The 121,082-nt window shown below is 39.2% G+C and overlaps 1 protein-coding gene across 1 annotated transcript; it reads right to left on the reverse strand.

The window, feature by feature from the left end:
- Window positions 1-16,076: 16,076 nt before the first annotated feature.
- NEDD9 (neural precursor cell expressed, developmentally down-regulated 9) lies at window positions 16,077-85,795 on the reverse strand. Its single transcript, XM_001377260.5, has 7 exons — window positions 85,579-85,795; window positions 59,390-59,836; window positions 29,185-29,286; window positions 27,992-28,093; window positions 24,523-25,764; window positions 22,191-22,280; window positions 16,077-18,662 (listed from the first exon to the last, which is right to left on the reverse strand). Exons 1-7 carry the CDS (start codon window positions 85,588-85,590, stop codon window positions 18,153-18,155), a joined length of 2,505 nt encoding a protein of 834 aa, XP_001377297.4. The 5' UTR covers window positions 85,591-85,795; the 3' UTR covers window positions 16,077-18,152.
- Between the last annotated feature and the right edge of the window lie 35,287 nt (window positions 85,796-121,082).

Raw genomic sequence — 121,082 nt, forward strand, 5'->3', positions numbered from 1 at the left:
TGTCTATCTATCTATCTATCTATCTATCTATCTATCTATCTATCTATCCATCTATCTATCTGTTTATCTATCCATTCATCTATCCGTCCTTCCATCTGTCCATCTTCCCATCTGTGCATCCACCTGTTCATCTGTCTGTCTATTTATCCATCCTTCCATCTATCTATGTATCTATCTAATATGTCTATCTTTGTATCTATCTATCTATCTATCTATCTGTCTGTATCTATCTGTCTATCATCCAAACTTCTGGGAATGAGCTCCTCTCTCACATACATATGTATATAAGTATACACACATGCACACAGATGCTGTTCATCTTCTGTTTCAAAGCCATCTAGTTACATCAGGGGATAATGTCTTGACTTGCATGTGAATTGGATTTAAGTGAGGCAGAATTGCAGAGTCTTTCAAAAAATAAACAAACCCTCACTTTCCATCTTAGAATCAATGCTGTGTATTGGTTCCAAGGCAGAAGAGTGGTAAGGGCTAGGCAATGAGGGTCAAGTGACTTGCCCAGTGTCACACAGCTAGGAAGTATCAGAGGCCAGATTTTGTATTTTAATTTAAAATCCAAGATTTTTGATTTTTTGTTTGAGATTGGATTTTTATAAAAATCAAAGATTTTGATTTTGTTCGCGAAAAAGATCTTCAAGGAAGAAGTTTAACTCCTAAATCCAGAGAATGAACTGTTGCAGAAAGATGCCAGAAAACCCACACTATGTCAAGAAGATTAAGAATGAACTTTGGATCTGGTTGATTGAACTGAAGTTTGATTGAACATTTATTGTGAATGTACACATTTATGCCAAAAGGGACTGCCCCTAATTTGGCTTTCTGTCAATGTGCCTAGCAAAAGATTGGTTTTGCTTTCTTTCCTTTCTATTCCTCCCTCACTACTCTAATTTCCTCTTAAGAACAATTGAATATTGTATACATCTGTAGTTAGAAGTCTTTAGGACTACAAGATGATTATGTTAAATGATCAATGGGGAGACTAGTCTCCCAATGATCATCAGGGGGGATTGTGAATCTTAAAATTTCTCAGACTCTACCTTGGAACACTATCTTAAGGTTATGGTTAAGGTTATTCCCCATTTAAACAAGGTACTTAGTCAGGAATCTATTGGGAACTTTAAAATTACCCCACCCATACTTAGGCATACTTTAGGGGAAGATAAAGTTGTAAAACTCCTTAGTGAACAATGAAGGTACTTAACTCATACTTATAGTGAGGCCAAACCCTTAAGCTAGGTCTATTTTTAGATCTAATACAAAAGGGTGCTAAGAACCTATGAAGGTCAAATTAATCACTAAAAGGTCAGGCAACTTGCAAGGGGCAAGTTTAGCAAAGAGGTGTGAAGTACTCAGAAGATATAATCTATCCAGAGAATATGAGGACTAAAAATTAAGAATGGGCAGTCCTAGGAAAAGCGTCTACTGTGATTGGTAGACGTGAAAAATTAGGGGAGGTAACACAAGAGAAATTTCTCTTTAGAAGGAGCTGTCTGAACCAGTTCAAGGTAGTTTGATTTAGTTCAGCTTTGGTAGCTGAATTGGAGGTCAGGAGTCAGAGGAGGCTGCTGGGTCTCTGAACACTAGAGTTTTGCTTGGAAAGATCTTGTGGTGAGTGATTAAAGACTGACTTAGTTTCTCTCTTAAAGAGAAAGGCCTAGGCCATTGGCCTAGGCCCTAGCGTTTTTCTACTATTTCCTCTTACTCTGTCTCTTTCCCTTTCCTTAATTCCTTCATTTATATTAATTAAAATCTCCATAAAACCCAGCTGACTTGGGTATTTCACATTTGGGAATTTTTCCCATGGCGACCACTTATTTTTGATATAAAATCAGGAAGCTAAAAATCATCTTTACAGTTTGGGCAATTCACAGTCTTGAAACCCATATTTTCACGGTCACAATTTGAACCCAGGATCTCCTATCTCTAGGCCCAATTCAATCCATTTAGCAACCTATGTGCTTTCAGTTGCACAAAATCTTTAGCTTATCTTTCTCTTCCAGTCACTGATGGCAAGACGATAGTCAAGATGCCTCGTGATTGCCTGGGATGCAGCGGATGTCCTTGGCTTCTTTGCTGTCTGACCAAACTCTAGGTTTTCTGCGGTACTTGCTTCAGGCTCCTTCATGGCTGTTGGAACAGATAGTTCTCATCTGCCCATTCTGCGGGGGAAACATCTTCACGTATTTGGGGTAGACATTGACCTAACTCGCCAATGAGTTTGTGGCCCATTGGTCCCCTTCAACCTAGTGGAGCCCTTCTGCTGGGACAGTTTTACTGGGGTGCAACCTCTGCACACACGATAGCTTCTTGGAGCCATAGATGAGAGCTGGGTGAAAGGCGGGCACTGAGACGAGGATGAGTAGTCTTTTAAAATTTTAATTAAAGATATTTATTTATTTAGACTATTTTCCCATGGTTCCATGATTCATGATCCCTGCCTTCCTCTTCCCTCCCCCTTCCCGGCACTGACAAGCAGTTCCACTGTGTTATCCGTGTATCACTGTTCAAAACCCATTTCCATGTTATTCATATCTGCAGTAGAGCAATCCTTTAACATCAAAACCCCAATCATGTACCCTGGATAAGTAGACTTGAAGGGGATTTGGCAAGCCCTCCCACCAGGGGTGCTAGTCCTCTCTGCACACCCCATCCTCGTACACACACACATACATACATGCAGTAGTAGTAGTCTCTCAGTAAACGAGGGTGACTATTGTCTTTGTGCATTTTTGTGCACAAAGACACTTGTGCATGAAGATTTAAGTGGAAAAGTCGATGCACAGAGACAGTCCCACTCTCTCGGCGTTGGAAGCCTGGGTCCATTGGCACAAAAAGTCGTTACACCTGGAGACTTCCTCAGCTGCATTGGATGGCCGTGTTGTCTTTTGTGCTCCAACACGCCCTAAGCATTCCACAGTGCCTTGCTGCATCGCCATCTCAGCCGTTGAACCTTCTTATTGGTTTCTTCCGTCTGTTCAGCCGAAGCAATCTTCACATGTTAGGTGAGCAAAGCCCTGGTTCACCAGGGGTCTACAACCCGATGGCTACCCTCACAAGGTTTAGCAGGCCTGTCGAAGCCGTTGCCCGGGGTGTGGCCGCTGCCGCATGCTAGCAGTTACTGGGAGCCACAAGTGAGAGCTGGGTGTCAGGTGGGGGTCAGAGGCTGGAGAGCTGCCCTAGGAGGGCATGACAAGCCCTCCATACCAGAGATACTACCCCACATACATGCACACATGCACAAACACATGTACACACATACACAAACACATACACATGCATACAGGTGTACAACCATACATGTACACCCACACGCATGTATATATATATATGCACACACAAGCACACACGGGTTGCCTACAATACTTTATGAAACTACCTAAACCCTCCTTGACGTAGAAACCATTATTGGCTCCCTCTTGCCTCCAGGAAAAGATAAAGCCCTCCTTAGCCGGACATTTCTGGTCTTCTAAATTCTTCCTCCACTGGATCATTTGGCCTTATCTCCTCTCCCTTCCTGCCATTCAGTCTATGTTCCAGCCCAACTGCATTTACTCTCTGCTCCTTGAATTTAACAGAGTATCTGCCATCTCTGTGCATTCACATCATCTCCCCCTCACATGTCTGGAAGGTACCCTCTTCTCAGCTTCGCTCTCAGAATGGTTATCTTCCCTCCAAGCGGCTCTGTGATTGGCATTCCCCTAAGAAGCCTCCTTCAGGACCCTCTCAGGTCCACCAGAATTTATGAACAGTTTATCCTGTGCTTGATGGCACCGTGCTGCGTTACAGGAATGGAAATATAAGCAGAAAGAAAGGCAGTTCCTGATCTCAAGGGACTGAGATTCTCAGGAGGAAAGAACACGTAATAGGAAGCCGAAGAGGTGGGAAAGGAGTTGGGAGTGGAACCTGGAGAGAAATTAAGATGTGGTTGGCCTGGCACTCTCTTTAACAGGGAGATTCTGGAAGGGACTGACCATTCAGTGGAAGAGAATCCAGGAGCAGAGTGTACTTCCAGTGTGAGAAAGCCAGAGCTGAATGAATTCCACAGTGACGAGGCCACGGGGTAGAGTGAACCTCTAGGGTGAGAAGGCTACTGTGGCAGAGTGGAAAGTCCAGAGAGTCATAAAGACATTTTCTTTTTTACTTTTATTCCCATACATAAGTCTATACATGTATACTTCACCAACACAACACATATTCCTGTATGTGTGATACACACATGTATTGTATCCTCCATAGAAAACATTCTTGAGAGCAGAGACTGCCTTGATTACTTATATTTATTTCTCTAGTGCTTAGTATAGTGCCTCATCCATAGTAAGTGCCTAAGAGTTGCAGCAGGTGGAACCCTGGATAGAACAGTGAATTTGGAATCAGGAAAACTTGAGTACAAATCTTGCCTCCTATACTAGATGTATGAGCCTGGGCAAGACACTTATTAACCTCTATGCCTCAGTTCCTCATCTCTAAAATGGAGATTAACAATAGCATCTGCCTTCTGGATTATTGTGAAGATAAAATGAGATATTTTTGAAATGCATTGCAAACCTTAAAGTGTTATATTATTATTAAATTCTCTTTCTCTCATTCCCTCCCTTCCTCCTCCATTTCCCTGTTTCTCCCTCTGTCTTCCCTCCCCTGCTCACTCTCTCTCTTTCCCTTCCTTCCTTCCTTCCTTCTCTTCCTCTTTCCTTCTCTTTCCTTCCTCCTTTTTTTCTTTCCTCTTTCTTTCTTTCTTTCTTTCTTTCTTTCTTTCTTTCTTTCTTTCTTTCTTTCTTTCTTTCTTTCTTTCTTTCTTTCTTTCTTTCTTTCTTTCTTTCTTTCTTTCTTTCTTTCTTTCTTTCTTTCTTTCTTTCTTTCTTCCTTTCTTCCTTTCTTCCTTTCTTCCTTCCTTTCTTCCTTCCTTTCTTTCTTTCTTTCTTTCTTTCTTTCTTTCTTTCTTTCTTTCTTTCTTTCTTTCTTTCTTTCTTTCTTTCTTTCTTTCTTTCTTTCTTTCTTTCTTTCTTTCTTTCTTTCTTTCTTTCTTTCTTTCTTTCTTTCTTTCTTTCTTTCTTTCTTTCTTTCTTTCTTCCTTTCTTCCTTTCTTCCTTTCTTTCTTCCTTCCTTCCTTCCTTTCTTTCTTTCATCTCTCTCTCTCTTTAAACCCTTACCTTCTATCTTTGAATAAAAACTAAATATTGGTTTCAAGGCATAAGAGTAGGAAGAGCTAAGCAATAGGGATTAAATGACTTGCAATGGAGGTTTAGACTTAAGTCTTTGAGATAAAATTTGAATCCATAACTTTCCATCTCCAGGCCTGGCTCTCTATCTACTAAGTCACCTAGCTGCCCCTCTTCTCTTCTTTCTTCAGAATTTTATGAATATGTGATCACACAGCAAATAATTGGCAGATCTGAGATCTTAATTCAAGTTTCCTGACTCCTATTTCTTTCATTTTTCCACTAGGTTACAGTTCCAGGAGAAGAGAAAGTAGGTCAGGGATGATCATGAAGGCTTTCCTGTTCCCATTTTAAAGAACTATTTCACACCCACTGTCCACTGTCCCAAAGTTATAAATGAAAACCATCAAAACATTCTAGGTGAAATAGGCAGGGGTGTCCAGGAGCAGCTTTTTCTGCCCTACATTCATCTGCGTGGCAGGGAAATAAAATACCTTTTGGGGCCCCTCCTAAGTCTCACAAGGGCCTGGGAACTACAAATACTCAGCAGTCATTTCATTCACTTCCTTAGCAGAGAAGGACATGATTTCCTTTTCTAAATGTGCCCCCATGAGGTTTATTCTTACTGTTTCTCAGAGACAATAACAGGTCATGTGTTCTGCGTCCTTCCCTGTTGGTTTTCCCTTTGTAAACACAATTAGGGAGCTCCTGTAAAACCCTCCTTTGTCAAAGCGTAGACTTTTCTCTGCTGTGTCGATTAGCGTCTAGACAGACAGTAAGAATGTACTGCCAGAGGGCCAGCAAGACGTCCATTTCTATTTTTACCTCCTTACACATCCCCTGTGTCCATTTGCCTCAGCTTTTAGGATTGGGAACAGGGGGGTCAGCTTGGATGAGACTCTTAAAAACAGGGAAAACTGGTGGTGGTGTCGTCCTCAGTGTTGACAAGGCTCCATTTCTGATCATTGTTCAAGGAAGCATAAATTCCTTTCATGGGAGTTCGGGCCACAACAGGTGATGATTTCCTAAAGAAACCAGAGTAGGATCCCCTCTATCATGAAGGAAGATAATAAAATAATTTAGGATAGTGAGTTCTGTGGGAGAGGTCACTGATGTTTGATGCTTCACGGTCATACCAGAGACAGCTGGATGTAAATTTTTATCTAACCTCGTTGGCTCTCCTTTGAGAAACTGTCCACAAAGGGGCAAAATGAGGGATCCTTGCACAGTTCACTTAAAATACAGCTATTGGGAAGCGCCTTAAGTCATTTTGTACAGGCAAGTTTTTCATAGGCTCAATTTAGGAGTTTGTTTTAGAGGCGGGTCATGGGGAACGGCAAGATGAAAGATGAATTCACGAATCCATGGGGTGCAATTGTTTTCGTTGCTCTGTTATGGGCCCTCTCTCCCTGGCAGACTAGTCTCTAATTATTACAATTCTTTCTCTTTCATCCATCCACAAGGTAAAGCTTGTGCTCACATGTTAAGAGCCTGTGAGGACCTGAAGTGACCAGAAATCAGCCTTTTAGATAGCAGGCCCCCTCGTTCACTTGTCGATTCATCTCCCTCTTGGTCTCTATGTACATTTATATTCTGTATTCCATATACCTCAGTCCTGTCCCTTTGAAAGGCTGTTTGGCCCCTGAAGGGTTCAGGGACTGCTGTAGTGGGACGATATGGTGACCGGCTGAGAGGAGACCTAAAGGTGGACTTTGTCCTAGTTATCCTGCTCACCAGGTATAGGCTGTCTTTGAGAAGCTTCCCTTTCAGCCTAAAGTAACTGAGGATGGGGGCCAATGAGAATGAATGAAGAGCAGAAGAACCACAACAAAATTAGAATTTAAAATTCTCAGGAGCTAGGTTGCCTAACTGTGGTTATGGATAGATTTGAAATCACACACAAAAGTCTGAAGGTTTTCACTCCTACTTTTCTCTTTTCTTACTCACTTCTTGACCTCTTGCAACCAAAGTGCTTTTACACCCTTGTGGAGGCTCCTTGGTCAGAATTCCTGGACATGCTCCCAGATTGCAAATTTGGTGGCTTTTTCTCTGTCCTCTTTTCTGAGTTATCTATAGCATTTGACACTGGTGATTATTCCCTTTCACTGCATATTATTGGGGATGTTCATGAATCTCTTGGTTCTTTAACTTGTTTTTCTGTTCCTTTTCTTTGTGCCCTTTACTAGAGCACATTCATGTAATAATAACAACAATAATATATATTGTTATATATAATATATATAATACATATATAACATGTAATAATAACATTAGCTAGCATTTATGTAGTGTTTATTATATGCTAGGCATTGTGTTAAGTGCTTTACACTTATTATCTCATTTAATCCCACAACAACTCTGAGAGGTCATTCTACAAATGAGAAAACTGGGCTAAACAAAGGTGAAGCTACTTGAGCAGGGAATGCTATCCACCTCCAGAACTATTGGAATTGGATAGATGAGGATTGTAGGTTTTAAAATTAATATACAATAACTCAAGTATTATATTTATAAGATTTATTAAAATAAAAAAAAAAAACTAGAGTAAAACCTGCCTAACTCAACTGTGAGGAAGAAGAGAAAGAGGGAGGAGTCAGAGCAAACTTAAATACAATCAGGTAACCACACAAATGTGAGGATGCGGGAAAAGGGGAAAAAATTCTAGGTAATACAGAAAGGAATTTTGGGCAATGCAGTTTTTAGGGGTTTAAGAATTTCTAACTATACAGGGTCAAAGCAGTCTATGCTTCACATCAGTGATTTACAGTTTTATTTTGGAGTTTGGATTTTGTATGAGTGTGCTCTTACAACAGTGACCAATATGGAATGATAATAAAAATAAAATTAAAAAAAAAGTTACTTATCCAAGATCACACAGCTAGTAGGTAGCTTAAGCTAGATTTGAACTCAGGTCCTCCTAACTCTAAGCCTGGTGCCCCAACCACAATGCAACCTAGTTTTCCCACTATTTCCTATTTCCTAACATTATCTTGACTATTCCTAAATGGATGTCCCAATGAATGTCAAATGGATCTTCTCCCCCCTAGATGCTAGTGTTCGCTCCCCAACTATCTCCTACTTACTTTCCTTCATCTGTATTTTGTGTTTGTATGGGGGAGGGAGTATTTTCCTAACCCAATTGATAAAATGATAGGGTATAATGAGTAGGTAACAGAGGAAATATGGTTAAAGTTTTGTTCCTTTAAGCCTTCGAATAGTCACTTTCATAACTTGTAAAAGACATGAGAGTGTGAGTGACTCCAACCCTGAGCGATCTATTTAAAGATTATAAAGGGTAAGAAAACTCCTAGTGGCCCATTTGTCACCTTATAGAGGCTCTTCAGCCTCTGAAGAGCCAGGAGAGAGGAAGTGTAAAGGAGCATCTGTGACTTTAAGAGGTGGGAAGAAGTTCTTTAATAAAAGAGAGGACAGAGAGGACTTCTGAGGTGGCACAGTGGATAGAGAACTGGGTCTGGAGGCAGGAAGACTCATCTTCTTGAGTTCAAATCTGTCCTTGGATCTTAGTAGCTATGTGACCCTGGGTGAGTCACTTAGCTCTGTTTGCCTCAGTTTACTCATCTGTAAAATGATCTTGAGAAGGACATGGCAAACCACTCCAGTTTCTTTGCCAAGAAAATCCCAAATGGAGTCACAAAGAGTTAGATAAGACTAAACAACAACAGAGGGCTTTGGTCATTTGATGGAAGCAACTGATACCAGATAGGAAGCTAATTAACAATTAAACAAATTAACAACAGTTAAACAAATGAACAACAATTAAATCAAGCTAGCTGACTCTTCCATTGAGAGAGTCCATCATACAAATCAGGATTGAGCTGAGGAGAGAAGCAAGCCCAGGGAGCCCAGCTGAGTGACCTCCCCAGCAGAAATACTATACTTAGGGGAAGCAACATGGACAATGAGAAAAAAAAAGATTGGGGACCTGTGGGGCTTGGGGGGTGAATTGTCACGGTCACATGCAGTCTCTTTCTCTATGTACCCCTCTACTAGTAATTCCCTGTGGGTTGCCACCCTTCTTACTGGCCCTGTATTTGTGGAAGCATGTATCCCAAGGGAATGGAAAAAAGGGTTATTTTTTTTAAAGCCCTTACCTTCCATCTTAGAATCAATACTGTGTATTGGCTCCACGGCAGAAGAGTGGTAAGGGCTAGGCAATGGGAGTTAGGTGACTTGCCCAGGGTCACACAGCTAGGAAGTGTCTGGGGTCAAATTTGAACCCAGGACCTCCCATCTCTGGTCCCCGATGCTCAATCTACTGAGCTACCAGCTGCACTCCGCCCCCCCCCCCAAGAGGAAGGTTTTGTTCATGAGGTTTTTATTTAAAAGCCTTTGCTTTGATCTATTTGTGTCAATAGTTATTTATTAAAGATAAATATACCAGTTGGGATTTGTGAGTTATTGTGTTGGAAGTTGAGGGTAATTGCCCTTGGGGACCCCAGCTCTGAAGTTTAAATTGTGGGGAAAGCTGAGAGGGAACCTTCTTGTCTTCTCTTCACACTGGTAGTTTTCCACAATAGACTGGAAGAGCCTTGAAGGCAAAAGCTGTTCTGACTTTGTCTTTGTAGTGCCAGGTGCTTAGCATAGTACTCAAAGAGGACCAAAGCAGTAGTCACCATGTCAGGACCAATGTACAGGGTGTCTGACTGTGGCTGATTAGACCGACATGGGACTCGCAATGTATGCAAGGCAGCTAGGAGAGTCAGTGGACAGACATCAGGCTCACAGTTGGGAAATCTCCTTTGGCTGAGTTCAAATCAGGTCTTAGACACCAGCTGTGTGACCCTGGGCAAATGACTTCACCCTGTTTATCTCAAATTTCTTCCTCTATAAAATGAGCTGGAGAAGGAAAGGGCAAACTGCTCCAGTATCTTTGCCAAGAAAACCCTAATGGGGTCACAGAGTTGGACAAGGCACCAGTGAATGAACTAAGCAAACTGAGATCTAGAGAGGGTTAATTAATAGGCACTTGCTGAATGCTTGTTGAATTGAAAGATCTGCTGATTACCTCTATTCAACATGTCCAAGAACTCAGACTTGCTCTCTCTTTTGGTGTCATTATTTATCTATGGAACCTCCAACCACCCAGTCCCTAATATTCAATATATTATCTTCGGTTCTCTCTTCTTTTTCATCTTTCACCCAATAGGTAGCCAAGTCCTTTCAATTTTACCACTGGGATGCCTCTCACATCGGCCCTCTCCTCTTTTCCCACTGCTACCAAGCTAATACAGGTTCTCATTTCCACCCACCTGGACTATTGCAATAGCTTCCTAACCTTCTTGCTTCCATTTGTTTTCTCTATCTCCCAATTATCCTTTTAGTGGTGCTGATCTAGTCCTCCTCAAACACAAGTCTGATCAGGTCACCCATTTGTTCAATAGGGAAGGCCTCCCACTGCCTACCAAGTAAAGTTCATCCCTGAGCTTTGCTTCCACCATTCCCTTCCTCACGGCATTCTATGCTGGAATACCCTTGTCCCAGATCCTTCATGGTCACCTGATTCCTATCTATCTTTCCACTCCAAAGCCTCCTCCTCTATGAAGAGGAATCTATTGCTCAAGGACAGTGACTGGTGCATAAGAAGGTAGAACAAAGAAAGTCACGCAGCATGAAAAGAAATGGATAGGTTGCCATTTGAATTATATTATCTTTCTCCTCAAAACAATCCCATGAGAACTTCCCTGGTTCTACTAGTCTACAATAATATTTCTCTTTCCAGACCACACATAGCCTTTTGGGTACCCTTTTTTTATACATTAGCATTATTTATATGACATATTCTGTTACAAGACCACATATAGAACTATGGACAAAAAATATATCATATCACTATGGTTAGGGGTAAAATTAGGGTTGTTGACTGAATATATTATTTTAGTGGTCACCAGGAATTAAATTCACTCCCAATAAAATATTCAAGTCAGTTGGATTTTTATGGTGGTTTAATTACAATAGTAGGAAGAAATTAAGATAAAGAAGAGAGAGGAAGGGGTATAAGATATTTCCGGCCTAGCCTAAGCCAAGGGAAGTTCAGAGAACTCAGCCATGAGGCCTCCTCAGAAGATTAAATCTCACTTCGGCTCCAGCCACAAGGTCTACTCCAAGATGAGGGGCGTCCTAAGAGGATAGTGGTTTAGGAGGTCAAGGAAAGGAGGAATCAGCCTAACCACTCACCAAGACTCACTTGGGGAAGATGCCTCACCTAAACCACACTACAAAACTTCTCCCAGTAACCTCACCACCAAGCCGCAAACGTCAAACCGCTGCCAGGAGCTCCCAACTTTGCCGAGCCCCAAGAGTCCAACATCAATTGCACAAGTCCAATGTCTCTGAGAGAGCGTGGTGAGCGGAAGTGATGCAAAATATATAGGCAGTTCTTACATCACTTCCTGCGTCTCACATGTACCAATGGTAGCCTCAAGCTGGTTTAGGACAGCCCAGGAGTCTGTTTGTTGTTTCTGATTTGTCACTTGCTAGCACATGCCGGTCATAGGCCCTCCTCCTCACAGTTATTCTTTAAGTGGGGGTGTATGCATTCCTGGTCACTAGAATTCTAAAAGACTAAGCAGGATGGAGTAAATCTAAAATTCACACTACTTTGCTTCTCACTTAGCATCAAGAAGAGAACTCTGCACCCTCATCCTTCAAATGGTTTGTTGAATCAAATCAAAGATCTCATAGAATGTAGAAATGGAAAGGACTTCAGAGATGAATTAATGTAGCCCCTTCTTTTTACAGATAGATGCTGAAGCCAGAAAAGGAAAATAATTCGTTCAAGTTCACAAACCTAGTATCAGAGCCAAGATTTTTTCCACATTTTGAATTAATTTGATTTGACTTTTAAATTTTATTTTTCTTGGTATATATTCAGAAATAAAATAAACAGTGATGATTAGGGGAATATCATACAAATTGGAATTCACATGAATAGCAGCAATGTGCATAACTGTTGTAGTCTGGATTGCAAGTGATTTGGGATTCAGATTTAGTCATTATACCAGTGGTCTTCCAATTGGTGGGGGGGTGGGGGGGTCTTGAACCCTGGGATGCTTCATCATGATTTTAAAGGGTTCTTGATCAACCAAGAATAGAATGGGAAGACGGGTGGTATTCCATCCTTCCTACCATAACCAGTCATGTGTCATGACCAATACAACCACACCACTGGGGAGACTAGGCATGTTAATCTCCCAAAGACCTCAATTGAGGATATTTCAATATGCTTGTCTCCCAATAGAAACACAGGGGGGTTGCTGGAAGAGAATTTCTCTCTCCATTATGTCACTTTGTTTAATGTCATCTCTCAGTGACCTAGAGGTCAAAAACCACTGAGTAAATTCAGTTATAGATAAGTCCTCAGAGAAAGGAAGTTAAAGAACCAAGCCCTGGCAAATTAAAAAATTATGATTGGTTCCTGAGAGCTAGTGGGTGGAGAAAAGAGCTTATAAGTGGAGACCATGTGGTCTTTGGGGATCTTCTGACTGCATCATGGAGAACTGAGGAACCCTTGTCAGAGGTTAGCTTCAATCCATCATGATGGCCAATAGATTAGTAAGCTAAATACCTCTCTACCTCTTTCCTACCGTTCCCTCTCTTTACTACTACTACTTTGATTTAATAAAGTTATAAAGTCAGCCTCTTCATTTTAATTATTACACCTTTTATCACTCAACAACTTCCATCTATATCCCCTCCATGGTGGACAAACTTTTACCCTCTTCCTTTTTGCCTTGGTATGGCATCCTCAGGGAAGTTATAACCTAAAAATCAGTCTTGTGACTTGCAAAAGCAGTTGCCTAGATGCCATTGGGGAAAATTTCTCCCTCCCCAACTGTATCTCCATCCTGTCCCCAAGATCACCATGTGGCTACTGGTTTTGTGCTTCAGGGCAGTAATTGGTATATAAGAAGGTAGAACACAGCTAGGAGGCACAGTGATAGAGTACTGGGTATAGAGTCAGGAAAACTTGAATTCAAATCTGGCCTCAGATACTTCCTAGCTCTGTGGGACCCTGGGCAAGTCACTTAACCCTGTTATCTCAGTTTCCTCATCTGTAAAATGAGCTGGAGAAGGAAACGGCAAACCATTCCAGTACCTTTCTTTGCCAAGAAAACACCAAATGGGATTATGAAGAATTGGACACAACTGAAAGAAAACAAGGAAAAACAGAGTGTTACAAAGTAAGAACAGGCTTGAATTACATGATCTTTCCCCTCAAAATAAACAACCTTCCTAATTAAGGGCATCACTGTTCTCATCACCCAATTCACATTAGTATCCTTTTCAACTCTTCATTTTGTCTCATCCATTCAATTGCCAAATCTTGCTTTTTCCATCATAGCATTGCTTTCATTTATCTCCTTCAGTATACCTACACAACCACCACCCTAATTTAGGTCCCAATCACTATGGATTATAATATTGCTTCCTACTTGTCTTTCCCCCCTCCAATGAATCCTCCACATAGGTGCCAAAGTGATTTTCCTAATGCATAGGACTGTTCAAATCACTTCTTTACCCCAAAACCTTCAGGACATTAGCATTCACTCACTAATCAAATATTACTTTATCTTTATCTCATCCTCATTCATTTCTATTTTTCCATAAGCTTATTAAATATTTAATTGTTAGTGAAGTACTAATGCCTATACAAATAATATTTATTATGATTATTAATATAATTGATAATTTTAGAGGTAATGATTAAAAATCTTTTTCCTGTTAGGAGTTTGGGATCATGAAGCTGGCAGACTACCGGTTTGCACACCACAACTGGCTGTGCATACCTAGAGTTAGGAAGATTATATCTTGACAGTGTGGGTTTTAAAATATTGATTGTGGCCTGGGAACTACACCCCCCAGCACCCCCCCGGGGGTCCCTCCCCACTACTTCCTGGTGTGGGATTGGTCCTGAATGCTGGGGAAGGGACCACACCCTCTTCTTCCTGGTATGGGATTGGTCCTGAATGGACCAATCCTGTGCAAGGGACGGACCACGACCCCTACTTCCAGGTTGCAGGATTGGTCTATATAAGGACCAACCAAGGAGGGAATTTTGAATCTAAGAATATTCAGGGTTTAGCCTGATAGTTAATTTCAAGCAGGAGAAACTCTGGGGTTTTTGTTTTTTTAATTAAAGTCTGTCAGATCTAAAACCGAGGTTTTGTTTTTTTTTTCTTCATTCAGCAGGAAATGATTGGTTACTGATGTGGGTATCATTTTTGAACCAGGTGTCTGTACAGAGCCAAACTATCTACTTCTTAGAGGAGTAAAGATGAAAATTCACACCAAATTAGGAGAAAGGATGAGAGGAAAAATACTTCATTCAGTTACTGTAACTCCAACCTGGGCTATTCAGGCAAGATATTACTATTGTGAAATGGATAAAGGAAAAGTTTGCCAACATAATCTTTACTATTTTCTACTGAGGCTTAACTAATAGAAAGCAATCAACACAATGAAGAGGACAAATAGATCTGTAGTTGAAAGCTATGGACAATACCCACTTAGAATCTGGACATTTGCAAAAGTTCAGTGTAAGACCCAATCAAACCAACTTATCCCAGGAATATATGAACATCCCAGAAGAACAGATGGAAAATGGAAAACTATCAGCATTTATTTAAAAAAAAAAAGACTTTTTATGACCTTTTCCTTCTGTCTTAGTAACAATTCTAAGATAGAAGAGTGGTAAGGGCAAGTGATATGAGCAGTTCCTAAGCCTAGCACAATGCCTTACCCTTACCTTCTATCTTAGAATCAATACTGTGTATTGGTTCTAAGGCAGAAGAGCAGTAAGGATTAGGCAATGGGGATTAAGTGACTTGCCCAGGGTCACACAGCTGGGAAGTGTCTGAGGCCAGTTTTATATCTAGATCCTTCCAAACTCCAGACTTGGTACTCTATCCATTGTGCTCCCTCATTGCCCCATCAGTATTTCTAAAATAAACTTTTCCCTCTACATGATCTACCTTTTTCATCTTATTTCATTATTCTCTCTTCCAGTCCAAGTGTTCTGCTATCTTTTTCCAAATAAGACATTCCATCTCCCACACTGATGTCTTCCATGTTTGGATCTACTCTTCCTTCACTGCCACCCCTACCTGTTAATATTGTTCTTTTTTTTTAAAACATTATTTTATTTGGTCATTTCTGAGCATTATTCATTGGAGACAAAGATCATTTTCTCCCCCCCCCCCACCTCCCCATGTATCCCATATATTCTCTTGCTCTTGACATTATTTTATATATACCTTTTATTGTTGTTTAGTCATTTCAGTACTGTTTGACTCTACCTGATCCCATTTGGAGTTTTCTTGGCAAAGACATTGGAGTGACTCGCCATCTCCTTCTCCAGCTCATGTTACAGATGAGGAAACTGAGGCAAACAAGGTGAAGTGATTTGTCCAGGTTCCCAAGGCTAAGTGTCTGAGGCCAGATTTGAACTCAGGAAGATCAATCTTCCTAATTTCCAGCCTGGTACTCTATCTGCAGTGCCACCTATCTGAAAATGTAAGTTCCTTCAGGGTGAGAACTATTAAGTTTTCTTTTGTCTTTGTAGCCCCTAAGCCTAGCATAATATCTTACATACAGCAAAACTTAATAGATGTTTGTGGAATTAAATTCAAGAATTTTTTCCAAGAATTTTTTGCTATGTATCCCAACCAAGAGATATGGATTTTTTCAGATATAATTTTACTTTGAAGCAATGCAAAACAAGACAAAAACAACCCTTGATTTTTTTTCCCCCATTGAAAAATTGAGGTCTATAACATAGGCAGAAAAAAAAAAGTGCCTTAAGTTCTATTTCCCTCCTTAGAAACATTCATCTAAGTCAATAGCTACTTTTGTAGCAGAGAACAAATGCAAAGGAAAATCTAGTTGGTATAAAAAAGATGAAAAAAATTTAATGATTTAAAAGTCTCTACATAAAAGATAGCAAAAAACACAGATGAGGATTTAACAAATTGGTTTTCCTCTTGAAAAGTTGGAACATTACCACGTAGCTTAGTATAAATCTGTTACTTCCTAAAAAATATACATGTCAATAGCAACAAAGTCCCCAAGAATAAACTCGTGTTGTAATATTTTCAAGTTGTTGATGATGCCAGCCGCTCTGTCTCGTCTGTAGAACGGCCACGCAATGCCCCATCTCTTCTTTTGATGGAGCACAACTGTGAACATTACAATAGATGCTATTTTTTAAAGTACTTTTGTGATAAGCTCCATGATTCACCCATCTCCTTCTGATCATGAATGGTCTTTCTTAATTCCATTTGCTATCCCAACATTTTTGCTTGCTCACACAAGCAAATTTAATTCAATAAAGTGTATTATTGCCACGCAAGAGCATGTTTTGATGTAGCTAGAACAAAAAGAGTGAACAAGGCACTGGACGGAAATATCCTAGAAGATGAGCATTTTATAACTTATAAAAATCCTTGCCTGCCCCCATTTTCTTCACCTTGCTTCTCTGTGAATCTGTAAAGACTTGTGACATGTGTTCTATCCCCAAAAGATGTAACAGTAGTATTTAAACTTCATAGTCTATGGTATAAAAGCTGTGACTCAGTGTTTTGTCTCATTGGAGGAGTCAGATGGAGATTAGCCAGCACAGGAATAGTGAAGGAAGAGAGGGAGGCCCAAGGCTGAAACTGGTTCTAGCATTGAGTTGGTGGTGGTGTGTGAGCTCTGGGAGAGGTTAGGGAGGTCTTCTGCTATCATCGCCATCAAGCCCAGAAACCATCTAATGTCCCCAAATCGTTTTGCTCCAGAAAGGCAACGAGTGACTTTGCAGTTTGGGTATCAAATATTCCTCCCTTGCCATAAGGCACACAACAAGAATTTTATTGTCATCTTTCTTTACAGCTTGAAGTGTACATGCAGTGTGGGTTCCTTCTGCAAGGAGGAGATTTTTCAAATTATTATTTTATTAAAAACCCTTATCTTTGGTCTTAGAATCTATACTGTGTATTGTTCCAAGGCAGAAGAGTGATAAGGCATAGGCCATGGGGGTCAAGTGACTTGCCCAGGGTCACGCCACTGGGAAATGTCTAAGGCCAGTTTTGAACTCCCATCTCTAGGTCTGGCTCTCAATTTTCCATTTAAATGATACCTTTGGAAAGCCTTACAATTGACTCACAAATACAAGGGATCAAACAGCCAGGGGCAAACAGGTGCCTGTCTTTGTGGTGGCTTCCTCTCAGTATAGAAATACCCCCACTCCTGGCCAGAAATGGCTTCTCACTACACTTTTCTTACTCCTTCTATGATTAAAACACTTTTCCTCCCTAGCACCCTAAATCATTGCTCTTGGATGGACACACATTTTATAAAAATGTTGTTCACCAAATCTGCCTGCTCAGAGGACCCAGTGCATTTTGGGATAAGGATAGGGAAAGAGGAGCATTTTTGAAAGGGTTCCATGAAGAGAGAATTATCGTCCTCTTAATTAGAAGGAACCAGAGTCCGGTTCCCAGACACTAGAATGAAAATGTACATTATAGTCCCTATAGCACAGGGCACAGTCTCATCAGGACCACGTTAGGTCACGTGCAAAGACTTTGGCCCAAGGGAAGAAATCACTGGGACAAAAAGAGATACTTAGCACTTTGGGGAGGCATAATAAGGTGCTTCTTAATTCATGGTTTTTTCAATGGAATGTTACATACATATCTATACACACAGGCTGCCACAGGCACATGAGAACATGACCGAGTTTATGTACAGTTTATATATATATATATATCTTTGATACATAAATGTATATATAAGAACCAAACAATTTGACCTCTCCAGCTCCCTGAATTTCTGAAAGTTCTCTAATCCGTAAAACAGATTTAAAATATTTCGTATAAAATATCTACAAAAATAGATAATATCTACATCAACCAGACAGTATTTCCAGTTTGATTCTGTGGCTCCCGCAGGCCACATTCCCCCCCACCCCCCTTTCCCTCAGAACGTCGCCATCTCTAGCAAGGAACGCTTGAAGAGCTGCGCGTTTCTGGACAAGTCTGTTACTCGGTGCACCATTTCTTGCAGCGCCTGCGTGCTGGGGTAATGCAGGGCGGCCATCTTCGTGGCCATCACAATGTTCTTTAGCTGCTCGCACAGCTGGTTACTGGAATTCATCACCTTGTTCCGGATCTCCTGGGCGGCCACCTGCCTCGTTAGCGTGTCTCCGATGAACACCAGCTTGTGCGCGCTCAGGATGACAAACTTGCTGTGTGCCACGAAAATCCTCGGAGGCTGCGCCGAGCTGACACAACTGAAGAGGGCATCGATGGCGTTGAGGAGGGAGATGTAATGAGTGTCACATTGGTCATAGTAGAAGAAAAGCAGCTGTCGGTCCTGGGCGCCCACACTGCTGTTGGGAGCTGGGAGGTTCTGAGAGGGCTTCCATTTGGAGATGTCATTCTCCACTGGTCTGGTAATTTCTTGCTCCAGTTGCTGGAACTGGCTAATCTAGGGAGGAGGGAAAAAAAAAGGTTAATTTATTTAAAATATTTTTTTGGGAAAATTTTATTTAATTAGTCAATTTAGAACATTATTCCTTGGTTACAAGAATCATATTCTTTCCCTCTCCTCCCCCCACCCTTTCTGATAATCAAGGCGCAATTCCACAGGGTTTTATGTGTGTCCTTGGTTAAAACAAAAAAGATTAATTTAGAATAATAATGTAATGGTAGAACGTGTTGACTAGGAAAAAACATGGGACTATTAAATAGTCAGAAAAACCATTCTTTAATTAAGGAAAAGGTTTACAGTGCTAAATTAGGCCTCCATGCAGAGCTGCATGCCATACATCTATACAGAGGATTGAGCTCTGGTGGCTTTGGTCACTGACCCCTGGGAAAGCCAATCGTGCTGGATTGGACAATTCCAAGGAGCCATTAAAGTTTGGGAGCTTAAATAACTTTCATGGGGAACACGGAGGCCGAGGATGAGAGAGAGAGAGATAGTTGATTGACTTTACAATGGTAACAAAGGAAAATGAGGAATTCCAGAGAGGAATAACAGTGAGGGGCTGATGCTTTACAAAGAACACAAAAGAGAAAGATCCAGCCAAGGGCTGGGCCACCTTGGTAAAGGACTTTGGTCTAAGGGGAGAAGCCCCGGGGACAAAAAAAGAGATACTCAACTCCAGTTAGGATTAGCCCTCCCCACCTAAACTCCTTTAAGGTCTATAGTTAGTCTGAGACTAGTGAAGTTGGACTTTCCCTCAGGGAGGAACCCTCAAGTGACAAGATCAAAACTGGGGCTTTCACCTTTAAACTAAGCCAACTGGGGGTCACTAAATGTTTCTAGGCTACACGTTTGGGGGCTTCTAGATTCCATGCTGACAAATGGAAAGATTATGGCACTGGAGATCTGGGTTCCAGTCTTAGCTCTTGGGCAAGACACTTCAATTCTCTGGCTTTAGTTTATCTATCTGGAAATGGCTGGGTTTGGTTTTATTTGGGGGTTTTGGTTATGTATGAGTGTGCTCTTACAACAGGAATCAATATGGAAATGTGTTTGGCATGATAAGAAAAAAAAGAAAAAATGAATGGCTTGGGCTAGATGATCTCTAAGGTCCACCTGGATTTTGAAATTTTATGATTCTTCTCTTTAACTTTCAGGCTACCAGCATTCTCAGATGCTGTCCTTAAGAGAAAACACGCCTTGGCATGCAGAAGTTGCTTATCAAATGTTGGATTGAATTAGGAATTCATATTCTGGGGCAGCTAGTGGCTTAGTGGTTAGAGAGATTCCCTGGAGATGGAAGGTCCTGGGTTCTATTTAGTTAAGTAAAAGGCCTAAGAACTGATACCTATTATTGATTCTAAGAGAGAAGCTAAGGTTGGTTTGATTGTTTTTTTAAACACTTACTTTCTGTCTAAGAATCAAATCTGTGTATTGTTTCCAAGGCAGAAAAGCAGTAACGACTAGGCAATGGGGGTTAAGTGACTTGAACCCAAGATCTCCCAACTCTAGGTCTGGGCCTCAATGCAGGGGCCACCTAGCTGTCTTCAGACAGTACAGTTAAACAAACAAACAAACTCATATTCTGAATGTGAACTGTTAATGAAGCCAGTGAGAGTCTCAGTTGAGTGAATTGTTCTTCCACCTTTGGGAAATGCCTTTAGAATGGTCACTAACAATGCTTTCTGCAGGTCTTCTATCCAAACTATCTATAGGTCAGAAATCACCCACTCTCTTAGGGTGGAGAGCAAAGGCTTCTTGCTAACAAGAGGCACCAGGAAGCTGCTTCCCATGAGAGTTACTCTTGGACCTCTGGTTTTGCAGTCACTTGCAGTGATTCTATCAGATCTCCCTGTGACCCTTGGTGCAAGCCTATGTCCAAGCACTCCTTTGTTTGCAGGTAAGGACGCTGAAGTCATTGCTCATTAGCTCAATCTATGGGATGCCTTCAAGGTCCTCCAGGGTGGAAGTGGCAGCAGAGGAGAAGATCCCACAGCCTCTCCTTGGAGACACCGGGCCAACAGCCACAGGGAATGTTGCTTGGATTCACTAAGTTAGATTTGTTTCCTAAGGTCATGTGGCTAAAAAAGCCTGACCACTGTGAAGGTAAGAATTTACATGTAGTCGGTAGCTTTAAGTCTTTGGGGCATCTAGGAGGCACAGCAGATAGAGTCCTGGCTCTGGAGACAGGAGGACCTGAGTTCCACTCTGGATTCAGACATTTACTAGCTATGTGACCCTGGACAAGTCACTGAACTTTGTTTACCTCAGTTTCCTCATCTTTACAAAGAGTGGGAGAAGGAAATGGCAAATCATTCCAAGAAAACCTCAAATGGGGTCACAAAGAGTCAGACTTGACTGAAACAACTAAACAACAAAGCTTTAAGGCTTACAGGCATCTCATCTTGACTCAGAACAACTTAAATGAGATAGACAGGGTGAGTGTATTATAAAGCATCCTACCTTTACAGATCAGGAAACTAAGGCCCATTCAGAAGTTAAGTGACTTGTCTAAGTGACCACATCTAGTAACTGACTGAATAAGGATCAGAACATAGTTCTTTTTTTCCCTACATTTAAAAAAATTTTTATTTAATTGATGAAGAGAATTTTTCCACGGGTACATGATTCATGTTCTTTCCCTTCCCTCCTCCCACCCCCCTCTTGTAGCTAATGGGCAATTCCACTGGGTTTTACTTGTGTCATTGATCAAGACCCATTTCCATATTATTGGTATTTGCACTAGGGTGATCATTTAGAGTCTATATGCCCAATCATATCCCCATCAAACCATGTGATCAAGTTGTTTTCCTTCTGTTTCTACTCCCACAGTTCTTTCTCTGGATGTGGCACAGCAACTCTCAAACTTTTCCAGTGTCAGAACCCTTCAGGTTAAACAAAGCTTTGGCAGTGATAATAATTTTTTTAATGCTTGTTAATAAACATAAGATTCATTAAAAAAAAACCTTATGTGTAGACCCTAAATGATCACTCTATTGCAAATATTAATAATATGGAAATAGGTTTTGATCAATGATCCATGTAAAACCCAGTTGAATTGCTCACAGGAGGTGGGGAGAAGGATGGGGAGGGGAAGATCATGAATCATGTAACCATGGGAAAATATTCTTAATTAATTAAGTTAATTAAAAAAAACTAGGGTGTTTCAGGGTTCCTTGCAGTACAGTTTGAGAAACACTGACCTAGTCCATTTGCACTACTATCTAATACCATAAGACTCAGAAATCTTCTCAGGCCCTCCCTCGAGGCCCTGCTATCTTGTCCTAGCTGAGCTCCCAAATCAGGAACAAGAGGTTGGGCTCTCCCCGAGGACTTCAGTGTTGAGAATAGCACTTGGCTCGCCATGACTAGCATCTCTTATTTGTTCCTTGGCCCTGATGTGGGGGATGATTCTGCTGGGGTGCCCCTGGAAGGATGGAAACGTTCCATTGTCAAAGTCCCATTTGTGCTGTTCTAGTGGGAAGATTCTTGACCCCACACCACTCTTTTTAATCTGACTCCACTTACCTGGTGATGTTCCAGCTGCATCTTGTTCTGTTTGATGATGTTTTCCTTTTCCAAAAGCTCTTTCTGCTGTCTTTCAAACTCTTCTTTCCCCTGTTATTTTACAACAGAAAGGACCCATTACATCACTGCCATGATTCACTTGTGCTAACAGCTTCGTTGACAAATGGGTAAATATTGCCTTGTTTTCCATAGCCACGGAGGCTTGCCACCCACACCCACCTATGCACACAGGTACAGCATAATGTCAGCCCAGCCTTTCTGAGGCACGAATCCCTCTTAATGCAGAGGAGACAAACCCCTCTCTATACACCACTCTGCTCTCTGACCCTGAAGAGTTCTTTTTGATAGGCAAGTTGGACTCCCTTCAAACCTCTCCTAGAAGCACTATTTCCAATATTCTTTTCTAATGCATTCCACTTGGCCTCATAAACCTTGGTTCCACCATCTGCAACATGAGGGAGTTGGATGAGATGATCTCTAAGTTCCCTTCAAGTTCTGCAAACCTACGACTTGATGACCTCTGAAGTCAAGCTTAAATTGGGCCAATAAAACTTGCTTCTGGGCCCTTGAAGTTCCCCATCTGGCTCTGTTCTCGAGGTGGCCATCCGCCAGGGGTGAAAAGTGCCAAAATAACACAGTAAACCCAATTCACAAAGAGTGGAGTCAGGGTTCAGCAACCTCCGCAGAACAGAACAGAACAGGCCAGAAAACTAGGCAACCTTTCCAAGGTGGGGGGGATCCTGCTGCTTTTTCCTTTGTGGATGAACATAGAAGAGATGGTCCTGTGGGTCACTGGACAGGAGCCTGGATGCCTTTGGAGAAGGCTGAGGTGGGGAGACAGGCCAAAGGTGATGGCAGAATGCAAGCCGATTCACAAACAATACTGGAGTAGAAAAGGCCCCGAAAGAGCTAACTCTTAGTTAGCGAAGAGTGTAGGACGCAAGGATTTTGAGCTGGATATGGCAGAGCTGGGATTGAACCCAACGGCTGACTTCCACTCCAAGGCTCCTTCTGTGATATGATTAGATCCAAGCGACTTCGAGGAGCATGAGTTAGTTACTGTAGCTATTGTTCAGGCATGTCGAATTCTTTGTGACCATATTTGGGGTTTTCTTGGCAAAGACACTAGAGTGGTTGGCCATTTCTTTTTCTAGCTTATTTTACAGAAAATGAGGCAAAGAGGGTTAAATGACTTGCCCAGAATCCCAAATGTGAAAGAGTCTGAGGCCATATTTGACCCCAGCAAGAGGAGTCTTCCTGGCTCCAGGCATTCTATACCTGGTGCCACCTAGGTGTCCCTAATAGAAAGAATACCAGATTTAGATTCAAAGGAACTGGGTTCAAATCCTAGCTCTGCCATATACTAGTTGTGTAACCTTGGGCAGGCCGCATCATATACTGTGGCAAGGTAGGAAACAACTAGTAGGTACCAAACAAACGTTTATTCTCTTTGCTTCCATTTGTAAGGCATTGCTTTACAAATATTATTTAATCCTCACAACAACCCTATAAGGTAAGTGCTATTATGACTATTATTATTATTTACATAATTTATCATCACACAAATTATTATCAATAATATTTATTAATTATTATCAAAGCTAACATTATTATTAATATATTGTGGATTATTAATTAATTCTAATTATATATTATTTTTACTATTACTGTTGAAGAAACTAAGATAGACATAAGTTAAGAGACTTGCTCAGTGTCATACAGGTAGTAAGTGGAATGAATAATGAGGAAAATGAGGCAAAGAGCATGAAGTGACTTGCTCAGGATCCCACAGCTAGAAAATGTCTGAGGCCATATTTGAACCCAAGTCTCTAGGCCCAGAACACTATCTACTGAGCTATTATTCAGATTTTTTGAGATCCATTCCAACCTCTTCATTTTGTTGGGTGAAGAACCTGAAGTCCAGAGTTTAAATGACTTGGAGGTTGCTGAGCTAGGATTTGAATACACATCTATAGACTCCAGTTCATCTTTCCATGAGCTACAGTACATCCTTCCACGAGCTTTAGTATTTTTGTCTCTAATACGAGGAATTTGGACAAGAGTTTTCTCTAAAGTTTCCTCCAGTTCTGAAAGATATAGCTGAAGAAGTAGCTAGGTAGTACTGGGGATAGAGCACCAGGCCTAGAGTCAGGAGGTCCTGGGTTCAAATATGACCCCAGACACTTCCTAGTTGTATCACCATGGGCAACTCACTTCACCCCAATTGCCTAGCTCTTACTACTTTTCTTAGTATCAATTCCAAGACGGAATTAAATTAAATTAAAATTAAAGAAAAAAAGATATAGGTGCTTAATTGGTTTGGCGTCCTTACCTGCAGGTGAACATAATCATAGTCATCCATCCAGCTCCGTTCAGAGCCATCGTTGCTATTGTAGTCGGGATGCTGGTCCTTGCTTAGGCCCGGGGGCAGGGGCTTGCAGTGGGGCTGGGCCTTGTGGTCAGCAGGATGTAGTGGCTGGGTCTGTGGCCCGGAGTGCAGATAGTCCGCCACGCCGCTCACATTCTCAGACCCGTTCTTTAGACGCACCCCTCCCGGGGCTGACCTGAAGAGCGTTTCTGCGTTGGCGCCAATGGTGGTGGTGAGCTGCTTGGTGTCATCGGGCACCGTCTTTGCCACCATCACAAACCGATCAAGATCGTCGCACTTGCTCTGAGGCTTGTTGACAGCGAGGATGTTCAAGGACCAGTGGCAGCCGTTCAAGTCCTGGCTGGTCTGGGTCAGAATTTGGTGGGAGTCTTCCACCCGTTGGAGCTCTCGCTTCATTTTGTTGTGAAGGGTGGGCTCGGGGAGGCCCGAAGCGTTGGCCACGGCTCCCTTGGCAAAATGGAGGTAATCCCTCAAAGAGGGCTCCACCTTGTCCACCGCGGCGTGGATCTCATTGATGTTCCTCTCCATGTAGCCGTAGCACCGCCAGTCTGTGGTGACCAGAGCCATGAGGTTGGACACCACCGTCTCTAAGGCCTGCTGGAGCCGGTAAAGCCTCTCGATGGCTGTGTCCGGGTCCAGCAGTAACAACCTTTTGTCCTGAGACGGGGAGGCTGACAAGGAGGACTCCTTGGACGTCGTGGAAGAGGTGGACATGTTGCTCCTGGTGCTCCCCGTGCTGGAGAACGAGAGCCGGTTCATGCCGTCCGTCACATCCAGGCACCCTTTGGCCTCCTGCACGCTCTGTGGCGGGACGTCGTAGACGCCATCTTTTTCTTCGGCGTTCAGTCTTTCGTGGGTCGCCGCTGGCGGCTCCAGGAACTGAACTCCTCTGGGGATGTCATAGGCATCGTTCGGAGAGGCGGTGGGTTGTCTGAGGTGCGCGTGCTGGTGGTTTTGCAGAACGCTTTGGGGCTTCTGGGATGCCTGCTCAGCAGCTCCCGAAGCATCGCAGGCGTGTTTCAGGTGAAAGTCCTTCCCCACCGCCTTGGTACTTGTGGGGGGAATGTCGTAAACCCCTTCGGGTCTGACTTCTGGCCGTAGGTGTTGCCTCATGGGAGGGGGGAAATCATACTCCTTTTCTCGAAGTCCCACTTCATCTCGGGAAGCAGGCGGAATGGCATAAACCTGAAACACAGGAGGAAAAATCAGTCAGATGTGTACCAGCCTACATCGTATCACCAGGATTTACTCCTACAATCTGGAAAACCCAAGTAAAAATGTTTGTGGCCCTTGAGAGGCATTTAGGTGGCTCAGTGGATTGAGATCTAGGCATGGAGATGGGAGGTCCTGGGTTCAAATCTGATCTCAGATGCTTCCTAGCTATGAGACCCTGGGCAAGACATTGAAGTCACGTTGCCTAGTAGTCCCCAAACTCTTCTCCCTTGGAAACAATACCCAGTGTTGATTCTAAGATGGAAGGCAGTGGTTTTTTACAAAATAACTTTATTTTTTTGGTCTTCCTTTCAAACCAGCGAAGTCTGAATTTTTTCTTTTTCTCTTATGGGGTGTTTACAGTACCTCATATGAATTTTTAAGTTACTAACCTTTTAAAGATATCTCTATATTTTTAGCCTGTTTGTGCTGTTGGCTGGCTTTTGCATTCTTCTTTTTTTTTTTTGCAATCTTCAACTTTAAAAAAGAACTTGTGTATACTTCTGGCATTAAAAGATAAAATACATTGATATTCTATAATACTGTGCACATATCTGATTCATTTCTGAGTTCCAAACTTTTTCCATGTCTGGCATCTACAAAATTCCCCCCAAATTCCCATTTAATTTCTTATGCCAACCTACCCAGCTCTCCCCACTATACCATACTGTCTCTGCACATAGGCATCCATGGTTGTTCTATGAATGACGGATGGCAAGATAACCAGCATTTATTGAGCATTTACTGTATGCCACATACTGGTTTGTGTGGCCCTAAGGAAATCTTTTGCTATAATATTGTAGACTCGTTGCTGATCTCTATGGTTAGGAAGAGTTTCTTCATTTGTCTCCAGGCCCTTTATCCGGAAGCCCACTCTGGCTCTGGAATTCACCCCCTGGAAGTCTCCTTCATCCTGGCAGCTTCTCCCAGGACCTCTATTTAAGGAGTGTGCCCAGGCTACCCGGGTCTCATTCCTTTTCAGGCATTCCAAGTGTCATTTTCAACCCTATTAGAGTGAAAACTCCTAGAGGCCGAGGACTCTCTTTCTTTTTACTTGGTTTTGTATTTCTAGTGCTCCACACAATATGTGTAAATATTTAACAAATGCTTGTTGTGGACTTGCAGTGATAGCCTTACACCAATAAGATCCCAGCTGTGAGCCCTCCAAAAAGGGCAGATCATTGCATCAGGTGCTGGAGGTGATACAGAGGTTATGAAGAAATGGTCCTTGGACTGATGTTACCCACAATGGAGCAAAGATTCCTTCTTGCCCAATATTTCAAGTTCAGACTCCCATCCTTGGCACCCAAAGCAGATCTCAAGGTATTAGGAAAAAAGGTACATGAATTTCTGTGGCCAAAAGAATCTGTCAGCCATTGGGTAATCTCCTGGTGATGAGCCTCTTGGCACTTAGCTAAGTCAGTTCTTGGATGAGAGACGCAGGGTCCATTGCTAGGTCTATACTCAAAAAGCATGTTTTAGTTGGTAAGACCTGCCTGCCACTTGTACTCTTCTGGCCAAATAGCTCCGAGTGCCCAGGGTCGCCCTCCTAGTACAATGAGGCAATTGAAGAGGACTTTAATGGAGGAAAAATGAAAAACAGATCTTATTTATCCAATGGGTTTTCTCTTCTTCAAGATGGTCACCTTGGGAGGTTAGACACATTTCAAGGGTAAACAAATGGCTCACATTTCTGAAATGTCTTTTTTGGAACTAAGCCTGGGGCACATTCTTTTGAATCTCTTTAATGGAGGAAAATTTTTGTCCTCTAAAGGTAGATTTGACTTTTAAAAATAACCAAAAGTCATTGGGAGCCACGCATAGTGAAGAGAGTGAGTGATCAAGATGGGTGGCACCATTTGGGGGCCCAAAATAAGGCATACTAATGAAACAGATTGTTCGCTCCAGCTTCTAGATAGACTCATAATGAAGATTTCCTAAAAAAAAAAAAATCTTTTGAACAATGGCAATATGTTTGGAAGAAGTATTTTGCCTTCCAAGAGAGCTACTCTGGAGGATAATCTGGATGTTTAAATTATGGCACATTTGGGAGGAAATTAGTCATATTACTAAATCATAGCCTGGTGTGACTATTCCATTCATTCAAGTTTCCAAAACTTTTTGCTCTTTGAAGATTCCATATAATCTCTCAACAAGTAAAAAAAAAATCCCCCCAATAACCAGGATCATTTTTACTTACCCCTTTCACAGGGGGGATATCATATACTCCTGACGGTTTCATTTCTCCCATTGGAGCTGAGAAAGCTGGGCCTTTCAGTGATGTTGGGGGGATGTCATATACCTGGAAAAGAAAAATCTGAGTCATGCAAAGTGGAACTGTCTCTTACAAGTCACTTTTGAAATAGTTCTGAGTTTTTGGTTCCAAGTGTTTCTAATAATTTTTTGTTAGGTGTTCTGGTGATTAAGCTCCAATATATTTTTTTTCATTAACACCTATCTTCTGTCTTAAAATTCATCCTAAGTATCAGTTCCAAGGCAGAAGAGTGCAAAGGACTAGGCAATGGGGGTAAGTGATTTGCCCAGGGTCATATAACTGAGGCCAGATATGAACCCAGGACCTTCCATCTCCAAGTTTGGGACTCTATCCACTGAGCTACTTAGCTGGCCCCAAATTACTCAGCTCTTATGGGACTTGAACAAAAACTTTTCTTTTTAAATTTTGTTTTGTTTTGTTTTTTCATTTTGAAGGATTATAGAAACTAGTTTGCATTTAATTTTTGAGAGTATAACCACATATACAGATTGAAATATGATGCAATGATACAATGATAAATATTTTTTTCTCAGTTAAAGGACTTGAGATTTCCAGATAAGGAAAACCCCAAATTTATAGCATGGATTGCTTTATGTAAAAATGGCTATTGGTAATAATAATTTACCTTTGAGGCCGTTAGGTGGCTCAGTGGCTAGAGTGCTAGACCTGGAGTCATGGGGACCTGGATTCAAATCAATCGTCAGATACTTTCTAGCTGTGTGACCCTGGGAATGTCATTGAACCCCATTTGCCTAGCCCTTTCCCTTCTGTTTTAAGTTACTAGGACAGAAGGTAAGAGGTAGAAAAAAAATAATTTACCTTTACATAAAACCATATAAGAAGTTTATTAGGATTTATAAAGAGTTTCCTTAGGACAACCTTGTAAGGCAGACAGTACATGTATTATTGCTTCCATTTTGGCTCAGAAATACTCAGAAACTTTCCTGACTTGTCAATGTGAAGGCCAGAACTCAAAACCAGGTTTTCTGACCCCAAGATTCTTTCCACATTAAATGCAAATAATTTTGTTACAAAATACCTTTCCTTTAAACTTCAGTTGATTATTGAAGACATGCTACCCCTTAACATTGTATTTCTGTTACATTATTGTTACTCACCCCTTGGATAGGATGAGATGGAGGGATATCATAGGTATCCTTCTGGTACTTGGATGGGATCTCATAGACATAGCCATGGCCTGTTCTCACTGGAGTTATCACCTGAGGGACAGAAGAGAAGGAGGTGTCAAATGATGAGCCTGTATTCTTTTTTTTCCCCCCGCTTTCAATTTTATTCCATTTGTCCAACTGATAGTTTTCTATGATGAAACCGACTGCAATCTTAAGGATGAGCCTGTATTCTTATCAATGGATCAAGTTCTTTTTTAGCTCCTGGCTAAGTGAACACTTCCAAACCTTCTATTATTCTTTTAACAAATAGTAAATAAATCAATAAATAAGAATGGAAAGATAGAGACAAGGAGAGGATGGGAAGAAGGAAAGGCATTACAGATTTGTAGTCATATGAAATTCCTGTCCTTTTTGAGCAAATGAGTGATTTAAAAAAAGCCAAAACCATTTTTTCCAACTTCCTCTTGACCTAGGTAACACAAACATTGCTAAAAATTCTTCACCCTTAATAAAAGACTTTGTTCTGGCATTTTATCTGACAACTGTTAAGCATGAAAAGTCCTAGATTATACCTTTGGAGTTGTAAAGATTTTTCTCCCTCCTTGAATGAAAATCACAATGTACTGAATTGGTTTTAATGACTCTGAAACTATGTGCAAAGTGAATAATGGGAATAGAGTCCAACCACTTAAAATTCCCCTCATAGCTTCAACTAGATACAGCATTCCCCTGCCCCTCCTTGCCAAACTTTATTATTGTGAGTGGAGCTAAAAGGCCACAGCATTTGTACAAAGCCAGTGGTTCTAATGATGCCACCCCTGGAGACCCGAAGGAGCTTGTCGTTCAAGGTAAGGTATAAATCATAAGAGTTTGCCTCCATAATTGGGACAAGGCACAAATTCAGGTCTCCTGACCCCGGCTCATTGTGCTAATCATTTTCCCATTTCCACTAGGGTAACGACAGTCTAAGCAGGACATACTTCCAAGTAAGTCAAAGGCCAAATACCCCCATCGTGACTTCTGGCATCTGGAATTAATGGAAATGAAATGAATCTCACCTGACAAGCTCTTGTTTCTATAGAATTCTTTAGGGGCCCCAAACATGGGTTGAGAGACCTCTGAGAGGATTTTTTTTTTGAAGTCGACTCATTTTGAGGTATATTTACTCACTAATTCTCCAAGGGCTTCTAAGTGGCTGTTTTTTTGGCATCCGTAACAGCACCCTCAAGTATTGCAAACCATCCTTGAGGAGAGCAGAGCTCGCAAATTAGAAACAAGAGGTGGTTCCCTCAGCAACCATCATCTTTTATCCTTTTCTCTAATGTGAAAACTCTGGCGTCAGGCTGCTCACAAAACTATGTGAAAAATGTTCCACCGTCGTAGGGCTCAGATGGGGGGAACTTGGCCAAACGTACCAATCCTCCTCTCAGTGGGAATCCTGAACCATGAAGGACTGGACCTCGGTCAAGTCCCCCTCACACTCCAAGTCAACGACTTCTTGTGATTAAGGTGAAAAGAATGGAGTCACAAAACCTCAGCTGCTTGGGCTTTCCCTGAGGCTTCCATCTCGTTCCCTGGGCCATTGGCACGAGGGGTGAAGAAACAATTTATTATTGAGTGCCCACAACACAGGAGAGATCACATTTCCCCCTTTAAGAACATGCCTTTTGCAAAAACAAAGCCAAAAGCTACTCCCCTGCTTCATGCCTTCCTAAAAAACGCCTGTTGGGCACTATCATTCCTTGGGGTTCTAAGGTATCTTCCTGCTTTTCTTTCCGACTTGCACTATTTATAGTTTTCTGATCTTGACTTAAAAAAAAAGTAGGATCTGTTCACAAAGCAGCTTTTGTTCCATCTCTAAAAGTTTCTAAGAGTGGACTACACCCAAAGCTGCCAACTCAGTCATGCAACTAGAGATCCAAGGTTTATAGTCTCAAGTCTGGCTTTCCCTGTTTTGTGTTTGCCTTTAAGAAAAAAAAAAGATCTAAAATAGCATTTCATGAAATGTTAACCTACAGAAATGACTTCAGAAGGGAGGAGACACACACAAAAAAGGGGGACTGCTTTTCCTTGACTTTGTGGCCTTTCCCTGGCAGAGGGCATTTGTTGTTCCCGGTATTTAAAAATTCACTTCCTGACAAATGTCACAGAACTGCAAGCTCTCCCCTTCGCTTCCCCCATTTAAAGAATGCCTGTGGTCATCTGGTTTTGAAAACCCCTGCATTCCAAACCCATCATTTTCCTTGTTTGTGCATTAAAAGAAACAGATGGCAGAACCCAGGGGGAAAACACACACACACACACACACACACACACACCACAACCACAACATACTACACTGTGGTCCAGCTCCTTCTACCCGTCCCCCCATTATAGCATTCTCCAGTGTTGTGGCCATTTAATCTAGCTTGGTCCACAAATGACAATTTAAGTGGGAAAACCTTTTCTTTTTTCATTTGGATGGAGGCAAATAGGAGAGCTATTAATTTTGTGACATCTGAAAGAACTTGAGATAAAAGTGTGCTCCCGTCTGCTTAAAGACGTGCTCCTCCCTGACCTATTGCTTAGGCCACTTCCATGCCAATTAAGAGTTTTTTACCCAGAGGAAAATGCTGACTGGGCAGTACCTTGCAATGCATCCAGTTTTGTGGCTCGTTATTTCTTTTTCCCTTCCTCACTTAAGTACAAAAACATTTTTGCTTTCCTCTGGTCCCAAGAGAAGGGAAGAAGGGAAAAAAGCATTTATATCTCACTGACTATGTACCAGGCACTATGCTAAGTAATTTATAATTGTTCTTTTTCATATGATTCTCCTAATAACCTTGCAAGATAGGTACTGCTACTATCCCCATTTTAGAGTTGAGGAAACTGAGGCAGACTGAGGTGAAGTGACTTGCCCAGGGTCACCCAGCTAGTAAGTGTTTGAGGCTGGTCTCCCTGACGCCAGCCCCAGTGTTTTCTCCACTGTGCCATCTTATTGTCTCAGTAATCTGAAGAATTGAAGAGATGCCTATCATTGGGGAATGGCTAAATAAGTAGTGGCATATAACTGTGATGGAATACTACCACACTGTGAGAAACAATAAGCAGGTTGAATTTAGGAAGATATGGAAAGGCTGGTGTGAAATAATGAAGAACAAAACAGAACCAAGAGAACACAGTATATAACAATAGCAGTATTGTAGGAAAAATAACCATGAATGTCCAACTCCAGAGAAAGAACTGATAAAATAGAAATATGCCTCATATGGCTACATGTTTAAATAAAAATATATTAAGCAATAGAAACATAAATAGACATGTACATATATGTACACATTCATAAATTTTTGTCAAAGAGTGACTTCTCTATTGCAGGATAGAAATGGGAGGAAGGGAGATAGTTCAGAACATAAAATGTAACAAAAATTAATTTAATTAAGTTAAAACAATGAGAGTATTTTTAATGATAAAATGATACTTTTAAATGAAATCAATTTTTTTTAAAGAAACTATAAGACATTGATATCAGAGTCATTCTTGAATGTAAAATGCATCTTAAAGGCTGCTTTCTCAAGAAATGCTAGCCTGTTTAGTCCTTGTTTTTTCTAACCATTTTTCTTCCCTGGATTCCTTTTCTTTTGGGTATTTGCTAAATCAGCCATTAAAGAAGGATGCCTCTTCGTGGTATGAAGATGACCTTGAGATTGTGAAGGCTCCATCAACGGTGGAACACAAACTCTGCCAGGTCCTGTGTCTAAGCTGTGGTAGACCAAGTTAGCTAGAATTTAGTGTGGCTTCTCCCTATACATGATGAATATTTTTTTTATTCACAGTTACCCACTAAGTTACTAAGACATGAGGAGGAGAGATTACCTGCAATCTCTTTAATGGAAGGCATATTCACTTGGATAAAGTCATGGGTTCCTAAAGTATATGTAAGTACTTATTAATGACCAAGGTACCAAGAATAGCAAATTGATTCATTTCACTAACATCTCCACAAAAGAAACTTCTCTCTGTGTCTGTCTCTCTTTTTAAACCCTTACGTCCTGTCTTAGAATTGATACTTAGTACTGGTTCCAAAACAGAAGAATGGTAAGGGTCAGACAATTGGGATTAAGTGACTTGTCCAGGGTCACACAGCTACGAAGTGTCTGAGGCTAGATGCGAAACCAGGACCTCCAGACTCCAGTCCTGGGGATCTATCCATTGAACCACCTCGTTGCCCGCTCTGGAGTACTAGAGTTAATCTTGCTTCAAATACTTCTCTACATTCTGGGGATTTCTTTCCAGGTTTTGATCAGTTATTTCTTTGTAACTTGGGGTTTTCACAGCAAAGATATTGGAGTGGTTTGCCATTTCCTTCTCTAGCTCGTTTTACAGATGAGAAAACTGAGGCAAACAGGGCTAAGTGACTTGTCCAGGCTCACCCAGTTAGTGTCTGAGGCTAGATTTGAGCTCAGGAAGATGAGTCTTCCTGACTCCAGGTCCAACACTCTAGCCACTGTGTCACATAAATTGCCAAAGGAATTGGTCTTAATGACCTGAAAGGCTCTTTCTAAATCTATGGCCCTTTGACAAATATGTAGTCTCAGTGTGTTAGATATTTAACTTTTGCAAGGGAGGGTTTTACTAGTGGGGTGGGGAAGGGTCCTCACTGGGAAGTGACAATGATGTAAAAGAATATCAATAATAGATCCAATTAACTATTGAAACATAATTAATAATAACAGCCAGCATTTATATAACACTTTAAAGTTTTTTAAATATGTCATTTCATTTGATCTTCACAACAATCCTACAAATTAGATGCTACTATTATTCCCTAAAAGGTCAAGTAACTTCCTCAGGGTCATGCAGCTGATAACGGACTATCTAAGGCATGATTTGAACTCAAATCTTCCTAATTCCATCAAGTTCTAGAACTCTAACCACTGCACCCTATTTTTATGTCTTTCCAATCTAGTCTCTACGCTTATCTTTGTGAAGAGTCATAGGGAACACGTTCTTGTTCCTGGAGAGAGATGGAATCAATCCTTTCGTGACACTGAAACAAGTAATGCCCCATATGGGTAAAAACAGATTTTTCCTTCTTTGTTAATTTCCCAAAACAGCTAAAACAATATGTACATGGTGGGGTCCCCCAACAGGGGTCACTCTAACCTAATAATTAGTTTCTTTGCCCAAGGGGCACTTTAGGGGATGCCTTGTAGGGTGTCTACTTCTTAAAGAATTTCCATGGGGAGCAGGGACAAGGTTACAAGATTCAAAGATGAAGATGGACGATAGGAGAGCAGGTTCAGAGAAGGGAATTCTCAATGTGGTAAGCAGGGGTTATTGAGCTGACCACACATCCAGTGAGTTTAATGTTAGAGACTGAGAGAGAAAGAAAAAAAGGCCTCGACTCCCAAGAACTTTTCTATCTAGTTGAAGAATATATAAAGCAACTAAAGTGCTATTCAGAACAAGGCACATAGGGGAACCTTTGGGGCCAACGTGGGGAACCAGAGAAGTCCTTCTACCTACACTTTAGGTTCAGAAGTATAAGCTCTGAGGAAGCTTTCCTTCATTGCCTCATATGGACCCCAAATTCTAAACCAAGCCAGCTCTAGGTAGACAGTGTCTGTCAGAGGAGGATTCAGTGGAAGAACATGGCGCATGTATGTCAGAGAGGGGCTCATGATGGAGCCAAGAGAATGATTATTATTATTATTATTATCATTGAGTTTAACTCTCTAATTTTTCCAGATGAGGAAACTGAGATATACAGTCCTCCATCCCATCCATTGCCTCTCCAATCCTTCCTTCATGCAGTTCTCAAAGTGATATTTCTAAAGCACAGTTCTTATTCTGACTGTGTCACTCTCCTCAAGAAGCTCCTGGGTTTCCATTTTGCTTTTAGAATAAATGATCAGCAACTCTGTGTAGCATTTTAAAGCCCTTCACGTTCTGGCTCCCATCTTTGCAAACTTATTTCTACTCAACTTTAAAAATTTTTTAAATAACTTTTACTTTCTGTCTTAGTAATAACTGAGACAGAAGGACAAGGGCTAGGCAGTTGGGGTTAAATGGCTCATCCAAGGTTATACAGCTAAGGAAGTGTTGAAGACCAGATTTGAACCCATTTATTTTGTATTTACTTATCTTTCTACTTACTATTTATCCATTCCCCCAAAGGAATATAAACTCCTTGAAGGCAGAGGCTGTATAATATTTTTTGGGGGGAGGGTGGGATTTGTATCCCCAGCACCTAAGGTAACTTTGCATGTATGATTATTATATGAATGAATCCACACTGAGGACACTAAGAGAACCCAATTTAGAAACCATGGGAGAATTCCAGCTTTCTCTATCTGTGTGACAAGGCTTCATCCTTTGTTGGGGGTTATCAAGGCCAAGCTTGGAAGTAACACAGTTTCCTTTTTCCCCTCCATGGAGGTTTTGTCACAAACACCTGGGCTCTTTTAAGTTTCACAGCCTGAATATGTGGGAAAATTTCTTAAGAAAGGGAAATGGAAACCAAACCCTCCCTTCCTTTTAAAAACACTCATTCTTGACATCTGAAGGACAAAATATGTTTTAGCTCTGATAGCCAAGTGGTTTGATTCTCCCGTCACTTCTGTTCTGCCTGTTAACAGATAGGGACAGGTGCATCTCCAAGGGGAGCTCTCAGAAGTAGGGGCCACTTGCCCCACTAATGTCTTCAGCAGACTGAAAGTATCTGACAGGCAGGGTTTCCTAAGATGTTTGCTTGCAGTCATTCCTTCTGTTCCACTTTTTCTTTCTGAAGTCATAGTGGTGATCTCAAGCCTATATATCAGTATCTTCTAGAGATCTCAAAGCTGTTTGTTTCTAAAGGTTTAGGTTATTTGATGGAGACACAAAATGGAACTTGAACTTCATAATTAAAGGAGATTAGACTCTTCTTTCACAGATTTATTCCAAGGAGGCCTCCAAGGCAGTGGGAGTTACAAGGGAAAATAATGACTGAAGGCTGGGTGTGGTCTGACAGGCACTTGGGGGTTATTTTGCTTTAAGGCTAAATGCTAATATTCATATTTATAATCAGCATCACTATGACAACCAACCACACCAAAAGGGACAAGCCCAGTAGAAAATTTATTTTTTTTTTATAGGAGTTAGTGATGGATGTGTTTATCTAAGGGAGAATGCTGCTGCTACCCAGAATTTAGTACATTTAATAACTTAGGAACTTCGTTGTATGAGGACTTACAACATCCTTATGAGGTAAACTAATGGATTTTCAGGTCTTTAGCAAGATGTGTGTGTGTGTGTGTGTGTGTGTGTGTGTGTGTGTGTGTGTGCATGTATGTGTGTGGGGTTCTGAGATACCTAGATACAGGACTATTCATCTCAAGGCTTGTTCTCTGAGAACAATTCCCACTCACAGATAGGAAAATTGGAACAGAAAGATTAAGTCATTTGCTCCAAAATCATACAGCAAGCCAACTGTTATGCTTTCCCCAACCTCCTACATACTTACTAAGCCTCTTGAAGTTAGAGATTTGGTTGATATTCTCTCTCTCTCTCTCTCTCTCTCTCTCCCCCCCTTTCTCCCTCCCCCCCACTCCCTCTGTCTCTGTCTGTCTGTCTGTCTCATTTCTATTCTTTGTATTAAGAGGGGTATTTGAAAACAGATACTATAAACAAACATAAGATATCAATCAAAAAAACATTTTTAGTAGACAAACTCTTCATAATATCAAATTGTAAGTACACAAGTAAAATAACTAATTTATACTTTGGATCCAGCAATCCCAGTACTGGACATAAACTCTAATGAGGTCAAAGATGTAAGTTTAAACCCAATATCTACCAAAATATTCATAGTAGCATTTGTGTGGTAGCAAAGAAAAGGAAACAAAATAGTTGCCCCTTTCCTGGGGAATGGCTAAGCAAACGAGTACTTGAATATAATGGATTATTATCATGTTGTAAGAAATGGCCAATGAAACCTAAAGAAACAGGAACACATTTATATGAACTGATGCATGATAGGGTTTTGGAAAGGCCATGGAGTTCAGTTGCCTCATCTGTAAAAAGAAGGAGTTGAACTCATGGACTCATTTCATCTCTCGATCTGTTGACTACAATGTTCTCATACCTTTAACTTTTTTTTCATTGATCCCATGCCTGTATTCTGTATTTTGCCCATCCTTTTCCCCTTATCCTTCCTTCACATAGCACTTCCATATTGTTCCTCCTTTCATACTTTAAACAAACACTACAAAACTTGTACCAAAAATAAAATGTCAAAATATCTTTTTAAAATACATTTGGCAGACCTTCTGTATTTGAAGAAAATGCCTCCACTTCTATATTATCTGTTAATTCTCTGTATTTAGTTTTCTATAGTCATAAGCAAAACGGATTATGACATTATCTGAATTACTTGAAAATTAAAACCAAAGTAATGTTTTACTTATATTCTTCAGGCTACTTCCTCAAATGGTAACCCTTGTGGATATATATATATATATATATATATATATATATTCATTTCAGAGAATGTTACAAGGGAATCACTTTAAAAGACTGATATATATTAATTTAAGGTCGCCAAGGAATCAGCTATGTAATTCCTAAATGAAAAACTCAAGTCAGCCGTCAGCCTTTTGGAGTTTAATTACAATAGGAGCAAGAAAGGAATTAGAGATATATAGAGAGAGAGAAAGGGGAGAGAAGGGAATAGGGCTTAAATACCCCCTCTGTTTAGGCTGGGCCAAAAGGCCCAAGCCCTTAGATAGCTGGGGCAAAGAAAAGAGAGCAGTCCCTTTCACTCACGTGTCCAAAATGGAGAAACAGTCTCAGAGGCCCCCACTTTCAGCTTCCTTTAGAGCAAGCTTCCTCAGAGCCCAGGAACCACCGACCAAAAACTCAACCCCCTTTCAGTCTCCAGACCCTCCTATCTTTAAGGACACCATCCAAGTTGCCTCCCCTCAGTCCTCACATCTACCAATCACTCTTCATCAATTTCCCTGTCAATGGAGGCTCTCGCTTAACCCAGGACCGCCCAGAGGTTTCTGGCTTTTTGCACAAGTCTGTTGAAGGTCATATTTTCCAATGATTAAATCTATACTCCTTTGCTACAGCCCTTTCTAAATCCTGTTAACTTGAGTATGGTAGAGATTGGAATAATTAAATTTTGATCTAGGCTGCAGCCCTTACTCAATCCTATTAGGACTGAATAGGGTGGAGATTTATTCCAAGTATCTCCATTGTATCAATTCTAAATCAATCAAGACTCAAAGAAATTCCTGTTCTATGCTTAAGCATAGGTCAAAGTCCTTTCCATTGTTCAGCAAAGGGTTTCTGTCCTAAAGTAATCTTAAGAAGGGAAGAGAAGGAACCTCCCATGCCAATGGAGTTCCCATTCCAATAGACTATCAGTAAGAAATTTTCCAAGTATGAAATATCCCAATGGTGAAATTTCCAACATTTATAAGTCTAAGGAATTTTGAGGTTTACAATCCCCCCTGATGATCATTGGGAGACTAGTCTCCCCATTGATCATTTAACATAATCATTTTGTAGTTCTAAATTCACTTCTAACTAAAGATATACACAATATTCAATTTTCTAGGAGAAATTAGAATAGTGAGAGAGGAAATAGAAAAGAAAAGAAAGCAAAACCAATGTTTGCTAGGCGCATTGACAGAAAGCCAAATTAGGGGCAGTCCCTTTTGGCATAAATGTTACAATAAATGTTCAATCAAAAGTTCAGTCCAATCAATCACATCCAAAGTTCATTCTTGATCTTCTTGATGAAGTGTAGGTTTTTGGCATCTTTCTGTAACAGTTCATTCTCTGGATATAAAAGTTTCAAGCTTCTTTCTTGAAGATCTTTTCTTGAACAAAATCAAAATCTTTGAATTTTTTATAAAAGTAAAATCTTAAACAAAAGTCTTGGATTTTTATAAAAATAAAATCTCAAACAAAAAAAATTCAAAAATTCTTAGATTTTAAATTAAAATACAATCCCCCCTGAAGTAAGTATTAAAAAAAAAATATCAAGTTTAGCTCAGAATGCAATGTTCAGTTATGGGGTTGTATGTGTCAATTATCAAAAGAATAGAAAAAAATAATCAAAAACATAAGAAAAATTCAAAATAGGCCTTGTATAGGTCCAGTTTAAAGTAATTTCTATCCCACAAGTATGTAGGACAGAATACAGTAATATTTCACTTAGCCATTTGTAGCCAAGACTACAGGAAGTTGCCATAATATAAGAAGGAAAGAATTAGAATTTTATTTTGATGGGGAAATGTCATTCCCTTGTCTGATTTTTTTCCTCAGGGATATAGGGAGCCAGCATGATAGTCAAGCTTTGTACTTGTTTGAGTACTTCGAAAGGAGTGTAGATACAAGGAAGTCCTACGACTTAAACATAAGTTAAGCGTCGCAACCTTGAGTCTCACTTTAATATTTCATGTGTGCTCTATTGGCACTATTCAGGTTTAGTCTGTGCTCCTTGTTTTTATCCCTTTTCCTGGAATCAGACACAAACATTAATCACAGTCCTATAATATTTTATCAATAAATGGCAGGTTCCCATAGTTTAAAGCTTTTAGGCATATATTGATATTATAGCAAGAGTATATATATTAACTTGTATTACTGCAGGGAAAAAAATAATATTAATATTAATTATGTGTACCTTCAGTACAAAAAAATGAGAAAAAAATCAAATATTCTGATCAAAAAATAAAAAGAAATAAGAAAAAATAAGGAAAAAAATCAGTAATTCAATATATTCTTGAAAAAAAAACATCCATTTGTCTATGGATTATTATCTCCAATTCATATGATAAGATAGAGTCACAATTCATATGATAGGATAGAGTCAATCAGTCTCAGCAGAAGATGCTTTCTTCACATGTGAGCAGTGAATCCAAGAGTCTCTTTCTCCAATCTTTATAGATGTTGGAGTAGTTAATAATATTTGGAATGGTCCTTCCCATGAAGGTTGAGTTGCTCCAGTTCGCTTGAAATTCTTGATATAAACTTTATCTCCTGGGTTCAGGTCATGCAGAGAAAAGTCTAATGGTCCAGCTTGTACTGCAGCTCCAGATTCATGAAGTTCACGTAGTTTGTGCTGTAACTCCTGTATATAGGAAGCAATAGTAATATCTCCCCCTAATAGCGATGTATAAGCCGGGGAGAAAGGCTTAGCCTGTATAGGCGGATGTCCAAAAAGCATCTCAAATGGTGAAATATGTAAGTCTCCTCTAGGCCTGCTTCTAAGATAAAATAGGGCCAGAGGGAGAATTTCAGGCCATTTTAAATGGGTCTCAGTGCATAATTTGCCAATCATAGTCTTAAGTTCTTTATTCATCCTCTCCACTTGGCCTGAGCTCTGGGGGTGATATGGAACATGGAATTTTGGAGTTATCCCCAAGCAAGAATATATTTGATTTAAGACAGAATCGGTAAAATGACTCCCTCTATCGGAGTCAATACGTGCTGGTAGGCCAAAACGAGGAATAATTTCTTTTAAAAGTATCTTTGCAACAAAATCTGCTGTGGCTCGGGTCGTAGGAAATGCTTCCGGCCATCTGGTTAGTTGATCTACAATTACTAGACAAAATTTATAACGTCCAGCTTTTGGCATTGTAATGAAATCTATCTGTAGATGTTCAAAAGGTGTGTAAGCCAGAGGACGTCCCCCAAAGGCTTTTCCACGATATGCATGTTGGTTATATGCCTGGCAAATAGGGCAGGCTGAACATACTTTAGAGGCTACAGTAGTTATACCAGGGGCTATCCATACTCTCTTGACAGAGTCCACGATGCCCTGGGTGCCAAAATGACCATTTTTATGAATAGATTGGCAAATTTGGTTATAGAAACTTCTAGGGAGCAGGGGTTTTCCTTCAGGTGACACCCATACTCCATTAATTTGTTTTGCTTTAAATTTTTGTTTCCATTTTTCCACTTCCTTTTCATTATAGGAGAGTGATAAATTTAAATTATCAGTGGTTGTTAATGTTAAAATTAATCCAGGTCCTTCTATGGCTGCTAGTTTTGCAGCGGCATCTGCTCGGTCATTTCCTCTAGAGACAGGGTCAGAGCCACCTGTATGGGCAGAGCAATGAACTACAGCTAGGGCTTTAGGCAGTTTGAGAGCAGAAAGAACTTCATTAATAATTTCTGCATTAGCTATGGATTTTCCAGCTGAGGTTAAAAATCCTCTTTGGAGCCATAGCATCCCGACTGAGTGACAAATGCCGAAAGCATATCTAGAATCTGTATAAATTGTTGCCTTTTTATCCTTGGCAATTATACAAGCTTGTTTTAGAGCTATGAGTTCTGCTCCTTGAGCGCTAATGTTAGAAGGTAGTGAAGCTGACCATTCAGTGGCAAATTCTGAGACTACGGCAGCTCCAGTGTAACGTATGCCATCCCTCATAAAAGAGGAACCATCGGTAAATAAAATCAGATCTGCATTGTCTAAGGGAGTGTCCAAGAGATTATCTCGAGGCTTTTCTGCCATGGACACTAATGTTTCACAGTTATGTAGTGGTTCTCCTGAAGTGGGTAAATCTGGAAGCAAGGTGGCAGGGTTAAGAGTTGAACAGCGTTTCAAGGTAATATTTTCACTATTTAATAAGGTTATTTCATACCTTGTAATTCTCTGATCCGAGAATGCCTGTGTTCTATGTTTTACCAATAATGCTTCAATCTCATGTGGGCACATTATTGTTAATGGACATCCCAATACTAAATCAACGGTTTTTGTTACTAGTAAGGCTGTAGCAGCTACTCCTCTAAGGCATGGTGGTGCTCCTGCTGCTACTGGGTCTAGTTGGGCAGAATAATAAGCAATTGGGCGCTGAGAAGGTCCCAAAGTCTGAGTTAACACACCAGAGGCTACTCCTCTTCGCTCATGCACATATAAGGTAAATGGCTTGTTGTAATCTGGGATGCCTAGAGCAGGGGCAGACATGATAGCCTTTTTCAGATCTGTTAGAGCTGACAAGTGTTCAGGCTCTAATTTGAGGGGTTCAGGAACCGAATCCTTTGTTAATGCTATAAGGGGTTTAGTGATTTCCCCATAGCATGGAATCCATTGTCTACAAAACCCTGTTGCTCCTAAAATTGCTCTCAGCTGTTTCTTAGTGGTAGGAGCACTCAATTTTTGAATGTTCTCAATTCGTTTTGGAGAAATATAACGAGCACCCGCAGTCAAGATGAATCCCAAATATTCTACTTTTTGGAGACACCATTGAACTTTATCCTTAGAGATTTTATGTCCTCTTTTGTGCAATTCCAAAAGAAGGTGTTTGCTATCTTCTTGACATGTTTCTGCATCTGTTGAAGCCAAGAGTAGATCATCTACATATTTGATTAATTTGCTATTTTTAAATGTTATATTGTCTGTGTCTTGGCTCAAAATTTGCTCAAATAAGCTCGGACTTTCGACATAACCCTGTGGCAGCCGACACCAGGTATATTGTGAGCCCTTCCAGGTGAAAGCAAAAATATGCCTGGAGTTTTCATGTATTGGTATGGAAAAGAAAGCTGAACACAAGTCTACTACTGTAAAGTATGTAGCTGTGCTAGGAATAGATGAAATAATAGTATGTATGTTAGAAACTACGGAGTGTCTCTTTATAACGTGATTATTCACTGCCCTTAGATCCTGTACGAATCTATAGATGTGTTTGCCATCGGGTCCTTTTTTTGGTTTTTTAATTGGCAGGATGGGCGTGTTGTATTCAGATTTGCAAGGGATTATTATTCCCTGTTCTATTAATGAGTTAATAACTGGTGTAATACCCTCAATTGCCTCCTTTGAGAGGGGATACTGAGGGATAGAAGGAGGTGGGCTAGATTTAGTTTTTATCTGCACAGGAACAGCAGATTTGAGTAAGCCTACGTCAGAAGAAGATGTGGCCCAAAGAGACTCCGGTATATCTTTAGGTATTTCAAAAATGGAAGGTTCTTTTGCCTCCTGGTTTTCCGAGAGAAGTACAGGGAGTAAATTTAAAGATTCCTCTGGTACTTCTAATGATAATGAGCCATCTGGGGAGCAGGTTATTGTGGCTCTGAGTTTGCATAGAAGGTCCCTCCCCAGTAAATTTAAAGGGGAGTCAGGCATCAAAAGGAAGGAGTGTTGTACCTCTAGGGGTCCTACAGACACCATTCTAGGAGGAAGTCTTTTAACTCTTTGGGTTATTCCTGATACTCCCATTACATTCTCTGAGCCAATAGAATAACATTGTAAATCAGGTGTTCTCTTTAATACAGACCAGGAAGCTCCGGTGTCTAATAGACAATCATAATAAGTGTTACCCACTTTTAAGGTAACATGGGGTTCATTAGTATGGGGAGGGCAGTGGATAGGGACAACGGGTAGTAGGACATCAGGGTCTGGGAAATCAAAGGTTGTATCCTCTGATTCCTGTGCCCCAGCCCCCCCCGGGCACCATCATTGTGTTTGGGATATTCCTTGGGCACCCCCCTGAGGGGCACCTCTCTGAGGGTCATTAGTACCTCGAGTAATTTTTGGACGAGCGCCATTTCTCATATATTGTTGAGTATTATCATTAAAATTTTCTTCAATTTGAGCATTGTCATTAAATTCCCAATTCCTATTTCTATAATTCTGGTTTCTAAAGTTCTTATTTCTATATTCATTATAGTTATTTCCATAGTCATTATTATAATTTCTAGAATTCTGGTTTCTATAACCATTATCATAATTTCTATAGTTATTATTTCTAAAACCATTATTAAACTGTGTATTCCTTCCAAACATCTTAAGAAAGGTTCTACATTCCATCATTTTGTGGCCCTTCTTCTCACAGAAGTGGCAAGTAATGGATTGATAATTGGATTTCTGGAGAGGGGCAATTGTCGTTGGTTCATTATCATGCCCACTTTCTAATTTAGTTATCCTATCTATTACACATCTCATTTTTTTCTTCATTTCCTCCATGTCATCATTATTCTCTTTCTCCTTTTCTTCGTTTCCCTTAAAAACATATATAGCTGTTTTTCGCAATTCTTCAAGGTCCATATCTGACCATCTTGGGCATTGTGTTTTAAAATAATTTTTAATTACTTTGCATGAATTATTTACAAAGATTCTTCTAACTTGTCTTAAACTATTCTCTTTATTTAAGTCCCAATCTAAGTATCTGTCCCCAAACTCGATAATTCTGTCCATAAATCTGGAGGGTGTTTCGTTTTCCTTTTGCTTAATTTTTTCCAGTTCCATCCACTTATCTGTACTGTCCGCACATTCCTTCATGGCTGTGAGGATGGCCTCTCTACAACGGTATAGTTGTAGATAGTCCTCAGGATTATTATAGTCCCATTCGGGATCCTGAGATGGCCAATGTGCTGCATTACGCCCCCGGGTTTTGTTGACATGAGCAATTATTTTATTTTTTTCACGTTCACTTAAAAAAGCCTGTAGTAAGCTCTCAACGTCCTTGTAAGACGGATTATATTGAAAAAATATGTCTCCCATCTTTTTTGTTACTAGAAAAGGATCTTGTTCATATGTGGGGATATTTCGTGTAAATTCATTTATTTCTTGGGGAGTAAACGGTATCCTATGTCTTAAAGTCACCACATCCCCATTTCGTCCTATTTCAGGTACTTCTCTTAGAGGAAACAGGCCTCTAGTTGAATTTTGCACCTGTGGGTCAGTTTGACAAGGACAGGTTTCTCTAGGAGGACAAGATCTCCCTTGCATTGGAATTTGGTTTTCTGTAGGAGAAGGAACATGAGAAGCTGGGATTGCAGGGGAAGGGTTTTGGGGATTAAATTCAGACAAGATTTGCACTGCACGAGAGAAGCAGTCTGTTAACTGGGCTATAGGGAAGGTGTTTTCCATCTCTATTTCAGGGAAGGAAATTTCCTCATTCAAAGGTTCAGAAACAGGTCTGTTTCTGGTAGAGTGGGTGTTTGCCCATTGATCCTGTAAGAAACATTTTAGGTCTTCTAATTGGGCTTGCATTTTATCCTCAATTTTTCCTATTTTATCTTCCATATCTCCCATTTTATCCTCAATATTTCCTATTTTATTCTCAATATTTCCTATTTTATCCTCAAGTTTTTCTATTTTATTCTCAATATTTCCTATTTTATCCTCAATTTTTTCTATTGTATCCTCAATTTTTTCTATTGTATCCTCAATTTTTTCTATTTTATCCTCAATATTTTCTATTTTATCCTCAATATTTTCTATTTTATCCTCATTTTTTTCTATTTTATCCTCAACATTTTCTATTTTATCCTCAATATTTTCTATTTTATCCTCATTTTGTTTTATTTTATCCTCATTTTGTTTTATTTTATCCTCATTTTGTTTTATTTTATCCTCATTTTGTTTTATTTTATCCTCAATATTTTTTATTTTTTCATCTCTAAATATAGTATTGAGGAGTACAAAAATGACAGTACCTATTAATATAAAAATTTGGAGGTATCCTTCATTCCTCAATGCCCCTACTTCTTCAGCTGCCATATAATTGTCAAAGAATGTAGTACTCATTTTTATATGTATATTTTGTAATTTCACAAAACACGTGGGGAGCAGGGCAAAGCAACAAACTTTCCACAGGGTTTTTTTTTTTTTTTTTTAATCCAGGAAGTTGTTCCTTAAGGGAAAGGATATTTAGAAACAGTTCTTCCAGCCAGGACTTTAGAGTCCTGTTGCTGAGATTTAAAAACAGCTGTTTTCTGTCTATCAGAGTCACACAGCTGGGAAGTATCTGAGGTCCGATTTGAACCCAGGACCTTCTGCCTCTAGGGCTGGCTCTCAATCCGCTGAGCTACCCAGCTGTCCCTTAAGATTAAAGGGAAGAAAAAAGAAAAAACTGCTGATTCCAATTTAACTTAAGGAGAAAAGAGAAAAAGTTTTTTATACTCACGTGTTCTAGCAGCTGTGTCTTTAAGCCAAGTTTTTTTTTTTTTAAAAAAAAAGGACTAAGTGGTGAAACAGTATAGTAAAAAGGCAAGGAAAAAGTTTTATTGAGAGGATTCTTTAGACTCCCGTGTGGTCAGCCACAATGTTACAAGGGAATCACTTTAAAAGACTGATATATATTAATTTAAGGTCGCCAAGGAATCAGCTATGTAATTCCTAAATGAAAAACTCAAGTCAGCCGTCAGCCTTTTGGAGTTTAATTACAATAGGAGCAAGAAAGGAATTAGAGATATATAGAGAGAGAGAAAGGGGAGAGAAGGGAATAGGGCTTAAATACCCCCTCTGTTTAGGCTGGGCCAAAAGGCCCAAGCCCTTAGATAGCTGGGGCAAAGAAAAGAGAGCAGTCCCTTTCACTCACGTGTCCAAAATGGAGAAACAGTCTCAGAGGCCCCCACTTTCAGCTTCCTTTAGAGCAAGCTTCCTCAGAGCCCAGGAACCACCGACCAAAAACTCAACCCCCTTTCAGTCTCCAGACCCTCCTATCTTTAAGGACACCATCCAAGTTGCCTCCCCTCAGTCCTCACATCTACCAATCACTCTTCATCAATTTCCCTGTCAATGGAGGCTCTCGCTTAACCCAGGACCGCCCAGAGGTTTCTGGCTTTTTGCACAAGTCTGTTGAAGGTCATATTTTCCAATGATTAAATCTATACTCCTTTGCTACAGCCCTTTCTAAATCCTGTTAACTTGAGTATGGTAGAGATTGGAATAATTAAATTTTGATCTAGGCTGCAGCCCTTACTCAATCCTATTAGGACTGAATAGGGTGGAGATTTATTCCAAGTATCTCCATTGTATCAATTCTAAATCAATCAAGACTCAAAGAAATTCCTGTTCTATGCTTAAGCATAGGTCAAAGTCCTTTCCATTGTTCAGCAAAGGGTTTCTGTCCTAAAGTAATCTTAAGAAGGGAAGAGAAGGAACCTCCCATGCCAATGGAGTTCCCATTCCAATAGACTATCAGTAAGAAATTTTCCAAGTATGAAATATCCCAATGGTGAAATTTCCAACATTTATAAGTCTAAGGAATTTTGAGGTTTACAAGAACAAGAAAAGTGATAAACACATCTGGATATTCTGGTCAAGAGACTGATATACCTAAACTAGATAGATAAAATAGATACTCAAGTAGATACTCAGAAAACATATTTCATACAAATATATAGATCATACCAGGTGCTAAAAAACCACACATTTTTATGGTTGGGCGAGGATCCCAGCCAACTCTTGGTAAAGAAAAGAAACCCTCCAATGATGCAGATAAGCAACTCAATTGTGACTTAGCCTGAGAAAGCTGTCTAAGGCATTCAGAGGCTGAATGACTTGCCCACTGTCACAAAACTAGTATCAGAAGTGGAATTTGAATTTAGGTCTTCTTGACTCCAAGGTTAAATATCACAGTACAATCTCTTACTACAAGTAATACTTCAGATTATCCAAATCTCAAACTGTAATTTTCATTAATCACTACTGTTATGACTGTACATTTTTTAGCATGCATAGAAAGTAAAATTATATTGCTTCTTCTTAATCAACTTCTAATGTCAGAATTTTATGCATCCACAAAACTGTATTCAGATTGCCTGTATTGTTTATTTGAAGGCCTTTAGTTTGACTTTTAAGAAACTTCATTAAAGCCAAACTGACCACTCTGGCCATTTTTATTATGTCTTATAATCACATCTTTGTCTCCCTGGCCAGGAAATATCTGATGCTATCCTTTTAATGGAAATTCAGCAAACCATGCCATGACCTGCCCACTGGAACTTAAAAGTTACTCTCCTGAAATTGTAGAGTTTCAGAGGTTTTGATGTTGAAAGTCCAAGATTACTAGTTGCTTTTCTATGGCCAGAAGAGAAAGCCACATGTTGCCTCTACTGGATTTATTAATTCTCTATAAATTCTTCCTGCCCAGGCTGGGTGTAGCAGTGAGCTCATTTATTTACTCACTTAGCAACAATCTAATGAAAAGTGGGTCTGGCTTTAAAAACTACACCCCCATGCACCACAGTCAGGGTGAATTTCTCCCAAATGCTCTGCTTTGTGTGCTTGGGGTGACTTTTTTTTCCTTTTAGAAAGAGGAGGGGGACAAGGTTCCCTCCCTTTCAAAGACACTTTGAAGCTTGAATGAAAGCTACAACTCAGCCTTATGCTGACCACGTTGAAATCACTGTCTGTTTTCTAGTCCCAAATGAGGCACAAGTCACAACTGGGAGCTGGGAAGCAGAGTGTGTCATTCTTCCTCCTGACAGTGTTTGCAGTATTCCCATCCATAGTGGAGAATACTCCTCTGAAACAGTGGCCTGATTGTTGAGCCTCTACCATGGCTCCCCCTGTTGCTTTCAGCAAGCTCTTTATACAATCTGAGCTAAAGCAATATTTAGTTATGGGGTGACCAAACTCCAAAGAGTCTGAAACCCTTCAGAGAAAGAACAAGGAAGGACAGATTAAGCCCAGTTGTTTTTAGTCAAGCAAAAAAAAAGTTCTTTTGCTGTTTTCAGAGACAAAGAGGAGCATGGGTTTTTGTGGTCCCTCAGATAGAGGGTAGGCTGAGCCATTTCCCCCTCCCATTTCTCTGGGATGTACTATGAGGGAACAATAAAAGGCACAAATATTTGGGCTCCTTTGATGTCAGAATAAATTGAACATAGTAAGAGCTCCTTTTTAGCAGACATCTTAAAAACCATTTTTTAAAAATATTGGATTAAAAGTAACCCATATAATAAACTCCCATCTCAAACAGACAGACCAGTGGAAGAGGGAAGGAATGCAAAAGGATGTGACTTTCTGGAACTCAATGCTTTCTGATATTGTTTCCATCTAAATAGGAGAGCTTCTCACAGTTTAATTGGGAGCAATGACATGGGTTCATGTGGGGAATTGACTGACATCACCAATGGGTGTGCCAGACCCTGCAGGATGCTTCTGCAGTTGCCATGACCATCATGTAACTTCCCTTAGAGGAATGGGATCAGTGATGTGCAATAAGAAGGGTCAGAGATGCGCCAAGGGCAAGGGCAATGTTTATTTAGGGGTTTTGATTTTATATGATTATTCTCTTATAAAAATGAATATGGAAATGTTTTCAGTGATGATACATGTATAATCCAGATCAAATTACCATCTTCAGGAAGAGGGAGTGAGGGGAAGAAGACAATTTAAATTATATAACTTTGGGAAACTTATGTGTCAAATTGTTAATATATGTAATTGTTAAAATTTTAAAAATGATTCCATAAATATTATTGAATAATTATTGAAGTCCTTCCCTTAGCTCCAAAGGTGACAACTCTTCTTAGCTCTCAGTAGCAAAGCAGGAATGAGAACTCTCACTCTTCAGAAACTCTTTCTAAATTTCTCTGGGCATGGGGCTGACAAATTCCAATTTTCTACGCCCCTTGATACTTAGTCGTTTTCCTGAGATTGTTCTGCCTTTAGAAATAAGGGGAGAGACATCAGAAAAGGGAAAGAACCAATGCCAAAAAAAGTTGAGGAAAATTTTTTAGGATTGCCTTTTCAGTGAGTTATTTTTTATTTTTATGAAAACATCTGAGATTCTTATAATCTCACTTCTGTTGAAATGGTGTTCTGGTGAGCTCATGTTATTTCTGGAATGAGAAAGCATGCTAGAATTCTAGTGTTTTAAAGCTAGAAGAGAGATGACCAAGTAGGAGCCAAGAGCCTCTCAGCCCACTAAAACATGTCACCTTGATGCCCATAAAACCATCCTAACGATATGTACATTCTCTCAATTACCATTTTAAAAAACCTAAAAAGATTTTTTTTTGTCTTTGATTTCCCTATATGAGGAAGCAGAAAACACTGACTTTGGAGTGAAATGACCTGGTTCAAATTCATATGTCATTCATTACTCGTATGACCATGAACATGTCAACTAACCTGCCTGGGTCTCGGATTTCTCCTTGTAAAAAAGGTTGGATTACATGACCTCTGAGGTTCTAAGTCTGTAATTCTATGAATTCTGTCTGACCCAAAAGGAATCCCATAAAATTGAGGGGATGTTCATCAATTGGAGATGGCTGAACAAAATGTGGTATATGATGGTGTTGGAATACTATTATGCTGTAAGAAATGATGAACAGGATGATTTCAGAAAGAGCTAGAAAGACCAACGTGAATTGACACAGTGAAATAAGCAGAACCAGGAGAACACTGTATGCAGCAACAGCAATATTATCTGATGATCAATTGTGAAAATTTGGCTCCTCTCAGCAATACAGTGATCCAGGACAATTCTGAAAGACTTATGACACAGAATGCTACCCACCTCCAGGGAAAGAATTGTTGGAGTCAGAATGCAGATCAAACATACTATTTTTCACTTTAGTTTGTTTGTTTAGGGGTTTTGATTTTATATGATTATTCTCTTATAAAAACGAACAATATGGAAATGTTTTCAGTGATAATACATGTATAATCCAGATCAAATTACCATCTTCAGGAAGAGGGAGTGAGGGGAGTTAGACAATTTAAATTATATAACTTTAGGAAACTTATGTGTCAAATTGTTAATATTTTTATTTTTTTAACAATTTATTTTTATTTAAAAATTTTTTTTAACAATGTAATTGTTAAAATAAAATAAAATAAAAAATAAATAACAAGATAATTTCATGAGATCTCACTACAGGGCACTATGTAAAGTCATTTGTCATGATCTGGGGTAATTTAAAATACTTTTTAAAAATGTGATACTTCTATGTGATGGAAAAAGCCAATGTAGAAATGTTCTTGGAAGGCTGAGGTTTCCAAAACGAGCACAGTGTCATCATTTTGGGCTTCAGAGAGGCTTTCTGATTACTTTGATGAAAGAAATGAACTGCTTTATTCCTACTTCTAGTAACAGTGTCATATAAGAAGAAAAACCCTGTTCCTGGAGCCAGGGGACTTCGGTTCCAGTTTTGGTTCTGAAATTTACCATTAGTTTTCTGAGGGCAGAGGAGGCACTCAGACATCTTTCCATCAATATCCAGTACTTCTAGAGTTTTGCATTTTAAGGAGAAACTAGGTGGCACAGTGGATAAAGCACTGGGTTGGGAGTCAGAAAGAACTGAGTTCAGACTCAGACTCAGACTTTTGCTTGCTGCATAATCCTGGACAAGTCACAATTTCTGTTTGCTTCAGTTTCTGTATCTATAAAATGAGCATCATAAAAGCATTTATCAACCAGGGTTGCTATAAAGATCAAATGAAATTATATTTATAAAGCACTTAGCACAATGACTGGCACATAGTAAGTGCTATATAAATTTGAGCTATTATAATTATTATTACTTCTGAAAAAAGCAAGATGGCTCAAAAACATTTTTAGGTAATTCTCAAATGATTTCTAATCTTCGTTAAATTCAACAAATATTTACTGAGTGCTGGTTCTGTGTAAGGCAGATATGTATAAGGTTATAAAGGGAGAAAAGCAGGCACCTAGCAACTAAGAGGCATCCCAAGGATCACACAATCAGTTAGTGGAAGGTTTGAAAACAAACTAAGATTTCTAGCAAAACAACCTTATTCAGAGGTGCCTAGATCTGAAAAAACAGTTATACAAAAAACCTAAACAGATAAACTGGGCTCCTTACAAAAGGATTAATTTTTTAAAATTTTCATTTTTTTACAAATAGATTCACTACAGGAATCTTTTGATTACATTTAAGATCCAATTTGTTTTAAAAAGATTTGATTTACACATGTCTTTTCAGGTGCGTTTTCTGTGTGCATATCAATCAAGAGACAACTACCTCTGAAAGTGAGGTATAGCTAGCATGTCTTTTTTTTTTTTTAAACCCTTACCTTCCGCCTTAGATTCAATAATATGTATTGGTTCCAAGGCAGAATACTGGTAAGGGCTAGGCAATGGGGGTTAAGCTATATGCCCAAGATCATATAGCTAGGAAGAGCATGAAGCCAAATTTGAAACCAGGACCTCCTTTTCTCTAAGCCTGACTCTCAATCTACTACCCCCTAGCAAGCCTTTTTAGAAATGTATTTGATTACTGGATTCCTTTGCTGTTAGTTGGACTAATTTAATCACTGAATCCAGTGGAGTGCTAGTAAATAAGTGTTTAGTAACTAGTTCTGAAAAAGTATAAATGACACACTTTGAAGTTTAATTTGCATGATTAATATTGTCTTAAGTCTAAACAATCAATAAAACAATAAACCAAGCCCTGAGGTGTAATAGCCTTTTCAGATTTTAAGGTATAAATGAAATTTTAACATACCTCTGACTAAATGTATCTTTTACATTCAACCACTAAAAGTTATCAAAAAAAGAACCCAATATCTCTTGATTTATCTGAATCCCAATTGTTGGGATCTTGTCTATTTAGCTAGTTTTATACGTTTTTGGAAAGTTGGGCTCAGGCCCTAACTCTGCTGTATGGTTTTGGGCAAGTCACTTACTCTGAGTCACTTTCCCTATATGTAAAATGATGATAACATTCACACTACCTACCTGCAGGGGAGTTGTGAGAATCAAATGAGAAAATGCACATATAACACTGTGTGAATGGTCAGTATCGTGGTTATTATATCATAAACACTCTAGAAACATCATCATATATTACATAATCATATTAAAGGAGAAGGACCTTCCTTTGCTTTGGTGTAGGTTTATGAGATGTTAGTTATTCACATAGTCTTGAAAATATTCTTTATCTCTGTAGTCTAAGAGCTTAGTAACAAATTGCAACTGGGTTTGAAGTCTTTGGCACAGACTCTAGTCAAACAAAGAGCTTCTTTGTTAATGAGAGGAGGTGTTACAGTTCTCTTTGGCTGGGGTGGGTGACTCAAGGCTAAGAAAGGATACTTCTCATTTTTAATGCCAAAGAATAAAGTCTGGGAGCTTGAGGGGTCACAAATTCCATCTAGGGGTCATGTCCCAAATTTGTTTGAGATTAGGGGTTTGGATCAGGAATATTTACTCATATACTACCAGGACCTGTGAGTAGAAAAATGTCTCACTTAAGTTAGGATTAAGTTAAGTTTCCTGTTCTACTTGGACTTTTTATAAGCAAAGTTGTAGAAGATGTCTTAGAAGTATCTCTTAGGTACTAGTGGGAAGCAGTTTTTGTAAGTTGGTTTACCTGTTGCATTACGAACTCATTCTGATTCATTTAAAGAAAAGGTATTCTGGTTGGGTACCAGGAGAAGGAGTTAAATGGAGAACATGATTTCTCAATGGCCACAAGATCCAATCAAGGAAACCCTCCATCCATCAGCCAGACACTAGGTCTGGCAAGGTTGGTTGGGGATTCCTTTCTCTGAGTGTAACTTATAATGACTCAGGGTCCAAGAAGGTGCAGACATTCCTGCCTAATCTGCTTTTTTTTGGAACCAAAGATTACCTTTCAGGTAAGGAGTGGAGAAAGACATGATTACAGTCCGTGAATCACATCCTGCTAATCTCAGCCTCTTTCCTACTTTGGGCAACTGGAAGAAGGCCTTAGTGATGATGTAATGTGATCCTAATGAATGTAGCTGGACCCTTTCCAGAATGCCCACCCCAAAATAGAACCTTTTTAACCTTCATGCAAAGGATTTGAGATGGGAAAAGGGATATCTATATGGTTTTATGGCTCCAAATGCTTTACTGAAATGGCCTTCCTAAATATAAATGAAAAAATGCAGTGTATAAATACTTCCCATTGTGCCAGAATGAAAGAAGTATCATCCAGTATTTTAGCTCAGCCCAGGATTCCTCTCTTTTCCTGAAAAGATGTTGCTACTGGATTTGTGAGTCTTCAGAGGAAATACTTAAGACTCCTGTACTCTCATAATCACCCCACGTGTCTGAAAACCTGTCAGTTCTATCGAATAAATGGATCTGCAGGCAGATTTTATATTATACCTACCTCACCCTCTGAAATTCATATGTAGGCATACCCACAGGGTACAGAATGTAGGCAGGAATATTCTTAATGACACTGAGCTGTCAAAGCTGCTTTGTATAATTCTGAGTCAAAGAAGAATAGGTTATAAGAGTCAAGTCTATGATGGATGCTAGGTGACATTAACAGGATGGAGCCTGATGGGATCTTAGGACTTATCTAAAGTCATCTTATTTTCTCTAGAGGTATATTTCCTCCGTGTAGCTAGGTGGTACAAGTGGAAAGAGTGCCAGGCGTGGAATCAGAAAGATGAGTCTTCCTAAGGCCAATTCTGGTCTCAGACATTTGCTTGGACAAGTCACTTAACTGTCTGCCTCAGTTTCCTCATCTATAGAATGAGCTGGAGAAGGAAATGAAAAACTGCTCCAGTATCTTTGCCAAGAAAATTCCAAAAAGAGTCACAAAGTGTCAGGCATAACTGAAAAATGCCTGAACGACAACATACATATTCCATCTATTCTGTATTTACTTAGTATGTTCAACAAAGGATGCCCAGAGTGAAAAAGAGGAGGGAAAAAATCAATAAAATATAAAGCTTCCAGCACTCTTTACCAGCCTCATAGGATTCAGATAACTACAAAAGGGTCTTCACAGTAGTATGGTATAATAGTAAATAGTTTTAGACTGATAGTTAGGAGATATATCTTCTAGAACCAGCTCTGTTATGGCCCATTGGATGGGGAAAGTCACTTAAAACATTAGTTTTTATATTTATAATATATGAAATGAAGGTGTTGGAATAGGGGACTTCTGAGATCCTTTCTGACTATAATAGTCTATGATATTCCACATAAAATCACCATAGTACTTGCAGCAAAAACACGCACCTATTAGGCACACTATATAGATGTGGTGGTGATGACGTGTCTATTGATTATTGTGGAGTAAAGGAAGCAAGTTCAAAACTGACTTTAGAGAGGAAGGAAGAAAAATCATTGCTTTTCTTTGTGGTGGAAAGGGTATTTGTTTTTCTAACTGCTGATTTAATAAGCAATGAATGGGAGTTGATGTGTCTGTAGAGGGTGGGGTTCAGGGCTGGAGTTCCCCTATTAAAACTAAATAAAGGATTGATAATAAGCAGAGTGAAAACACTGTCTATTAAACAAGTGACTCATTAACAGAGAAAGCCAGGCTGGTTAAAGTTTCCAAAGCCCAGAGCCCTGCAGAAATACAGTAGAGCACTTTAGTTCTAGAAAATCCAAAGACAAACACTCTCAGATTAGCATATACAGACATAACCTGCTTCTTAACATTGAGATTTTTTGGTTTTCCTTTTCTAAGACAAAATCCCATTTTTTCCAGACCTTTGCCTCAAAAGAACTGTTACAGACCATTCTGTTCAGTAAGAGCATTAGAAACTTTTCCCTCATCCTCATTGTAAGGATGAGAAAACTAAAGTATAAAAGGTAAAACGTTTGCCCAAAACCGCTGGAAAAAAGACAGCGATCATAATGGGAAAATAACTTTGGATTCCCTATGCACTGGGTTTACCCCTGTAGCACTTCTTAAGTCATTTGTATGGCTCCCCACCCATTAGAAAGATACTGAGTCATAAGCCAGCACATAGGGAGATGATGACAAGAGTTTGAGAACAGCTGCAAGCCATGGAAAGCTAAAAAAGACTTAGTGAATGAACCATCATAATCCCAACTTCTCCCCAAAGGAAGGTAACTCCTCCTGTGTGGGGCTGGGGAGGATAGTCAGGGGAGGCCAAAGCATCACAGAACAGTGAAGCTAGAATCACAAAAGAAGATTCTTAGTGCCACAATGGCTAACACTATGGAAGAGGCAGCAGCCTTGGGTGCCTGTCACCCAAGGTCAGAGTCTAGAGTCTGACCTGGCTACTGGCTTTGCCATCCTACTAATCCAGAGTCTTTGCAAGCTGGAGTAATAGGAACTCAAGGATGGGGGGTGGGGGAATGTCCCTCTTTGGTGATGACAAAGCTAGTGGGACTGGAGAGCTGTCTTAGCCACCCAGCACAACACTTTGGAAAGGTGTCTATTTGTGTCTTGTGATGAACACGAGAAAACACCATGCTTTTAGAATCGAGGAATGAATGAATGAAAGAGTATTTATTAAGCACATAATATGTACCAAGCTCTGAGGATGCAAGGAGAAAAAGTGAGACAATCTCTGCTTTCAGGGAACTCAGAGTCCAAAAAGGAGAGGCAACACACTGAGAGAGGAAGAAAACTAATTGGATGAATTAAAAGGAAGATATATATTTTATTTTGTCCCAGTTCCCTCTACCCTACCCTTACATAATGAATGCAAAGTGAATGGGAAAGAAGTTCTTTAAAGTTTTACATTTTTTAAGTCTGGAAATTGCAAAGGTTGGGTCTAAAAAGGACCCTCTTGCCAACATAAACTGTGATGAAAGTTAAACACTCACACCTTCTAGCAAGCATTTCCGTTCCGACCTTCCTGTCTGCTCCATACCAACTCTGATCCCTGAAATCTATTTTTAAGGTGCGAATGAAATGGTACTAAGAAAGAGGAGATTTATCTATTTATAGGGACACCTTCCCACCATGCCATTCCCCATTAAAAGCAGAAGCCAGACTTGGCTTTAGCCATGTATGCTCTTGAGGCTGGAGCTTTTTTTACCTTTTTGGGGGGCTCTGGATCCCTTGGGCAGTCTGGTGAAGTCTACAGACCTCTTCTAAAGTCATGTTCTTCAATATGCATAATATATACAAGATTACAAAGGAAACCAATTGTGATACAATATTTTGGAAAAATACTAGATTAAAAACAAATTTTTTATTCATCCAGGTTCATGAACTACAAGTTAAGCACCATAATTTCTCAGGAGGGCTCTGAGTTCAGCCCTGTCACCTTCATTGAGGGCTGCATCTAACTGCCCTGGGCATTATTAAACTTGAAGATTACCACAATCCCTCTTGTACCCATTTCTACTGATGAGCTCTTGAAAAGTCATTCTTTTTACTTGGTTAACACAAGATCATAAATATACTTCCCTGCTCAAATCCTGCTCTGATGCACCAACCAGAGAAATGAGTGTGGTCTTCTCAAAGCTTCTACCAGCAGAGTATAAACTCTAAATGGTCTCAGTCAGAAAGGCCTTGATTATGGGCCCCATGGGAAACTCTGTGTGTCTGTTTGGGGTGGGGGGAGGCATAGGAGAACCAGCCCAAGCTCAAAAAGACTCAATGCCAGAAGATTGGCTATGAGCTAATGATTTTTTGGAGGCCACAGGAATTTATGAAAACCATGTTCTAAGTTACAGAAAAGTCAGAATGATATAATGCTGACTAGAGTCACTCTCAGAATCATGGAATATTTCTGTTCAACCCTACCTCTGATATGTGTAATGACAGTGTGATCCTAGACTAGTCCCTTACCCCCCAGCGCCTTCACCAATTCTCTAAAATTAAGCAGGTTCCAAGCAGGGTCTTTATTGGTAGGAGTTCTTCCAATTCCTCCACAAAAGGAATGGATTGATTGTGATCAGTTGGTGATAATGCAGGCACTCATGAAATAATAGTTCTTTTCAACTATTGAAATATTTAGTAGTTGAGATTGATATTTAAAGAAACCACACAGTAAACTTTCTTGCCACCCACCATGTTTAACAAAGCATTTTACTGTAATGTGAATGGTCATTTCTGAACTCATCAGTTTTTAAGTTCAGTGCTTTGTGCACTGACTTTTCTCAAAGCAGTCTGTTTGTAGTAAGTGTTAAGTCAGGAAACTCCTAATCTCTATGATGCATTCTCTACTGCTATTAGTATGTTTGGATATTTCTTCTTTTTCTGTTAAATTGTTCTGTCCCTAATTACTGTCCTCTAAGGCCATGATAATCTCATTTTTATAGTGTCATTTCCCATAAGTTAATTCATATTTTGATTCATTTAACTGAAACGTTTTATCGTGGATTATTTTTGTACTCATAGTTTTCCAAGTCTACAAAGTCCTTCTCCCCTCCACTGTCTGTTGAATTTTTTCCATTCTTTAAAACCCAGTTCATCTACATTTTTAAACCTTCTCTCATCCCCAGGCTCAGTAATAATTCCCAATAATTTTTGAGCACCCCTCTGATGAACTATCATTTGAATTTTTATATTGCTGTTATTATTTTGTATTTGGTCACCTTGTGAGACTGTAAGTACAGAGGTCTGTCCAGTGGCCTCTCTGAGGATCCAAGGTTATCTCTGTCTAGATGTGATTACCCGGTTGGATAAAGAAGATGAGAAACACTATGTATTCAATCCATCATATGCAGGCATCACATACAGTGATCTGCCATAGTACCATGGTTTGATTGTTATTTAGGTTTTTCAGGTACATACTTCTTTGACACACAATCAATTTTCTTAAGGGCAGGGATTATGACTTTGGTAAACTTTGGATCTTACCTAGCTCAACACAGTGCACTACATATAGAAGGCATTTAATAAATGTTAGTGGAATTAAAATAGATGAGACATTGAAAATTCCTCTTTTAGTTAAATATCTCATGAATCTATATTCCAAGGTTCTGTCATATTCACTTTAAGCATTTACAGGAATTATTGTTTCTTTTCAGAAGGGCTAAAGCAAAATCTCTTTCAAAATGTAATTGTTCCTGGTGTATTTCAGTTTTTTCAAGCTTTAAATTGGCTGCTTTTCAGAATGAGTTAGTAGAGATGACTGATAACCATCTTCCTTATTCTAGATTCAAAGTACCACTGGATGTGAAATCCTTAAGATACCTTAAAAGTGACATAGTTCAACCCCTTATTTATTTATTTTACTGATGAAGAAACTAAGATCTACACAGATTAAAATTAATTGCCCAGAGTGACACAGGTAGTAGTCAAAACAGGTAAGACTCAAACATAGGGTCTTCTGATCCAAAGTCCAGTGTTCTTTCTACTCCATTATTATTTTAGTAGGCAGGTTCTTTTGACATCATGATGTAATTCAACACATCTGGAGCCTTCTAGTGTCAAAGGAAAAGATAGAGTAGGTGTGGTCTGATAACTTTTAGAGATATGAGATTTAGTTTACTATGAAGAAGAAGAGGGATGCAACTAGTTAGCTCCATGGATAGAGAGCCAGTCCTGGAGATGAGAGGTCCTGGTTCAAATCTGGCCTTGGACACTTCTTATCTGTGTGACCCTGTGTGACTTGGAACCAACACACTATAAATCTTGATTCCAAGATGGAAGGTAAAGGTTTAAAAAAAAAGAGGAAGGGATACTTAATGATAGTGAGCAATCTATATTAGGACTATCAGAGCTCCAATTCTGGATTGGTTACTGCCTCTGCCTCTATGGTATTAAATTCTCAAGTTCCATGATACAAATGTAGATAATGGGAGAGGAACGTACTCACCTTTTTACTTAAATGGGAGCCATTGGTCCCACCAATGCTTCTCTGGACTGATGGTGGCACCTGGTATACATCTTGCTCGATAGCACCATGACCTGTAGGTACTTGGTAGATTCCCTGATTCTGATAGGATGGTGGTACTTGGTAGACAGCGTCCCGAGACGAAGCTTGTGAGTGTGGTACTTGATAGACTTTCTGAGGGCCAAAATTCTGGTGCATTAGTCCAGAAGAGGGCTGGTCCTGACTGGAGGAACTCTCCTGCAGTGGGCCAATCAGAAGCTTCACGCGGTTGCCTGGGACGATGCCTTGCCGTCCATGTAATGAGCAGAGCCACCATCCTTCCAGTCCACCAGTATTCTGCTCAATCACAGTCAAGATATCTCCTTTGCGGAATGCCAACTCTTCTGCACACTCAGGAACATTGTCATACAAGGCTCTTGCCATGAGATTCTAAGAAGAAGGAAGGAAGGAAAGGAGAAACAAAAATAAATATATTAGAACACAGCCTTAATTCCTTTGACATCTGAAGCCCAGTTACTTGTGGAAGGGGTGCCTTCCTAGAAAGAAGTAGTTATCTATAAATAACAGACAGTCATGCAGAGTGATTGTCCCCATAATACCCTTTTGCTTGCTTCTTGGCCAGAGCTCAGAAAACTGGATGATTCTTGGACAAATAGGTTACACAGATTCCCATACTATAAAGGACCTGTGCTTTCATTGGAGTGGCTTCTTTCTTCATCAACACTAATCAGAATCTCATAATGTCTTAGCTGAGATGTCACTGTATAAATTCATTCATTCCCCAGTGATGTTTTCTAGCAAGAAGCCTCCTCTGCTTAGCTCAGCTGATCCTCAGAGAGTACATAGGACCCTTTGCTGAGTCTATAATCAGACTTCTTTAGATTGGTAGCCCAGGGTGGGGAGGGGGGAAGTGGGGCAGGGAAGGCAGCTGAGTAGCTCAGTGGATTGAGAGTCAGGCCTAGAAATGGGAGGTCCTAGGTTCAAATCTGCCCTCAGACACTTCCCCGCTGTGTTACCCTGAGCAAGTCACTTAATCCCTGTTGCCTAACCCTTACCATTCTTCTGCCTTGGAACCAATACACAGTATTGATTCCTAGTCAGAAGGTAAGAGTTATAAATTAAAAAAAAAAAAAAGATTGGTAGCCAGGATCTGCCAGAGCTTGTATTCAACTGACAATTCTGGGATCCCAACTTTACCTCCATACCAGAATGAGACAATGGAGTAGGATTTGGGTGAAATATGGTAGACTATGCCCTGAAATGCTTTTTTCTTTCTTAAAATCAGTTAAGAAAAAGTCAGATTGTTATTGGACAGACTGTATGACCAATTCTTTTTTTTTTAAATAAACATAGGAGTTGGTTTTATTAAAAATCAACGAAATATAGAAACCATTGATTACTATGATTTTTTTTGTCTAAAAAAATTAATTAATTAATTTAGAATATTTTTCCATGGTTACATGATTCATGTTTTTTCCCTCCCTGCCTCCCACCTCCTTCTATCCCTTCCCATAGCAGATGCAGAATTCCACTGGGTTTTACATGTGTCATTGATCAAGACTTATTTCCATATTATTAATATTTGCACCAGGGTGATTATTTAGAGTCTACATCTCCAGTCATGTGATCAAGCAGTTGTTTTTCTTCTGTGTTTCTACTCCCACAGTTCTTTCTCTGGAAGTGGATAGCGTTCTTTCTCTTAAGTCCCTTATAGTTGTGCTGGATCATTGCATTGCTGTGTATGGCCAATTCTTGGTGGGGAGAAGTGGCATAGATAATCCAAAGTAATAGATAATGCAAATATAATTTCCTTAAGGAATATTGAACTGCAATGAACCAAACACAAATATTCACATGCCTTACCACCCTGAGGTCTTGAGCTATACAATAATAATAACAATAATGAGCATATGTAAGGCACTTTAAGGTTTGCAAAGCACTTTACAAATATCTCATTTTATCCTCACAACCACCGTGGGAATATTAGTGTACTCCTTTCAAATGAGAAAGAAACTGAGGCAGACAGAGGTTAAATGCCTTGTCCAATGGCCACATAGCTAGCAAGTGTCTGAAGTTGGATTTGAACTTATTTGACTCCAGAACCAGCCCTCTATCTTACTCCTTAGCTTAGCTGCCTAATCTTCACTGGTTTATGGAGGTCATTCCATATAAAATAGGGTAATAGATGGAGAATTGGAAGAGGCCTTAAGAGGCCATAATATCCAAGCCACTCATTTTACAGATAAAGAAACAGACTCAGAGAGGCTAAGTCACTTGCCCAAAAAGCAGAGCAGTAAATAGAACTAGAATTTGAATGTTGAGCCCTCTGATTCCAGTCCCATGTTCTTTTCACCATATCACGATTTAGGGAACAGGATTTTTCATCCCGATTCCTGCTCATACCTATTCTACTAGAAGTAACCTTTTTTTTTTCTTTTGCCTACTTCTTGAATCTCTCCATTGATGCTTGGAAGAACTGTGGCTTCTCCTTTCATTGAACCAATAAACACTTGCTCTCTCTCTGTATGATGGCCTGTCTGGCACATTCAGTACAGACAGCCACAGTGGGCATTCAACAGAAAGTAGGCAGGAACTTGGTGCTGACATTCTTGGAACCCTTTCAAAGGCTCCAAACATTTCATTTCTTGGCTCCTGTGATGTTTCCCAGCATGCTGGCAGCCATTAAACATGCCTGCCTACTTCCCGATACACAAGGAAGTCAGTCATATATTTATTGCATGCATTTGAAAACTAAAAGTAATATTTTGAGTACTTCAGCTAAAATATTTGGATGTAATGAATATCATTGTATGATGATTACTGATTGGAAAAAGGCTGTTAATTTGCTTTCCCCTTCAGTTACAGAGGTATAGAATTTCAGCTTTTCAATGGAAGAAATGATTTTTAGTTTTATATCATAATATGCTTTAAAAAAAAACCCTATCTTCTGTCTTATATATTTTAAGCCTGAAGAGCTGCAAGGGCTAGCCAATTGGGGTTAAGAGGCTTGCCCAGGGGCACATAGCTGCGAAGTCTTTGAGGCCAGATTTAAACCTAGGACCACTTGACTCTAGGCCTGGCTCTCTATCAACCATAGCATAGCTAGCTGCTCTCTACCTTTTTTTTTTTTACTTTCTGTTTTAAAATTGATACTAAATATTGGTTATTGGTTCCAAGCAATTGGGATTAAGCAACTTGCCCAGGGTCACAGCTAGGAAGTGTCTAGGGTCAAATTTGAACCCGGGACCTCCTGTCTTCAGACCTAACTCTTTAACCACTGAGTACCTTGCTGCCCCTTAAAATATACCTTAAATAAATGTTTATTGGATAAAAATGGGTTGGAAGCCATCCAAAATTAGTGAGTTTTCTGGCTGCATTATTGTTCATACGTATCCCTTTTAGAATGATATATGGAGATCTAAATGGGACTTCACCAGTCATGTCATCCAACTTCCCCTTCCCCTCATCCTTTTTATTTAATTTTATTTTTTTTGGTCCTTTACCCTTTGTAGAGGGAGGTTAAATGATTCATCCCAAGGACACACAGATAGTAAAATTGTAGAGGCAGGCCACTGGACTGCAAATCTGGCACTCTTTTCACTGGAATTCCCCATGTGAAATTTTAATAGACTATCTCATAATTTTAACTGTTTTGCAGTTGTCCTATCCCAACCTTTTGTTTTTTTCTTTTTCCTTTGGCCAAGTCACAAAAGCTTCTTCAATACTCTGTGCCGATACTGGTGTGGAATGTGAATGATGTCTAAATGAAGGGGGTCTTCTCCAAGGGAGGATTACCATGCATGGCTCAAGTCCTGATGCCATTTGTGGTGCTCCCAATCAGTGGGGTTGTTTGGATCCAGAAAAGAAAGAGTCAGATCCTTGGATATTTTGGTGGTACCAAGAATGAGGCAGAATGGTCCTAGTTATGAGAATCCAGATAAGCCTCTGATGTGAAGAAGAAGAAGAAGAACTACTACTACTACTACTACTACTACTACTACTACTACTACTACTACTACTACTAACTACTATAGGACTTTATACTTTACAAAGCTATTTATCTTTGTTATTTAATCTGAAGTAGGTGCTATTTTATTATTTCATTTAATGGATGAGGAAATTGAGGCAGACAGAGTGACTTCTTCAGGGTCACAAGGCTAATAAACACCCATGGCAGAAATTGAATCTGCGTCTCACCAACTCTAAGAGAAGCATCCCATCTATGCATTAGGCCATGTAGCTGCCTCAATGTGAACTGAGGAGGGGGTTTAAGGAATAGTAAAGTGACTGTTTTATGTGAAAATCTCAATTACTCTATACAATGACTGATAGGGAGTTTCAGGTTCTTCCTTCCAATAGTTAGAGGCTATACAAGGAGAAAATGATGGAGAATTCTATCAGAACACTTCCCTCCTCCTCTTCTTTCTTCCTCCCTAACCTCTTGGTCATACAGTGATGGATATGCAAAAAGGAATTGCTTATCATTAATTACCTATGATGGAATTATGGTCCTTTGATTTCAAAGCATGTGGCCCTAAGAGCTCCACCTCACAGGTTTCTGATCTCCTCTCCTAAGGCATTCAACAATTGTGAGGCACCAGAGATGGAATCACAAGTAATAGAACCGCTTTCCAGTTCTTCTAGGGCTGAGGGATAAGAACCAGGCCATTCTACTGGCTCTAAAGGGGGGAGAGAAAGGGAAGAAACTCAAGACAGTAGGAAGGCCACAGACAACAGCACAGCGCAGAATAAACGGAATGCGTTGTAGAGTTGGGTCAATTCAATGGAACTAAATGAAGCACTGAACCATGAGCGATTAGAGGCAGATAGAAATTCCCATGTGAAAGTCATTCTTGGTTGTTTATTGTCTCTGTCCCAGTAACCTCCTCACCACCTGGTAAACAGCATGAGAATGCTGCCCTCCTGGACCTGCCTCAAATGCGGCTTTGCTGCAAAATACGCTGCCATTCCCATTGTCAGTGCTAAGCGAGGCACCGGCGGTGAGTTATCCTAATTGGTTGTCCATTATTTCACAGCAGTGCTCCCTGTGCCTGCAGAGAGGAGTCTTTAGAGAGGGATGTCCAAGGGGTGGTTAGCACCAGGGACCTCAGCAACAGCGTGACACCTATTCACACACTGAGGAATATTCTCAGCTAAAGAAGAACAGAGGCCTCAGGGGAGAATGCACAAGGCCATGGCTGAATGTTAGTTACTAAGGAAAATCCAGGTACTGTTCCATGGCAAATGCCATAGACCAGAGAACCAAGTAATGCTTAATATAACTATTTATATATATATACAACACACACACATATATATATACATATATATATATTTATATGTTGTATATATAAATACACATATACACACAATGACATATGAATATATATGACATATAAATATATACACCCTCAACGGTAATATATATCCATAAATGACATAAAAAAAAACGTACATATATTTATACACACAACATATAAATATATACACTCACAATGGTGGCATATACCCATGAATCACACATACACGCACACAAACATATATATGTATGTTTGCATATATATATATATATATATATATATATATATATATATATATATATATATATATATATATATACACATACATACTGTCAATGTGGAATCTAGGAGCCCCCAAACGAGTAGCCTGAGGCTTTCACCATGTGCCAAGAGAGTTCCTCTCTGAGGGAAAGTCCTACTTCACCAAGAATTTAAGGTAGTTTGAGTCAGAATGGCTAATCCCATCAGATGTTAAGTATCTCTGGTCCCAGTGGTTTCTCCCATAAGGCCAAAGTCCTTTACCAAGATGGCCCAGCCCTTGGCTGGGTCCTTCCCTTTCCAGTCCATGATAAAGCATCAGCCCCTCACTGTTATTCCTGTCTGAAACTCCTCATTTTCCTTTATTACTATTGTAAAGTCAATCAACTGTCCCTCTCATCCTTAGCCCCCATGTTTCACCTAGAAAGTTATTTCAGCTCCCCGATTTTAATGGCTCCTTGGAATTGTCCAATCTAGCGTGGTTGGCTTTCCCAGGGGTCAGTGTTCAGAGCGAAAAGAGTTCAATCCTTGGACTCTGCATTGGCAATCGGCGTGCAGCTCTGTGTAGAGGTCCACCATCGCATTGAATCCCTTTCCCTTGATCAGTGTTTTTTTTTTGACTATTTAATAGTTCTGTGTTTTTCTAAGTCAACAACACACACAATCTATATCTATTAACACCTATGTGGCACAGAGTGCTGGGCCTGGCGTCAGAAAGACCTGAATTAAAATCCCACTTCAGATACTTACTAATTGTATGGCCCTGGGCATATACCCTTCAGTCTTTTTCAACTGTAAAATGGTGATAATAGCACCTCCCACCAGGGGTTGTTATGAGAATCAAATGAGATAGTAATTGTGCCAGGCACAAAGTAAGTGTTATATAAATGTTATTGTTATTATCTATTTACCAATTTTGTCAATATATACTATACTGGGTATTTAAATTACTTATTTATTTACCTTTTATAACCTATATCTTCTGTCTTAAAATTGATACTAAGTATTGGTTCCAAAGCAGAAGAATAAGGGTTAGGCAATGGGGGTTAAGTGACTTGCTCAGCGCCACACAGCTAGGAAGGTTCTGAAGTCAGATTTGAACCCAGGTGTCCTCCCAGCTCTAGCTGTGGCATTCTATCAATTGAGCCACTTAGCTGTCCCCTATACTGTGTATTTTAATTATTATTGGTGATCATGATGGTTGCTCTAGTTCCAACAGAGCTGACCATCCCAGGAATCATGGGATCCTGGATTTAAGACCAGTAGAAACCTCAGAGATCATAATTTTATAGAGGCTGGGGCCCATGGAAGATAAGTGATCTGTCCAAGGTCACACACAACACGTAGAAGATCTACCCTCACGAACCCATGTGCTGTGGCAGAAGGTAGGCCACGGGGAACAGAGGAATGATCAGGGAAGACCTCTATTTGAGCTGAGCCTCAAAGGTTAGGGGCAGGAACTGAGCAAAGGCAAGGAGAGGGAAATGTCCAAGGCTGCTCAAACCAATTCTGAAAGGCAGTGAGCAGGAAGGGATGATACTGATTGAGCCAAACCCCAAAGCCCAAACCATCTAAGACCTCCCACTGAAAGGTCCCCTTTGCCCATTTCCCGTCACATTATTTTGGCTTTTTGAGGGTGGAGTGGGAGGGTGCAGGGTTGTTCAACTTTCTAAATCTGGGACTTCTCTTTGCTCCACTGAGTGTAGATTCTGCTGTAATCAGTCCAACTTCCTATATTGGTGCTGGGAGTCTTTTGGCTTTAAGAATTTGATTGATGTTAACTAAAACAAATGGTCTGGCTCTCATTGACTTTGAGACCTACTAAGGTTCCATCTGGCTAGGACTCCAATATGAAATAATGTCATTATATAATATAGTTCTACTAATGACCTACATAATAAACAGAGTCTCCAAGTTGTTCAACATTCATAAAAGTTTCCATTCACAGAATGCTTTATGGTTCAAAGCATGTTTCACAAACAAATCTTCTCTGACCCTCACAAGAACAGTGCAAACACTAACCTAATTTTCTAGATGCAGACATGAAATCACTAGTTACTAGTAGAGCCAGCTTTAAACTTATGTGGCAACTGGGTGAGCAATGGATAAAATGCTGGGACTGGAGTCATGAAGACTTGAATTCAAATACAGCCTCAGTAAATACTAGCTCTGTGACTCTATGCAAGTCACTTAACCTCTATTGCCTCAGTTTCCTCATATGTAAAATGGGGCTAATAATAGTACCTACCTCCTAGAGTTGTTATTAGGATCAAATAATATAATTATAAAGAGTTTAGCACAGTGCTTGGCACAATAACAAGGACTATATAAATGCTAGTTATTATTTTTGTGACCGTTCGTATGACCTGACATTCAAGGACCCTACAGAGATGGGGAGAAGATTGTAGCTAAATCCTAGCCTTTTTGATATTGAAGATAAGGAAATTGAGCCTGGAAAAGAGACCTTTCTCAGGATCATACAGTTTATTCTTTCAGTAACTAGGGAAGGCTGTGTGCTATATAATTGGAGATTAGAAGAGTCCTGTGTCAACAAGTGACTTTACTGTACTCCTAAAGGGCCATAACACTGTACATACCCTTTGACTTAGCAATACTGCTACTTGGTCTATATCTCAAAGAGATAAAAGATAGGGGGAAAGGATCTACTTAAAGAAAAATATTTATAGCAGGTCTTTTTGTGGTGGCAAAGAACTGCAGAAGGAAGAGATGTCCATCAATTGGGGAATGGCTGGACAAGTTGTGGCCTATGACTGTAATGGGATAATATGGTGCCATAAGAAATGATGAATAGGACGGTTAAAAAAACTTTGGAAAGACTTATATTAAGTGATGAAAAGAGAAGTGAGCAGAATCAAGAGAACACTGTATATATTTAACAACAATAATGGCTAATGACAACTATTATCAGCAATGCAAGGATCCAGGACAACTCCAAGGGACTCATGATGAAAAAGGCTATTCACTCCCTTAGAAAGAACTGATGGAGTCTGAATGCAGATTGAAGCATACATTCTTCACTTTATTTCCTCCATGAATTTTTCTCTAGCATAAGCAGTATGTGTCTTCTTTCATTCCCTTGTATTATCCTTTGTAGTTTAAAGTTTACTCATGCCAGAAGTTGGCAATCTAAGCATCTCAAAGCAACCCAGGAATGGTGGCTTCTCTATTCAAGCACATTCTCCTACGGGAGGGGAGTTATCTCTAGAACTGGGCAGGCCAAGAAACACAATAAATAAATATGAGATAAGAGGACAATAGTAATTCTATATCCGGTTCTATCATTAATTCAGGAAGGAGAGGTACCAGAAGTTAGGCAACAGAAGGAAAAGGCCAGTGGACACTGGTCTAAAACTCTAAAATCAGAGAGGATTCCAAGTGGGCAGCTGGGTGACTTGTCCCTGAAGAGCCATAAATCTGTTTAGGCTCTTTCAAATATGCCACAATTCAATCCAATAAACATACATTAAAATTCCCATCTTAGTTCTTTTATTTGCTGCCATTGGGACTTGGGCAGAACAATTTACCACATTATTAGATGTCATTCTCTTTCAGCCTCTTCATGAGTCAAAGGAAGGATTAGATGACCACAAAGTTCTCTTCCAGCTGTCTCTAGGTTGATGAATTCCTAGATGCCGATGAGGTATAAAGCATGGTGTAAGGCATTAGAGAGACAAAGTCTGATAAAATGATAATCATTGTTCTCAAGAAACTTATGATCTGGTAGGAAGGAAGAAAGATGTATCCAAATAACTGTGATGCAAGTTGGAATGAGTCAGTCAAATGACAGAAAGAATAAGTATAGTCAAAGTATCTCTCAGTGATTAAGTTCTGAGAACACTAGAGGATAGAGATGACAATGTATTTTCTAAAGAAACACCTGCCTGGATGATTATCTACATTTTACATATGGGAAAACTGAGGCTCTGAGAAGTTAAATGTCTTGTCTGAAATCACAAGACTACTTAGTTCCCTTGCCTAGATTCATCCTTCTCCAGACTACATTCTTAACTGATTTTACCACAACCCCCAAACTTCATTCTGTTATGCTCACTTTCAGTCCTTAAATTCACCCCATGGGAAGTGAACCTGAAGTCTCTTCTTGTGATTAGATGACTTTTCTCAAAATCTCTATATAGGCACTCCAGACCAGTTACATCCCATTTCTGTCCTGGATACCTTCCAGACTTTCTCTACCTTTTCCTGGCTTATTCTTTCTTCACTGGATACCTTTGTTTCCCTACTCCCTGCCCTTTCAGCTTCCTTTGATATATTATCTTCCCATTAGAATGTAAGCTTCTTGAGGGCAGAGATTGCTTGTATTTGTATTCTCATTGCTTAGTGCTGTGCCTGGCTCAAAGTATCTAATAAATGTTTGTTGTCTGCCTGAATTTCAAAAAATGTTTCCATCAAATTATTAATTCTAATGTTAGTACCTATAACCATTTAGATATCCGAAGAATGCATCGTTTCAGTGTTTTTTCCTTTCTTTGACTCAGCCTTGGTGAAAGTCTTCAAGATATGCTATACCCCCTCAAAACTGATCACTCTCTGGCCAACCTGGTGGTAAACCTTTCTGAACTTAATGAGATTGGTCTTTGAAGGCTGATATACAGTTATTAGTCCATCGTCTAGGCTATGTTCAAAACCTTTTCAGTTTAGCAGAACCTATTAGAACCAAATAGGAGGCACAGAAGTGGAGGTATCATTATGATAAAGTATTATATGCCCATAAAAATCACCTTTAATGTATGATCACAACCTCTGAGATTTAAAGATATTTCAGAACAAAAGCTAAAGTCAGCAAAGTAGGTCATCAGATTTGGAAAATCGTCCTTAAGGTTCTGATCCTTAAGTCTAATTTCCTAGCACAGAAGAGATAGGGAGATTTTGTTTCCAGCTGGATTCAGTGAAGAATTTGTTTTAAGTATTAGGCTAGAGAAAATTAAGAGTGTCTTCTACCATTCTTTACACAGATAACTAGTCTGGGGAGGGAACTCAGTGGTAATAATGAGATAACTGAGTCATTGTGAAAAAAAAATGAAGGTCCCAAAGGTCTTAAAACTGGAGAAAGGCAAAATGCAGGGAGGTCAGACAGGAAAGTGTCCACCCCTTCCTAATAAAATAAACTGAGAATGACGTAAGAAGACTGCCCTAAGTGTATACAATCACAGAGCAAACAGGAAAGCAAAAATATAAAAATAAAAAAGGGTTAGCCAACTCAGAGATTACATACAATAGCCTTTTTAAGAGCTCACTCTCCTTTCTTCAGAGCAGCAATCAGCACCAGGGAGATGTTTGGATTCTTCTGTTTTCCTGGTTCCCAAGCTACCAGAGGGGAGGAGGAAGAGTCTGCCTCTCTTAGGGAACCAGGAAAATGCTTGCTCCTCCTAGGGAACTATAACCTTGGGTCATGTGATAACTGTTTTTTTTTGTTGTTGTTGTTGGTTTGTTTTTTTGTCCTTCTCTACCTAAGTATCAAAATTCAGGAAGTTTAGAGGTCCTCAGTCATGAGATTCATGTGTTCTTCCAAGCAAGGAAAGGTGTGATTTGTAATTTCCATGATCATATGGGCTACCTTTACTAAAGAGCTGAGAAACAAAGGAGTAAGTCATCTCCTCACGTCAACTGTAGCCACATACTGATAGCATCACCAGTGACCAGGCTTTGTGATGAGGCCTCTTCCTCTTCCTATTTTTGGTCTATTTTTACAACCCAGGAATCCTCGCCAAGGCTTCCAGTGCTGACACAATCCTTGACTTCCTTATACCCAACTCCAAGTCAGGAAAATGGGGTTTGGACTAAGTAGGATAGAGGGGTAAAGACATAAGTACAAGCCCTTCCCTCCATCCCCTCATTCATTCATTCATACAACATTCAACAAGCATCCAATCTAAAAGGACACTGGAGAAGGAAAATGCAATTGCTAGAGAAATCAGGAAGTGGCTGATGCTTGGACTTTATTCTAGAGACAATGTCTGGACACAACACATGACAGAAGAAAGTGCAATTTTGTTCTTTGCTAAGGAATAGTTATGAAGGCTGGCAGCTCTTTTTGCTGTATTTCTTTCTCATTTTCGTTCTTATCACCCCTAAAAAAAAGGGTGCTAGGTAATTTCAAGAAGAAAAAGTTTTATCATATGCCAGGTAATTATCTGAAGCATGCATTTTTTTTTTCATTTTAGGTCCTTTTAGCTGACAGTGCTTTGAAGATTAGCAAAGTCATAGTCTTTGAATTATTTGTCTCCTTGAGGTTGGTAAAAAGCGGATAAAACTATTATCTGATGACTATAATGGCAACTACAACTCCATTTATATCAAAGGTTCATAAAGGGCTTTACGCAACAACCTTACAAAGCAGGTCTGTTGAGGATGATTATTCCCGTTTTACAGATAGGGAAACTGAGGCTCTAAGAGATTAAATGACTTGTCTAAAATCACAAAGCCAGTGAGTATTAGAGCTGAGATTCCAACCCAGGTCTCCCGATCCTTTATTTTTTGAGATAAGGAATGTGATGTATTTGTATCCTAATTGTTTGGAAATTAATATCTGATTGTAATTATTAAACATGCTTTGTATTTCATGATTAAAATCAAACTCCAGGAATAAATATTTATATATATATATATGTCTGTGTACACAAACACACACATGTACAGAGTAGATAGAAGATAATCTCAGAGGGGTCAGTGTGGAATGGCATGTATGGAAGGGACAAAATGGGAACCAGAAAAGGCCTCCTGAAGAAGGTGGGAATTGAGCTGAGTTCAAGGAAGACAAGGAAGACACGAGATGAAGTGACAGACATTTAAGTACTGGGCAAAGCCAGCATACAGATACAGAGATAGGAGAAAAGAACAGCCTTTTAAAGAAATAGCAAGAAGGCTAGTGGAGCTAGTACATAAAGCCAAGTAGGAGAGGAATAATACTCTCTTTTTTGGCAGATAGTCTTATCTACCAAGACTGTAAAGCTAGAAAGGGACCAGGTTAGGTAGAACTTTACACATCAAATTGAGGAGTTTCTATTTGACCCTAGCGATAATAGCCACTAAAAGTTCATCAAGGAGGGAGACAACATGGACAAACATGGGAAAATCACCCTGAAAGCTAAATGGAATAGTGATTAGAGGGGAGAGACTTGGAGCAGGAGGGTTGGTCAAAAGGCTATAGCAATAGCTCAGGGGAGGAGTGATTAGGGCCTGAAATTATGGTGACTGTCTGAGTAGAGAAGATGTGGATGAGAAACGCTGGGAGGGCAGAAATGACAAGATTGGGCAATAGAATGGATCTGTGAAGTGAGTCAGAATGGTGAGTTGAAGATGACCCCAAGGTTACTGACCTTTGGGTAGAAGTTATACAATTTCCTAATAAGTAGTGCTACCTCAAAGTGGAATGGGAAGCAGTGAGTTCTCCCCTCCTAAAGTCTTCAAACATATTTGGGTATACTTTAAAATTTCAAATGGAACTTCTCTCCTTTTAGATATTAATAAGTGCCTAGGATGCATAGTGTCACAGGTACAACTACTGAGATATGAAGTTTATAAGATGTTTTTTACAAATCAAGCTATTGAAACATACTTTGTTTTTTCTTGTTTTTTTTTTCCTTCTTTTTTGAGTGTTGTCTTTTAAAACATAGCTGATATAGAAATATGTTCTGCATATCTATCAAGGATGGAAGAGAGGAGGGAAGGAAAGAACTTGAAATTCAAAAATTTTAAAAACAACTGTTAAAATTTTTATATGAAATAGGAAAAAAATATAAAAAATTTTAATTTTTTAATATACCTCTCCTATACTCAGAATGAAGTCTACACAAAGGCATTTGTTGCTTTTTGGTTTATGATTGAGGAAAAATGGAAAAGTCCATATACTAAAAAGATTTTGTCATCAGCTAGAAAAAGAAAGCTAGATCTGGAAGCATTACTAACCTTTTTGACATATACTACACTCTTCTCCCTCCCCAAACAAAACAAAACAAATAAATTTTCTTCTAAATAATAACTTAATGTGTATAACTACATCAGTTGAAAGGATTCTCTCAGTTGAGATAATCTCATGTTTAATTTTGGGCTCAATTTGGAAGAGTAAAACTAAATGTCAATGAGAGAGACAGACAGACAGACAAATAGAGAAACAGAAAGAGTATGGCATAGAAAGGCACAGAGAAACAGAGAAGAAAGGAGAGAAAGACAGATTCATATAAATCAAATATCTTCCCAATTTTTTCTTCCTATGAGCACTATTTCGCCTGGAATTAAGATTAGGAAGGTAACAGTAGTTAACCTATGGCCAACTTTAAGGCATCCAAATATTAGAAAGGGGGTCAAAAATGGGATAATCACAATTTGCTACCATGGTTTTATGTCAAGAGATATCTCAGAGAAACCATATGATGGTGAAGGACTAGAAAACAGGTACATACTATAGAGGTACAAAACAGCCAATATTATTGAATGGCACTAGAGCAATTCCATCTGTCCGTCTTGATAGGTCAATGTAGCATGCAGATACCCAGCTAGAAGAGCTTGGATTAATTTGGAGAGAAGTAGTAGGCTTTAATCCACTAGAATAAGGCATACTTTGCCTATATGCAATTGAGTAAAAACCAAGTGTAAGTAGTAACAAACAATATGGTAGAGGGATAAGTGACCAGGTCATCCTATTTTCTGATCCCTTTCTAGCTTACCTGCTTATATGGAGGCTTGAATGTGTTAACCCCCCCCCCCCACTCCCCCATCCATCCTCTCCTAAGGTTTAGTGCTACCAGTATGAGGTCACTACTGACCTTTCAGAGTCTGAAAGTCATTAATTTTAATTATGATCTTTGTAGGTCTCATTTGTATTTAGTTTAGCTGGGATGGGAGCTTTAAAGTCATGAAGTCTTATACTCTACCCATTGATGACATCTTTCTACAATATTATGAACAAGCAATCAAGGCCCTGCTTGGGCATTTCCAGTGACAGAGAACTTACTACCTTAATGTCCCATTTGTTGGACAGCTCTAATTGAAAGGATAATTTCCCTCACCTTGAGCCAAACTTTTCTTTCCTGAAACTTCTGCTTTCCACTGTCCTATCCAGTTGTCCAGTCCAAATGTGGGTCCCATTTGGGGATAACATATACTTATCTGAGAAGGTAAAATAAATGTATCAATTATCAGGCATGTTACAGTGGCTAAGGAGTAAGGTCTGAGCCATATTTATATAGCATTGTTTTTTAAAAGTAGGAGAGAAAAGGTAGGCGGAAAAATGGGATAAAACTTCAAAAAGGAATTGTTCAAAGAGTAGGTACATGGGCAGGATTGCACATGCATGTATATTTACACAAAGATATTATGTAACATTTAGTTTAATATGATTTTAATTACATCACTTTATTAAAGAACCTGTCCCAAATTCATACTACATCTATATATTGCACTGAGAGACCCACAAGTAGCAAGGAAAGGTAACCTTCCTAGGTAGAAAGTCAGTTAGAACAGAGTCAATCTACTACTTAATATTTTGTGGTATTCACATGAAGAAGTTGGGGTTTAATATATGAAGAGGAAGTGTTTTCTTAGATCTTGACACTTTCAGTTCAATTTACTTGTGAAAAAAATAGGTTAAAACTTCCAAGGGGTCTTTTTTGTGTTATAAAAACTTCCAGTAAAATAATTATTTAAAAAATCTGAAGCCTTTTAGGACTTTCTTCTTTCAACCATTCTCCCAACAGTAGGTGTTTAAAAAAATGCCTATTAAACTAATTTCCCTCCTCCAAATCCATAAATGATCTTTCCTTCCTTGAATCTCAGGCCATTTCATTCTAGTTGGACTTCAACTGACTTTTGCAACTTATACTTATCTTTCTCTTGCCCCTGTCCCCCAACCAGATTATAAACTCCTTTAGGGCAGGGACAGTACACTGTTTTATTTTTAACTCTTTAGGGTATAGCACTACACAATGTATCCTTCAGGAGTTTTTGTTGGACAGAATTGAAAAAGAGATGCAGAGTTGGAGAACTGGGTTTTGAAACCTAGAATTGCTGCTCACTAACTGGGTAAGTCCCCAAAGCACTCTGGACCCGTCTCTTCATTTCTAAAATGAAGGGATTGGGCTTTAAGGCCCCTTCCAGCTCTAAATCTATAATCCTGTAAAATGAAAGCATAATCATTATTACAGTACTTCTATGAGCTCATGAAATTGTGGGCCATGAATTGTACTACTCCCCATTAAAAAAAAAAAGAAAGAAAGAAATCCTCAGGGAGAAGAAAACAGATGAGAATCCTTGGCCTGAAATGAAATGACATCATCATTATTACACCTGCCACACCAAAACATAGGCAGTTCAGAGCAACCAAGTTCCCTGCAGCAATGAAATAAGCTGCGTCTATAATTAAGATCTTAGTAAGGATAGGATGCTTGATGCTGCTGCTGCCACAGGCTATAAAGAACAGAATTACTGCTCCAAGTTTCAAAAGAGAAAAACTGAAACATAATCCTGATGCTTGCTTAGAGGTTTCAGGTGTTCCAAACAATTCTTATATTTCAAATAGAACTTTTCATGTAGAAACTTATTTCCAAAGATGGTTATTTTGGCAATAAAGAAATGCACCATGCACATGTGGGAAGGAAGGCACAGGGAAAGATGTGTCCAACTAAGCATTTGGGAAACCTGGGCTCTCATTCCCAGATCTGCCACATTGGGCCAATCACTTCGCTTCTTCTGCTCTTCTATTTTCTTTTCCAAAGAAGTTTGGATTGAATGAAACTTAATGTCCCTTCCATCTTGTAAGGGGGTTCACTTGTCCTTAGTTCTAAAGTTTCCTTCAGCTTTAACACTATTATCTCCATCAGCTCTAACATTTATCTGCTTCATCAAGAGAATCAACCTCAATCCCTACAAGGACAAACTATTCAAAAATATCTGTCAAGTATAGCTGTAAATTAAAATGACCAGAAAGCTGACTGAGATCTGAGACATTTTAATCTGACTTAGATGTCGGCAGCTAAATTTGAAAAATTTATGACAAGTCATGGTGAAGGTAAGGGTTCTAATCATAAATACAACCATCATATATAAATCTTGGTAGGTTGTGATTTGGCTTCTGGAGAAAAAGGTTGGTACTGATGGAGGCCTCTGTAGTAAAAAGAGGGTATTTTGCCCTGTGAGTGTGATGACATTTATTGGGAGTCAAAATTTATTCCCTAGGCATTCTTGGCTTTTGTATGATTCACTGTCTAGGGAGGATTCACGTAGGCTAGAAATTCTAACTTCACAGTAAATGGGGGCTACTTAGGGGAAGAGGTCTAATAGGCTGTTTATATTCTTCTCTCTCCTCTTTTTGGGAAATAATAATCCAAGTTAACTCCATAAATGAAGTGAAATGGAAAAGAAATAAGAACCATAACAGAACCTATCATCAAAGTACATTTTAAAAAGTCCTGATACTATCTAATTTGAATCAGTTCATTTTACAGATGAAAGAGAAAATCAAGTTTTTACCAAACTCTGCCATTCTATCCATGCTTCTTTGGCCTGCTTTCTGACAATTAGAAGTGGTAATTCTGCCATTAATGGAAGCTAAGCTCTGTGGAAGATCTTTGATATGTTCCCTTGTATACAGAAGACTCTGAATGCTGACTTCTTACCATGAAGTTTCTGGTAATAGATAATAAAGTGGGTTTCAATCCAAAGGCTTTGCATGAGATGCTGCTACTGGACAAAGGGGAAGAGACCTGGACGACATATTCATCCTTTGGTCTGATTGTTGTGATTGCAACAGTTCCTCAGGGGATGGGAGTAGACTCATTGCAGGGTCTGGAAGGTACCTTCTTGATAATCTAGTTCAAACTGAATCTCTTTACTTTACATGTGAGAAAAGTGAGGTCCAGAGGGGTTAAGTAATTTACCCAAGGTTACCTGGGTAGTGTTAGAAGCAAGATTCAAACCCATAGCCTCTGACCCCCAATCTGACACATTTTTTACTGTACCATCAGCCCCACCAAATTCCTGACATGGATGATAAGGACTCCATTATTGTATAGATCTTAAAGGGAGGTATTTTTGCCAAACTGATGGATCATGAAAAGATGAATCAACCTAAAACTGACCAGTATTTATATGTGATGTTAACTTTTATGCACATAACACACATTTTTTTCCTATCATTTATTTGACTACTTTCACATTGCTGCAGCAAGTATCCAATATTTTTGGGCCACCACAAAAATGAAAAATGAATGGAATGTCTATCAGCTGAGGAATGGCTAAATAAATTGTGGTCCATGAAAGTGATGGAATATTATCATGCTGTAGGAAATAAGGTAAGAGATGATTTTTTATGTAGCTAGATGTTTCAGTGAATTGAGAACCAGGCCCAGAAATGGGAGGTCCTGGGTTCAAATTTGACTTCAAACACTTCCTAGCTGTGTGAGCCTGGGCAAGTCACTTTGCCCCAGTTGCCTAGCCTTTAGTGCTCCTCTGCCTTGGAACCAATACACAGTATTGATTCTGAGACAGAAGGTAAGAGTTTAAAACAAAAAAGACATGGAAAAATTTGTATAAAGTGATACAGAGTGAAGTGAGCAGAACCAGAATAATAATATATAGTAACATCAATATGATAAAGATGAACTTTTGAGGACTTTGGTAAACTGATGAAGAATGAAATAAGCAAAGCCAGAAGAACAATTGATTCAGTAACAACATTATAAAAATGAAAAAATTTGAAGGTTGAATGAATCATGGTCAGTATAATGGCCAATCCTGATTCCAGAGGACCAAGGAGGAAATATGCCATTCTTGACAGAATGAGGATAGATTTAGAATGGAGAATGAGACAAATGCATTTTTGTATACAGACATCGAAGGAATTTATTTTGCTTGACTATATGTATTACAAGATATTTGTTTTTCTTTTCTTTTTTCAGTTAAGTTGGGGGTAGATAGGAGAGAAAGTAGATTTGTATTACTTTTTAAAAAATAAAAATGCAGCAATATGTGCTAAAGTTATGTGTACTTTCAGATTAGGTCACTGTATTACTAGTTCTGCTTAACTGTTTTACTTTGTTACAAGAGTTATCTCATGGAGTAGGAGTAATCTGTAAATGTTTGTAATGTAAAAACAAAACACATCAGTAAGTTATTAAAGAAAATGAAAAACCTATGTTTATACTGAGCTTCAAGTCTTGTAAAGGACTTTACTTACAAAATAATCCTGGTGTTCAGGAGGAACAACTATTATTTTCCTTCTACAAATGGGGAAATGTAAGCTCATATTGATTAAATGACTAGCCCATGCTCATAGTTATTATGGATTATAGCCAGCATTCAAACCACTGACAGGTATACTATAAATCGATAGAATTGGCTCAAATCATATCCTAAGTATCATAAATTCTCATGAAGATAATAATAATAATAATTCACAATAATTCACAACACAAAAACTTTGAGTTTTATAGAGGCTCACCACAGCCCCATGAAGTAGATAATGCAAATATTATCACTTCCATTTTACAGAGAAGGAAATTGAGGCTCAGGAGAATTATATGGTTTGGTCAGTATCACACAATTAATAGTGTCAAAGTCAGAATTCAAACTCCCATATTTTGTCTCCAAGACCAGGGCTCTTTCCACTATACACCAAAGCTATGAGAAAACGCAGTAGCAGAGGAGGAGGTGGGAACAAATCAAGATTAAGCTTAGTGGAAAAAACCAACGTCAGAGCACAAGTGGAAACTAGATCCTATTGGAGTTTCTGAGGCATTTTTCATCTATGCATCCTACACATATTTGCTTGTTCATTCTTTAAAGCAATGATCTGGCTCTTGACTTCCTGGTAAGCACAACCACCAAAATACCACATGAGAAACCCTTTGTGTAACAATTAAAGCCTGGAAGTCCCAGATATTTTCAAAGAAATCCTGCTTTTGCAATATGACTGTGAGGATTTGCTTCAGCTTGTGCATTGTGAAATCCTAAAAAAAAACAAAACAAAAAACACGTACGCGCAGGCACACACACACAGACAGAGAAACAAAATACATTTCTTTCTTTTTCATATCTTCTCTCATCACAATGTTATCTAGAGTCATGGTTGATACAGTTTTGTAACTGTTTTCCTTATACTATGTCACCAGCAGAAGACTTTCTGGCTGTTCTCTAACTAAACGTATATGGAATACAAGGATGCTTTTGGACAGATGAGGAGTGAAGCCTTCATTTGGGACATCTGAGAGCAGGTCAGGCTGACTGTTCAGTTTGGCCTTGGGGCTGGGAAACAGTCCACAGAAGAAGTCCACAGAAGAACTCTCAGGAACACTCTCTATACCTTAACGACCATGGGAGGGTCTCTGGAATGTACAGGGTAAACAAGATAGAGGGTTTGAGGTTGGCAAAGTACAAACATTCCATTTTCTCTCTTTCCGTGGCCAAATGCTTTGTAGTCATTCATTGCCTGGGATACAGGCAGCTCCTCTTGAGCATTTGAAGCAGGGAAATATAGTATTTTGTCTTAGTGACACTGTTCTGTTTGTCTTGGCAAATAGTCCTGGTAATTAAGTCTATATGTTACCAGCACAGTGGTGCCACAGTGCTAATGCCTGATATCTCAAGCCAATTTATTTAGATTTCTTTCTAACCCTGAAAATTATCTAAAAATAGATCCCCAAGAACCAAGATCTCATGCTTCGCATTTGCGTCACTCTAATTAGCTGAAATAGGATAAAGATTGTAGTATACCCTGAACTTCCCTCCCAACCGTCTCCTGCCTTGGCCTCTCCCACTTTCCATTCAATTTATTGACTTTTATAATCAATGATTTTCTCCCCCATTCTTTAATCTTCCTCTCCCTACTCTTTCAACTATAGGCAAAAAAGCAGAACAAAAACTAGAGAACTTTCTCTTCTTTCTGACAGGGTATGATTGTACAATTTACATGGCAATTGGCACTCCTGGGCTTGAATTGCTTGATTGCATTTAGAGCCATCCCTATTTTATTTTTCCAATTAGAATTTAAGCTAACTATCCTCCACTGTACCTACCCAGCATAGAGCTTTACATGGAGTAAATGCTTTGGTACTGATGATACTGATGAGAGTAACCCATTACTATGATTCTATAGTAATAGTATAGTCTAGTGAAATGGTGTAAAGATGTATGAATGGTGTGAAATCCTTATGTTTCATATTTGAAACTTGATCCCTAATTCTAGGAAAATCTGGGGCACAGTGGAGAGAGAGCAAGCCTTAGAGTCATTGTGGTAGAGTGGTAAGGTCATTGGCACTAGAGATAGAGGATCTGGGTTTAAATCCTGTCCCTGAGGCTTACTATTTCTGTGACCTTAGGCAAAATAATTAACTTCTGTGAGCCTCTGTTGTTTGCTGGGTTTGCTGTTCTTCACTCATTTGTGTCACATCCAACTCTTTGTGACCCTATTTGGGATTTTCTTGGCAAAGATACTGGAGTAGTTTGCTATTTCCTTTTCCAGTTTATTTTACAGTTGAGGAAACTAAGGCAAGCAATGTTAAGTGCCTTGCTCAGGGTCCCAATAGCTACTAAGTGTCTGAGGTCAGATTTGAAGTCAGGACCATGACCCTTCCTGTCTCCTGGCCCTGGGTTCTATCCACTGTGCCCTCTAGCTGCCCCAGGACTCAGTTTACTGATCTATAAATTGAGGGGATAGAATTAGACCTATCTGACCCAGAGATATCTTCCAGTCCTAGATCTAAGATTCTAATGAATCTTACACTGACAATGAAAAATTCAAGTCCAACTTCTGACACTTTACTCATGACTGGTCATCACTGTACTTTTCAGGACCTGAGGAAAATTCTCTCTAGAAGGCTGTCAGTTACAGCCAGGTTTTCTATCTGAATTGCTAGAGGGAATTATGCCAATCAAATCACAGGTCTCAACAACAACAGCAACAACAACAAAACCCATCCCCTTGGGGATAACCAGTGCCAGGTGAAAATTTTCTCCATGTAACCCTAAATACCGTATCAGAGTGCCCAAGTCTAGCTGTCACACCAAAGCAATATATCAGCCCTTTGTACCATGCCCTCTATTCAGTGTAATCATCACATGCTAGATTGTCTTTACTTGCAAATATAGGATAGCTTTGCTTGCATTCACAGAAGCTTGCTTCAAACAAGCCAGCCCAGACAAGCATACACACTGCAGAGGTTACAGGGTATCATTTAGATAGTGATTGGGTTGGATGTAGTTAATTAGTAAGGGAGTGGTAATTATGTTCAAGGGGAGCTGAAGAGAGTAAAGGCCTGTTTTAGGGACTATACGGAAATTAGAGAAACAAATGTTTAGACATTTTTTATGGAGAAGTTGAGTAGGAAGATTTGACTTGCAGGAAGTGACTGGACCTCAACAGTCATATGGGCACAGAGGGGCAGGGACAGAAGCAAGGTTAAGTGATAGGACTAAGATTCCTCTTGAGAAAAGGAGAGAGATAAGGAAGACTGTGTCTTAGGGGCTGTGTGTGTGTGTGTGTGTGTGTGTGTGTGTGTGTGTGTGTGTGTGTGTGTGTGATGAGAGAAATCATGAGGAAGCTAATGTTTGAGGACCATAGAAAATTGGATGAAAAATAGAAGATGAGGTAGGCAAAGGGTAGAGGTGAGTGATAGAGAACAACAGAGGACTTTTAGAGTTAAGAGAGATTTCTTTAGAAGACTGTGAAGCAGACAGGAAGTTACTGATGAATTCTGAGAACAGGACTGATGTGTATTCCAGCGATGAAAAGATGCCTAAGGAATCCCTGGTATGTTACACACTGTGCAGCCTGCTAACTTGGGTAGTATGGGCACATCACCTTGGTGTCTAGGAGAGTATTTCTGTTCATTGACACTTGAATTTTGCCATTAAATTAGCAATTGCTTTTATTTTAGGGTGGCCCTTAAAATAAAAAGTGACCTTTTTTTATTTTTTTTAAGCCATGGGTCTCATTAAAGAGAGTCCAGAGTCCATGCAACAGCCCCTTTAGAAAAGAAGGAAATATCTAGTCTTGTCCTAAACAAAATACCAGAGAACATATTGGGCTTGAATGATCAATACAGATGACAGAAAAGACATAATTCTTCTCCATTCTTTCTTATCAGATTTGCACATTCCATCCATATACAGGAAGTGTCTCAAAAACCCTTCAAGCTCTTTTCATGATGCCAAATCCTAATTAAAACTTGTTTGCTGGTTGGTCTATGGCAGGATTCTCAGTAAGCACTTCAAATTGCATGTAGCATTTCTAAATCGTCTTGTGGACTCTATTTTTTCCATACTGGATGGTTTAGAGGGATAAGTTTTTTTGGTTTTTTTTTAAACCCTTACCTTCCCTCTTGGAGTCAGTACTGTGTATTGGCTCCAAGGCAGAAGAGTGGTAAGGGCTAGGCAATGGGGGTCAAGTGACGTGCCCAGAGTCACACAGCTGGGAAGTGTCTGAGACCAGATTTGAACCTAGGACCTCCAGTCTCTAGGGCCTGGCTCTCAATCCACTGAGCTACCCAGCTGCCCCGGAGGGATAAGTTTTTAAAAATCCTTGTATGGCAAAAATAAGCCAGCAGAATTTATTGATTAGAGAGGCAAAGAGGTTCAGAAAATTGGCAAGGTCATAAATGATGTCAAGGGCGGAGCAGGTCTTAGAAGTCAGCCAAGTACCATTTACTGAGTGCTCACAGAGCCTTGAGAAAGAGTGAGAAATCTCATACTCCTGGTCAAACACAGCTGTACATATACTTACTCAAGTCATCTTCCTGAATATCCCAGGACTAACTGTCTTCCTTTCTGCCAGCTCAACAGAGGGGAATTCTTTTCCAGGAAGGTGTGAGGAAAATAAGTCAGAGGTACTAGTTCCCAAATTGATTAATTCTGATGATAAACTCTTAATAAATCAAGACTTCCAAATTTGTTACCCATTGGACAAAATAATGGACTATCTCTATGAGAAACTGGATACAGATGAAAACAATGGCTACTGTCTCTTTACAAAAGAATAAAGTTACAAATAAAAATTGTCTAGAGTGTGTCTACAAAGCAATTTATGCTTGAAAATTATCTTTCTAATCACTATTCTCAGGCCTTCTATGAAACTAAAAATTAGTCTAATGCTGTGTTTGTGTGTTCTTTGCTCTAAATAAAGAGGCATTTGGCTAGTATATGGTTAATATAATCTCTACTGCAGCCAATATGAAATAACTAAATCTGGTATGGGTCCTGAATTATCGAAGAGTTATTTTAAGATTCCTATCTGGATTTAAATTTGTACAACTAGAGCAGGGCTAGGTATAGAGACAGTGACATAAATATTGATTCTGGGTGTTCATAATTAAATGATTATCTGGTTTGACAGTCTATACATAAAATTAACCCAATAACCACCAAATCTTCATACCACTTTGCAGAGCTGGGCATAGCCGATGGGTATTTGTCTTGCATGGATACTTTCAAATAAAGTAGTTTAATCTTTCTGAAAGCAGTAAATACACCAGAAAGAAACTTTATGTAAGATATAAACTGGGTTCTTTCAATACAGTACAGTATTTTCTTCTGTCCCTTTGTTTATAGTCTACCCATTTAGTTACATAATCAGCTCCTCAAACAAAACTCTCCACTTCTAACTACAGGAGGCAAATAGTACAAAGAAGGGAAATTTTTCATCCAAATAGCATTTCGTTTCATGTTCATAATACTTGATGAGTTCCCATAACATAGGGTCATATCCCACTGTGAAGGCTTCTTCCCCACTCCCCACTTTTTTCTTTTTCTTTTCTTTTCCTTTTGGTGTGGGGAATTTGAAAGGAATCATAGATGGATTAGATTTATTATCATTCAGGTGTTTCATTAGGGACCCACTATAGTGTAGTGAACAGACTACAGTTATCCAGTGACTTGGAAAACAAAGAGCTGAGTTCAAATCCTGATTCTACACTAGTGATTTAACCTTAATTAACCTATCTGATCCTCACTTTCCTGGCATGTAAAATGAAAATGATAAAACCAAGCCTCTATACCTCACAGCATTAAATGCAAGAATCACAAGTTTATCAGATTTAGACCTCCAAGAGACTTTATCATCTAGTCCAGCACCCTCCCATAGAGATAAAGAATCTGAGACAGGGAGATATACTAAATAGATAGCAGATCTGGGATTGGAACTTGGGGAATGCATCCAATATCAGATTTTCTGTATGTAAAACACTTTGTAACACTAAAGTCAGCTATCAATCTGATTGTAGGCCAGAAGTAAAATATAAGCAATGGTAAGATTTTCTCCCTGAATGTCATTTAGTAATTGCCATTGTCAGTTACAGACATAATTTATCCATTATTTCCCATAAAATTGGAGCTAGTATAAGGAGAACATAGACTTCAATATGATTTTGGTCCTTGCTTAAAGATATTCACGTTAAAATACACCATTGGTAAATAATATACATAGGATTATGAAATAATTTCGCTTAGAGCAAGATTCTTGGCAAAGCCTCAGTTAAGTGTAGCCAATGTACATATTTATTAATTTTATATTTATACTGCATATATTTTCATGCAGACTTTTCTTCTTTTCTCCCCTTTTAGAAAAGAAGCTCCACCCCCATAGGGATGTTTTCATTCTTTGAACTTGCTATCCCTAGTGCCTGGCACATAGAAAGCTTTTAATAATTTTTTAATTGGTTAGTTGATTCTGTAAATTATTTAAGGAAGAAATACAACTCAGGAATTTCACATTTCCATAAGAGGAGATAATCACTCCAAGAATCTTATCCTGGTGTGGTCCTCTACGATTTTGCAACAGGGGAAAAACTTCAACTATGTTCTTTACATTAGGTAAAGTTTGCATGCTCATTCCTTAGCACTGATGAGCATAATAAAACGGGAGACAGAGCAAGTTCCATCCTTCTTTTGCCAAGAATTAATGCAGAGGCAGAATTGCTGGAAAATAAACCTCTTTTGTAAGGGACCAAAAGAAAAGCTTCTACCTTGAATTTTCAGGCAAAAGAAGTACACCTGAGCAGGCAACTCAGGTCACCATTTCAGAAAAAGACTTAGATGCTTCCATACTTTGCTACATGACTGGGGAAGGGGAGGGGAGGAAAGCTCTCTTAAAATGCTTTATCAACAATCCAGTCAAGATGCCTGAGGTTTTGCTATCTCTCATTGAAACACACAGCCGGCACACTACTCAAATCACTTGAAGAACCTGTAACAAATCCCCAGGGCAAGCCAGCTTCTAGATCCAGAAGATCTGATTCCCCTTTGAGAGAAGCCTTTCCGGAGCCTTGGAGGCTCCAAGGGGAAAAAAGAAACACAGTAGACTTTAACTAAAGCTCCTCTTTTTCTGGTCAAAGGCTCTCTTTACCGGCTGCTTTAAATTGACCCAGAGAAAAACTTTTTAAAAGCAAGTCCTCTCTTCCAACAACTTTCTGAGGGGACTGGTCCCGAGGGTCTTAGAATCCTCTCGGGATTCTTGACAGAGCCTCTCAGATAAACAGAGCCCGGAACACACATCCCCTACCGAGGTACCCCAGAAGGCAGAGTAGAAATGCCGCAGGCACACGCAAACCGAGCAAGAAACCTTCTGCAAAGAGACGGATTTTTTTTTACCTTATACTTCATGTCTGCAGCAGTAAATTCAGTCGCTTTCCGGAACTAGTGAGACTGCATTGAAGGCTCAAGGGTCTTCCTCTCCATGGAGTGCTGGGTTAAATCAAAACGAGAGCAGTCCCAGGATGGAGGCTGGTTTGTCAATTTGAATCAGCCGAGGTCTCCGCACTACTAAGTTTCCAATGTATCTGAGCTCATTGTTTTGATTGAGGCAGGCTGACTACTGAACTCATTTGCATACCGTTCCCTATTGGCTAGAGGAGAGAGCGATTCAGCCAGACAAGGTAAAACTGATGCCACCCCCCCCCCCCCCTTTAACTTCTAAAAAGCCTCACAAAGAAGGCTTGGTGCAAGGAGACTTTTTAACTCAAAAAAGGGGTGAGAAAAAGGAGAAAATAACCTCCTCTTCCAAACTTGATCCTCCCCCCCCAAAAAAAAATCCACAAGGGAAAAAGAGAGTAAATTCTTTTTAAGATTAACTCAATTTTAAAAGAAATCTGCCCCACAAAGCAAGTTCTGACAGTCCTGCTTCCTGTGACCTAGCAACTCCTCCATACACCCGCTTCATTTCAAAGCCATTCACCTCACAATCTCGACATGAAACGAACTCTAGGAACAAAAGGGTTTCTGTCTCCAGTCCCCTTTTTACTAACCACCCCTGCTGATATCTCTTTTGGGAAGGGGGTGGGGGGGAGTTGTTTGCTTTTTTTGTTCTTTTCACAATGTTCAAAGTACTCTCCGTGTCACTCTACAGCAAACCCCTGACAGAAATCCCAATGGCAAAAACACCAGAACTTTCCTGAATTCTCATGAGTGCCTGGTGTGGGTATCATGCACATTCAGTGACCTTCCCTCACTTCGCTTCGTTAGGAGAAAGAAAGGTCCTTAGGTTAGATTTTACCTCTTGGTTGGTCCTGGCCTGAACACCCCCAATACATTTCTTTCCTTCTCTAAATTGGCTCTTTTGATGTCTGCTCGTTTGTGTCTCCAGCTTTTGAACTCTGCTTTTTTTTTTTTTAATACCGATCTTCTTGCTTTCAGGTCGAAGATGACCCATCAACCCATTCACCCTTCATAGGAAGAACAAAAATTCTAACCCTCTGATAAGACACTTTAAGTGTGAGACTTCAGTGATGTGATGAGTGTTGTACAAGACATTGAATTACACGCATTTAGGTACTTAGTGGTGGAGTGATTTCACCACTCTGTGCTTACAGAGCCTCCTGAATCTTTCTCATTCTGCTTGCCCATATCTTTCCATAAATCCTCCACAAGCATCTTACTTAATGGACTGGAGGCTTTCCTGTGACTCTGAATATCCCAAAGGTATCACTTGGGCTTTACCCATATGGCCACTCATTTTCCATATAGAATACACTTTTCCAATAGGAAGTATTCTTGATGATGCCCTTTATTGAACATTCACCAATTAAACAATTTGAGTTGTCTCATTACTAATTCTACCTAGAGAAAACAGAGCACTGTCTGGAGGGAGGCAAGATTCCATTCAGTGCACAGACTTAGTCCTCTTCAGTATTCATCTAAGATGGGGAGAGAGGAAGGAAAAAAGAAGATTGAAGCAGCATCTCAGTGTCCTGTTTGCTCCTTTTCACTGGGCCTCAAGAATAGGGTTTGGTGGATCCAGACAATAAGTATTCGTGAGTGGGATGGACTCCAACCAGACTACATGACTTGGATGGAAAATCAGTATTTTTTTTTCCTGACCGAGTTGGATTGAAATCAGTATTTTCCAAGTCCCAGATGGATTAAAACTCTGCTTTTAATGATGTAAGCAAAAAGGGCAAGAGAGCAGCTGGCCTCAAAAAGCTGTTTCCAGCTTCAGGGTGGAACCCCAGTTTCAAAGTTTAATGCAGCTCTGATTCCCTGGAAATAGCCCACAGCCAGGCATTACTAGGCTCTCACTTTATAGCCTTAGCTCTATCCTTTACCAGTGTAATAGTTGGGTTGCTTTGGCCTCCTTCTAACCCTGTTTTTTCCTATCAGAGCTTACAGGGAAAATGGACCCAAATGATTTTATAAGTTTTAAAAATTATTTCTTTTGCCTTTTTTCTTTACAAGAAATTAAACACAGAGTATTTTGTAGTCTTGGATATTATCAGTTATCCCTTCCATTCTGAGGGTAAATAAGACTAAGGAACCTTTTGACAGGAAATAGAAAATTATTTTTGATATCTGTCTCCATTAGGGAGAGAAATCCATTTGGAGCCTTTTCATCACTAAAATAAGTCTTAGAGATGGGCATAGAGGAGGTCTCTCTAATATTCTCCAGGTTCCCTTAACAGGGAAGTGTTCTATTTGATTTGACATAAAAAATAAAAAGAAAACGAGTTATGTGATTATTACTTTGGAAGATTATAGTTATTCTATGTGAATAAGATGGACTACTGTAGTGTAAGAAATGATTAAGGGATGGCTTCAGAGAAATATAGTAAGACTTGTATGTACTGATACAGAATGAAGTGAGCAGAACCAGAACCATTTATACAAAACCCCCAAATTTTATTTTAAAGACAAACAACTAAATACTGAGGACCAATTGCATTGATTGATGAAATGACCACAAACTCAGGGAAGACTCTTGCTGAAAGGAGCTACCTATTTCCTGACAGAAAGTTGAAGGGCTCAGGCTATAGGCGGTGATATATTTTTATTTGGAGGTAGCCACTGTGGGAATTTGTTTTGTTTGACTATACATCTTGGTTACAGGGCCTTTGCTATTCTCTCTGTATGTAAGGGGGAGAGGAGAAAAGAGAGATGGGAGCAAAAAAAAGCAGGCTTTTGTAGATGGAAAAGTTTTACCTTAAACTTTTTTTAAACCCTTAAAAAAAAATCCCTTATCTTCTGTCTTAGTATTGATTTTATTGTATGTTGATTTTAAGGCAGAAGATAGGCAAAGGGAGTTAAGTGACTTGCCTAGGGTCAAATAGCTATGAAGTATCTGAGATAAAATTTGAACCCAGGACTTCCTAATTTCAGGTCTGGCTCTCTATCATTTGAACTACTTAGTTGCTCTGCTGACTATATCCCTTCTTGAATGATTGTTTGTTTGTTTTTTTCTGAGAAGTATCTTGATGTATAGAGGCAGCTTAATGTAGTTGAAAGAAGACCAAATGCCTAAGAAGAGCACCTTGGTTCAAATTCTGGTTTGTATTTCCCAGGATCATAGCTAGAAGGGAATTGAGAGGCCAACTTGTTCAAAATTTTCATTTGACAAAATAAGTAAAATAAAACTCAAAGAGGTTAAGTAGTTTGCCCAATGTTAAGCAGATATTCATCATTGGGGTTGGATTTGAACTCAGGTCCTATAATCTCAGAGCTGATACTTTTGCCAGTGAATCATGTTACTTCCCTATTTTCTAGCTATATGATTGTGACAGAGTTGTTTTTTTTTAGCTTCAGCTTTCTTACATGAAAAAGAGTAATAATACTTATACTACCTATTACATACAGTTTTGGAGTGGAAAGCACTTTTAAAATCTTAAAATCTTGTAGGAATGTGATGTTCTGATATCCTTTGCCTTAAGAAGACACTTAAGCTTATTTGTAGCTACCAAAGGGTACCTTATTTTCTATTTCTTTCTATTTTTACCTGGAGATCAATCCATAGTATCACAAAATTAGAAGGGAAGTCAGAGTTCATCTAGTCCCTTCTATAATATCCCCATGTCATCATCTAGCATTTATTGGAAGATTTTCAGTGAGAGGGAACCCATTACCTCTCCAAACAGTTTCTTTTCAAAATTATTATAAATTTTACAAAACCAAATAAAATAAACATTTCTATATACAAAGAAAAATGATTATTCATAAATAAACCACAAATCTCATATATTTAGCTTATTTTTGTTCATATCTATATCATAAACCCCATTCACAAGTATCCTTGCCTCTCCCCACAATGCATCACAGAAGGTATTTTTCAGGAGATTGACTTATTCATACAAATTAAATCTTTCATGTTTTCATTTTTCAGTTCTCTTTCTGGAGGTAACATTCACAGTTTATTCTTCTAGCATTAATTCTGTAACTGTGTATAAATATTCTATTGGATCTACTCATTTCACTGTTTATTTTCTCGTGTCATTCTTTCCAAGTTTTTAAAAATTAGCCTGCTTATTGCTTCTTATGGTACAATAACATTCCATCACAATCATATACTTCAATTTGACTAGTCATTCTCCCATTGATGGGCATCCCCTCAGTTTCCAATTCTTTGCCACTACAAAGAGAGCTGCTATAAATATTTTGGAACATCTTTCCTTTTTTTCTTGATCTCCTTAGAAAATAGACCCAGCAATAGGCTGTGTCTAAGGGTATACACAAATTTATAACTTTCTGGATGTTATTCCAAATTACTCTCCAAGATGGTTGGCTACATTCCTTTTTTGTAAGGTTCGAAGTATTAGGAGTCTTCCCCTTACATTGACCCCAAATCTTCCCTCTTCAACTTCTAGGCATTTCTCTTAGTTCCCTCCCTAGACAACTCCAATCCTTTTTCCATAAAATAGTCATTCAAGTATTTAAAGACAGCCCTCTTGTCTACCTTCTCTTCATCTCCAACTACCAACTCCTCTCAAGGCTAAACATGTCTCACCTGTTCAAAATATAATATTAGTCAAGAAAGACAGGTTGAATATGGATTGTGAAGGACTTTAAATGTCAACAGAAAAGATTGTATTTGATTGTAAGTAATGGGACTACACATAGCAATTTCAATTAATAGAATTCAATAAGTGTGAGACCTTAATGTGAAATGTGTGAACTAAATGGTTTATGGCCCTAGTTCCTTTATGAGGTATGTATCTCTTTGATTGGGTCAATAAGGGACTAATGTGATTGGCTAACCAAGTTGATCATACCCCTGGGGGCTTTAAAAAACAGAAGAATTTCATGTTAGTTAGTCTAACAGCAAAGTAATCAAGCTTCAGGGACTCCCAGGCTTTGGAGCATTTTGATGAGGCGAACCTCTGCTTCTTCAGAGACAATAATATGGAGGGAGGTAGAAGTGAGCCTAAAGGAACTCCTCCTCATAATGACCATGTAATTGGAGAGACAGGATACAACACATTCAACTGGGACCAGAGAGAGACATACTGAGGGTAAACAGATACAAAAAGAGTGTCCTGAGGAAGGAAGCAACTTCAAGACACACATAAATTAGAAAAAAAATTACAGCTATGATCTCTAGAAAGGACTTTAACAAAAGTTTTAAGTTTACCCTTTGGCTACCAATATCTTCTATACATGTGCCTTACTACCATCATACTCTTAAGATTGAGCCTACTCTTCCCCAAGACCAGACATTTTAAAACTGGAATCCACAGATCTCCAAGGGATATATAGATAAATTTGAGGGAGAATCATGAAATAGGATAGCAAAAAATACAACTTTATTTTTAATAATCTCTAACTGAAATTTCCTTTAATTAATTAAACCCTCTTTGAAGAAGTCTACTCATAGGTTTTACCAGACTGTCAAAGAGGTTCATGACATAAAAAAAGGTCAGTAGACAGAGAGCCAGACCTTGAGACCAGAGCTTCTGAGTTTGAATATGACCTTAGACATTTTCTAGCTGTGTGACCCTGGACAAGTCACTTAACCCCCATTATCTAGCTCTTACTACTCTTCTGCCTTGGAATCAATACACAATATTGATTTTAAGTCAAAAGGTAAATGTTTAAAAATAAATAAATTAAATTAAATAAAAATCAAAAAGGTTAAGAACCCTGACTCTATTCTCTCTGTATACTTGTAGGATAGTATAATTTGGGGGCAAATGTTTTGTTTCAACTGTTATGATATATCACCTTAGTAAATACTTTTGCTGAGAAACTGTTCATTGATAAAGAGTTTGAAATACATTAATAGAGACTCATGAGTTGTAATACTTGAAACCCCAGTGGCCATCTGGGTTAGGATTAGAATCCTGAGAGAATAAGTAATTGGCTGCCCTCTGGGGACTTAAAAGTCAATATAAATGGGAGTTGGAACACTAGGTTCAGAGAGAATGCTACATTATCCTAGTGCAGTAATGGAGAATCTTTTAGAAGGGCAGGTGATGTGAGAAATATCCTCAGGTGCCTGTGGAGAGGAGGAGGGGAGCAGCTCTGCCCCTCATCCCTCTGGCTTCCTAGTCATAGATTCTGACAAAATCTGTGCTGGGCCAACAGTGAATGTGCCCAAGAGAGGGCTCTGAGTGTCCCCTCTGGCACGCATGCCATAGGTTTGCTACCACGGTCCTAGAGGTAATAGGAAGTCAAAAAAGCTTCTTGAATAGTGGAATGACATGACCAGTTTTGCATTTTAGGAATATCAGTTTGATACATACATGAAAGATGATGATAAATACATACCAAGGAAAGATTAGAGGTATGGAGACTCATTAGGAAAATATTCCAATAGTCAAGAGAAAAGGTGATGAAGGTGTGGAGAAAAGGGGATAGATACAAGAAATGTTTTATAGGTGAAATCTACAATACTGTCAGTTGATGGAAGATGAGGGAGAATAAAAGGATTAGGATAGCTTTAAAGTTGAACCTAGGTGAAAGCGAAGATAGTGCTGTCCTTGACAAAAATATAGATGGTTGCAAGGGGAGAGATGGTTTCAAACAAAAGATAAAGAGTTCTTTCCCCCCCCCCCAAGAGTTCTGTTTTAAACAGATTTAGTTTTAGGTATAGCTAGGACCTGCAGATAAAAAGGGTTAGGAGGCAATTCATGATGCAGACCTGGAGTTTAGGGGAGAGGTAAGGGTTGGAATTGTAGATTTGAGAGTCATTGGCACAAGTGTCTAATTATATTGAATTCATGGGAGTTAATGAGCTCATCAAGGGAGAGAGTATTAAAAGAGAAGTAAAAATAGCCCAGGAGAGAGTCCTAGGGAAACCTATAGTTAAGGAGTGAGACATAGAAGAAGATCCATCAAAGGATACTGAGGAGATATCAGGTAGCTAGAAGGAGAATTCAGAGAGAGGAATGTAACAAAAAACTAGGTAGGAAAGAATAATCAGGAAGGCAGAAGATTCAGCATTTTCAAATGCTACAGAGAAGTCAAGAAAAGCCAGGAGAGAGGAGGCTATTTGAGTTATCAGTTAAGGAAGCATTGGTAGTCTTGGAGAAAGCAATTTCATTTTAGTAGTGGGTTTAGAAACCAACTTTCAAAGGTCTGTGTAGTTGAATTCATGTAAGGAAGAGTAGGCAATGAATGTAAGAAGGTTTTTCTAGGATATTGGATGTGAAAGAGAGATAGAAGACAAAAACTTAAAGAGGCAGTGTGGTATAGTGGAAAGGGTCCAGGATTTAGCATCAGAGGTTATGGGTTTCAATCCTGGCTCCAAACACTTACTACTTTGGTGCCTCAAGTTCCCTCATCTGTAAAATGAAGGATTTGGGTTTGATGAACTCTAAGGCCCCTTTTGACTTTTACATGAAACTTTATAAAGGTAGATGAGACCTGGGCATCTTTGTTAGAAGCAGTGAATGATCTAGTGGAAGAGAAACAGAGATGGGACAGAGGGATAAGGTGATGGATAAGGATAAAGGTATGGATATTGAATTATAAAGGCAATACTAAACATGATTGGGCAAAATAAAAAGCCATTTATTAAATATTACTGAGGATATTTGGTCTCATCACTGTCACTTCTTGACCTATTACTGTCATCATAAATAAAAGTATTTCTAATAGAAGATATCATCATGTCTACAATCTGTTTTTTAGGATTTTTCTCCAAGTCAGTTTGTATAGCTTCAACTTCTGCTGGTTTCCATTCAAGTTCTTCTAACTTCAGATTTATTGCTCTGCATCTAATAATTCTGATGAATTTGGATGGAATGAGAATCAAGGACACAAATGGAGATGTTGACTTTGTCAAGTGGGAAGCTATTTAGTCTTTTTTAGCATTAATTTCATTTTTTTTTTAAAGAGAGAGTCAGATAAAATGGTCTTTAAAGGCAACTAGGTGACACAGTGGGTAGAGTACTGGGCTTTGAATCAGAAAGACCTGAGTTTAAATCCTGCCTCAAATAACAGATGTGTGGTCATAGGAAAGTCACTTAACCCAGTCTGTAGGAAAAGGAAAACCCCAAATGGGGTTATGAAGAATTGGACACACCTGAAATGACTGAACAAGAATAATACCAAAAAAGTTTTTCCCAGCTCTAAGTCTTATAGTCCTAATGAGTTAAATCTTTGTTGAATTAACAACCTAGTTCTTCTAGTTTTCAAGAGAAAAGGATTCTGAAACCTAATAACGATGAAAACTTGAGAGGCTTTTCTATGTTGACCCAATTGACCAAATGATGTGTGAGACCTATGCAAAGCTGTGACCTTTCAACAACAGACTTTCACAATAGAGGGCATCTCAGCAGCAGTTTAGTCCAATCCATAACCCCTCTCAAATCCCAATTACGGCATGCCCAGTGAATGACCATCTAGCCTTTGAAGACTTTCTTTTTAAAAAACCCTTACTTTCTAACTAAGGAATAACATTCTAAATTGACTAAATAAAATTTAAAAATAAATAAATAAAAGAAGCAAGTTTAAAAAAATGAAATAAAAATCCTTACTTTCTGTCTTAGTATCAATTCCAAGACAAAGTACATGGGCAAGGCAAATGGGGTTAAATGACTTGTCCATGACCACACAACTAGGAAGAATATGAGGTCAGATTTGAACTCAGGTCTTCCTGACCACAGACCTGTTGTTCTAGCTGCTCCATGAAGGCTTTCATTGAAAGGAAACACAATATCCTCTGAAGCAATCTGTGCTACTTTGGGATAGCTCTAAATGTTAGTCAGTGTCTCCTGAATTCAAGTCTGACTATGACTTTTAAAACTTCATTCATTTCTATTTCTGTCCTCTGGGGCAAAAAAGAATGTCTATTCCATCTTCTACTTGACAGTCCTTCAAATACTTGAAGACAGCTATCATGTCTCCCCTGAGCGATAATCTCTCCTCTAGGCTAAACATCTCCATTTCCTTCCACTGATCTTCACATGGTATAGATTTGAGATCTTTCACCATTCTGGTTGCTCCCCAACTCATTAATGTCTTCCTTAAACTGTGGTGCTAGTCCCTGAACACAATATTCCAGATGTGGTCTGACCAAGATGAAGTATAATGGAACTATGACCTCCATATTCCTAGAAGCAATGTCTATTTTAATGCAGCCAAGATCACATTAGCTTTTTTGGCTGCCATGTCACGCTGATGACTCACATTGAGGTTGCAATTTACTAATTTTCACTGGCTGTCCCCCATGTCTGGAATGCTTTCCCTCTTCATCTCTGCCTCTTGGCATCTCTCCAGCCCTCCTTCAAGTCTCAGCTAAAATCCCACCTTCTACAAAAAAGTCTTTCCTGATTCTCCTTATTTCTAGTGACTTTTCCCCTCTTTTGATTACCTCCAATTTATCCTTCACACATACTTTCTGTTCATAGTTATTTGTGTGCTGTCTCCCCCCATTAGATGGTGAGTGCCTTGAGATTAGGGACTGAGTTTTGCCTTTTCTTATTCCTAGCACTTTGCACAGTGAACTTGGCACCTAGGAAAGGTTGAACACAGGTTGATTAACTAAAAAATTGCCCAAATCTTTTTCCAAACCATACCTTCTTCCCATCTTGGACTAAAGAAGTTGCTTTATTGAACCCAAGTGTAACATTCTAGGTTTATCCCTATTAAAATTCAAATGGAACACAAGCATTCCAGCATGTGGGCATTGAGACAGCTGGAGGAAGAGTATATAGAGTGCTGGACCTACAATCAAGGAGACATCAAATCCTGTCTCAGGCTCTTGCTTGCTTTGTGACTCTGGACAAGTCATTTAACATCTTCCTTGAATATAATAATAGTACTCATCTCTCAGGGTTGTTGTAAGGAAATATGAGATAATATTTGCAAAAACACTCAGCACAATGGCTGGCCCATAGTAGGTGTGATATACTTACTTAGTCCCTCTCCTCCTTCTTTATTCATGAAGTTCTTCCTTGGAATGCTCTCTTTCTAACCAAATTCTACCTTTCTTTGTATCTAACCAAAGCATCACTTTCTCTATGAAGCCTTTCAACTTTATGTCAGCCCTTATAGACATGCCTTTGAATTCCTAATGGCATTTATATTTGTGTAACACAATTTTGACTTGGTTATGGTTTTTTAAAATCACTTCATAGATATTAGTCATGTTTTCCCAACTACATTGTAAACTTATTTTTGTAGACAGAAATCTTTTTGGTGTCCTTATCCTCCAAAATACCAGACATCTATTAGTCAGTCACAACAATAGCTCATATTTTCATGATATTTCAAGGTTTAAAATTATATCACAACTCTGTGAGGCTAGTGGGGCAAAGATTTGGTAAGAAAAGTATATATAAAACAATAGAAATTTCTGTAGTCAGAGGACTTGGGTATGAATTTTGATTCTTTTACTTTCCACTGTCATGACCCCAGGCAACTCACTTAACTTCCCAGAGCCTCAGTTTCTTTATCTGTAACAATAAATGACTACTGAAAGAATGGCTTCCCATCACCCTCATGAAACAACTTGTTTATTTAAACAAAGGAAAGCATGGCAAAATCAAGGATGCTTACTCTCACCTTCTAAAAAGTAGCTAATTTGGAGATTGGCTTAGATGCCCCCTAAATTCCCATACATCTCTAAACCTATCATCATTCAAATTCTAGATGGTGACTTAGTTAAAAATTGTCTGGGTTTGGAATATGAACTCCAAGTCATCTGACTGTTGCTGATGTTCAGTTGTGTCTGACTCTTTGTGACTTCCTGGAGTATGTCTATGGGGTTTTCTTGGCCAAGACAATGGAATGGTTTGCCATTTCCTTCTCCAGCAGTAAAGTCAAAGTAGGATAAGTGACTTGCCCAGGATCACACAGCTAGTGTGTGTTTTAGACCAGATTTGAACTTAGGTCTTACTGACTTACGACAGTCAGGGGAGTGCAAGTGGTTAGAATGCTGGATGGACCTGGAATTAGGAAGACATGTCTTCTTGAGTTTAAATGTGGTCTCTGGATACTTACTAGCTGTGTGACTTGGGACAAGTCATTTAACTCTGCCTCAGTCCCTCATCTGTAAAATGAGATGGAGAAGGAAATGGAAAAGTACTCTAGTATCTTTGCCAAGAAAACCCCAAATGGGGTCATGAAGAGTCAGACACTACTGAAATGATTGAACATCAGCTTCCTGACTCCAAGCCCACACTCTATCCTCTGAGCCATCTAGTTGTCCTATCTGACTCTGAATCCAAGACTCTTGCCATATTTCCAAAGCATATTCTGCGTGAATATTTTGTATACCCAAAGCCAAGTTTCTTTTTCATGCATAAAACACTGAATACATGAGGGGGAAATTAGCTACTTTTTAGGTGAGAGTCAGCATCCTTTATTTTGCCATGCTTTCATTTGTTTAAATAAACAAGTTGTTTCATGAGGGTGATGGGAAGCCATTCTTTCAGTAGTCATTTAGAAACCTTAAGGGTACTTTTCTTGTTATTTGTTCTTTCCATATGTTATATACTAATGATAATCTTTCATTAGAGGAAAGGGTCCAAGGAAAAAACCATTGTGTGCTAGGTAGAGCACGTACCTCATAATGGAGTTCCTCTGTATACCTTCATGACAGTAATATCTGGGAGCCAGAGAAAACACCAGCTATACACAAGTTGTGACTCCATTTGACAACATATGAATGCTTTTTTTTTTTAAACCTTATCTTCCATCTTAGAATCAATACTGTGTACTGGTTCCAAGGCAGAAGAACAGTAAGGGCTAGGCAATGGGGGTCAAGTGACTTGCCCAGGGTCACACAGCTGGGAAGTGTCTGAGTTCAAATTTGAACCCAGGACCTCCCATCTCTAAGCCTGGCTCTCAATCCACTGAGCCACCCAGCTGCCTCCCCATAAATGCTTTTTGAAGGCATTAACCTCATTTGTATGTGGTTCTTTGTGTCCTCATGAGAGAACCGTTGAATGCTTTGACAAGGCTTCACTGGAATCTCAGTTCCTTCAAAGGCAGAGTAATTTTGAACACAAGAGCGTCTTGATTGTCTGTTCCTGAAGTCACTTATTATTATGTTCCTACCCTGACTTATTTTTAACACTTTCCTGAATCTTCACCTTGATAAACAACAAGAGGCCAGAGTTATTTTTGTTCAATCGTTTTCAATCCTGCCTGACACGTTGGAGTTTTCTTGGCAAGGATACTGGAGTGCTTTCCATTTCCTTCTCCAGCTCATTACATATTTACAAAGAAACTGAGGCAAAACAGTGACTTGTTGAGAGCCACACAGTTAGAAAGCGTGTGAGGCAGATTTGAGCTCAGGAAGATGAGTCTTCCCGACTTCCTGACCTCTGACAGGGTCCGAGGGAGCACCGAATTCCTGCTCCTGGAGAGGCTGAGGCTGCTGGAAGACTTGAGCCTGGGAGTTCTGAGCTACAGTAGGGCTAAAGTTGATCAGGAATCTGTACTGTCTGGCACCAATCTGGGAAACCCTGGGGAGCTGGTGGGCAGGTCACCTAGGGAGGGATGCCAAAAAAAAGTCCAGGTCAAAAGCAAAGCTGCCGTGCTGAAGGGCAGTGGGATGGTAGAGAGACCCTCTCTCCAAACAAAACAATGAGAGGGGAAAGCGCACCCCCAGTGAAATGATATCGTTTAGTTTTTAGAACCTTAACTAGAAATGTTTCTGTCCCCTAAGCCAAGTGAGAGCACAAGATTTGTCCTTAATTGGGAAGAAGGGACATGTGGGGGGAAGAGGCAGAGGTTTTATCTGGAGACTATGGTCTTAAGGAAAGGCAAGGCACAGGGCAGGTTGGAGAAGGAGCTCTCACCACCTGCCACACTGGGACCTTCCTATTTGAGTAACTATTCTTGGTAATGAGGTGAGGCTGTTTTTCTAAAAGGAGGAGCAGCTAAGTGACTCAGAGCTAGGTCTGGAAACAAGAGTTCTGGGGTTTAAATCTGGCCTCAGACACTTTCTAGTTGGGTGACCTTGGGCAAGTCACTTAATCCCAATTGCTTACCCTTTACCATTCTTCTGCCTTAGAACCAATACTTAGTATTGATTCTAGAAGTGTTTAAAAATATTTAAGTGTTTAAATAATAAAATAAAAGGACCACACTTGTCATTAGAGTCTTTTAAATTTAGCATCCTGGAGTAAAACTCTGTTTCTTGCCCTAAACAGGGATCCATAAAAATACTCCTTCTCTTGACTCCAGGCATTCTTTCTGGCTGTCCCCCATGTCTGGAATGTTCTTTCTCCTCTTCTTTGACTACTGACTTTCCTGGCTTCCTTTAAGTCACAACGAAAACTCCATCTTCTCCAGGAAGCCTTCCCCAATTTGCTCTTAACTTCAATCCCTGGAAGTCATTTTTCAGTCATGTTTTACTCTTCATGACCCCATTTGGTGTTTTCTTGGCAAAGATAACAGAATGGTTTGCCAGTCCCTTCTCTAGCTAGATGAGGAAATTGAGGCTTGGGTGACTTTAAACAGGGGTAACTGACTTGCCCAGGGTCACATAGCTAGTGAAGATCTAAGGTTGAATTTGAACTCATGTCTTCCTGACTCCAGGCCTGGCCTTTTAAACACTTTACCACCTAGTTGCCTCTGTTAATTCTCTCATATTTGTCTCTATGTTTGCTTTGTATTTCTCTTTGTAAGTTGGCTCCCTCACTATATTTTAAGTTCTATGAGGACAGGAGCTGTTTTTTGCCTCTTTCTACAAAACTTTAACCCCCAGTGCTTAGCATAGTGCCTGGCACATTAAGTATCTATACTTAATAAATGCTTATCCATTAATAAAAGGGATCTCAGAGGATATTAAATCCAAATCCCTTATTTTATATCCTATTTTTTTAATGAGGAAACTGAGACTTTGAGAGGTTAAAACTTGTCTGTGGATCCACAACCAGCAAGTATTAGAGCAGGATCTGAACCCAGGTGTTCCTGACTCCAAAACCAGCTCTTTTAGCATCACTCTGCCTGTATAAATGCTTGCTCCCTCTAGATTTTTTTTTTTACTATATTGTACATGTTCATTGTGATTTCCAGAGTTAGAAAGACTTTATGAGATGACCAGATTTTCACGTATCCCTTTAAATTAGCCAAGCTAAAGTCAGGGGTTATGTTAATAATCCCTGAGCCTCTTCTGTTTTTTCCTCCTTGATTTGAAGACTTTTGGAGGCCACTTTTAAGTCTCTTCAGGGTGAAGTTCTAAAACTTAGTGCTTTGTCCTTACTCTGTCCTTACTCTCCTATTTCCCTGACACTATGATTGTCAGAAATGACATCTAACTTTAAAGGACATTTATGTGAATATGTGATGTCTGTTACTGTAGAGAAAAAAAAAAAAGATCAGAATGCTACCAGTGTAAGGCTTAATATCTTGACTAAGCTTTTGGAAAATGCTCTAATTGTTGATGTCTTTACTATTTCATACAATATTGACATATTTCACTTTCATAAAAGTATACATTTATACAATTTGGTCTCTGATGTTTGAGCCAAAAAGAAAAATTTGATTTGCCTGATAGCTAAGTTCTCTTAAATGATAGTTAAATGCATATCATGAATGTAGGTTGGTGCTTCAATGATTACCTTTTTTTCTTTTTTACTTCATGACTTAGAATCAAATGTTGATAATGGTGGTAATGGTATGTATTGGTTCCAAGGCAGAAGAGTAGGATGAGCTAGGCAATGGGAGTTTCCCAAAGTGACTTTCCCAGGATCATATAATGAGGAAGTACCTGAGACCAGATTTGAACCCACAACCTCCCATCTCTAGGCTTGGTTCTTAATCCACTGAGACATCTAGCTGCCCCGCCAAAGGATGATCTTTTGAATATTCTCTTACTTAAATGATCAGAGTTTAAAAAAACAAACAAACAAAAAAACCCTTGTTCCATAGGGGGAAAAAATCTGGAGTAAATATTTATAGGATCATAGATTCTGAGCTGGAACTCACCATAAAAGCCATATAGTCTCCTTCATTTTGCAGTCAAGGAAACTGAGGAGCAGAGAGTTTAGAGTGATTTGTGGAGGGCTACACAGCTAAAAAGTATATGAGACAAGATTCAGACACAGGTCTTCCTGATTTTAAGCCCAAAGATATATCCATGCACCAGCCTTTGTGTAACTGGCTAGTTTGGTGATCAGTATGAAGATGTAGAGGGTCAAATTGCTATATTTCAGGATATTCACTGGCTCAAATAGACTATGTAACCCTGGGACAGTCACTTTAACTTTTGGTGCTTTAGGGAACTCTTTGATTATAAGTTGCATTGAAGGCACGGATCTGTCTTGGGAGAGGACATTTCCTCATTCAGAAGTTCCTATACCAATGAAATCCAGATCTTTGCCATATGGCTTCTAATAGAAGCTTAATGCTAAAAAGGAGTAACCTTTCCCTTGGGGAATTTCCACTCTCTTTGAGACTTCCTTTTCCTCTATGTTTTAGTTTATCTAAATAAAGAACATAAACAGTTTGTTGTTGTTCAGTCATTCCTAATTCTTTGTAACCCCATTTGGGCTTTCCTTGGCAAAGATACTAGAGTAGTTTGCCATTCCTTCTCTAGCTCAGTTTACAGATGAGGAAACTGAGGTAGGCAGAGTTAAGTGACTTTCGCAGGGCCACACAGCTGGTAAGCATCTGAGGCTAGATTTTTACTCAGTTCTTCCTATCTCTCTATCCCCTGTATTACCTAGCTGCCCACATGAGGCCATGATTCAAGGCTATTCTGTAAGTAGAAATTTTTGACCTCATGTGCACATAAGAGCTAAAGTTAATCTACTATGATCGTTGGATCTTGAATGAAAACAACATTTGTTCCCTACTAAAAACCTTCTCCCACATGAGTTTGGGGAAGCTCTCAGCGGGATGCCCAAAATATTCTTAATCATTTATGCTTATGAAGAATGCTATGCTGGGAGTGAAAAGGGATGATAAAAGTCTAAATAAAAGAAAATCCCTGAACCCTCATGAAGCTTACAATCTAGTTGGAGAGGGGATTGTGGTACTCACACAAATAACCATATTGCATAAGAAATTCCTGAAGTTTAAAACAAAGTATAATGTGAAGTCTAAAGGAGCAAAATGTATTACTGACTGGGGAGGGATATCAGAGAATGCTTATTGGAATTATTTGGATTTTAAAACACAGTCAAGAATTCAGTGTATGTGAGAAGGGAAAGAGAAAGGAAAAACAGGCATTGGTTTCAACAGTAATAGGTACAGGAAAGTACAGTTAGTAGTCCACTTTGACTGGAGTACTATACCTGGAGAAAAGTAGGGCAGGATAAAGTTTGAAAGTCATGATGGCACATAAAGGAGAAAACTGTGGATACCAGGCAAAAGAGTAATTTATTCACTAGGATTTAGGGAGCCACTAAAAGGTTAAAAGAAGAGTGGCATGAATATATTGATACAGAAGAAAGATTTGCCTATGAACAATATGAAGGATTGTTTACAGGAGTGAGAAAATGGCTATAGTAAGACCTATTAGAGAGTAGCAAGGTAGCCAAGTGGATAGAGTTCCATGTCTGGAGTCAGGAAGACTCATCTTCCTGAGTTCAAATCCAGTCTCAGACATTTACATGACCTTGGGCAAGTCACTTAACGCTGTCTATTTCTGTTTCTTCATCTGTCCAATGAGCTGGAGAAGGAAATGGCAAACTACTCAAATCTCTTTACCAAGAAAACCCCAAATAAGGTCATGAAGGGGCAGCCCCAAGACCTTTTTGGAGGCTATTGTAATCACTCTGGCTCAAACCTTTGAGGGTCTGTCCGAGGTTGGTGGTTAAGGGCATAAAAAAGAGGGGATTGCTTTGAGAGACATGGTTTAGAATTAATGGACAGGATCTAGTCCTGATGATAGGTGAAAGAAAGAGAAGAGACAAAAGCAGCACTAATGTTTCAAACATGGGAAGTTGGCTGAATTTTTGGTGCCATTAAAAGAAATAGTGAAGTCAAAAGAAGCAATTTTTTTTAAGTTAACAAACTTGATTCATGTTGAATTTGCAGCGTTTACCCCACTGTAAGAGAGAGAAATCTGGAAACTTTGGGAATAAGCCTGGAAGAGCTGCAAGAATCCTGCAAGCAGTGAAAGGGGGGATGGGCAGAAAGGAACTTGGCACCTTGGAGAGAGAGAAAAAAGCTCTGATCCAGGCAGCTGAAACTGACTCCTGGCTGAGAGTACCTGAGCAGAACTGGGTTTGACTCTGACTGAATCAAAAGTCCGTGATGTTCTCTCCCTGAATTCTTGATCCCAGATCCTCCTGAACTCCAGCCAGTGGACAAGGACTTTGAGAGACAAGCAGTCCACAAGGAAGATCTCTACAACTCCCTTTGAACCTTGAACTTGGGGACACTTGCTGTGCCAGCCAAGAAATCAGGGTTCTCTACTCTGAGCCACTCAGGGATTCAGGTTATCAGCCCTGAGCTGTCTAACTTTGGGGGGGAGTGTTAATTAGATAGGGACGCCCCTCTTCCTCTTTCCCTCCTGAATCTCAATCCTTACCCTTCATCAGCTCTGTCCCTTTCCTGCTTCCCCTGAATAAACTCAGTTATTAGGACCCAGAACTGACTCCAGCTTTATTAGAAGACAGCCTGAATTGAGGGGGGAGAGAAGCTACCTCTCTCTCCCCAGAAAAAAGAGGCTTAACACCTGAAACCTCTTTCAACAAAGATCCCAGAGAGCCTGGCAGTAGGAGTTGAAGGCAGCCATAGTGAGGGGGTCTAGTCAGAGAGCAGAGAGGGGAGAAAGACAAAATCCATCCTCCTTCTCTCCTCTGGCTAAATAACAACACCCCCTCTCACTCTGTCCTTGACTAGAAGAAAAAAAGGACTCCATTCCCTTTTCACCCTTTCTTCCTTTATTATAAACCTCCCCTCTTTCTCCCCTTTATTATACCACCCAGGGGAAGATGTCATCTAGAAAGTCAAAGAGGGAAGTCAGTGGCTCAGGAAAGGTTAAGCTAGGTGGTGTTGACGTTGTTCAGTCTTGTCCAACTCTTCATGACCCTATTTGGGGTTTTCTTGGCAAGGACACTGGAGTGGTTTACCATTTCCTACTCCAGCTCATTTTGCAGATGAGGAACTGAGGCAAACAGGGTTAAATATCTTGCCCAGAGTCACATGAGGAAGTCCCTGAGGCCACATTTGAACTCATGAAGATGAGTTCAGACTCCTGAACTCCAGACTCAGACTCCTGACTCCAGAACTAGTGCTCTATCCACTACACCACCTAACTGCTCCCTAAGCAAGACTAGAGGGAGTTATCTAAACATACCTGATAGCTAAACCCATGAGAGTGAACAAGATGCCCAAGGGAGAAGGATCACCTGTGAGGATGTTCTGTTCAGTGCCTCACCAAGTGAATGTCCCAAGAATATTGAACAAAAATTAAAAAAAAAAAAAAGCCTTAGGTGATTCCTACATTGCTTGAACTACAGTAACTCTTGAATTTTTGAAATCTCCAATGAATTTTTGGTTTTCCAGGATCTTGTGCTATGGGGTACAATGGATAGAGCATTGGTCTTGTTTGGGTGACATTCTAACCTGGAGGGGCAGTAATGAAACATGCTGCTTACCCAAGTAACTTTCTTGAGACAGGTTGAGCAAATATTTCAGCAAGAGAGACATTCTTCCACATCCCAAATGACCCTGTTAGACATGGTCCCTCCAGAAAAATCTTTCCCTCACTCCCACCCCAGCCCACCTCCTTCCCTGTCCCAACTACCAGGAATTCCTATACCTCGTCAGTTTCCCTGATTGGGTTGTTCCAGGTCACCAAAGGCCTCATTGGGCAGCCCACTGTACCACCAGTTGGCACTGATGAGAGGGTAGAAGGAATGTGAGTACAACAATACAAGTGTGCTTGAGAGAGGCAGAGAGAGAGAACCAAAGCAAAAGGAATGTATGTGGGGAAAACAGCACGCACCAGCCTGTCGCTTCTAAGAATTCTGAAGGGATCTATTCACTTTAGAAAACAAACAAAGAGTCCCAACAATCTGGGATCTTTTATTTTTGTCTTGGGCAGGAATGCCTTTTTAACTGGAGGCAGTGGTTGGGAAGAGGTGGTGGTGGCACCAACAGCCAATGCCATCTTGCCTTTAAGAGTGTGGACTGCACATGCCATCCAGCCCACTGATGGGGAGAAATAAAAGGCTGCTCTCTTCTTTATAAGGAGAGATGAAGGAGGGCCTTGCTAATGAGGACCCAGAGAATTTTTTATGGTTTCACTAAGTCATGCCATTGTGGTTTAAAGATGTTAAAATATAAGTTTAGCTAAGTTGCTTAAGTGAGTGTACCCAGTGATTTCAGGACTTGAGGATCAAGTAAAGGCGGTGTTGTAAAGTGTTTTCTTGAGTTGCAGTGCATTTGGTTTAGAGCGTGACTCATGTCCTAGGCAGGCTTTGGAGTTCCTGGGCTTGGAAGGGGATAGAAACCTGTGAGGAGAGGGGCTTGTGCCCAAGTCATCTCTGGAACATTGCGCTTCTGTTTGAAGGGAGCAAGCTAGAATGATTTTTGGATCTCTTTCTTGGGATAACTCGTATAGCTTAGGGCAGATCAAGGAAAAGATAAAATGAATTTTTTTATTCTAATTTGCATAGATTTACATTAGGACTCCTTTCTGGAAAGACAAAGGTTAAAAGAGAACTTTCTAAAACTTATGAAATTATGAAAAAAAATATATAGATTTGTATGTCATGAGATTGTGACACACTAGAATTAGAGTTTTTAAAGCCAAAACTTTGGGGTTAAAAAATAACCTTTGTGGAATGAATGGTAAACTTTAAGAACATCTTACTGTAAGAGATCATACAGGGTGACATAATACATATGAAATTTAGATTCTTTCATGTATAATAAATCCTAGATTATTAGAGAAATTATTTGAGATAAATCCTTAATCTTTTGAGAGTGAAGACATGCAGAATGACCATGTTCTCCCACAGAGCATCACGGGGCACCTCTATCAAAGATGGAAAACTGACTTGGATGAATCAAGGATACAACATAGTGTGTCAATTCTTAATATTGTGAAATTTAGAGTTGTAGGAGATTTGAGAGATACCCAAATGAATACTTATTTAATAGTAATATTTAATCAAGGGCATCTAGGTAGTGCTAAATGCTAGCTGTGGAGTGAGAAAGCCTCATATTGAGTTCAATTCTGATCTCAGACACTTATAAGCTATGACTCTGGACAAGTCACTTCACCCTGTTTGCCTCTGTTTCCTCACCTATTAAATGAGAAGGAGAAAGAAATGGCAAACCACTTCAGTATTTCTGCCAAGAAACATCAGAGTCATGAAGTGTTAGGACTGAAAATGACTGAATAACAACAACAACAACAACAACAACAACAACATTTAACTAACCTGGGCCTTGGCTTCTTTCCCTATTAAAAAAAAGATGTTGGACTAGATGAACTCTGAGATCTAGCTCTAGGACTCTTTAATTTTATCATCTTTTTATACTGTTAAAGAAACCAAAGTCAAGAAAGGAAAAGGGACTTGCCCAAGGTTACCCAGGAAGTAAGTGGTAGAGATAAGATTTGAATCCAGTCCTCCTGACTCTCTTCTGCTCTTTATTTCTTGATTATGAGCATCAGAAACCATAGAGAACCTTGACAAATTATAAGGTTAGTTCTAAAACCAAGGAGAATTATTCTAGATTGTACCAAGTACATTTCTTCTGGGGAAAAACTGGAGAAAAAAGGCCATGCATATGATTGACCCTAAAGATAGCCTATGCCTATTATGATGTTGTTGTTTTTTTCTCCTTTCAATTCCTACCACATGGTGGAAAAAGGTATTCAAGAGAGAGAAAAATCAATCCCTTAAATTCATTGTGTAATCGACAGGACTGAACCAATTTTCAGACCACATTTATTCTTCTTGAGCAGGTTGAGTCTCTTTAAAATTGGTCTTTATTTTAAGATTCTTCTTTGTAATTTAAGTAGGTCTACCCTCCTTTTACCATCATCCATTCAGTTGGATATTCTATTTAATTCAATTCATTTTCTGCTATCAAAGAGAGGACCATAGTCAATGATGCCAGTCTTTTCCACTAATGTCATGTGCTGGGAGATTTGAAGAAAAAAAATCCTTAAAGTGAATTTAGTGTTGTTTATTTTAAATGTATATGTGCAGAAAGCAGCAAGGCAAAAGTGGATAGTCAGCCTTATAGTTAGGACAACCTGTATTAACAACCCTTGGAAAATGTCAGTGAGAGAGGCAGGTCTATAACACTGTGAGCTGCATAATTAATGTAGACCTATATTAGCAGACAGAATTTCCTTTCAGAGAGCTTCCTACACTGATGAAATCACAGGTCTAGACTGTGTGTGTGTGTGTGTGTGTGTAAACCTATTCACAAACACAAAAAGATAAAAGATTGAAATCCTCAGGGTTTTTTTCCCCCTGGTTTATAATGGAAATCAGGAAGTTCTATTTCATTTATCAGAAAAGGATCATAAGTTTTGCATGAAAAAGAGGAATAGCTTTTCTCTTGATTCATCCTTTCTACTTTCTAAGTAACATCAAATCAGCACTGGACAGTAGCCATACTTTGGCCCCACAAATGACTTCCAGCTGCCTGATTCCTGGGTTGGTCCCAAGTTGTCTAGGTGATCATCATTTGGTGTGTTTGGAAGTGGCAGTGAAGGGGTATTAGCTGAGCTTTTTTTTCCAGTTACTCATTTCTTCAGCTAAAGGGGACATTGCCTATAGTCCCAAGATATATTAAGAGAGAGAGAGAGAGAGAGAGAGAGAGAGAGAGAGAGAGAGAGAGAGAGAGAGAGAGAGAGAGAGAGAGAGAAGAAAAACCTAATAGGAATGATAAAAGATGGGATAGCATTCTTTTTTTTCTGTCACTTCTGCTCTGTGAGAATTTGTGAAAAATGGAGAAAGAAGAGAAGAGAGTTGAAGATATATCAATACAGACAGACAGATAATAGCATAAGGAATATCCAGGATGGTGATGGTTTGTAGGAAGGTCCATCCAGGAAGTATGACTGGTTTCCTTGAAATGTAGATGAAAATAGAGCCATTAGGTTGTAATGATTAAAGTATGAAATATATTTCCTATTCTTATACTAAAAAGAAGACATGTGTGTGTGTGTGTGTGGTGGAAGGGGAAGGTTTGTTGTATGCAAAATCTACATTATTTATGAATAAACAAAGACTATTTGTATAATACTGATTCTAAATTTTCTCACTAATTAATATGGCTGTGATAAATTACTACAGTGCACTTTAAAAATGCTTCTTCCCATTACAGTAGCAACCAAACAACTTCATGAAGATAAATGCATGCAAAAAAAAAATCACACCGTAAAGTTATGTAAGTTTCTATTTCAGAATCATCTGGTTCTAATTTGCTAAATTTACTGCTTTGGAGCTGATGCCAAAGTGTTACATTTGATTTATGGAAATACTTTAGAACATTTTTCCATCATGCTATTGTACAATATATTTACTGCTCTTTTGTTATTGTTAGAAAGATTATGGACCTTTTAAAAAAATGTTAGGAGCTTGGTGATATTTTATTATAAAATGCCATAAGATGTAATAAGAATCCTAGTAAACAATGGCATTCACTTAGTAGCATTCCACTTGGTTTACCAATTTTTATTTTAATTGAACGAAGAGATCCATCTGGAAAATGGATGTTTGAAAGCTTCCATTTTGAGCCAAACCACTTTTTTTCAGTGCAGACTGTATTTTTTTGGGAAATATTTAAATAGCAGCCATACCATGATACACCGCTAACCAAAAAAAAAAAAAAGAAAAAGAAAAAAGAAAAAAGAAAGAAAGAAAAGAAAAAAAAGAATACCATAAACCCAGACATCACCCCAAAGAGGAAACTTACAGAATATTCCAGTAAAACTGAATCTAAAAATATCAACCATTAGTAACTTTTGGACCAAAGTAACTATAAATTCCAAAATGAGTCCAAAACAAGGGTAAAGGACAAGAGTGAGAAAGGCGGAGGCCACCTTAGGTTGGGAGTGGCAATTGTGATCCCCCTTGACCCTCCCTGAAGTCTCCACTCTTTCCTCCAATGCCCCTACAGTTTCTTATTCTATTTAGAAGCAAACACAAGGCTGTGGTACAGTCTCCAGGTGGCTGACAAATTCTGCATGTGCTTCCAGGTCCTAGCCTGGACTTCCAGGAACTAGCAGCCCGTCTCCCAACCCAGAGCTCTTTGCTGACAATCAAGTAGCCCCAATGTTCTGTGATTTAGTGAAACAAACCCACTTTAACTTTTCAAAGAGATTTATATACTTATATGAATGTGTTCTTTTGGGTTTTATCTCATGTAGTTTTTACTTGATTTACCAAAAATGAAAAGTTTTTAATTTTATACCCACACAAAGTAAGATGGATGCTGAAGAATTCCCCTCCTAGCAAAATGGGGAAATCTATCATAATTTAGATGAATCTTGCAGATAATAACCAAATATTACAACATCCACAATACTCCTTTATTTTTAACCAGGTGTCCTTTTCAACATGGCTTGTCTTCTGTAAATATTAGAATCTACCAAATGAATAATAAAAGTAATTGACATATAGAGTGCGTAAAGGCTTATAGAGTGCTTGTGTGCATTAAGTCCTTTGAAAGCTGATTAATGAATGAATTATAACTGGCCATAGGCATATAGGCAGATGGGGAGTTAAAGGTGGAATAAGGAGAACAACCTAAAATGATTCCCTATGCTTTCATCATCACATATAAATTCCAGGCACGTATGTCTTGCAAAGCCTACAAAATCTGACCCCTAAATTTCTAATCTGACTCATTTAATTTCATAATTTAACCCTAACTATTTTTATTTTTCACAGTTAGAACCATCTGCTCCAACATGACCAGTTTATTTACTGTCCAAACCCCCAATCTCATATACTACGTTTATCACTGTCTCCCTATTTTTATTCGTTCTGAGGCTCTGTGTTGAGAAAAATATAAGAAAGCTGTAGCTTTTGTGCAAATGTCTTTGTACCATTTGCATTATACATTGACCATGTAATACTGTATCATACATTTGCATTATGATGCCCTCTTTTTGTTAAGGGACATAGAGATTCATTAGATATTGATTAAGTTGGAAAGTGTGGTTAAAACCGCCCAAAAAAATCCAACAATTTTCCTGATTCCTTTGGAAGGAACCTGGAATTGCAACCAAGATAAATGAGTTTTATCCAGAGCATCTGGCTAGATTAATGTCAAATCAATGAGGGTACTCTAGAGTGAAAGGCATTAGCAGGCCTGGCCAGTTGAGAGTCTAAGTGACCTCTTGGTGGACTTACTATGGGATACATAAACCAAGCAGGATATTTTAGGACATTTGGTAACTATTTTGTCTGTGCTTGGTAGAATCCTTTTTGATATATTTTAAAACCTTATTATTGATAATTATGTAAGTAAATCTTTTGTAAATGAATGTCCTAGGAAAATCAAATGTATACTCTGACTTTTTCGATAGAAAAAGATTTAGAACATATGCCAAGATAAATTCCAAATAGAAACACAACCAATATATAAAAGGTCATATAAAAAAACTAGAACAGCAAGGAAGATTTGCATTTAGGATCTATGGATAGAGGTAGAGTTTAGAATTAAATAAGCAATAAAGAGGGCTAACCAAGATAAAATGGAAAATTCTAATCATAGAAAATTAAAATATTTTTGCACAAACAAATCTAATGTAATTTAAATTAGAAAGGAAAAAGGTAATTGGGGAAATTTTTTTTTACAGTAAGGTTTTGTGATAATGGTCTTGTTTTCAAGATGTCTAAGGAATTGATTAAAAAAAATTTTTTTTAAACCCTTACCTTCTGTCTTAGAGTCAATACTGTGTATTGGCTCCAAGGCAGAAGAACGGTAAGGGCTAGGCAATGGGGGTTAAGTGACTTGCCCAGGGTCACACAGCTGGGAAGTGTCTGAGGCCAAATTTGAACCCAGGACCTCCCATCTCTAGGCATGGCTCTCAAAACACCGAGCTACCCAGTTGTCCCCTGATTCAAATTTTTAAGAACCATTCCACAATAGACAAATGGTCAAAGGATTAGAATAATTTCCAAACAAATACAGGCCATTACAGTCACATTGAAACAAAACAGTCATATTGAAAAATTTCCAAATAAGTAATAGAGAAATTCAAATCAGAGGTTCCAACTTGGACCTATAAGACTAACAAAGATGACAAGAGAAAAATGAGAAATGTTGGGAATGGGACTCATAGAAAACAGAAACTGTTGGTTGGTACAGCCAGTCTGGGAATCAATTTGTTACTAGGTCCTAAAAGTTATTATATAGTCCATATTAATGCTGCTGTGGATGATATCCTTTTAATAGTGCTTTAAGCTTTATATCTTCACAACAATACAGGAACTTAAGTGCTATTATTACTTCCATGTTACAGATGAAGAAACTGAGGCAGAGTGATTAAATGGCTTTTCACATACCTCAGAAGAGTCTGTGGTCTTCCTGACTCTAGAGCCTTATCTTTATCTACCGTGCCTCCTAATTGCCCTATCTTTTGACCCAACTCTACTATCACTGGTCTATATACCAAAGAGATCAAAGAAAGAGGAACAGGTTCTCCCTATATAAACATATTTTCAGAAGTCTTAGTAACCAAAAATTAGAAACTAGGAGAATGGTGGGTTCTTTATTAATCAAAAAGTAAGTAGATGGGGCAGCTGGGTAGCTCAGTGGATTGAGAGCCAGGCCTAGAGACTGGAGGTCCTAGGTTCAAATCTGGCCTCAGACACTTCCCAGCTGTGTGACCCTGGGCAAGTCACTTGACCCCCATTGCCTAGCCCTTACCACTCTTCTGCCTTGGAGCCAATACACAGTATTGACTCCAAGAGGGAAGGTAAGGGTTTAAAAAAAAAAGTAAGTAGAGCTGGAATCTGACTCGGGTCTTGTGATGACAAATTTGCTGCTTTTTCTACTACATTTTAAAATCATTTGTAATAATCCAGTAAAGGAGGTACTGTGGTCATCATGAATCTTGTTTACAGTAAAATGAGGAAATAGACACAGAAAAGTTCAGAGATTTTTTTTCCCCACAGTCATAGATATGTGTTAGGGGCAGTATTTGAACCAAAATCTCTCCTGATTTCAAGTGCACTGTTTTCCAATATATCACATTGACTTTTTTATATGATAAACCTCAAAAAGCCAGGGACTTTCTGTTGCTTCATGTTTTCATTCCCAGCACCTGTTACAGTTCTCTATAGGCTATAGGTGCTTAAAAATATTTGTTGAATTAAATTCTTCTTCTCTATGTCTCATCAGCACCTAGGACAGGGCTGATCCTCTAATGGGGCCTCAATGAATACTTGTGTTAGCCCATGTCAATTATTTATTATTCAGTCCTATCTAACTCTTCATGACTCCATTTGGAGTTTTCTTAGCAAAGATACTGGAATGGCTTGCCATTTCCTTCTCCAGCTCACTTTACGGTTTATTTTATTGAGGCAAACTGGGTTAAGTGACTTACCCAGTGTCCCATAGCTAGTAAGTGTGGGATTACAGATTTGAACTTAGGACTTCCTGACTTTAGGACTGGCACTCTATCTACCATGGTACCTAGATACCATGACAATTACTTACTTGATTGAAAAATTAGACTGAGAAAGAAAAAAGAATGTTGTATTCTGGCATTAGACTATTAGCATAATTTCCATAAGAGAAGATTAGTTAACTAATAGATTCTATGGACCAGTGTATGTGTTTCAGTGGTGTATACGTGTGAACTTATCATCTTGTCTATAGGTATGTATAAGAGGAGTTGGAGTAGCAATCAAGAGGGGATGAGAAGAAGTAAGAGAGTCCTTCTGGTATATATGATTCAGAGTTTTATTGTAAAGGTCATGAATTCATGAGAAGGAGAAATCTCTGCCTTTGAAGGTGCAGCTTGCTGTTTAAAAAAAGAGTGTTAGATTTGGAGGTAGATGACTTGGGCTCAAATTTTGTCTCTTCTTATACTTCTGGGGCCCATAGCCAGTTACCAGACTTCTCTCGGTTTTCTCACTAGCAAATGAAGGTTTGGACTAGATGGTTTCTAAGATTCTTTCTAAGTTTAAAGAGTTATGAGATTGTTCTTGAGCTCCATTACATAAGTGACATAAGTGAAAATTTGCTTTTCTATTAATGATAATAATTATAATAGCTAGCATTTATATAGTACCTTAAGGTCTGCAAAATGCATTACAAAGATAATCTCATATCCTCACAACAACTCTGGGAGCTAAATGCTATTATTACACCTGATTTACAGATGAAAAAATTGACAAATCACAGCTAGGAAGTGTCTGAGGTTGGATTTGAATTCTGTCTTACCTGATTGCCAAGCCTGACCTTCTATTCACTTTGCCACCTAGCTATAACACCAAATAAAAACCAGTAACTCATATAACTAATACCAATTTCCTCTCCCTTTTGATGACAGACTACTGTAGTAGAATGGAAATTGTTTTGTACTTGGAAGATTTAAATTCAAGTACCTACCTCAATATCTCAAGTACCTACCTCAAATCTACCACTTGTGAATTTTGTGTCCTTGGATAAATTACGATACCTTTCTGAGTGTCAATATTTTAATCTGTACATGTATATGTGTTTTAATATTACATATGAACAATATACATACATATGTATACACAGATGTTTCTATATTAAAAGTAAATACAAATATAAAGTAGTTGACTATGGGGTAATTTGGGAAGGAGGGTATTATCAGTTGTAGAGGGACAGAAACATTTTCATATCAAAGGTGCTATTTGATCTGTATCTTAAAGGAAAAGAAGGGTTCTGTGAAGCAGAAGTAAGGAGAAGTTGCCTTCTGGGCATGAGGGATGACTAGTGCAAAGGTAGGGAGACTGTTAACAGCCTGTATTTCTCTCCCTATAAATAAGGATGTAGCTTTCAATAAAGTGCCTTGTTTGCCAGTCAGCAAACCTGGTCCTCCTGGTCCTTTATCATTCTTCTCACCTGACTGCCTCCAGAGACCCCAGACTACTGTCATCAGCAGGACACTGGCTGGCTAGTCTCTGTCTCTGTCAGGCAGTAGCTAGGAGAGTAGAGAAATGTTAGAGATTTTATGGAGGTAGAAATGGCAAGATATGGAAACTGACTGGGTATTGAGGGCTAGGGAGAAAGAAGAACTAAGAACCCAAAATTATGAACATAGAAAATTAGAAGAATAATGGTACTTTCAACAGAAATGGGAAAGTTTGGAAGAGGAATGGGTTTTTTGGGAAAAAATCATGAATTTAGTTTTGGACATGTTTTATGAGATATCTCTAGGACATCAAGTTTGAAATGTCCAAAAGGCAACTGGTGCTTTTGTGTTGGAATATATATCTAGCCAGAGGCTAGATATCATCTGCATAGAGAAGATAATTGAAATTATGAGAGATTATAAGGTTACCAAGAAAGTATAGAAGAGATGAAATGATCTAAATAAATAGACCATTGGCAGACACCCACAATTAAGGACATACTCTGGATAAGAACCAGCAAAGGATACTTGAGAAGGAAAAATTAAATAGGTAAGAGGACCATGTGTCATGAAAACCCAGAGAGGGAAGAATAGGAGGAAAGAGTGATCAACAGTGTCAAAAATGCAGCAGATAGATTGAGAAAGATGAAGACTGAAAGGCCCATCAAATTTGGCCATGATGAGATCACTGGCAAATCTAGAAAGAGTGGTTTCAGTTGATTGATAAAGTTGTAGGCCAGATTGCAAATGCATGAGAAGTGACTGAGAAGAAAGTAAAGGTAGCAGGTTTAGATAGCTTTTTCTTGGAGTTTAGCTGAGAAAGGAAGTAGAGTTACAGTATGGTAACCTGAGGGCCATAGATTTAATGAAGACTTTTATAGATGAAGGAGAGATGTTCTAAACTAGTAGGGAAGGAACCAGTCTAGAGGGAGAGAAGACAGAGGAAGGGAATGATTGAGATTGGAATCTGCTGAAAAAGATAGGAGGGCATCAGATCAAAGGTACATAATGTCTTCATTTACTTTTTCCACATACTCTATGACCCAGCTACACTGGTTCTACTTACTATTCTTTCCAGAAATCATTCCATTTTCTGTTTCCTTACTTTTATACTGACTGTACTTCCATGCCTAGAAATGCCCTCCCTTACCCTCTCTCTCCTAATTTTTCTAGGAGAACTTTCATACAGATTCACTTCAAGTCCTAGTTTCTGAAGAACTTTCCTACTCAAGCTAGCTGCTATTGCCCTCCCCCCAGATTACTTTCCATCTACTTTGTTCATGTCTTGCATCTGCCTAGTTATTTACCTATTGTTTTCCCATTAAAATGGAAGCTCCTCAAAAGTAGGGATTTCCCCCCCTTCCTATGAATCCCTAGCCAGGTACATAGTAAGCCCTTAATAAATATGACTGACTGATTGGTTTGGTAAGGTATGGGCTATTAGGGGTAAATAGGGGTTTTTGACTAATATATTAAACTTATGGTTGCCAGGGATTAATAAAAATCCCAATAAAAATACTCAAGTCCGTTTGGGAACTTCATGGTGGTTTAATTAATATAGAGGGAAGGAATTAAGAAGAAGAAGAGAGAGAAAGGGGTATAAGATTTCTCCAGTCTAGCCTGAGCCAAGGGGAGTTCAGAGACCTCTGCCACGAGGCCTCTTCCAAGATTTAATCTAGCTCAGCTTCCAGCCATGAGGCCTTCCCCGAGATGAGGGGCCTCCTAGGAGGATAGCGTTTTAGGAAAGGGAAAGGAAAAAAATAGGAATCAGCCTAAACTCCAAGAGAACACAGGGAAGATGCCTCACCTGACCCATGCCAAGACACCAAGATGCCAAAATGCTGCCATGAGTCAAACTACTAGTTGAACCCAACATCTCTGAGAGAGAGAGACCCCCAGCTCAACTCTTCCACCACCAAAAGAGAGCTAGAGTCAACTCCCCGTGAAAAGAGACTGGCAAGAGGAAGTGACACGAATATATAGACCTTTTTTTTACATCACTTCCTGAGTCTCACATGTACCAATGGTAGCTTAAGCTTAACTCAGGACAGCCCAGAGCGTCTGTCAGTTGTTTCTGATTTGTCATTTGTTAGCACATGCCTGTCATAGGCCATCCTCCTCAACACTTGATCCTTAAGTAAGGGTGTATACATTCCTGATTGCTAGACTAAGCAGGGTGTAAATCTAAAATTCACAGGGCTCCCTCATCATCAGAACTGTTAGAAGATTACTTGAGAAAATGAATATGGCATACATGAACACTTCAATGACCAATGCTTTAGTATAAAACTAGCTAACAGTAATACTAGCTTACATTTATGTGGAGTTCTAAGGTTTACAAAGCACTTTCTGCATATCTTACTATCCTATGGGTAGAAAGACTCATCACCAGAAGGCTGGACACTAACTAGGTGAAAGATTGGCCACTAAGTCACAGAGGATCAGGACTGAATGAAAACACTGACCCTGGAAAGTTGTACAAATGTACACTATCATTATTATTATTTTCCTTAGAAGGCATCCTTATGGACACCTATTTTACAACATCAGAATCTTCAGCATGCCAGTTTCTTCTGCAGATATGCAGTAACAATCAAAGGCAAAGAAAGGAGAGGCTTATTGAGGCAAGAAAAAATGGTTTGGCAATGATTGGGAGGGAAAGATCATGATCAGGCAAAGAAATGAGTCCCTACTGTACTTTTTTGGGGTTCACTCTTATTCTTAGAGGTCAAAGTCACTGAAAAATTGTAAACTGTTGCCAAACTGCCTCTGGCTAAGAGCGAGAGTGAGCCCCAAGATAAGCACAGTGGCAAAAACCTAAATTTAATTTGACACACCATGAAAATGAGACAATTGCAAGCTAGCCCTGATGGAGTCTAGTGCGTCACCTCCCATTAGCATCATTCACAGGGTGGCTTCCAGCATCTCTTCATTTTCTCAGCCTCATGAATACTATGTAAAGACATTTCTGGGAGTCCTTAGCATCCAGGGGTAAGAGAACAGGACTTCTAATCTCTCTGAATCACTTCCGGTTGCCAGTGAATAGGTTTTTGTTATTGTTGTTGTCACTGGCTTAATGACCAGACCCCTTGTGGAGGCTTCCAGGTCTCCCCAAAAGGTCAGCCCAGCTTTTCTTCATGGGTTTGCCATTCATATGATTAGTAGCAATTTCTCTTCTCAAGGTCCTCGATCGGGGCTGTCAGTTGACCTCAGACTGTCTCTGAGTTTGACAATGACTCTTTTGCCCTATTGGGAAAGTCTCTTGGGAACTCACAGTGAATTTCCTTCAGTGATCAGTAGCAGTTCAGCCACCATCTCTCATTTATCATTCTCTGGGCAATAAATAGTTCTATCCAAACTGCTACTTTGATCCAATATTTCTTCACAAATGGCTAGAGCTAGTGACTCTGGAAATGCAGTTCATAAACTTCTCATCTGTCACTAGTAACAAATATTTGAGGAGCAGTTTTCCCAGACTGCCATTTAAAAAAAAAAGGTTCATCTTTCCCAGATTGCCATTTAAAAAAAAATGGAAAACCACTATAAGATTTTGCTGTTACATGAATGTATTTTCCACTATGTGGAGATTTCTCTGAAGTGAATAAAAGTTTATGGGATATGATGTAAGAGAGTCTGTATTTTGGGGTTTTGAAAGAAGCCCATCTCCAAACATGAGGAATAAATCCCATTTATGAGGGAAAAAAACTTTAAAAACTGGGTCTCTATCTATGTATGGGATATATATGTATATAAAACATTTTTATATATGACATCTTTATATATGTGATATTTTTCCCAACTTAGAAAAAGCTCATTTTTCTTTTATTCATTCAACATAAATATTAAAAACTTAAAAAGGTTGGCAACTGCCAAAGTCTGTCATTCAATAAACATTTATTTAGAGCCTACATATATGTGTATGGGGACAGCTGAGTAGCTCAGTGGATTGAGAGCCAGACCTAGAGATGGAAGGTCCTGGGTTCAAATTTGACCTCAGACACTTCCTAGCTTTGTGACCTTGGGCAAGTCATTTGACCCCCATTGCCTAGCCCTTACCACTCTTCTGCCTTGGAACCAATATACTGTATTAAATCTAAGATGGAAGGTAAGGGTTTTAAAAAAAAAAAGTCTGTATGTATGACAAGCATTGTATTGAGGATATAAAGAAAAAGGAGTCCATGCTCTTGGGTGGTTTGAATTTTTGGCATTGTTATTTGTCTTTTAAGGTGAGAAGGGTTAAAGAATTTGGCATTTTGGTGAAGCGGAAATAATGCTGTCTGGAGAGTCTTAGGATTCAGGTCCCAGCTCTGTGACTCTAACATCTTCTTTTCAGAGTTCTTTGAAGATAACTTGGGAAAATGAATATGGTGCACAGGAGCCTTGCAACTGCCTAGTGTTTTAGTGCAAGCCTGACTAACAATACTACTAGCTTGTGTTTATGTGGAGTTCTAAGGTGGGAAAGGCACTTTGTGTATAGTTATCCTAAGAATAGAAAGGCTCAGCTCATCACTAGAATGTTGGAGGCTAGGTGAAAGGTCGGCCACTAAGTCTTGGAGGATTGTGGGTATTGGATTAGAACGTTTCAGTTAACTTCCTTCCAGACACACTCGCCAATCCCCATGACTTTCCAAACTAAAAAATCCCCTCTCTGGACACAATATGCTTTTTTTTTCCCTTTTAGAATGCAAGGCCCTTGCGAAGAGGGTCTGCTTCAATCTAATATTTGTATCCTCAACATTTATAAAAGTGTTTAACTTATGTAATCACTTAATAAATGCTTTTTCTATTTATTCATTCATTCAACTGTTATAAACGTTTCAAAATGTTTTCATATATATATTTCCATACAAATTTTCTCATAACAACCTTGAAATAAGAGCAGTGCAGGTACTGTTATAACCATTTTATAAATGAAGAAAAGAGAGACCCAAAGAAGTTAAAAGAAATTTGGCCAAGGTCATAGAGCCCAGGTGCCCTGACTCTTCATTCAGTTCTTTTCACACTATATTTCCTTCCAGTGTCACTAGCAACTTTTATATCAGCAGGGGCAAGGGCAACACTTCTATGTATCCATAGAACTTTAGCAAGAAAACCTCAAAAATGGTCACAAAGAATTGGACATGGTTGACATGACTGAACAACAACTTTCTGATCCCAGTCCAATATTCTGTACATTGCACCATCCTAATAAAAACAGACTACTTTATCAGGAATTATAAAGCGTCTTTTTCAGTAGCTCCTGACACAATACACTCATAGCTTTTACTTCACTTTTTGTCTTCTCTATTTTATGTCAATCTCCTTGTCAGAATTGCATGGCCCAGGAGCACATCTTTGATGCTCTGATGCTAAAACAGAATAGGATTTGGGTGTGAGCAAAAATTGCTCTTCCTCCTCTCCTACATGAAGGGATCCTGGGATCCCAGGGCTTCCTCATGGGCCTTTACACTCTTCTGTGTGTGAATTCACAAAGCCTCTGATGTTACTTTTGTGACTTTGGGCAAGTCATTAACCTCCCTGGGCCTCAGTTTCCTAGACACTAAAATGAGGTCATTGAACTAGAGTCCCTGGCATCCCTTCCAGCTCAGATCCTATGAAGTAGAGATGGTGACTCCAGTGTGTTATATATAGTGGTCTAGTGGCTGGATAAATATTCTGAAGCTTTGATCTTTATTTGAAGTCTCTCATACGAGTTAGAGCCCTCTCCTGAAATGACTGATATTCTCTTTTCATCAGGATCTTTCATTCCTTTTGGAAGCCAAGAATATAGATGAATATGAAAAATGAAAAACAAGGGAAGAGGAGAGAGTTGATGAGACTCAGAGGGCTGCCCTTAAGGGTTGGGTAAGAGACTGGGAGGTTTTTCATTATTTCACCTCAACTAATACACTTAGCCATAATATTTAGAAAGGTAAGTCTTTCATTATAAAATTCTCTCCACTCGTTTGGTTGAATCTGCAAAATCTTTATCAGTTTTATCATCTAAGAGTATGTATGAGTGGTGCCTTTCTCCTCCAGAGCAAAACATTCACACACACACACACACACACACACACACACATTCCTGTCCCCCTCCCCCCAAACATGATTCACTGCAAATTGGCATTGAAGACCCTGGAAGTTGCTGCTGACCTTTTCCCAGGCCTTTTGAAAGCACAGTTCTGCTTGAGAGTACAGGCAGAGGTCAAGTAGGAAGCTGCTAGCAAGCAGAGATGTTGGTTACATATTCCTTATAGCTCCTTAATTATATTCCAGTCTGTGTACTTTGCAAAAAATTGTCATCCAGATGAAGAAAGCAGAAACTAATGAATAAGAATGAATTCCTGGCTTAATCTAGTTTTACTTTCCTAGAGAAACCCTAGTCCATAAAACTGAGGTTATGGTTGCAATTCTGTGCACCTAGGGTTGCTTTTTCTCAAATAAAAATAATAAATTAAAGGAATAACTAGTCATTGATAATGATGCTAAGACAAAAAAAATCTCAAAATGTAGGACTCAAGCTGGGTGTGGGTATCCTCGTTATTATACCCACAGCAACAGAAATTTTCCTCAGAGTACTTAAAAGAACACTGAATAAGGTCTACCATCATAGAAGAAACTGATGAAGTCTGAATGCAGACTGAAGCATACTTTTTTCCCACTTAATTTCCTTCATGAGTTTTTTCTAGTATATATATTTTCTTTCACAAGATAATGTGTCTTTCACAATTTCATATGTGCCTTATTTTTCAATATGATTAACTTGGAAATATGTATTGCATCATAGTACATGTATAACCTATATCATTGATAATGAACTGTTTAGAGTTCTTTTATACCATGTCCCACCTCCTTGCCAGAGACCCGGTATTGCATGCCCTGAAGCCTAGCCCCACCTCCACCCCTCACCAGGGAGGTAGAAAGCATTCCCATTGGGCTGCTGGGCAGAGGGGCAGGTGAATTGAAAAAAATATATTTAGCACAGGTGGAGAGGGGGAAGGGAGCATCTCCGCTGAGTCCCTCTGACTTTCTATTAAGGAACTCTGGCAGGTGACAGCTCCTGTGTCTACACAGAGGGCTCTGCATGCCCTTTTTTTGGCATGTGTGCCATAGGCTTGCCATCATGGACCTATATCATATTGGCTACTGTCTTGAGGAGAGGGAAGGAATGAAAGGGAGAGAGAGAACATGGGTGGAAAAATGTCAGAAAATGATTATTAAAAATTTTATATATGAAATCTGAAAAAAAGAATATTAGACAGGAAATCAGAAAACCCAAGTTTTAATTTTTGTGCTATCATTGATTTAATTGTGTAATTTTGAAAATGCCAGTCCTTCCATGCCTCATTTTACTCATCTATAAAGTAGGGATGATAAGTGTTTACTCTGCTTGCCTCTGGTATTGTGAAGATGATATGTGTATGATGAGAGTGTTTCATCAGCTAAGTTCTGGGTGACATTTTACAAATGTCAA

The sequence above is a fragment of the Monodelphis domestica genome, chromosome 3, assembly GCF_027887165.1.
Source record: "Monodelphis domestica isolate mMonDom1 chromosome 3, mMonDom1.pri, whole genome shotgun sequence".
In the NCBI taxonomy this organism is placed as follows: Eukaryota; Metazoa; Chordata; class Mammalia; order Didelphimorphia; family Didelphidae; genus Monodelphis; species Monodelphis domestica.

Coding starts and splice junctions, on each gene's coding strand:
- NEDD9 (XM_001377260.5), bottom strand. Junction 22,281..24,522: donor ATGATTATGTTCACCTGCAG/GTAAGGACGCCA, acceptor GTAAAATAACAG/GGGAAAGAAGAGTTTGAAAG. Junction 18,663..22,190: donor TGCAGCTGGAACATCACCAG/GTAAGTGGAGTC, acceptor CCTCCTCCCTAG/ATTAGCCAGTTCCAGCAACT.